Source organism: Sorex fumeus, unplaced genomic scaffold (assembly GCF_029834395.1).
Source record: "Sorex fumeus unplaced genomic scaffold, SorFum_2.1 ptg000035l, whole genome shotgun sequence".
NCBI lineage: Eukaryota > Metazoa > Chordata > Mammalia > Eulipotyphla > Soricidae > Sorex > Sorex fumeus.
The window spans coordinates 17078800-17195000 of NW_026606092.1; the positions used below are offsets into that span (position 1 = coordinate 17078800).

The 116201-nt window shown below is 37.7% G+C and overlaps 1 protein-coding gene across 2 annotated transcripts; it reads right to left on the reverse strand.

Annotated features, from left to right (window-relative positions):
• Positions 1–2364: 2364 nt before the first annotated feature.
• Positions 2365–105773, reverse strand: ACVR2A (activin A receptor type 2A). Of its 2 annotated transcripts, XM_056117587.1 has the most exons (12): positions 105578–105773; positions 41915–42122; positions 36934–37043; positions 36593–36747; positions 22125–22148; positions 17817–17960; positions 15547–15690; positions 14606–14751; positions 11407–11521; positions 7195–7333; positions 3739–3869; positions 2365–3029 (listed from the first exon to the last, which is right to left on the reverse strand). In XM_056117587.1, exons 1-12 carry the CDS (start codon positions 105630–105632, stop codon positions 2835–2837), a joined length of 1566 nt encoding a protein of 521 aa, XP_055973562.1. In that variant the 5' UTR covers positions 105633–105773; the 3' UTR covers positions 2365–2834. The 2 variants fall into 2 exon arrangements, with proteins under 2 accessions (XP_055973562.1, XP_055973563.1); XM_056117588.1 differs by lacking the exon at positions 22125–22148.
• Positions 105774–116201: the final 10428 nt, after the last annotated feature.

Consider the following 116201-nt stretch of genomic DNA (forward strand, 5'->3'; position numbering starts at 1 on the left):
AAGTTCATGGACCAACAATTGTGAGGCACAGTCTCTGTTCTGGAATTCACAAGGTACCTGTAATAAACATTCAAACAAGAATCACACATCACATGCTAAAAACTTCCTAGCATCTAAAATACATACAAGAGCTGTGCAGGGCATAGACTTCGAATAAAGCCAAACACTGGTTAATCCATCAGTCCTATGGCAGTTGGTCATAAAGTGTTCCTTACATGGAGATCTGGGCAAGGTAAAGAATGTGAGTTAGAGCAGCAGTTCTGATGGGTATCAGAAAGGCAAATACAAGACAAGTCATAAGAAGCACCATACACATGAGGAAAAAAGTATTGGGGTCTTGGGTTTACCGCCAAACAAGAGCCATCATTTTTCTCGTCCTTTGATCTTTCTTTTTTTTTTTTTTTCAGTATCCCTAGCTCAAACTTTATCTTGCCCACCCTGCACTGACTGTAAACCAAACATGAAAATGCCCTGCAAAAGAAAGTTTTAACAAGACTAGGTATCAGGACAGGTAGTCACTGGAACATTCTTACTTGACTGCTTATAAAAGTGTTTTTCATATTAATATAGTTCTCAAAAGGATACAGGCTTTTAAAATTGGTTAGCTAGGGTTAAGTACAATACCCAGGATTTCTAAAAAATTCTTCTATCACGAAGAGAAAACTTTATCTGGTGAATAATTGATTTATAAAATTTCTCTCTAGTGCTCATATAAGCCAAACATTCATCTCAATATTCCTTGGTTTTGATTTTAACTTAAAAACAGGGTCAAATGTTTAGAACAGGTAGATAATAGTCTTCAGGAAATGAGTAATTTCCATATATGAACATTCTTATTATTTCCCTTTCTTGATTAGTTTCAAAATAGAATCAAACCAAATCAAGAGATTGAGAATCCAAATACTTTTTAAATAAAGAGGTGAGCTCAATATTGAAATGGCAATTCTGAGGAACAGAAAAAAACCCTAAATATTTATGTGACCAAGAATATAAGGTTCTGTATGAGTGTGACACACAGAAAATAATGCTATTATTCTCCTCCCTGCTCAGTCTGTTGACCTACATATTATTTATAAATAACATAATTTATTATTCCCAGAGATTAAACTTATATGTAAAATGTAGTGTACTGTGTGGTTAAATAATTATTTGAAGATAACACATTCACAGTGAGCTCCTGGTAGTGATGTAAAAAATTATTTCATAAAATTAATGAACTTTAAAATGACCTGTCAAAAGTACATAATACTGGCTACTTGTTGGTCAATAATCTCTAAGAAATTCAGGAAATTAGTGTTTTACTTTGGCCTCTAAATTTGAGAATGAATCCAATTCTACTCTAAAGTAATCTTAGTTCTAAAAAGCACTTGGGTACCTACCTACCATCAATTCCATTTTCTTATCAAGGATGAGGCATTAAATAATCCAAATATCAGTTAATTGTGGAAACAATTTGCAGGAGGAATCTAGGCTATGTTACCTATATCAACATCGGTTACCTCTAAATGTCATTGCATATTTTATGTTAGAAGTTTAACTTGTTATCCCTGATTTAAAGCAGTAACATCTGAAATCTGTGCTTAAATTTTAAATCTCTATCCTAAAATAATTCCTTACATACCACAGACATCAAATATTACTCTTGACAAGATGGCACCAAGCAGAAATATGACGATAATGTTTCAAAGCAGAGAGTGAGGAATTCTGGGTAATGACACTTCCTGAGGTGATCCTAAAACAGTGATAAAGAATGTCCCACACTGTTTGGTGAAAAGAATATACTACAATTGTACATATATAAATAGGAAAAAAAAAGTCTAGTTTAAAAGAATAAAAATGAAGAGCTTTCCAGTGTCACAGCTCACTTTTAAAAAATGTAAATCATGCTTTAAATTTTCAAATATTCCCTAAACACAGCACACCTAAAAAAAGATACAAAGGTAAGTATGCAATATTTGGGGAACTTGATATAAGATGAAGCTTTAAAACATGGGAAGAGGGTAATGACACCATTTCTTATTTCATTTCAAAAAACAGCACTTTTTTTCCCCCCTTAAATTACAAGCTAGCACAAGAAAAGCTAAAACACTGCTTTACGAATGGCCACTTACTGTTGGCACTAAGCTTAGCTTAATTTTTTTCTTAAATAACACAGTGAATTTGTAATACCTTGTTACAAAACATGGATAAATTTATTATTCAAATTTTGTTAGTGTTCTCAATTTTATAATTTAGCAACCGTGAACTGAGGTATACCTTGTTGAGGGAGGTTTAAGTAATGCTTGGAAGCCTCTTTACTGTACCCCACTTTGATGACTGTTTATGTACACAGAACAGCAGCACACTAAACATTCACAAGCTGTGTCATATTGGCATTACAATAGTCATTTATAGAAACACAACAGCAAATGCAATAAAAACAAGTTACCCTTTTTTAAAATCTGAAATGAAAAGTATTTGATTTAAAAAAAATAGCAGTAGTTCATTTAAGGAATTAGTGTCTTCTGACAGACATTAAGAAATCGGATGTCAGTTTCCAAACACTTGATTAGCCAGGTCCAAAAGATCCTTGTGATTTGGAGAGGGCCACATTCTTCATGTACACTTTTTCCAAAAGTTTATAGTTTGCAACGTTTCTTAGTTTTGTGTCCTTCACATCAGCTGTAGGCAATGCCAACGTCTCCCAGAGCCACATTTTTAAATGAGGGTCTTCTTTCTGACATGTGCAGGAGACATCCTACTCATTTCCACAGAAATAAACTGTAAGCAGTTTTGTTAGCTTAGCAGCTCCAGTTCAGAGTTCTGTTTCTCAGTGTGTACACATGGTGCAACCATCATAGACTAGATTCTTTGGGAGGAAAGTCAACATTTGTCACCATTGTGACCACTGTTACAATGTCCTCTGTAGTAATGATATTTGTTAGTCTTTGCATCTGGGTAATTCTTTCACCTACACACCCAGCTGATAACCTGGCTTCTGCATCGTGATCCCAACATTCTTCTATTGTCTCACAGAGCATTGCCATTCCCTGAAAAGAAAAAAACATATTCAAACCAGAGCTTTTTGTTGTTGCCCATGTAACTATCAGGAAACAGAATAAAATTCAATAAGAAACAGCTGTTTCTGTGGGTTATTAAAAAATGCTTTAATTAGCAAAATGATATAGTCAATAATCACTTGAACTATACTGTGTACAGTAAAATGAAGAAAAGAACAAAGAACTAGGTGTGTTTTTTTTTTTTACCCCAGACTCTCACTGCAGGGAACTAATATTTTTAATCCCAAAAAATCACTTCATAATCCAGGTCATCCCAATATTAAACTCGTGAACTAGATTTAAAGCTAAGGCTAAACAGAGACCGGTCCATTTTTGTTTTTTTTCTTAGTTATTAGTATTCCTAGCTTTCAATTAAATAAGATAAAAGAAAAGAGGTATTCTTAAACTCAGCCTTCTACTCCCAAAGCAGAAGACTAAAACAGTAAAAAAAACTGGGTGCTTCGCTCTTTACAATGGTATCCCTAGGAAAGTAGGGCCCCCACCAATCCACAGAGCCCAACACCCCATTCCTGAGAAAGTCCTGGAAGGCCTCAGTAGTACACAGACACGGCTCTAATTCTACTATAATACAGAATATCTTGCACGAACACTACCTCCTAGAAGAACAGGAAACATGCAGATATATACATCATTCCTCTAAAAGTATTTTATTGGCATTTCAAATGAAAAGGTAACTCACAGCATGTTTCTGCCAATAATCTCTTAAAACAGGCCTCTTTTTTTTATGTACAACAACTTCCTGCATGTCCTCAAGAGATGGATGCTGGCCAATTTCCTCCTCAAATGGCAACATGTACTCATCCACAGGTCCTAAAATTAAGGAAGGACGGGAGGCAGGGAAGAAAGGTTTTAATTCAAAGTCTTTTATGACGTCCAAACTGCAACAAAATTTTCAAAATATACTCTACCACCTTTACCCAGCTGTTATATGCCATGACAGGAGCAAAATGAACTCACAATTTGTACTTTACAACCCAAACTCCAATTTAGAAGTAATCAAAGCTATGATTTTGTATGTAACCCCTTTAAGAACTACACTGGGACCCATGGTGGTGGAAAATGGGCACTGGTGGAGGGATGCGTGTTTGATCATTGTATAATTGAAACCCAAGCACAAAAATTTGTAAATCTACAACTGTACCTCATGGTGTTTCACTAATAAAAATTTTAAAAAAGAAAAAAGTTACACCTAAAAAAAAAACTACATAGAGGGGAATGGTGGGGCAAGGTGGTTATAAACTTCCTGTATGAAGAGTGTCTTATGTCCATATGCATATATGGAAACCATCAAAACTTGTAAATAAAGGATAAAGTATCCCTTTCAGAAACAACTTTTTTTTTTTTCAGATCAGGCTGTAAAGAGGCTGCTTCATCTCTGAAGACCTTGAGTTTAATATGTTATAATCATCTTTATTCTATGGTATCTGCCCCCTTCTATCCCTCTCTCCTACCCACGAAAGAGTGCCAAAAATACATTTCCGTTTTTGAAAAGAGCCACATAATCTCCCAAAAGGGTTCCCAACATGTCAAAATGTGCCTTCAAAGATTGGATTTCTTAAGCATTTTTTTCCCTTAGCCCTAACCAAAAAAATAGGAAAAATGCGGCTAATCTTTAACAATATGTGATGAGCACTTGTCCTAACCTAATCTTCACATAGTAAAAGTAGCATTATCTCCATTTTACAGGTAAATGAAGCTCAGATAACTTACACAATTGGGCATTATGGAAAGTCATACAAATGTTAAATAGTAGAACTGGAATTTGAATCTAACTGACAGTCTGTGCTTTTAATCACTGTACTTGTCCTCCAACAACCCCCCTCCCCTTTGCTGGTAAGTAATCAACAATTCCAGCAACAAGGTATGTCTGCATATAGACATAACCTTACACAAGATCTTGAAATGTATCAAGTAATCCTAGATAAAATGTTATAAACCGGGAATCCTGAAGCTAATCTAACTCAACCCTCTCTAGATGCAAGAACACTTAATGTCTGCACAGCTCCTACTTGAGCATTTCCAGTCACGGAATACTAACATGCTAGGAGCGATAGCATAGCGGGTAGGGCATTTGCCCAGCAAGCTACCAAGAGTATTACACCCGCAGAGCAAAGCCTGGCAAGCTACCCGTGACATATCTGATACGCCAAAACCAGTAACAAGTCTCACAATGGAGAGGTTACTGGTGCCCGCTCAAGAAAATCGATGAAGAAGGGGAGGACAGTGACAGTCACAGTGAAGGTATCTGTTTAATCTTCACTACACAGGATGGTTCACAAGTCAGTTGCACTGGCATTGTCTGATAGCTGTTAGGAAACATAAAAATCCATCCAAATCTATGGGGCCAGAATCTGAACTGTAATGTAATTCCCACCCAAGAGTACGGTACGTACCACTGAAATATAATGATACTGAATTAAACCAATGATAATCATTCATAAATTTTTGTTTTGGAGGAAAAACACAGCTGTGTTCTGGGTTCCTTCTAGCTCTGCCCTCTGGGATCACTCCTAGTGGGGCTTCAGGGATTATATGTGATGCTGGTGATCGGACCCAGGTCAGCCACATTTGTAAGGCAAGTGCCCTACTCACTGAACTATCTCTCCAGACCCAATTCTTTTTCTATTAGAACTTCCTAATAATCCCACTCTCCTGCACAAAATCTTTCCTAGTCCTCTTAAGTACCAAACCCCCTTACATTTTCATACCAACTCCCTTATATTTTCTAAGGATTATATTATCCCAAAACATGTACTAAATGCCTACCTAGCAATACTGAGGCTAGATAAATCCCATTTACTTATTCTAGAGCTAACTGCCCAGTGTATACTGCTTAAGGATACAACCCTCTGACATCACTATAACACATAATCCAATAGTTTGGAGGATTAATAAGGTTATTAGAAACTATACTTTCTTCTATCTGCCACATTTCTGTTTCCATGAAATGGAAACTTATATTCTATAAATATAATTTGAGCAAAAATACGAAGAACAGTGTATTCTTCTATAGATTTCTAAGATATGCTTTAATCTTTCTTAGGTTCTGAGTCCAAGTCACACCACATACTCAATCTTAAAGAGAAATTATGTGCAAGCATCCTCTACTAAATTCTGATCTTTTGAAACTTGCAAAAGTTTTTAGACAACTATAAATTTTTTTAAAAAATGCTAATTTACACATTTGTTTCAGAGGAAGCTTGTCTTATAGACTAATATTTGGAGAAAGCATTGTTACTGAACAGAGCAGAAACCTTTTAAGGAGGACTAAAGACAAAATACCTAAAACATATTCATAATTTTGTCATATTAGGAAAGCAGTAAATAATTTGTGCAAACATTATTAGGTCTTGCACATGGAATTATCAAGAAAAAGGTGGCTATGCTAGGAAACGTAATGAATACTGACAATAATATCTATGTAGATCACACTTTTAAAGCAGTAAGCAAGCAGTATTTAACCAAAGCTCATAAACGTATACTCACAGTTCTGTGTGATGAACAACAGAATACAAAACCAATCTGAGCAATGGCTTTCAACCTTCTTTTACACCTTGGACCAGTAACTGAAAGCCACTGCATTAAAGAGTATATGCTGGTATCCCCAGAGTGCTAAACAAACTCCAAGTGTCCTGGAAAGCAGTTCTCTGACTCATAATTTCCTCTCTCACAGGAGTTTCTTCAGGGCCTGGAGGCAGGACCCATGCAACCTAATCAAAGTGTCATGCCTCTCCCTAAATCTGCATCAGTTTCAAATGTAAGTTTACTATTTAAAGCTCAAAGTTAAAAAAAATAGGCAACTTAATTTCTACTTAAATTTTGGGATTTTTATTCCTCATCTGTAAAATAAATAATAGCTACCTCCAAAGTTATTTTAAATAATCTAAGATCTAGAAAAACATCTGACAATAGTGTTTTTGCTTTAATGTTTCCCCCCACACACACACGTATTTTAGCAGTAAAACCTCCTCTTGCCTTACCCATCTCATGGCTTCTGAATTCTCTTTAAATTATAATTTCTTAAAGGCTATTTTTCTTAAGTTTTATTTTAAAGTACTATGAGTATAATCATCTCTTTCATATGTGTTTAAGAGCATTAAACATTCATAATATTTAAAAACATTTTTTCCCTTACCATCTGCAGCGGTACAGCGAGAAGCCAGTTCCCACAGGACTAATCCCATGGCATACATATCTATCCTCAAAAATGCATCCCTTTGGAAGTTTATAGCACCCTCTAATACTTCTGGAGCCATATATCTCCGGGTACCAACCTGAAAAAGATGGTGAAAGCAAAGAGTAGTGACCCATTACTTTTATTATTTGTAGTAAGAATACAAACCAAATGTGGCCTGATATTTAATAAATTTTGGCAAGAGGGTATAGAATTAAGCAGAATTTTATTCCATTTCAAATAACACAATAGCCAGTATATTTAAAAAAGTATATTTAAAAAAGCACAAGGATCCATCAGTAGAAACTATTTAAAGAAAACTATGCAGATCTTTAAAGAACAAGGTAAATTTGTAAGGGATTATATGGAACAATTTTGGAAAGCACTGCACAAAGTATCTGAATAATACTCTAAACAGGAAGTAACAAGTCAGTATGCTAAGATCTTTTCTTAGTATGGTACATATGCCAAGACAGGTTGAGAACTCCCGCTAATTCATTTTTGGAAATATTTACAAAAAAAAAAAAGGTCAGTGGGGAGTAGAATAAAGAAAAAAGCTCTATAATTCTCAATCGTACCTGTGCATACTATTTAAAATGTAACTTTAAAAAACACACTTTTAAAGAGTTTTCTTTCCCTGAACTAGAAAAAACTAAAATATAAAACATACAAAGAAGTAGCCAAGCAAGAATGGATAAACTTTCAACAATCTGTACAAAATCCAAGTACTTACTCGTGAATTCTCTCTTTATGTCCTTTATTTATATCCATCTCTAACAATTTGGTACTTCTTAGTAACATAACTATGGTTACTAAGCTCACTCTGGTTGTTGCTTGACAACATTCATATATGAATATGTTTTTCTTTTTATGGGGCAGGGGGGATGGTTTTGGTTCCAATGGTGCTCAAGGATCACTCCTAGCAAGGCTTGGGGGATCATATGCAAAGCTAGGGATTGAACCTGGGTCAACTACATACAAAGCAAGCAAACTACCCACTATACTATCACTCTAGCCCTATAAATTCTTTAATTGTTGAGAAATAACTGGATGGCTCACTATCTAGTTGAGAAGGTTCAAGTTGCAGCCCTGGTACTTCCATAAAGATCCATACTATGTGACTGCTGTGTTCTCTAGAAGTTGAACAATTTTCTGAGCGTGGCATAACTATTCCATGCTTTAATTTTATTAAAAGAATCCCAAAAATGCAAGTTTTTAATTAACTTAAAAACTATGTAGGGGCTAGAATGATAGCACAGCGGGTAAGGCATTTGCCTTGCATGCGGTCAGCCCAGGTTCGATTCCAAGCATCTCATATGGTCCCCCGAGCACTGGCAGGAGTAATTCCTGAGTGTATGAGCCAGGAGTAAACCCTGTACATTGCCATGTATGACCCAAAAAACAAACAAAAAAAAGAAGGAAAAAAGATGCAGCTCTTGCTTTTTTGGCAGAATTTTTTTGCTATTTCAATCATATTTATCATAAACAGTATGTACCTACTTTTCTCCTAAAGATAACTCTAACATACAAGTATTTCTTTTACTATAAAATTGTTTTTTAACTACTTTTTAAATGATATATTTCTTCTCCTATAAAAGATAATACATGAAAATATTATCCCTTCAGTGTTTGTTCTTTGTGATAATATAATTAGATGTGCATTCTGAAATTTTTCAAATTCAAGGACCCACCACTCAAAGTTATTTTTACTTCATCACATAAAGTAACTGTGATGGTATTAAGAAAGTCTTCAAGTTTTTTCCTTAAAAACAACAGGGAAAAAGAGAGAGAAGAAAGAGGGAGGGGGGAAAGAGACAGAGAGAGAAGAAAAATCCACAGAAGCAGTTAAGAGGAGTGGGGGAGTAGTGGGGGGTGGGATGGTGGTAGAGGGAAACTGGGAACACTGTGGTGGGAAATGTGCACTGGTGAATGAGTAGGTGTTAGAACATTGTATGACTAAAACCCAATCATGAGCAACTTTATAACTGTGTATTTCACAGTGATTCAATTAAAATATTTTTTAAAAGAACAACAAAACTACAGGATTATGAGGTATTCAACAGATTGAGCTGTCCCCAAATTTAGTCTTGAATGTAATACTCAGAAATTTATCCCCAGGCTTCCTACGAACATGCCCATCCCACAAATATTATCCACAAAACTTCCCTTGGAACCAAAATGTTTTGGCATCAAGTTTTCCATAGAGATATGACTGCTAGCCAACTGAATTCTTAAAACTGTTAGTGGCATCAAAATGTGTTACGCCATGATTCTTTAATAACTGTGTTTTGGGATTAAGGCGATTAGCCAAGGGCCTGGGGAATCGTTGCCCAGCATGACCACCAGGAGTAATAAGAAACACTAGGCACAGCCCAAAAACCAAGATAAATTTATAAATATGTTCTCAGAGGACAACAGGAAATACTAAAGGGTAAAAAAAAAAAAAACCTAACAAAGGATCATATAATTTATAAGGGGATGGAGAGACAGTACAGTGTGGCTGTACGAGGCATGTGACTGGTCAGTTCAATCATCATTTGGTCTCCAAGCCCTGTCAGGACTGATCCCTGAGTGCAGAGCCAAGAGCCCTGAACAGCACTGAGTGTGGGCCAAAATTCCAAAAACAAACCAAAAAAAAAAAGCTACGAAAATAATTTATAGTATTTAGAATATGAAAAATGAACATTCTAAAAAACCTGAATTAGTTTTGCAAAAGTCAATACGACTTTTCAGGTCAGTTTTTCATAATTAAAGATGATCCTGCAGGAGTAAAAAAACTTTTTCTAACCTCACATTTCCAAAATTGAAATGCATGAATGATTTTCTCTGTTCTACCAATATGTCTTTGAGCATATCTTGACTATAACTCACTAGTGCTCTCTGCTCTGAAGAAAAGCTATAAATTGATTAAACAATTAATAAAACAATAAAGATAACAGAACTATAGTGGGGGAGTTACAGAGAGTTGATCTTAATATACTGCAGCACAAGTTGCACTGATTCATTCTTAAGATTGAAATGAAAGAATTAGGAAAGAAAAAAAAACTACTATGTAAAGATTAGAAACTACCAAACAGAAAGGTCATATGTGTTAACTCCAATGTATTAGAGTTTGTTTGGATTTTCTATTTAGGTTTGGGGCCACACCCAGTGGTGCTCAGGCACTACTTCCCCCTCACTGCTCAGAGATCATGCCCCTGTCGTGCGCCAATGTTCCTGTAACCATGAAGTGCAAGGGGTCAAATCTGGGTCTTCTGCATGCAAAGCACAAACATTAGTCCTCTGAGTTGACTCCATGGAAAGGCTGTTTTATGAACTGTTAATCTAAATGACTTGAGGTCTTTCACTACCATATTAAAAAAAAATAATCCTCAAGGCCGAATTGACAGCAGGTACTGCATTTGCCTTACACCAGGTAGACCCAAATTCAATCCAAGCATCCATAGTCTCCTGAGCATCACCAGGAGTAATTTCTGCATGCAGAGCCAAGAGTAACCCCTGAGCATCACCAGGTGTGACCCCCCAAAAAGAAAGAAAATCCTCAGCAAAATTAGCATATTACTTTTAAGAGTCCATTTAGACTAAATTTTTATAAAATAACCAACACTTGAGGGCCAGAGAGATAGTAGAGTGGGTAAAGCACTTGCTTGCAAGCTCCTGACCCAGGCTCAATCCTGGGCACCACATATGGTCCCCCAAAGCCTGCTAAGAGTGATCCTTGAGTGCAGAGGAAGGGATAAGCACCAGGTATTGCCTCTATATACATACATACATACATACATATATATATATATATACACACACACACACATATGGGCTGGAACGATAGCACAGTGGGTAGGGCATTTGCCTTGCAAGCAGCCAACATGGCCGACACGAGTTTGATTCCTTCGCCCATCTCGGAGAGCCCGGCAAGCTACTAAGAGTATCTCACCCGCAAGCCTGGCAAGCTACTCGCGATGTATTCGATATGCCAAAAACAGTAACAAGTGTCACAATGGAGATGTTACTGGGCCCGCTCAAGCAAATCGATGAACAACGGGAGGGCAGTGACAGTGATAATCTTTACACAGTAGTTTTTTGACCACTAAAGAAATTTTAAAGAATTCAATTCAAATATGGCTAAGGAAATAAGTAACATTTTTTCTTAGTTTTTATAGTTACCATCCTTACCTGTCCATGGGTATCACCTGCAGATTTGCCAGCCTCAAACTTCAATGCCAATCCAAAGTCAGCAATGCAAGCTGTCAGATTGTTTTTCAACAGCACATTTTTACTTTTGATGTCCCTTGCAAACAGAAAGAAAACATTCAAATTGAGTCTAAACAAGCTATCTTTTTAAATATTTAGTTAAAGATTGAGATTATGTAAGAATACATGAACGAATACTATGAAATACAGAGAAAGAGATAGGAGAAAAGAGCTTAAGCAAATTCTCTGTATAGCCTGAAGCGCAATGACAAATTCTTATTCATAACATGGATAGAGAAGTTCTTCTCTGCAAGGCAGCTTTATAAAAAAGCTGCATTTCCAAAAATACTACAAGTCTACATGTTATTTATTTTTTTCTAACAATCATAAAACTGCCTTTGTTTTTAGAATAACAGAAAGATTTCTGAGTTTGTAGTTAAACCAAAATTAAAAATCCACTTCACACCCTACCGAGGCCACCAGTTGCCCCCCACGAGCGGCTCTCCAGCACGGCCACAGCCCCAGAAGCACAATGACCTAATGCAGAACCCAGCAGCTTGGAGCAGAAAAGTGAAAGGACTATGCGTTAATCCAGGCAATCATTTCTGCCCAGAGGGGAAAGGGTGTTGCTCCCTTCCGCCCTCCTCCCTCTGGAAAGAAAGATGGCGGCCACATGGGAGCCTTGTGGACAGCAGGTATGAGCCGGGGGTGTGGGGGCGACTAAAACCTCATGGGTCGGGGGGCGTTCCGGTCCGTCCTTCACGCCCTACCGAGGTCACCAGTTGCCCCCCGCGAGCGGCTCTCCAGCACGGCCATGGCCCCAGAAGCACAAGGACTTAATGCAGAACCCAGCAGCTTGGAGCAGAAAAGTGAACGGACTATGCGTTGATCCAGCCCATCAAGTCTGCCGGAGGGGAAAGGGTGTTGCCCCATTCGCCCTCTCCTCTCTGGAAAGAAAGATGGTGGCCACATGGGAGCCTTGTGGACAGCAGGTATGAGCCGGGAGTGTGGGGGCGACTAAAGCCTCATGGGAAGGGGGGCGGTTCGCTCCGCCCTTCACGCCCTACCGAGGCCACCGGTTGCCCCCCGCGAGCGGCTCTCCAGCACGGCCACGACTCCAGAACACAGAAACCAATTTCTTAACTATCTGACTTTCAGTAGAAATACTTCCAGGGTCAATAGGTAAAATAGCAGAAATCCAAAACCAACATTTAATTCTTGAAACCAGCTGTAGAAAGCAAATCACTTCACAATGCTTTTTCAGCATGTCTGATTTGGGGGGGGGGGGGGGTAAACTCTAAATAATAGTGGTGAATCTTTTATTGAAACAATGAATCTAATCAAAGCAGATAGAGTATTAACTAGAATTCATCTGCCTCACAGGGACGGGGAGGGGTGGGGGGTGGGGTTTTATTGGGGTTCTTCATGGTAAAAAATAAGTATTGGTAAAGGGAAATGTGTTTGATATTTGCATGACTGAGACATAAACCTGAAAGCTTTGTAACCTTTCCCACATGATTCAATAAATAAAAAAAATAAATAAAAATAAATAAAAATAAAAACCGTAAAAAAAAAAGAAAAAGAAAAATCCAAATGAAATAATTTCCAAATAATAGCTGAACTGAGGTATTCTGATTACTTTTTATAATAGTCTGTTTTACTGATTCTTATATTTATCAACCAATCTGGCTGTTATTCAAACATCTCTAAAAATAAATAATAAAAATTTTGTAATAAATATGAGTTTTTCCAGCTACATCTTGGCATTCTGAAGAGAAATCATTTTACGCCAATAAGCTCTTTCTTTCTAACCTTAACTGGCTCATTTTAGAAAGTACTATAATCTAACTGTATATTATGCCACTAAAAGTAGTCTATGTGTACAGTCACAGATCAAGAAAAGGGCAGAGGAGGTAGAAGACGACATCATAAAAACCAATCAGCTTTAGGCTTAAAAGATTTTTAGAGCCTTACCCCTATAATCTTTGGGGTTTCCATCTCTACAGAACTAGATAGAGCAACCAAAAAATACAAGAAGTGGCAGTTACACTGTATGTAGGAAGGTGAGAAAAAAAGGCAGCTATTTCTGATGTAGAAATCATTTAAGTTTGAAAAAACAGTCTATCTTAGTGTTGAACTGAAAGTAATGCTTCACAGAAAACTTGGTAGCAGTCAATTAAATGACTGTTTAATGAATGGCTTTGTATACCTGGGCACGATAGCACAGCGGTAGGGCGTTTGCCTTGCACGCAGCCAGCCCGGCAGAGCCAGGTTCGATTCCTCCGCCCCTCTCGGAGAGCCTGGCAAGCTACCGAGAGTATCTCGCCCGCTCGGCAGAGCCTGGCAAGCTACCCGTGACGTATTCAATATGCCAAACACAGTAACAACAAGTCTCAAAAAGGAGACGTTACTGGGCCCGCTCGAGCAAATCAATGAACAATGGAAGGACAGTGTTTGTTTGTTTGTTGTATACCTACTTTTAAAGCAATCATCTTTAAATTGAATACAGATGTTAAGCTAATTCCAATGTTTAAGTAAGTTATAGGTAAAAACAAATGTGAATCGAATGTTTAAGAAATCATTTTCTCTTTTCAAAGTACATCAATTGTTGGTTCCAAGTATCAATTATTTTTTCTCGCCCATCCTTCCATCCCCCAACCCTCACAGAAAAAGGCAATTTAGTAAACCCATTGTTCTGATGATACCTCTCTTCCACCTTAGCTCAGGTAAACATCATTAAGTCCTTCAAAATACAAGCAAAGAATACTTAGTCTCTTCTTAATCACCTCCCCTTATAACTACATATAATCACCTTGAAAGTTCTGAGACTAAAAATAATGCTCATGATAGGAAAATATACTTGCAAGCACGTATGTGGTTGACTGGGAATAGCACCCAGGGTCTCACATATGCAAGGCATGCAGTCTATCAATGTACGACATCCCCACATCTTCATTCTCACCATGCTTTCAAAAATGAGACAAATGAAAGCTGATAATTAAATTTTCCTAATGATGTTAAGTATATACATCAGCTACAATACTTCGTGGCTAGTTAAAAGATCATAAAAGTCAAATGACTCAGAATTGATTAGATAACTAGGAGAAAAATTAATTTTGTCAAATAATTACAAGTTTAAATAATAAATGTTATATGGGAAATAACATAAATTTAGCTCTACCTGTGAGATATGGCAGGTTTGTGGCCATCTTTTAGGCCAGGTATATCCTCATGTAAATATGCCAATCCTCTAGCCATTGTTTCTGCAATATGACACAATTCATTCCAAGAGACTACATTGGCCTTAAGAAAGTCTGAAAGCGAACCCTAAAGAAAAAGGGGAGGAGAAAAAACAACTTATGCTCTTGACAATATCAGCATGTACATGGAGACTTTTCTTTTTTCTAGTAAGACATTATAGAAGTCATTATATCTTTCCTTCCAATTATTTATTCAAAAAGTAATCTTTCTAGATTTGTTTAAATTTCACATTAATAAACATTTGACTAGAAGCAAATACCATTAATCTTTGAACAGTTGCTGCAATATTTCGAAAGCAAATTATCAATAGCTGAAAATCTGAAGTTCTAGAAAACATTTAAAAATATATACTAACTACAGAAACGTTTTTACTGACCTAGAACACAAAACTGAGAGCTATAAACGACAAAGAATCTTCCTCTAGAGCAACTGTTTCTATCTTTTTTACACAGCAGACCAGCACTAGTCGGTGGCTAAAACACTTTTGTAGAGATTATTATCTTCTTCCTTTTGACTGAAAATTAAGAGTAAAAGAATTTCTACTTGGCAATAATAAACTTGATTACCAAACAGATTACCAAATAGATTACCAATTACTTGGGCAATTGGCTATACAAAAATGAGTATCTGTATGAGGTAACTGGAACATAAGATTCAGGGGCAAAAGATAAGCATTATTTAGAGAACTGAGTGAAAAGTTACTATCATTTTTAAAAAATTATTTCTTAAAATGCTTTTATTTACAAATATAACCAACTATAGTAACATGCTATTCGCTACAATACTGGAGGATTTATAACCAGCACTGGGTGGGTTACATCATTTTTGATATTACTGAGTTAAAATGGAAAGTAATTTTACCTTTTCATGAAATGCTGTTATTAGCCAAAGATCCACATCAACACTGGTACCTCGTTTTTCTGCACCAATGAACTGTAATATATTCTCATGTTTCATTCCAGGCAAACTATATACTTCATATTCATTTTGCCATGACTGTTTGTCCTAGAGTTTAACAGAAAGAATACAAAGAACACAAGTAAATAAACTATGAGATTTCTCAAGTTCTAAAGAAAATTCGAAAACGCAAAAAACTACAAAATATTCTTTGGTTTTGTTCTGACCTGCTTTTTAAGTAAAGCTTTTAAAATAAAACTCTGATAATAATTAAGTTCATAACAACTGCCTGCCCTGCCCGATTCCCTCAAGAAATTCTTTTCTGTGTTGTGGTGTGTAAATACATGAGTTCATCAGAAATATGTGCTCCTGTTTTCTATAATGGGTGACACATTTTTATATACAAGTTAGTACTAAAGTATAATTTATAATGCCATGAAGTTACTTGTGTTACTGTTCAAAATAACCTTCCTGAAAGAGGATGTTCAGTAAAATGACTTGATCTGAAGAGAAAAACAGACTTTTTGGACTAACATTACATCAAACATTCTAAACACATGTTGGGAATATCCTACAAAATCAACTAGAGCCATGTGGTAGAGATACGCAATGCTATAATTTTAAAATGCCCTATGTTCACTTATCTCTGGAAGTGATCCATGAATACTGTGTATTTACTTATAAAGGATTAGTCACCTTTCATAATGAAAGGTTAATGAAAGTGGGAGGCACTAGGGCATACTAGTGAGGAGCCCTCTAGATCTAAATTACTAAAAACTTTTGGCAAGTTACATAATCATTCACTTTCCTCACAAGTAAAAGAGACAATGGTGTCTGTTTCACAGGACTGTTGTATTAAGATGCGCATCATGTAATGTACTCAATCTATAGTATAAATGAACCCTATTAGTAAACACTATTAGTGAAACCTAATTATTAGCAAACATTAAAGCATCTCTACCTGGTTTAACATCACTTAAATGTCCTCTAATTTTTAAGTTTCCTCATACAATGAAATAAGATCCCTGATCCTTTTTTTTGGGGGGGGGGCGGCAATTTTCTCTGAAAACTGTTATTTGCAGTATCTAAACTACTACCCAAAAGAAGGTAATAAATTTCTTTATAGACTCAAAGTAACAGTCTTTAAAGAGGTAAGAAAGCTAATAGTATCCAGGTAGCACTGTAGCAATGTCCTCCCTGTTGTTCATCGATTTCCTCCAGCAGGCAGCAGTAAAGTCTCCATTGTGAGACTTGTTGTTACTGTTTTTGGCATACCAAATACATCACGGGTAGCTTGCCAGGCTTCGCTGTGTGGGCAGGACACTCTCAGTAGCTTGCCAGACTCTCCTAGAGGGGTGGAGGAACTGAACCCGGGTCGGTCGCGTGCAAGGCAAACACCCTACCCGCTGTGCTATCACTCCAGCCCAGTTTTCAGGTAAGTTAAGACAAATAAATTGAGTGTACAGTATCTTTAGAATAAAGATCCAGCCTAGGTGCCTTGGTGCACTAATATAGCTACATTATCAAATCCATAGAGGATCTGAAGACCATGAAAAACATCAGCTTCAGAGGTAGAAAAGCAAGAGAAAGGGAGGAAGAAGTCAAAGATCTATACCACTTATGTAACAAATTAAAACCTAAGAACAACTCAAAGGTACTTTGGATCAGGATCTTTAAATCAGTCCCCTTTTAAAGAAAGACATTTCAATAATAAAACAATTTATTTGGAGATTTGATTCACTGGCTCTAAAAATTCACCAAAATCTAAAATGGTTACATATATTCAAAGCAGAACAAAAATTAATCCATTTTTATTAATTCATTTCTAATTTTTAATTAATTTCTCTAAACAGAAATTCTACAAACACTCTATACTTTCACTCTTCTGTTTACTTTTTCAACTAATGTCAATAAAATGTTACATTTGAATCACTCTAAAAATGTTTAAATTGAAATCCTCATCCTTCATTTAGCATTCCTATAGATATTTTATGGCAAAAGATATCTTTCTGTTCATTTACTGTGATGTCACCACTCCTAAGCAGGCATAATTATTGTATCAGTAATCCATTTCTCAGATTAAAAGGCAGACAAAAAAAAAAGTTCTGCTTTCCCTAATACCATAAAGAATCACCTTGAAACATATAGCTTTAAGTTTCCAGGTTGTTAAAATTACCTAGCCATTTGGATCTCTAAAAATATCTATAAAGATTAGAAAACTGCAATAAACATACCTGTATCGGAAATATTTTGACAGCCACATATTCATTGAGTAACTGGGCTTTCCAGACACAACCAAATCTTCCTCTTGCTTTCACTTCTAATAACTGCAGTGGTTTCAAACCTAGTAACGGAGAAGGTGGGGGTGGTCCTGGATCCTACAGATAAAAAGTAATAATGTATTAGGAGAGGCACACAAGACTTCTAATTCAAATTATGAGGGGAAAAAATATACTAAAGAATTGACAAAAATGGTAAAAACATATATGACATTAATTTTAATCTTACCAAAACAGTTCCCAAATTTTATTATCTGTAGTGATCATAAGGCAAACAGTTTGCATTGACATACATGACTAACATTTGGCACTACTGCTACACATGAATAGCAGATTAAAAGACCTAAAAAGTTTCCTGATTCTGGCTCACTAATTTAATTCTAGACTAAGATTTTCTGTGATTTTAGAGTACTGCTAACAATATTACTTTGGCTTAAACCAGTTTTATGCTGTCCTAATTGAGGATATGGAAAGTGGCAGAAACAGTAAATAATGGCAACGTCCTAAAAGAGTCTCTCTCTGAAAAATCTGCTGCTTTTCCCAATGACTTTATTTTCTCCATTAATTTTACAAATACCCTTAAGTCATTCTCAAATACATGAACAATATATCAAACGTAAGTATATAAAAGAAATACAAGTTGCTAAATACAAACTGTTCCATTCATTCTAATAAGCACCCCCTGCTTGCAATTACCTCCCAAAATTGCTGAGATAAAAATTATCCAAGGCTGACTGGCAAATAGTAACCCACAAAATAGGTGCCATCATAGAGGGAAAAGTTGCCAAACAGAAGATATACTTTTAGTGTTACTTTTTTTAAAATGGAGCAAACACAGTATAAAAATAAGAGTACAGCATTTACAAATCACAAAGGAATTCTTCCCAGAGTGGCAATACTTCATCAGTTCACTGTCTCAGTTCAACATCTGCAACTATAGCAAGATATTGAAGTCTTTGGAATGCTTCCAGAGAAAAATGATAAAAATGAAGGACTGCATAATGAGTATTCTAAGGAGACACAAGGAGGACCAAATTCAGGGTGCTGGGGGCCAGCAATCATGGCAATAGACACTGGCACTAAAAGGGACCTGAGATATCTGAAAACAGAATGTTACCCCTGTATCAATGCATCTCTCTGCCTCTCCTCCCCAATAGAAACACTGAAAGGTACTAAAGAGGACAAACATGCTATGTTTTTTTCCCAAGAAGACAAATCTTCATAGAATGATTTGCTAAACAATGAGATAAACTAGAAGACTTCCTGCAACTCATTTAGGCTCATATTTACTTTTAAAATTTCCACAAAAGCTGCTTTTCCTTCAACACACTGAAAACATGAAAGTTGATAGAGTATTTTAACAGAATGATAAGCCAAAGAAGTCAGATATGGTCAATAAAATTACAATTCTCAGTGATAAGAGTACAGAAGAACCTCTGGAAAGGTTTGAGAAAATTAAAACCTCCCTGCCTCATACCTAGTCATCTCAAACAACAGTAAAAGATACTACAGGTAGACAGGATAATGTTTATATGTATGTTAACAGAAGTGAAAACTATTTTCCAGAGGAAAAGGAATCCACTTAGTCTTCAAAGTTCCTGGTTTAAAAAACATACAAACTGAACATGACATGTTCGATCTGAAAAAGTTAAATCACTTTAAAGGCAAGGGAATGATTTCCCTGTCCTTTACAGAGAAGTTAAAGAAACCTTTTCTTCAAGAAAAAAACTGAAATGGACAAGTAAGGGCAGAAAACTGAAGAGGGAAAATAACTAAGTCAACAGTAACCAACTGTAAAATTAAACCACTAAGACTTTTAATAACTTTAATATAAACAATATCTATCTAGATAACTAAGGCACTATCCATTCTGTTGTAAGAAGTACTGATCACATGAGTGTATTTCAGAACAACTTAGTACAAACCACATGGGTGCAAAACAGGATTTGCATAATTTAATCCATACTTCAAATTAAAAACATCTTGGCAGTTCAAATTATAACATGCTAGCTAGCCTTAATTTTAGGATATACTGGGGACTGGAGCCTTAGTATAGCGGGAAGAATGCTTGGTTTGCAAGCAGCCAACCTGGGTTCAATCCCTGGCACCCATTATAATTCCCGGAGCCCAGACAGGAGTGATCCCTGAGCACAGAGCCAGGAGTAAGTGCTGTGCACCACAAAAAAAAAGTTAGAATACACTATAGCACTTTGTTTAAAAGAAACAAAAAAAGACTTTTTTCAAATCTATAGACCAAGTTCCTTTAAGGTTTCCAGGGTTCTATTCAGTAAATTTCTAAACTACCATTATTTTTGTAAGCAATCTTTTATCGCTCACCTAATGATGTTACCACTAAATCCAACACATCATTAAAAAAAAACCTGCAAACACTGTTGTCAAAATTATGAGTTAAAAAACCAAATTAATGTGAACACTGGCCAATTTTCTATTTAAATACACAAACGATAGGGCTCAAATATAACTATAAAATCTTTAAGAATACCAGATTATTTATTTGCCCTTTTTGCTTTTTTTTAATACAAGGAATCAAACCCTAGGCCTCATAGTTGCAAAAAATATACTAAGCACCAAGTTGGATCTCCAGTCCCTTGTTTTTTAATAAAAATTTAATAGAGCATCCTATTTAATATTTTTCCACTTTTTAAATCAAATTTGGAAGCTAAAAGTGCTCTAATATTTAGCTTTTACTAATGCTATAAACTGAGAATATCAATTTATTAGTATTAGTTTATGAGTATCAATATACCAATAAACTAATATCAGTTTCTAATATACTAATATTAGTATACTAACTTTCCCACAAAAATCTCAATACTTGATAGTAGGAATTTTAAGAAACATTTATACCTTTAAATATATGAACACCTGAGGAAACAAATTAAAATGAAAACTTTGTAATGACAGCAACATCCTGATGTTATATCCCAAATATGGGTTGAGTTTGCCCTGCGTACAGAAAACCACTGCCAGGGTTGGGGGAAGAGGGGTGAATAATTATAAGAACTGCAGAATTTCTGAAAACTTTCCCTAAGTGTCAAGTTTTTTTTACAAATTCATGATATTTTGCCCAGTTTAAGATATGCATTAGAACATGGCTCTCATTACATCTCATCTTAATCTATTTAAAAGTTCTGGCATTAGGAAATTGTCAAGATGAAAAGCAACAAAGGACAACTGCTGGGAAAAGTACCCCATATACAATACCAATATCCAATATCATTGTCACAATCAATACAGGAATAAAGTATTAAAAGGTGAAGAATTGGGGCCACAGCAATAGTACAGCAGGTAGGGTGTTTCCCTTGACATAGTCAGCTCAGGTACAATCCCTGGCACCCCGTATGCCTGAGCCCCACCAGAAGTGATCACTAAGAACAGAGCCAGGAGCAGTCCTGAGAACCAATGGGAGTGGCCCCAAAATTTAAAAAATTTAAAAAGTGACTTACATACTGAGTTCTGCATGTAAAGGGGGAATTCTCATCAAAATAAATCCTTGAGTCTCCAGACAGTAAAAGATCAAGTTAACATTTCTCCAGCTAGTCCATTTGCTCAAAATGCCAAAGATGAGATGTATTTCAAAAAATGCATTTTCATATTAAAAGATAAGAGGGCTTGAGGGGCCAGAGAGCTATCATAAGAATTAAGTAAGGTACATGCTTTGCATGCAACTGACTCCGTTCAATCTCTGGCACCACCTGCTACCCTAGAAACATCAGGATGACCTGGATAATTCCTGATACCATAAAACCCAAACAGCACTACATTCCTGGTTGATCAATGAACCACAGGTCTGGATTGGCAAAAAAAAAAATTGGAGGAGTTATGGAGGACACTAAGCACTGCTTGGGAGCCCCCTCCTCAAAAAACATAAATGTGTTTGACCAGAAAGTCAGGTCCCCACAAAAAATGAGCACATGTTGACATTCAGACTAATGACATATCATTAAAAAATCAACAGAAGATATTAAATCAAAAGAATTATCACTAGATGTTAACATCTAACCACCTAAAATGTTTCTATTTTCCATCTTAAATAAGTATAACTATTGTTAATAATACTTAAAAAGCAAAAGCTATGGCAAATTAATCATTTTAATACTAAATGTAGTTTAAAAATTATAACATAAATGTATACACTATGAAAGGATGCACAATAAAGCAACAAGAACAGAAAAAAATTAAATGTTTAATATGCATCCACAAAAGTTCCACAACCATAAAACAAACATCAATGCAGCTTACCTCTATCATTATATGAAAGGCGTGCTTGTGAAGAAAAAAACACAGGCAAAAGAAATTACGATTTATATCCAGAATGAAATGAAAAATGACACATAAGTTACAAAGTGAAGGAAAGAGAATAATGATTAAGCTATCTAAAAGTTGTCAATGATGCAATGTATCAAATTTTAAAATAGGAATTCTTTCCTTCTGAACAAAGGAAAGTTAATATAAAAAAAAATCTGGGTCATTATCAGGTAATGGGGGACTATCAGATAACACTATGATGTCCCCAAGTTACCTTATTAAAGGAATCCAAAACAGCAAATAAATTAAACAAAGTCTTAAATAAATGTTACTTATTTTTCTCAGAAGTCTAGAGCCTAAACTTTTAAGAGAAAAATAAGCAATTCAATTGAGAAGATATGCACTAGAACTGTCTTTGAACACCAGAGGGCACTATTGCCTTTACAAAACCTAAGACCTGAAGAAATTTTGAGTTAGAATTTCTCAGGCCACTTTCTGACAGCTGTTTTAAGAGTATCTAGGAATTTCCTACTTTGTGAACCGGTTCCCTCATCTTTCATAGAAGAGTCATAACAGCAAGAAAGAAATGGGTTTCTAGAGTCTATGTGAGTGTGGCAGCATACTATACTAGAGAAAATAAACAAGAATATAATCATGAGAATTAAGTAGAACATACAGACAGACAAGACCTATTGTTAAACCCTACACATCAAGAATCAGAAAATCAAAGAGCATTCGCATGAACGAGAATCCATACAGTTTTCAGTTTGAGGACACTCAGATACTGACAGAACAAGAATAGATTTTCATTTTCCTAGTCTTCCCCCAAACAGATAAAGGTCTGGATTTAAAATTAAGAAAAACACTGTCACATAAAGGAAAACTAAGAATTCTATCACTATCTTGCCCAGTCTCCAACATTTCTACAATATTTCTATAGAGAACAATAGTGCTGATGGAAAAAAAAATTGACAACTCCTTTATTTATTGGTACTAGATGATTAACTAGTTCTTCTTCCCTCGATTTTTTCCTGTGATAATGATTAAGGATTATTTTAAGACTTAGTAATCCTACTAACAAAACATCTTATCAGCACTCCAGAATAAAACTCATCCCTTAAAAGAAATCCATGCCAAATGATTAATTAGACTATAGCTTCCGAAAGCTAATAGATCCTCTCAGGTCTTTCAGGCTTTGTTCTCGTATGGGCGCTTTCAGACGTAAAGATGTCACTGATATAACTCTGAACAAGAAGGTACTATTACATCTTGACAAAAATATATCTCAGTTTATATACTTCTTAACAAATGAACACTAGAGTAAGACACAAAACTGATCCAAGTTAAACAGAAGTCACCAAGGACAGGCCTCAACATATTGAATTTTACTAAACAAAATGATTGAAACTGGACTTGACAAATTAATTTGCCCAAAATACACAAACAGAAAGTAACCAAGCCAAACAGTTTGGAAACACAACCATAAAAAGTAATTTGAGTATCAAGTACTAAAACTAAAGAAAACAGTGAAAACCAAATCAGCATATTCATGTTAGGTTATTAAACTGCTGGATGAAAAGGAGATTTTCTGCTTATCCCTTTAGTAACATCATTAAAGAATGAATAGTACTTGTCCCTTAGCTCAATAATCTTTGAGTACCTAGTTTATAACAGGCAACTATCCCAGTTCTCATGATACTTTCTATGGGGAAGACTAATCAAAGAAGCAAAGTAATGAATGCATAACTCATAAAATTAAGAGTAGTAAGACGGAATTCAGTACGATGAACACCTGTAGGAGAAACCTGTCTCACACCAGCAGCTTAAATAAGAGATTTTCCTGAGGAGAAGACCTGAAAGAAACGAGGAAGTATAAGGAGGAGGCTGATTAGAAGAAAAATAGCATTGGAAACATTGTCTCTTGGCTTGTGCAACCAACTGAACAGGGCTCCACTTACCATAAACCAATTTGAGAAAGAAGAGCATTACCCTGGAATGTTAAGTGTCTCTAGAGACATTCAATAGGCAAGCAAAATTCTAAAATTGGCATGCAATATAGAAATCTTTCAAGATATATGGATTTTGATTCACTTTTAGGTAATAAATATACTAAGTCCTCATTTAACATCAGTGATAAGATTCTTAGAAACTGCTACTTCAAATGAAATGCCATTTATGAAAGCAAGTCCTCAAACAATATTTTGTTCAACATCAACAGGGATTTTTTTCTCGTTAATGTTATAATGAAAGACCTGAGAACATACCATGTATAATATGCACTATAAATGTTCTCTTATTAAAGCACTCCAAGACACTTATTTATAAAGAAATGTGTAAAAATATATGTGCCTATATATGTACAAGCATAATACTTTATACTCTATTTTATTTTATAATTTTTTAAGATATTCATTCAACTTTTTAGGAGAATAATTAACTTTCTGCTAACAAATTATTTAAAAACTGACAAATTCTGAACTTACTTCCTTTTAGTCATTTATCTTAAATTCTAAGGAACTTTAAAACGACTGCCCAGCAGGTTTAGACTTCATAAAGAAAAGATGCAGTACATATACAAACACAAATGTTCCTGAACTAGGAAAAGCAAAACATTTTATATTAATAATCACTATTTATATAAACAGCATGATTCTTATCTAATTCAAAAATTCATTTGTGATGCATCACCTCCTAATTCCTACAGTTTTATAATTCTTGAAAGTAAAGCAAAGCAAAGAGAGATCAAGGTGATGAAATGAGGTTTCTGGATAAGTTTCCTAATAAGTGGTTAAACACCTCAAGGTAGTTAACTCTGGGGTTAAACAAAGTCTGAAAAGATGTGCACGTGCCTGCTGTTCTTTGCCACTCAGAAGCATCAGGTAAAACGGGGACCACAGGATGGGGCGGGGAGAGTCCTAAACATTAATAAACTGTGATGTGGTAAATAATTGTTCATTCAAAGGCTGCATAAAAGCATTTTAAATCTTATTTATGTACTCTGAACCTTTATTCTATTGTTTTTATGGAATCCACCCAATTATTTATTGAAATCGACCATTATATTAAAATAACTTCAGGGACTGGACCTGGGTTTGGTCCTCAGCATCCTGTATGGTCGCAAAAGTCCTGCCAGACATGATACCTGGGCACAGAGCTGGGAGTTAGTATTGAGCACTGCTGGGTATCTGCACACCCATCACCACCATAAAAAATAAAAACATTGAAATAACTTCAATGGGTAATAATCCTTAGTCATAAGTGTCCAAACTCTACTAACTATAAGGTAAAGTCACATGCTATCTTTCCCTCAATTTTCTTATCTATAAAATAGACTAACACAGAATCTGTATTATGGAAAGTTAAAATAGTGAAGTGTGATATATTCTATAATAGTGCTTGGAATGGTACTCAAAATATTTCATTACACTGAATTTAAAAGGCATTGACTTAAATACCTATACTGAGTTCATAAAAATTGCTTCCTTTGAGCACAATTTTGAAGTTGTTACTATTCACATTAACAGCTTTACCCTTCTGAGCATCTTACATTAGCCAAGTATACCAGATGTGACTCCTCCCAAATACTCCCAACGTTTGGAATCAGACATTCTCCTCTTTTTCTCTACTATTTGCTGAAAATTATTGAAGAAACTCTTATTCTCTTTAGCTTATACCTCCAAGATGCAGTTGTAGAAACAAGCAACTGTTTTAAATTCACGTACAAAGCAACTGTGGAATCAAAAAGACCAGCAAGCATGATCCCGACACTACTTCTACATATATACCCAACATGATACCTGACACTCAAGCATTAGCTAAGTAAAAATAAGACAAATTTGAAATCTCCCAGGCCACTCTACTAACAAAACGAACTTTCTCATTTATAGTAACCCAAATAACAGGGAAAGTCTTGACAACAATGTGGTAGCTAAGAATTATAAAAATTATCAAGGATAAGGTTCGGGAAACAAGAAAGAGAAAATCAGTTCATTAATTCTGCCATTTCCTGGTCAGACTAGACACGGGATCAACTATATGATCTACATGTATCAATCTCACATGTAAAATGGCAGACAGGGTCCTGCTCTGATCAAAGAAAAACAAAACCCAAGATTTTAAAATGAAATGGAAATCATCTATAGGAAAAAGTTTCTCTGAATAATTTTAATGTGTAGCACTAACTTGTTTTTAACAGTCTGAACAGCATTAACTTGTTTTTTAACAGTTTTTATCTTTACTTCTCTACTTCCTTTCTTCCTGTCTTTGAACTCAGAATTGCTGCCAATCTCTAAGAAAGGTTCCCTGCATCTATAAGTGAAACTTATATAAGCACTGCACTGTCCTCCCGTTGTTCATCGATTTGCTCGAGCGGTCCCAGTAACGTCTCCATTTTGAGACTTGTTGTTACTGTGTTTGGCATATTGAATACGTCATGGGTAGTTTGCCAGGCTTTGCCGTGCAGGCGAGATACTTTCGGTAGCTTGCCGGGCTCTCCGAGAGGGGCGAAGGAATCAAACTAGGGTCTGCTGGGTCGACTGTGCACAAGGCAAACGCCCTACTGCTGTTCTATAGAAACTTATATAGTGAGAATAATTTTCTGTGAAGCTACATGTTTCTAAAAACACCTTAGGATTAAACATAAAGCCAAGTTGTGATTCAGGTCATCAATACAAAAATAACTATAAGCAAAGGTAGAAAAATGAAGGAAGAGACAAGTAGAAGTCATCCTGTCCTAGTTCTCAAGTACACAAGTTCTTATGTAATAAAGGGAGGAAAATACTTGAGCATATAATAGCATCATAGCAATATATTATAAATATGCTAAAATAGTAATTAGTAAAATCTAAGTTCTAGCTCTTAGCAGAAAATAAGCCCTCAATTCATAAAGTCTCAAATCTGGTACTTCATTAGCATAATATGAAGCTTCCAAAATTTCACTTAAAAATACATAATTTGGGGAACAGAGGGATAGTACAGTGGTACTGCATTTTCCTTGCATGCCGCCAACCCAGTTTCGATTTCCAGCACCACATATGGTTCTCCATTCCCTGTCAAGAGTGAGCCCTGAGCACAGAACCAGGAGAAGCCCATGAACTAGCCACTGGATCTTTAAGAACATCTATACAGATTAGAAAACTGCAACAAACATATCTATATAGGAAATATTTTGACAACCCAAAAAACAAACCAACCATAATTTAGGGCCAGAGGGATAATTCAAAGGCTAGAGTGAATGCCTGCATGTCCGAGCCCCAGGTTCAATTCCCAACACCTCACGGTTCCATGCTCATGAGCAACCCCGAAACATAAGAGCCTGGAGTACTGCAAGGTGTGGTCCAAACAACAGCAAAAATAAAAACTTAAGAACACTTAAGAATGAAATCGATTAAAAATTTTTTGAAAATTTTTCCTCGGCCATTAAAATTAACTGTGATATAACATGTAACATTTCAGCTTTAAAAAATATATTTTAAAGTATATATTCAAACAAATGAGATTAGTGATGGATGATAAAGAATATATATCAACCTATTAAAACTGGTTGTTTCAGAAAAGTATTCAAGGAAAAGGAAGAACAAACTATTCTACAGGTTTTATATATACATATATATATAATTGTTCATGCCACAACAAGCATTTATAATTAAGGGTTTGTTTGGGTTTTTTTTGGGGGGGGGGTCGGTGACAGGCATTTGAACCCAGGTTGCAGATTGGCCATATGCAAGTCAAGAGCTTTACCCATACAGCACTATATCTCAGTCCCAAGAAAGTTTTTACTGAAACTAATTTAGAAAAATGAGGGAAGAAAAAAGGGAAAGTCATGGTCGAGAGAGAACAGAGTGGAAATAAGCAAGCAAAGAAACACAGAGACAAGCAAGCAAGATACATGTTCAAGGGAGAACATGAGGTTGAAGAGCAAGCCTATAATTAAGCTTTAATAGAATATTTCTTAAAGAGAGCAAAAGCAAAATACAAGATGCATTCATAAACCATTTGCAATCAGCCTATTTCAAGACAGGTTTCTATGACTATAGTATTTAGTTTGCAACTATTAATATTAACATATTAAGTACTCACTGTTTATTTTCTTCCCCATTTCATTTCTCCAAATTAAAAAAAAAAAAGCAAATTTTCTTAAACCAACTTGGACACCCTTCCAGTGTCTTAACTTAAATGGATACATACACATTCTCAGATCCAACTGGAAACCCCTAAAACATTTTTAAAGACTGCTTGTTGTCTTCCTGGACAACAATCTGACACAGAATGAAATGGCAAGTTATTATTTTATTACTGAGGTAAAATATCTTTTGTATGCCCAATTTGGGTATACCAAATATCCAAAAGTCTTCAGCTCATAACAGATCTCAACCAAAATCAGTCGGAAATGTCATGATGAGAGAATATGAAAACTCTGGTGCAGTTTTTCAGAGTATTAATGTTACAAGACTGAACCTGGCAGCTTCAGTGCCCGATGGATCTGGTCGAGGTGGTGGTGGGAACAGAGTCTGATCCTGCCCCAGGACCCTCCAGTTGCCTCCTCACCCCCACCACGCCCAAGCCTGAGATCTGCCCTCCTCTGCCTTCTCTGCTGGAACAAAAACTTTTATATTTTACAGAAATATAAACCCACATTCTAGTATCAACCCTTTCCCCTCTCTTCCTTGAGATTATTTTCCTTTAATTCACTGTTTTCCAGAGTGGCACTTGTTTCCACTGTGAGTATTGGAACACCTGGATAGGCAACAGTAAACTCAGATATAATTGAGAAGACTTTGTTTTTTTAAGGTAGACTGCCAGAGGGGTACTGAGTAACTTTTTCTGCAAAGAGGGGTGGTAGGAATAGTTAGTTTGGGAACCCCTATTCCAATTCTTGATTCATTTATAGGTCTGTTTAGGGAAGGCCATATTCTTTTTCCTTCTTTCCTTCTTGCAGTTTTCTTTTAAAAATGCAATTATTTCTAGAAATGACATTTTGATCTGAGTTTCAAGGGTCTTTTTGTTAAATTTTTACACCTACTTTTGGTGAAGAGCTAAAGGTAGAGATCTCATACTTCAGTTTAGTTTTCGCAGTGGTGGTCACACCCAACCATGCTCTGGATTTAGTCCTAGCTCTGTTCTCAGAGATTACTGTGCTGTTCAGGGGACCAGATGTGGTGCTAGGGATTGAACCCACGTCAGCTGCATGCAACACAAGTACCTTAGCTGTAACACTCTGTCTCTGGCCCACAGACTGTATGTGCCACGTAGGAATTGAATCCAGGTTGCAAGTATGGGAATCTTGCATGATACCACTATATCAGTCACAGAGGTACCGAAGTATTATAATCTAGGTATTAGATTGGTGACCTCATTATGCCAATGTAGTCAAAAACCCATCCTGGGAGGGCAAAACTAAAACGACAGCACAGCGGGTAGGGCGCTTGCCTTGCATGCATCTGACCCAGGCCGACCTGGGTTCAATTCCTCCATCCCTCTTGAAGAGCCTGCAAGCTACGGACAGTATCCCACCTGCATGGCAAAGCCTAGCAAGCTACCCATGACGTATTCGATATGCCAGAAACAGTAACAAGTCTCACAATGGAGACGTTACTGGGCCTGCTTGAGCAAATCGATGAACAACTGGAGGACAGTACTACAGTGCTACTTAAACTATTCTGTGGCAATATTCTGTGAGAATACCATACTTTATTTTTTTTTTTGAGGAGGGGCACATCCAGCAATGGTTGGGTGATCTTGTGGTATCAGGCACTGAACTCCTGAATGTGCTCTGAGTTACATTCTTTGAGTTATCTCACCAGCCCTCATTTCCCTTTTCAATTCTTTTTAATTTTTTTTTCCTGGACAGGGCTTTACTCCCTGCACGGCAAAGCCTGGCAAATTACCTGAGACATATTAGATATGCCAAACACAGTAACAACAAGTCTCACAATGGAGGTGTTACTAGGCCCGCTCAAGAAAATCAATGAACAACGGGAGGACAGTGATGGTGACAGTGAATGTTACAATGATATCCTTTAAAATAAGTCAAAAAGTGGGGTGATAGTAATGGGAAATTAAAGCACCTGACTTGTATACCACTGACCCTGGTTCAAATCCTAGGCAACACATTATGGTCCCCAGCACACTCACTGCCATGGGTCACTTCTACGCCATGGGTCATTTCTAAGCACAAAGCAAGAAAGAGCCCCTAAGCACAGCGGTGGGAGGGGGTGGGGGGGGGTCGCCACACAAAAACCAAAGAAACTGAACAAAGAAGAGTCAAAGAGGCCTTTCAAAGTCCCAGATTCTATTCCCAGATACTGCTTGGTCCCATGAGCAATGCTGGGAGCAATCCCTGAGCTTGAAGACAGGTGTGGTCACATTCCCTCATCACCCCCTCCTAACCTCTCGGCCCCACCCAAAACCCAAAACCCAAAAACCGGGGCAAAAGACAAAAGAAGCTGTCTTCACATTTTGCATTAAATGTGGATCGTTTCTAGTTCTTAAAAATTTTTATCAAGTCATGTTTTTTTCATTACAAATACAGATATTACTAGAGGTAATTTAAGCTAGCATATGGTTATGAAAGCAATGCAAAGCTTTACTGAAACCACGTTAACCCTAACCACAATAAGACTTCTTAATAATAGAGTCAAAGCATCAATTCCCTCATAAGCATGACTCACTAGCACTTGAAAAACCAGTTTACATTCAGTTTACTCACTGCTACTTATAGCAGCATCTCCTATGTGTGGGAAATCTCAACACAGGCAAAAGAAAGTGACCCAGGTGATGCAAGTTAAAAGGATACTTAAGAGTTTGTTACTGCAGAAGAAACTGAATAATGATACAAATAATGTTACAAACACCTAGAATACCTAAACTTATTTTATCCCCAAGAAATAGGTTCAAGGTTTATCTTAAAACAAAGACCTAAAGCAACTGAATATTTATTATCTCTGAACCTACTCGTCTATCATCTCAATATAAATGCACAAAGTCAATTCAGAAATGTTATCAATTACAGAATGGTATTACACACCAACACTGTGATACATAGCAACAATCACAATCTACCTAGTCTTCAAGCAGCTCACAATCAAGTGGAAGAAAGCCACTTGCACACAAATGACTAAAAGCATTTCTCAAATGAGACTGTTCATCTGATTCAAATAAGAGGATAGAAAATGTCTTGAATACTATTTTCTGTATTTTTTTAAACGAGTAAGTTTAATTCTTAAATTAAAAAAATTGGGGGGTTACTATATATTTTATTAATAATGGTTTCTCAAGAATGTAATTCCAACACCATACCCATCATCAGTGTACTCATCCATCTCCCTTCCCAAGAACCACTCTCTCCATCTACTGCCTAAATTCTTTCAAAGATGGTATACAACTCATGCCATTCTAGATATATATGATAGACATAAAGGGAGAAAAAATCAAAAGGAAGACAAAAGTATTAAAAATCCTATCATATTCCAAGTTTCATATTCTTCACTGTGAATTGTGAAAACTCACAAAATACTTTTAAGCACAAAAGTAACACAATCAATAAAATATGTGGCTTTTTTTTTTTTTACAAATGGTGAGAGCTTGAAACAAGATGATCAGCTACAAGAGTACAGAAATAAAGTAGTCTTGGTTTACCAATTTCCCAAACTACAACACAATCAGAAGAAAAACAGAAAGGGCCAACAAACAGAAGTTGGTAAGGGTCAAGAGTAAGAACACTAGTTGTCTACATGACTCTCTCAAGTAGGATCACTGGAATTAGTTAGTGATACCATGAAGCAATCTTAGAAACATAGTTGTTACAGGTTAAAAGAAAGATGTATGGCTTTAATTGAAAAAGAACAGCAGCCATTCTTTTTCAATGACTTTAACTATGTTATCCCAGAATATTTTTATTGTCTACTACTACCATAATTAGTAACAACAAAGTCTCCAATGGAGACGTTACTGGGCCCGCTCGAGCAAATCGACGATCAACGGGAGGGCCTTTACCTTTTACCTTTTACTATCATAATTAAAGACCAGATTTTAAAGCAAAAGATCCTCTACATCATTTCTTCAGAACGAAATACTGACAAAACCAGAAGAAATCATAAAAACTTGCTATCCTGGAAAAAAAAAGCATGTTGTTTCACTACTAGAACCAGTTTATGAAAGGATATACATGGGTATCTCTTAGTGTTTCAGAAAGCTACATAGGACTATCTTTTATATGCCAGTGAGAATGAAAGATTGTGAGATAGAGAGCCAGAGAGATAGAAGAAAAGTTAAGCCATAGATCTTGCATGGATCTGACCCCCCAGGATTCAATCCCCAGCAAGGCATCAAAAAGAATTCATCCAAGCATTGCCAAGTGTCTAAAGGCCCTCAAGCACTAAAGGGGTGGCCAGGGCAATCCCCACAGCTCTGCAACCTCAGGTAACACTTAGGCCTCCTAAACATTGCACAGAAACCGTACCCCAAAAAAGAAAAGAAAAAACTGTGAGATCAGACTAATGAATGAGCACAATGTATGTAGCTTCAGCTTGTTCTACAGAAAATCGCAGTAAATTACTTGAAGTATAGTTTATATTGCAGAAGTGACTCATCAATAAGATAATCACCATGATACTAATGTCTTACAACAGACCAGTTAATTTACAAACCATTCTTTAGCCATGCTTTACAGAAATTTTTCCCCAAAGAAAGAAAATCTTATGTCATGGTCTATTGTTTTTAAAAACCTGAAAGAAAAATATTGCATTAAATCACAATACTAATATGAAATATTCCTAACTTGGAATTAAACTTTGAATATGGTGCACAAATACACTGTGAAATAAAGAAACCACTTTAATTCAATTGTGTAATATATCTCTCGTTCCCACTTCTATACCTTAAAAAAAATCTGAATAATAATGGACTATCAACTTGGAAGTACTAAAATGTTCACCTACAGCCCAATCATATGTTCTTATCACCATTCTAAAGTGTGTTAAAGATACTTTTAATGGAAAATGCTTGATGATGCTATACTACACATTAATAATGTATCTTTCATTCTCTCATCTGATATTCTTGCTCACTTTTTAAAAAAACTATTCTATGTCCAAAAGCAGAAAAAGTTAGCCTACAGAAAAAATTAAGTTAGCTTTAGTTTGACATGGCAAGAATGTTTACTCCATTCTCTCAAAGATCAGTCATTTCACTGTCAGAAAGAATATCAAATAGTACATAGAAAGGTGAAAGCAAACCTTTAGTGACAGATTTCAGCTGACATTTGTGAGCTTTGCAATGTCTCAAATTCTATTTACAAAAGGGGGATTATACTATAAATAACCCTAAGATAAAATTGAATCGGTCCTTTCACATGCAGTTAATGACAAGAATCACCTGGAAAACTTAGAAATCTAATACCCCAGGCTCCACAACTATACCCTCAAGGGTGTAATAGACCAGGAATTAGTATTTTTTAAGTAACTGGATCTTTATACCGGTCACTATAGAAATCCTTAAAAATGTATATGCTTGATATTTTTATGTATTCTTACACAATATATAACCAACTGATATGTTATATGTGTTCAATAAATAGTTAATATAATTATCCAACAATTATTTTTTTAAATCAGAACTAAAATGAAATATTTTATCATAACAAAAAAAGACAGGTAGTTGTGCAGACTGGTTTCCATAAACCTCTTACCAAAAAAGACTTTAAAACATAAAATTAGGGCCAAAGCAGTAAGAGAATGGATAGGGCACTTGCCTTGTACATGGCAGACCCAGATTCAATCCCTGGCACCACATGTACCCTAGGCCCCACAAAAAGTGATTCCTGAGCACAGAATCAGGAATATGCCCTTAGTACCTAGACATGTGGCTCCAAAACAAAGAAATAACAAACAAAAGCATAAAAATAAACTGCTTGAGGGAAAAAATTATATAAATGAAATTCCAGATTGATGACAATTCCCCTTTTATACAGCATTGTTTATAAAAGAAGAAAAGCTTAAAGCTTAAAGCCAGGCATTTATTATACTTTTCATAACTAAGCTTGCCCAATCCAAGTCACTAAGTCATGAAACCTTAACACTTCCTTACTCTGAAGTAATTAATACAATTTATGTGAACATAGCACAGAAAAATGCAATTAGTAAATATATGTGCACAATAATCATGCTAACATACATCCAAAATCCAGAGATGAATACTCATTACTGATTCATTATAAACATAATTGATCTTTTGTGAAGTCGATATCAATGAATGATAAGAACGTAAGTGACCACATATTTAAGTCTGCTTTTTAAAAAGTTCAGCCACTTTGTATTAATATCGCAAACAAATCAATGTTAACCGTAATATACCATTTTAAGCTTTCTATTAATAAAAAATATATAGCTGCCAAGCCAGAGAGATAGTACAATGGGCAGGGCACTTGTCTTGCACACAACCAACCTGTGTTTGATCCTTATACCCCATGTACTCCCCCAAGCACTGCCAGGAATGATCCCTGAATGCAGAGGCAAGAGTGAGCTCTCAGCACTGCCAGGTATGGCCCAAAACAACCAAAATAAATACACTTTTTGCAGGATACTGCACTGTAGCACTGTCCACCCATTGTTCATTGATTTGCTTGAGCGGGCCCAGTAATGTCTCCATTGTGAGACTTCTTATTAGTTACTGTGTTTCGCATATCGAATACATCACAGGGAGCTTGCCAGGCTTTGCCCGGCGGGTGAGATACTCTCGGTAGCTTGCCGGGCTCTCCAAGAGGAGCGGGCATGATACTATTAATGACAAATCTAGAGTTTTTTAAGTTTGGATATCACTATAATGCTAGATAAGTAAAATATAGCCATCATCAATAATATGTAAAGTGTATCCTACAGGTATATGTAGTAGGCACTTTTTATATCAAAATATCTTTTATGCATCATTTCCAAAAACTTTAGTTACTAATACTGAACAGTAAAAATATTTCATCTATACAAAACAGTGTGCTTACAGTGAAAAAAGCATTTCATCTTTGAATTGAATCTCTGTACACATATCATTTAAGAATTAGAGTCATGAATTATCTACTGCTAACAAATATTAAGAAATAAATTATGTAAACAAAACTTAAAGGAAAGAGGTGTTTTGGTTATTCAATTATGTCTTTATCATTTTCTTCTATAAAGTATTTTTTTGTTTGTTTTGTTTTGTTTGATTTTTTTTGGCTTTTTGGGGGGTCACACCCAGCACTGCACAGGGGTTACTCCTGGCTCATGCACTCAGGAATTACTCCTGGAGGTGCTTGGGAGACCCTATGGGATGCTGGGAATGGAACATGGGTCCGCCACGTGCAAGGCAAACACCCTACCTGCTGTGCTATTCCTCCAGCCCCTTCTATCAAGTTTTAACCATTTATCCTATTGGTATTAAAGAAACAAAGTTACAACCGAAAGGTTCAAACAGTTGACGTAACTGATCTTAAGTTAAAAGAAACAGCAAAAAGTATAAGGTCAGTGGGGGCTGAAGAGATAGCACAGTGGGTAGGGCATTTGCCTTGCTTGCAGCCGACCCTGGTTCGATTTCCAGCATCCCATATGGTCCCCTGAGCACCACCAGGAGTAACTCCTAAGTGCAGAGCCAGGAGTAACCCCTATGCATCGCTAGGTGTGACCCAAAAAGCAAAAAAAAAAAAAAAAAAAAGGATAGGTCAGAGATAGACGTCTCAAGCAAACAGTCAAAATTTATAACCTCTCCTGTATCTGTAGAATATTAAATACTTACAGTAAAATTCTAAGTAAAGCTCTGGGTCAACCATCTACATGACCAAAATATGAGGAAAATTTTCTACATTCCTCCACACATATATGTCCATATACATTAGAGGTGGCAGGAGTGAAAATCAAGGGCATTGAAATGTTTCTAGTCTTCAGGATAAACTTTCTATGTTGCAAACAAAAAGTATATTCAAAACTATCAACAAGACACAATGAGAGTGGTCACACTTTTACCATTCATCCCCTCCAAAATTTTATGGATAAATTTCAAACATCTTTGACAATCAGAATTCTTTTTTCCACACTCTTTTGTATTGCTTACTACCTCTCTCCTCCTGATTGAAAGAATGTAAACCACAAAAATTTAGTAAAGAGAAAGGGGAATCAAAAATTACATCACTTCTCCATCAATGATTACCACCCATAAGATAAAGCAGGATGTACCTTATATCCTATTATAATGAGACTAGAACTCTCCAAAGAACAAGGATGGGAAAAACATTCATTCCACTTTTTCTGAACCCTTAAGTGAAAAATGCTTGGGACATGACAAATGAATAATTTTTCAAAATTACTTATAAATCCCTTGATAATAAACACTCAAAGTTAACCTCAAAAATAATCTGTAACAACGCTGGTTTTCATCACTGGAGTATTCCTATAAAATATGACATATAAAACAACGCAAAGAACAAGACAATAACTTACTTGAGTCGGAACAAGTACAGGAGGATAGGCCATCTTGTGATGCCTGTATACCCAAAATGCACAAATAACAATCCCCGCAATTAACATAAGTGGCACCAAAGAATAGAGCAAGATGTTGTAATAGGGTGGCTTGGGTGTAACTGGATTCGAAGTAGCTGTAGAAAGGGGGAGAAGAAAACAAATTAGAATTGGTTCACAGAATTCCATATAGTACTTATTTTTGTGTAAAATCTTAGAAGAAAATAAGGGGGAAGGAAAGGAGTAAATTAGTTCATCAAGACAAATATGATTTGCTTTCAATATATTACTCGAAAAGAATTGTGTCTTCCCTGTGTACTTACGTTGTGTGACTTCCATCTCAGGAAAATAAGAAAACCTTTCGTTACACATATTGCCCTCACAGCAGCAAAAATATACTTCAGGGCTGTCCTTTTTTTCTATACAATCAGTCCTATTAAAAAAAAAAAGAAAGAATTTAAAAATCAACAGGATAATATTAAATGTACATGCTTTTCCTAAATTTCTTCTCAAAGATAAAATATGTAATTTATAGTCAAGTCCAAAATTTTTATTGGAGCTGATCAAGCTCAGATGATAAAGCCTTAAAAGCCAAATGTTTTGGGTTGATCTTGTTACTTTTTCATTTTTTTTTTCATTTCATCATCCTGTTATTCGTCGATTGCCTCGAGCAGGCCCCAGTAACGTCTCTTACATCCTAGCCCTGAGATTATATTCAAGGCTCTTTAGGAGAATGAGACCCATCATTGTTACTGGTATTTGGCATATTGGGTACGCCACGGGAAGTTTGCCAGACTCTGCCCTGTGGGCAGGCTACATTCGATAGCCTGCAAGTTTGTCCAAAGTAGGAATGAGACAATAAGATGTCATAAAAAAAAGATCTTGTTACTAAGTAATCAGAAAAAAAGAAATCAAGAGGGCTGGAGAGATAGTACAGAACGTAGGGTGTTTGCCTTGCATGTGCTTAATCTCAGCTCGATTCCCGGCACCCACGATGATCCCCTGAACTCACCAGGAGTAATTCCAGAGCACAGAGCCAGGAAAAAACCCATGAACATGCTGAGTCTGGCCCAAAAGCCATTAAAAAGTAAATAAATCAAGAGCTGATTTTACAATAATCACATGGTTTCCTTGGGACTACTGCTTTAATCTTGGTTGTCAGTGATCAATTTAAGGCAATCATTTATTTTCTTTTAATTATTAGGAAAGTTTTATAGAGTTATAAAGAGCACAAACCCCCCCCCCCCGCCCCTCAATTGCTCCAGATGTGCTTTCTACACAGAAAATACTTTGCCGTTTTGATAACTATAAAACCTGAGCATAAGGGGCCAGAAAGAGAATACAGAGGATAAAGCATTTTCCTTGCATAAGGCTGACCTGTATTCTATCCACAGCACCCGAGATGGTCCCCTAAGCCCACCAAGAGTGCTCCCTGAGCTTACATCCAGGAATAAAGCCTGAGCACGGTTGGTTTCCCCCCCCCCACCAAAAAAAAATTAAACATAATGTATTATATGTATATGTGCAGTAAACACAAATACATATATGAATCTATCTATATATAATACACACCCATATTTTGAAAGCTAATTATCTCACAATACAATGTATCTCAACATTAGAGACACAAAGCAGGCAGATCTGGAAATTAGAATGCCATTTTTGTAGAGAAACATTTAAATTCCCTGAACACAATAAGACTGTGATAAGCAACAAGCAGAGAAAAATAGGTAAGAAAAACCATACAGGAATTAGTACTCAAAAATTTGAGTTGGACTTGGTTAAGAAAATTAAAATAGAAGCTGGAAAGATAGTACAGGGATTAAAGCAGTATAGGCACTAAAATAAATGACCTGCATGTGATTCAGTCTCTGACACCACATGGTCCTCTGAGCATCACATGGTGCAGGACCCCACACACGTATGCTTGTGTGTCTGCTTGTGTGTCTACGTGTATGTCTGGAGACCCTGTCCTCTAGATAACATTCAGGGAATCCCTCACATCACAAGGCCTGATCAGTATCCTCAGATCCTGAAATGCCTGCCTAGCTGGGAAAATTGCAGGCACCACCCCTTCTCTCTCTGGCCTCCAGAGTGACGTTTCCATAGACACCAAAAAAGAAAAAAAGAAAAAAAAGTAGCCTTACAATAAGCTAAGATGCCAAAAGGTTAAGGATTAAGCCTCTAATATGTTTCATAACCAAGCATAAATATGCAATACTTATTAGAAAATAAACATTTAAATATTTCTAATAAAAATTAGGTGGGGATTTTTAATTTAAGTGAATTTTAACAGTTATTAAAATAATATGGTTGAATCTAATTGTAGTTGAAGGTAAAGGTAAAGGTAAAGGCCCTCCCGTTGTTCGTGGATTTGCTCGAGCGGGCCCAGTAACGTCTCCATTGGAGATTTTGTTGTTACTGTGTCTGGCATATCGAATACGTCACGGGGAGCTTGCCGGGCCTCCGAGAGGGGCGGAGGAATCGAACTCGGGTCGGCCATGTTGGCCGCGTGCAAGGCAGACGCCCTACCCGCTGTGCTATTTTAAGAAGCAGGCAATTTTGACAAAATCAAACTTTGAAATCTATAGCAATATCCAGTAACAATGATAAGTCCGTTCAAACTATTTATAAAGAAAAAAATTGAAATTTTAGTATTTAAAAATCATTCCTCAAATTATACATTAAGTAAAGACCCTCCCGTTGATCATCGATTTGCTCGATCGAGCGGGCCCAGTAACGTCTCCATTGGAGATTTTGTTGTTACTGTGTTTGGCATATCAAGTACATCACGGGGAGCTTGCCAGGCTCTGCCGTGCGGGCGAGATACTCTCCTTAGCTTGCCGGGCTCTCCGAGAGGGGCGGAGGAATCGAACTCGGGTCGGCCATGTTGGCTGCGTGCAAGGCAAACACCCTACCGCTGTGCTATCGCTCCAGCCCTATACATTAACATGATTTAATAAATTCAAGAAAACATTCTGCTACCCAATTCCATATTTTTTATCATTACCTTTTCCTTGACACTTTGAAAAATCTTAATCTTCTTTTCCTTTCTCTTACTATCTTTAAAATGTTTTTTACTTAAATACAGAGCATAAAAAAAGTCAAACACTTTTTTAAATTAACATTTAAAACTTATAAACAAAGCTGGTTTACTGATTATCACTGTTAAGACAAAGCATTTGCATTGAACAACCTCATTATCCAGCAAACTAATTTATGGTGAGAAGACTTTAAGTGAGATGCTCTTCTAGGCTTTCTGCTAGGAATCCCAGATTTTTAACTAAGAATAGTTTTGGGTAAGGTGTTCCTCCCCCACTTAGCCTAAATTTTTATGAACAATTATAATTCACTTATAACAATTTTAGATAAGCAACATGCATATATTATAAACATCATTACACGTCTAGTTAACAAATTTCTTAAAAATTTTTATGATTATAACACAGCTACAGCTTTCCTTCTGAGAACTTTTATATATTTTCTCTCCCAGCAACATTCAATATATATAAAATCAAGTAATACTAACCACAGTTATTATGCTATACATTACATTGAGACTGACTTGTTTCAGCAGGACTTATTTGTAACTGAAGATTAATACTTTTTGACCACTTTTACTTCTTTTGTACTCACCTCGCACTCCTCCCCTCTCCCACCCCCCAACACACCTCTGCTTCTGGAGAAATATAAAGGATATCAATCCATTTTCTGTATTTGCAAGTTCAGTTTGGATTTTTTAAAATAAAATTTAAACAGAAGTGAGATAATATAGCATTTGTCTCAATTATTTCAAATTAGAATAGAACTTTAAATATGTCACAAATGGCAAGTATTTTCTTCATGACTGAATAATATTCCTGTATATTTTCACATGTAAGAATACTCACATATACAAACATATATACAAAATACATATACATCTCAGACACATGTGCAAGTACACACATGCTGTAGTATAATGTACTTGTGACATTTCCTTTAGTTATTCATCTATCTCTGAATACTTAGGTTGTTTCCTTCAAATACTTAGGTTGCCTTGAGTTATTACAAATAATGATACAATGAACATGCATGTATCTTTTCAAGCTAGTATTTTCTTTTCCTTTCTATAAATAAGAAGAAGTAACCTGTATAGTAGCTTTAACTTTCAGGGGGCCAGAGAAATAGTGTAATAGGTAAGTTACCATGCACACAGTCAATCCAGATTTGATCCCTAATACTGCATACCCTAAGGAGCACCAGGAATTATCCTTGAGCATAAAACCAAGAGTAAACCTTGAACTGTGCCAAATTTGACCTTGAACCCTGCCAAATTTGACCTAACTACCCCAAAAACACTTTGCAAGGGGGTGGGGTGGAGGGAAGAGAGGGTATAACCCCTATACTGTTTCCATAGTGTGTAATTTTCAAGAAATAATGCTTTCACTATTCAAAGATTCAGAAGTATATTCTAAATGCCAAATACATATCAAAATGACTATTTAATTCCTCATATTGTCAATCAACTACAGATTTATAGTTATCAACAGAGGTTCCTAAAAATAGAGGAGGTATCCTGTGTCCCTTGAAATATCAGTATTCTGGACTTCAAATAGTCCAGGTATACATGACTTTACTCTAGAAATCATCAGAGTGAAAAATTCTGCGATCAGGCAGTTTAAGTATGACACCTACAACTCTTAATAGAAAGATCACAGGTGGTCAATAGCACATCCATTATGTTTATTTTCAGTACAGAATAAAGCAATTTATGCAAGTTATTTTAAATAAAATATACACAGTAACAACAAAGTCTCCAATGGAGACGTTACTGGGCCTGCTCGAGCAAATAGCCTTTTATAAGGACATATTAGTTCTGGTATAATTCTGAATGTCAAGTTAAAATAACTCTTGGGATAAGAACTCTGCAAGAAAAAAAGGTGAGTGGAGAATGTAAGATCAATTTCTTCCTGAAACATAAAGAAGGAAACTAATAAGAAATCAAATACCATTATTATACTCTATTTTCCTTGAAAATAGATTTTTCAAGATACATTCTCTTTCAAAGCAATTTTAAAATCCTGACATAGTAGGAAAAGAAGTGATTCTTATCTAGACCTTTTACTCTTTCATAGATTATTCAAAGACTAAGAAAAAAAAACATGTTATATTTCTTACATTGCTTTAAAAGATACCACACCTTATTATTGTAACATGTTATAATAAACTCCATAATCACATTTTAAATATCATTCCTTTACAAAAAAAAGGAATAATGAAAATTATACAACGTTATGAGAAAAAAAGACAAAATTTCCTTACCTGTCATAGCAGTTGATATCATCCAGCCAACAGCCTTGCTTTACTATTTCAATGGAACCAGAAATATTCTTCCAGGTAGCAAAACAATGTCGCCGTTTATCTTTGTCACCATAACAGGGTTCCACACCAGTTCGGTTGGTTCTATCTCTCTCCCAATTAGCATTATAGAAAATACACTCCTGAGTTTCTGATCTGCCAAGTATAGCACCTACAAGATAATAAAGTAACAATACATAAGTTTGTAAAGAAATTGCCTCTTAGTATAGCGATCTCAAGTGTTCCAAAAACATCATTTATGTACTGCCTAAGAACTGGTTTAGAGTCTGTACATTAATATCCACTATAATGAAAAGTATCACATAAAGCACAAGATCTCTATGGAAAAGACCAGTTTCATTTCACGTAAGAAATGTCCTTGATTAAAAAAACAATAAAATTGTTGGTTTTATTAAATCTCAATGTATATACTTTTTTTCAATATTCTATGTCATAAAATGAAAAGCGAAAGCACTTCACATTATATACTTAAGTATAATGGAATCTCAAGGAAAACTCTTTGAATGACTGAGTATTGAATAAATCAACCATGGTTATTCAGATTTAAATACCTGGCAGAGCAATAAAAATGAACCAAGTAAATCTATTATGCCAAGAAAAACAACAGTAAGAAAAGCAAATTATAAAATTCTAATTTCAAGCAAAAACTAAGATTCCCCCCCTAAATTTCAACTTCTATCATCACCATCCTGACACCTTCTCAAAAAGAAATTTTCTGATGCGACCCATGGTATTACAAACATATGCGAAAACAATGAACAATATGGCCAATAATTCAAAGGTTTATAACATCAAAAAGCACTACTTCCCAAATGAATTTCCAAAGACCAAAAAACACAAAAACAAAAATCCATTCAATGCTAGCGACAGCACAGCAGGTAAGGCATTTGCCCTGCACACCTCCGAAATAGCCGACCCAGGTTCGATTCCTCTGCCCCTCTACGAGAGCCCAGCAAGCTACCGAGAGTATCTCACCCGCAAAACCTGGCAAGCTCCCAATGATGTATTCAATATGCCAAACACAGTAACAATAAGTCTCACAATTTGCTGAAACGTTACTGGTGCCCGCTCAAGCGAATCAATGAACAAGGGAGGACAATGCTGCAGTGCTATAGAAGACATAATGCTACACAATAATTCACTAATGATTTCCGAACTATGCTGTAACTACCTTATAAGAAACTCTCCCCCTGACTCATATAGAAAAGAGACTGAAAGCCTAAAATAATTATGAAAAGGACGTACAGAACAGAACTCATACTGTTTTAAAGGCTTATTATAAATGTTCAGTAATCCAAACTGGAGGAGTGTGGTGGGGGAGAATGTATCAATGGGACAGATTAGAGAATCCAGAACAAACCTCTACATAAATGTCAACTGAAACACATCAAAAATGAGGCTCTTCCTTTGGGAAGGGATGTGAGTGAGAGGGACTGTCTGTCACTGTCCTCCCGTTGTTCATCAATTTGCTCGAGCGGGCCCAGTAACGTCTCCATTGGAGACTTTGTTATTACTGTGTTTGGCATATCGAATACATCACGGATAGCTTGCCAGAGTGAGAGGGAACAAGAATAATCCGAAATAAAATAAAAATAACTAAAACCTTAAATTGTAAAAATTTTCTTATAGCACATAATACATAGCTACAATAGAAAAAACTGAGCTTTATTAAATTAAAATTTCCTCAAAAGAAAAAGGAAAAAAAGTCTGAGAAAGAATATTTTCAAATAATACCTAAAAACATATACAAATTATAAAGATATACAACAAATCAGTAAGACAACCACCTAATTCCTAGAAACTGAGCAAAAAAATTTAAAAAAAAGTCTTACAAAAATTTTTAAAAAATTACAAAAATATTTTAGTGGAAAATACAGTAATATACCTGGCATTATAGAACTTAATAACTTGTTATAAGTGGCTAAAATAAAACTGGACAGCTTTAAGTTCTGATAAATATGTAAACAAATGGAATTTTCACATTAATGGTGGGAATACAAAATGGTTGGGACGCTTTGGGAAACAGTTTAACAGCTTCTTACAGTTAAACATACACCAATCATACATGATTGGGTATCAGTCTAAGAAATGAAAAACAAAAGTATGAAAATTTGTATCTGAATGTTGAGAGAGGCATTATTTTCAATCACCCAAACCAGAAAACACCCCAATACCCAGATAATGGGTAATTAAGCTTCCATACAATAAAAACTGAACTACTGATAACTGCAGTAACAGATGAACCACAAATACTTTTATCCTAAGTAAACTGAAAAATCTATATAATTCAGTGGGCTGGAGCGATAGCACAGTGGGTAGGGCGTTTGCCTTGCATGCTGCCGACCCAGGTTTGAATCCCAGCATCCCATATGGTCCCCTCAGCACTGCCAGGAGCCAGGAATAACCCTGAGCATCACCGGGTGTGACCCAAAAAGAAAAAAAAAATCTATATAGTTCAGGCATCAATATTATATTCTAGAAAAGTGAAAACTACAGGAATAAAAATAAGATCAGATGTTGCTAGAAGTAAAAGATGAAAGGAAATCGGGGGGGGGGGGGGGGCATGATGGAAATTTTCCGTATCTTGACTTTGGTGGTGCTTTCAGAACTATTTGCTTTAATTTAAAAAACTCATAGACCTGTGTCCGTTAAAAATAGTTTATTCAACTTAAATTATATTACAAGAAACCATTTTTTAATGGGGAGGAGTCCCCAAAGAATAGTTCAATGTTTCAGATTGCATGATTTGCAAGCATATAGTCCTGAGTTCAAATAGCCAGTGTAGCCAATGTGTTGTGTCGAACAATTCTGCTCTGTGGTGCCTAGTGCAGCAAACGATTTTCTGCTGTCAGGTGTGTGTCAACAATAGCAAGGGATGTGACCTGGTGAACACTGTGACCCCTGGCAAGCACTGCAAGGATCTCCTCCCTCTGAGAACACTAAAATCAGAATGTGTGTCACTCAAGTAGTGTGATCCCTGGCAAACCCTTGTGTGCGTATCACAGCTAAAGGAATGCAAACCCTGGTGAGCATATTAACCATATGTGCACTTACCACAACATGATATGCAACATGCAGCAAGCACCACAGTCAAACTGTGAAAGCAAAACAGCCTTAGCCATCACAACAATGAAAATGGGTTGAGGGGGATGGGATGGAAAGCAAAGTTTCAGTTTTAAACCAAATAAATAAAGGGGTCAGGGAGATAGCTCAAAGGCCTGAAGTACAAGCCTAGCATGTTTGAGGTTCCAAGTTAGATACCCAACAGTGCATGGCCCCAGAGTAGCACCAGGTCTAGTCAAGTGGTAACATGTGGCACCACCAGTCACAGGACCCAAGCATTGAAGCATCTGGTGCACAGAGCCAGACAAGTACCAAACACTGTGAGTGGCCTTGGATAACCCCACTCTCCCTCCCCCACCCACTGCTCCTGACTGCTTAGGAAGGTAAACTAATAAATACATAAACAAATGACCAGTTGCTTGAGTATAATATTAAAGAAGAACAATATACACAATTACATGAAAAAAGTATATAAAATACTCCTTCCTGGCATAGGAATGTGATTCAAATGGTACAGAAGATTTCTAGCATACGTGAGGTCCTGAGTTGAACCCCATGAAGTACACCCAAAGTCCTCTGAGTATATCACAATGTGGCCCGAAATAAATATCAGGACTGGCTCCAAAGTACTCTAGGCATTTCTGATTTGTGAGCCCTAGTAAAAAAAACAAACAAAATTTTTTTTAAAGAACATCCCTTTCTGCATCAGCAGCCTGATGGTGCCTTCAGACTTCCAGATAACCCAAAATTGCTACTGTGCCTTTGGCCAGACTCCAAAAACTTGGGCAAAATTTACCAAGAAAGTAAAATGCCAAAAGTTAGCTATGGGGGAGACACACCCACAAACCACCTCCGGCTCAGCAATACAATTGGAGGCAAGGCCTCTCTGGTTCCTGATCGAACTGCTTAACGGCCATGATCTCAGAGACTCAGAGACAAATCTCGGAAACCAGCAGCTTTTGGCAGGGATGCGTCCAGTCCCCGCAATGGGTTAAAGGCGCCAGACCACCCAGGGGGCGAAGGGTGCTGTCCCTCCAACTGCTCCCCCTTGGCGACTCGGTGACCACCATCTTTCAGAGGCTACTGGACAGTCAGGTTTGGGCCCACAGTGACGAGATACACAGGGCCTCACGGGATGGGGTTGGAGCCGGCCCTTTCCCCCCCACCCCGCCCCAACGAGCCCCCGAGTTGCTGCCCACGAACGGCCTCTCTGGCTCCTGATCAAGCTGCTTACTGGCCATAATCCCAGAGACTCAGAAACAAACCTCTGAACCTAGCGACTTTTGGCAGACATGCGTCCAGTCCCCGTAGTAGGTTACCAGTGCCGGGAAACCCCAGGGGGGAAAGGGTGCTATCCCTCTAACTGCTCTCCCTTAGTGGCCACCATGTTCCAGAGGTCACTGGACAGTCAGGATTGGGCCCGCAGTGATGAGACTCATCCCCCGTGACCACCATGCTCCAGAGGTCATTGGACAGTCAGGATTGGGCCCGCAGTGATGAGACTCATCCCCCGTGGCCACCATGCTCCAGAGGTCATTGGACAGACAGGATTGGGCCTCACAGGATGAGGGTGGAGCCGGCCCTTCCCTCCCTGCCCAAACAAGATCCCAAGTCGTCACCCATAAATGGCCTCTTTGGCTCCTGATCAAGATGCTTACGGGCCATGATCCAAGAGACTAAGGAACAAATCTTGGAACCCAGAAGGTTTTGGCAGAAATCCCTCCAGATTTGATCACTTCATCACTTGACATCCCGTTACTCATCGATTTGCTTGAGCGGCCACCAGTAACATCTCCGTTCATCCCTGTCACGTGCTAGTGTAGACCAATGGTGTCTGCTTGTTCTAGGAACATGAAGAGCCTCAAACTAATCGCTCCGGGTCTTGACGAAGAAGTCTGACCATCTCATAAGTGGGCAGCCACACGATCTTTTGACGTCCTGTGGAATCCAGTCGGTAATGGCTCTAGTCCAGTGGACATCTCCAAATCTCATTACATGTTCAGCCCATCTGATTTTCGACGCTTTGGCAAATGAAACGAGACAGCATCCCTGATTCTTGATCACCAAAGGAGGTTGGAACTTTGGATTACTTCTCTCTCTTGAGTGAATCGTGATACTCCAAGCATAGCTCTTTCGATTCCTCTTTGGGAGACCCGAATAGTGTTCTCATGCTGTTTTCATATGGCCCAGGTCTCTGAGGCGTATGTTAATGCAGGAAGAACAGTGGAATCGAAGAGATGTGCCCGGAGTCAGAGGTTCTTTGTCCTCTTAGCTGTTTCTTTGACACTCTTGAAGGCGTTCCAAGCCACTCTCTTCCTCCTGCGCAACTCAGGTGCCAGGTCATTCATCATGTTGACCTCTCAACCTAGGTACACATAACTGTTGCATTCAGAGATGTTTATTCCATTGACAATGAATGGAAGATCAGGAACGAGACAGTTTCTCATAAACATTGTCTTTGTGAGATTCAGCTGTAGTCCGACCTTTCCGCACTCATGGTCAAAATCGGCCGGCATTTGTGCCACTTGGCTGATGTTTGGTCTTATTAGAACGATGTCATCAGCAAAGCGGAGGTGGTATAGTTGCTGACCGTCTATCTTCACTCCCATTTCTTCCCATTCCCGTTGTCACATGATGTTCTCAAGGGTGGCACTGAAGAGTTTCAGTGAAATGGTATCACCCTGCAGAACCCCTTTCTTGATGTCCATGATCACTTCCTTGTAAAATGGTGAGATCCCGGTGGTGAATCCGTAATACAGTTCACAGAGGATCCTGATGTATTGAGTTTGAACGTCCCGTCTGGTTAGGGCTTCAATGACCACTTCAGTCTCAACAGAAGCAAAGGCCTTCTTTAAATCAACGAACGTTACACAAAGCGGCATCTTGAACTCCTGAGAAACCTTAATGAGCTTGGTTATCATGTGGCTGTGGTTGATCGTGCTGAATCCTTTTCAGAACCTGGCTTGCTCGTATGGTTGTCCTTCATCTCGTGTTCTGCAAATCCTATTTAGGATGACTGATAGTTGCCAATGATAGCTGCCAATGTCATGGGTGTTCTTGTACAGTAGTACAGTCCTGCTGGTTTTCTACTGGGACAGAACTTGCATTCAGACAGGTAGCATGTGAAGAGCTGAGCCAGTGTATTGATGAGTACTGATGGCAGGTTCTTCAGGTTTTCAGGTCTGACCTTGTCTGGGCCACGTGCCGTTTGATTCTTTACCAACAAAATGGCTTGTTGGATTTTGGAAGGGAGAACATTGGAAACAACACATCCATCCTGCGGAATTTGGTATGTGGGTAGGTGGACATGGCTCTCAAAGAGATCCGAGTAGAAGTCATGGATATTCTTCTCCACTGCACTTCTGGAAGATATGATAGATCCATCAGGACATCGGAGGGCAGTCATCTTGGTCTTGTAGCTGGCGAAGGACAAGCAGGCATTTCGAATGCTTTTCCAGGCTTCTGCTACACTGGCCAGCACTGCTGCTCTTTTCTCTTTGAGGTCTTCCTTTATTGCTTCTCTGCACTGCTTTCCGAGCTCGGACTGTGAGGCTTGCGCCAAGCCACGTTGGCGAATGAGCTCAAGAGTTTTGGAAGACAGGTGATTTTTTTGTGGCTATCTCTTTCTCGGCGTTGCTCACACAATCACGGAGGTGCTGAACCAGGTGATGGTATTCCTCATCAATGTAGTCAACGGAGATATAATTGTTAAAATTTAACTGTTAAAATTTTGGAATTCCATAATCACACAGCCACTACTGTGGCCATACGACATCATGTTATTCATAACCAGCAATAGAAAACAAATTGTCTATGGTTGCATTTTTGGCAGATCTGAGTGTTGAGGTAAAATCCCAAATAATAATGGTGGGTCTGGTGTCAAAATATTGAATGTAATCAAAGTAGAGAGAGAGTAATGTGGAAATCATCTGCCCCACAGGTAGAGGGAGGGTATGGGATGCTGGGTATACAGGGGTTTTTGGTGGTGGAACTGTTGAAGGTACAGGTGTTTCATTGTATGACCGAGACTTAAACCCAAAAGCTTTATAACTGCACTCATGGTGATTCAATAAATAAAATTATAAAAAAGGAGGGAGGGAAAAAGTAAGGTGGAGTTCATGCCCAATTAAATAAGCCTAATCAATGGCTGAATAAAAAATAGCAATACTCCTACATAAAAAAAAATTAATTAAAACATCCCTTTCTCTAACTATATTTATGGCCAGATTTCCTATTATTGAAACACCATGTAAGAAGAGTCTGAATGAGGAGATGTAAAAATCCAGTTGTCTTTTACTAATCATTAGGTTTTTTAAATTTACTAATATGTTCATAAGAAGTTGGAGTTCTGGGGGCTGGAGTGATAGCACAGCGGGGAGGGCGTTTGCCTTGCACGCGGCCGACCCGAGTTCGATTCCCAGCATCCCATATGGTCCCCCGAGCACCGCCAGGAGTAACTCCTGAGTGCAGAGCCAGGAGGAACCCCTGTGCATCGCCAGGTGTGACCCAAAAAGCAAAAAAAAAAAAAAAAAAAAAAAAAAAAAAAAAAAAAAGAAGTTGGAGTTCTGTAACACATAATGGATTTATTATTGTCATTTTAAGTTTTCTGTCTGGTTTTTGCAGTGACAAGAATAGAACTTAAGTCTCCAAGGCATGCACTTTACCACTGAGCCCCATCCCCAACTCCAATCATTGTGATTTTTTAATAAATATATTTTAATTTTATCTTAATTTCTAATATGAGAAATATTGATGATGTAAACCACAATAAAAGCTTTTAAGTTCTTACACCAAAAAGTTAAGAGCTACTGCTCTACAGTGTACCAGCACTAGGATGTAATTAGAATCTATGGCAGTACTGGTACTCTGTAAAGACTCTTATCTACAAAACACAAAATACCAAAAACTGTCAATATTGTAAACTCTTAGTACTTTGAGAAAGAAACTCTTGCAAACTGGTAACTACTACATCCACTCTACAAAAAGACTGATACAATCATTTATCTATTTTTCAATAGCTGTTCTCTAAAATCCCTTTCCAGAATCTTACTGAAAATATCAACAAAGGTAGTCTCCTTTTCCGAACAATACAAAAGCAATCATTTACTACCCATTTTATCATTTTAAAACAAATAATGAAAACTTCTGTGAAAAAGACCAGACAGTCAATATTTTAAGCTTTGCAAACAACTATGCAATTTTGCAACTGCAACATAAAAACATATGTAAGACAATAAACAAGCAGGCAGCATTATGTCCTAATAAAATTTTATGGGAACTGGAAACTAAATTTCACAGAATTTTTACATGTTTCAAAATATTATTCTTTATTTTTACAACCATTTTAAAATATGAAAATTATTCTTGTTCACAGGTTAAATCTGAATCACAAATTTATATAATCAAGCACCTCTTGAAACAATTTACTAATTCTAACAGCTTAAGCTATAACATGTGATGGACTCTGAAACAACACTGACTGACCAAAAAAAAAAATTCTTTTTGTTTTCCACAGGAGACAGCTTGAATTGGGTTGGGTTGAATAGAGGAGGGGTATATACATATGTGTGTACTTTCTTTTTGCTTCTGGGCAAATAACCACTGTTGATCTAATGTTCCTCCCTAATTAAATACCACTGACTTAGTAGACTGTGACCTGACTTGGAATTAAGTTCACAATTCTGACCTTGATGAACAAGTTACCGAACCTTTCACTAACTTATTTCCACATCTGAGTCAATTTCTATAGTAATTCCAAATTATGGATAATTCCATAATCTTCATAATTCAGTCTGCTCAGCTATAGCAATAATTCAATATCCCAGCATCCAACAAAAATTTAGAATGTTTCTATTCCCAAAGTACAAAAGTACTGTTTATAAATTAATGATTAATATGTTTTCATTTTTCCTAGAAAAGAAATGCAATTCATAGGAACTGAAATTTGAAGAATTTGGCCATACAAAGGCCTGCAAAAAGTCATATTCAACTCTAATGAAAGTATATTTTAATTAAAGCAATTCATTCTGGTATATTTGGTGTTATGTACTTTCCAGGGAACAAAGTATTAAGATAACATACCAATACGGATTTTTTTTTTGATCTTCCAAAAACAGAAAGGGGCTTTTTTCATTACTTTATAAGATTAGTATAACCCTGACACCAAAAACAAAGATGGCACAAAAATGCATACCAATATCTCTCATCATCACCATCAACAAAAAGTTTTCAATAAAATTTAAGTAAGTATATTCTCTATCTTGGAGATCTACTCACTTCTCAACCTAAATTGTGGACTCCGTCCTCTCCTCTTTGGAGAGGCCTGATTCTCTCATTCTCTTTCTCTTCATACTTTCCTAAATAAAACTACTGTACTTCATTAAAAATAAATCAAACAATACATTTGTAATTTATCACAACCAAGACAAATTTATTCCAGGTATGCAAGGTTGATTCAGTAGTACTGTAGCACTGCACTGTCCTCTCCTTGTTCATCAATTTGCTCGAGCGGGCACCAGTAATGTCTCCACTGTAAGACTTGTTGTTACTGTTTTTGGCATAACGCCATGGGGAGCTTGTCAGGCTCTGCCATGTGGGTGGGATACTCTCAGTAGTTTGCCAGGTTCTCCGAAAGGGAAAGAGGAATCGAACCTGGGTCGGCCAGGTGCAAGACAAATGCCCTACTCACTGTGCTATCACTCCAGCCCAAGGTATGCAGGTACGCCAAGTTTGATTCAGTATTTAAAATCATCATCATCATCGTCATCATCATCATCGGGTGGGAGCAATAGAAGGGCTAGAGGATATGCTTAGTCTGAGAGAGCCCTGGGTTTGATTCCCAGGACACACTTCATCCCCAAGCACTACCAAAAAAACACTCTTGTACCAAGCAAGAAGTAGTCCCTAGTCACTGCCAGGTGTGGTCCCACAACCACAGAAAACCCACCGGAAGAAATCCATCGATGAAATATATCAAATCAATACAATAATAAATAATGAGAAAAATCACATGGCTTTGCCATTATGTCATCAGTAGAGAGAAAATTCCTGAAACACAGAGTAACGAAAAGGTCTACAACTATCATCATACTTAATGGTGAGAGACTATATGCTTCCCTCCATGTTCAGTAACAAAGTAATGAAGTCTACTCTCACCATCTTACTGAAAGTCTTCTTAGTTTATTAAGAGAAAAAAAATAAGGGCATGGGACCAGAGAGACAGCACGGGGATGAAGGCACTTACTTATCTTGCAGGCAGCCAACACTGGTTTGATCACTGGACTGACACTACATATGATTCTCTCTGAACACACGTCCAGAAATAAAGCCCTGACAATCACTGGGTATGTGCCCCACCCCCCAAAAATTAAGGGTTTACTAAATTAAAAAGGTGATATAAAATTGTTCGTATCTGCAGATGAAATCTGCTAGAAAATCCTAAGAAACCATCAAACAAAAATTCTAGAAGAAGTGAGTTAAGTAGTCAAAGGAAATACAATAAAACCACAAATATCTACTTTATTTCAATATACTGGAATATTCTAACAGATCTGGAATTAAAAATGAAATAGTGGTTAAAGTTCTTCCTAAGTAAGAAAGTACTTAGATGAAACCTAACGTTGGGGGCCAGGGGGTGGTGAAAGATAAGCTCAACATACAGAGTACTTTAACTCTCACGTGTAAGGTCCAAGTTTGATTCCTAGCACACCACACACACATGCATGCAGGCACACATGCAAGCGCACACAAACGCACATGCACACACACATGCACATGCACACACACATGCAGCACAGTCTGTATGGTAAAATATAAGTATATGTATATAAAATGTAGATGAAATAAATCAACGTTAAACACTTGGAAAGATATACTGTGTTCATAAACTGGAGAACTCAACAGATGTCAATTCTCCCTAAACTGATACATAGATTTAATGCAATTCATATCAAAACCTTAGTAAATCTCTTTGTAGACATAAACAAGCTTATTCTAAAAATGTTTAAAATAGAACCGTGTCAAAATTTTTTTTCTGATGTAAAGCCTTCTGAGATAGCTGCAGTAGTAAAGAATAACACTATGCTTCTGAACAGAGGGAAGCACACAGTCTTTCACCATTATTTGGATGAGGGACAGACACACTTATCAATGTGAATAGACAGAAAACCCAGATCCATACAAATACAGCCAATTAATTTTTGACAAATGAGCAAAAGTAATTCAATGAAGGCGGGGCAGCCTTTTCAATAAATGATAGTGGGAACAATGGGACATGATTCAGGCAAATATATCTTGAATGCCCTTCCCCCTGTTATCTATCACTCTAATAGTTCCTGAATGCTTCTCAGGTTAAATCTTAGAAAAAGCCTCCCAAGCTAATAAGTATCTTTATATGACATTTTCCCAATGTTCTCAAGATAGACAGTGAAATACAAAGAGAGAGAGAGAGAGAGAGAGAGAGAGAGAGAGAGAGAGAGAGAAACCCTTTAGTTAGGACCACTCCTTCCCCCAAATGTACTCTATAGCAGTACAACATAAAATATTTTGTCATAGTTATTCACTGTCTTTAACTCACCCTCATTTTCCATACTCCACTGTGAAACAAGTCAGAAGCTACTTCCCAGAGTTACAGTGTCCTCCCATTTTTCATCAGATTTGCTGAGCGGGCCCAGTAATGTCTCCATTGTGAGACTTGTTGTTACTGTGTTTGGCATATCAAATACATCACGGGTAGCTTGCCAGGCTTTGCCGTGCAGGCAAGATACTCTCGGTAGCTTGCTGGGCTCTTCGAGAGGGGCAAAGGAATTGAACCTGTGCCAACCGGTGCAAAGCAAATGCCCTACCCGCTGTGCTATGGCTCCAGCCCATAATTGTGAATTAACTTATTTTCGGATTAAAATGACATCACTTCAGTGTTTTCACAGTACTGTACCCATTCTTACTGTTACAATTTTCCTAAATATGCAACAGACAGAACAGAGAATTCAACAAAACTGAAGCTAGCTCCCGGAAACCTATTATAATGCTATCTGAAACTATCAAGTCCTTGAAAACACAATATAAAGAGTTATGCAAGTTGAATGCCTTCCCTAAACTTTGTGCCTCTTAGTGCTGTAGGAAGGATTAATGAAGTTTCGTAAACAGTAAATTCAAATTGAAATTTAATTATTTTTCCCTTTCATGTCATGCTTCAGTCTCTTTAGGCATAGAATAAATGTCCAAAGAGAATTATCTATGGAAGCACAATAGGCTGCATTATTAGTCCAATATATTTTACAATACAAAGATTAAAAAGATTATAAAAATCATGATACAAAAGAACAGTTTTGGGGGTTGGGAATGTGATTTAAGTGGCAAAGCAGATGCCAAGTATGGGAATGGTCTTGAATTCTATCCCTGGAATTACATGGCCCCTTAAAGCCTACAGTTCAATAAAAACTACAGAATATGACTCTTACCCTTTTAAATGAACGATATAAGAACCTAATCTCAAAAGATCTAATAAGATACTAATAAGAGTCGGTAGAGTTAGCTCAGTGGGCTAGAGCACATGCTTTGCAAGTAGGAGGTCCAAGTTTGAACACCTCCCCCCCCCTATATTTCATATGGCCCCTAAGCAGCATGTGAGAGAGTAGGTCCCAAAAAAAACTTTTTTAAGAATGATTTTAGGTAAATAAGCTATTGGGAAATTCTAGTAGGGTATAATCCTCCATAACACTAAGAAACCCCTAAAAAAAGTAAATGCAAATAGAAGTTCATTAAACAAGTTAGAAAACTCATTTATGCAAAATAGTCATTCAACTTCCAAAAAATTACAGGCTAACAAATTATTATCATGTAGCCTTAATATAAAGAATTCCAAAATTTCTCCCAGAGATTTAAAATACCTTTTATCAACTGAAATAAATGCAAATACTTACATGAACAAGTCTAATATATTACCAAATTTCATAAACGTTGTAAAATGATAAACACAAATTTTACAAATCAAACAGTCATTCACATAATAACAAGACTGCCCTCCTCCTACATTGGTCTATAGGAATAGACTGTCATCTTTATGAAATAACTATTTACAATATTGCTTTTAAAGTGTCTCTTAAGAATTTGTCTTTTATAACCTTTGTGAATAGTTAAAACAAATTAAAACAAACAAATGATGGCAACCCCCCCCTAAAAAAATTCATTGCTTATTTAAACTCTATTCCCTCTACCTGTTTCTCAGAACATCTGCATGAACATTCAAAACTAGCACTGGCCTCATTCAAATTTGCATTCTTCACACACTACTTCCACTCAAATTGGGGTGGGGTGGGGGAGAGGATATGTTAAGGAATCAAATATGACCACTTTTTAGAGGAATACTCTTTTAAAGAAAAGACTAAACATACATAGATGAAAAAACTGGTAATATGTGCGTAAATCAAAACACCTAGATGAAGTCTATAGATAATGCAACTGAAATTTAAAGGGACTCACTTCATTAATCTATGAAGTTCTAGAACAAGGTCAGTTATCTCTATGACAGTGGCTGGCACAATACAAGAACTCAATAAATTACAATTCACAGAGAAAAGAAAATGGTTTTTATGACAAATTGGGATCTACAGCAGGGCTCTTAAGGAGAGACAGAACTACAATAAACAGGAAAGATCAAAAACCAAGAAATGAGTTTTTTGGTTTGTCTATTTGTTTTAAGTGTCTTCTTCTGCTTTTAGGAGCCAGACTTAAAAGCTCAGGAGGACCCTCCTAAAAAAAAAAGAGGGAGACTGCTGTGTGTTCCAAAGGGCTCCGAAGAGAGAGATTTTTAAAATTAATCTAAAATAAAATCAACAAGTAAACTGCTAAAATGAAAAGAAACACAGTAAATCATATTAACTGTCCAATAAAAATTAATGGTCTAAAATGTAGTTTCTTAAGGATTGTGAATAACTGAATATGGGGATCACAAAATTCTGCTAACTGTAAAAAGGTTCTAAATATCCAACAAACAAAACAAACTCAAGATCAACCCCATGGTTATTCCAGGAGCACTCATAGTGGCAAATGTAATGAATTATATACTTAACATTAATTTACAATGATATACACCTGAAACCTATATAATGTTCTGACACTGACACCTGATGGATATAGTGAAATAAATTTTTAAAATAAAAGGGAATCCTCCTTAGAAGACCCTTCCATAATTTGGGTGTGTCCCTGCATTATTTTTCCTTTCCCTAAATAATAAAGCCTTTTCTGGACCAAGGGGGTGGAGGGTTGAGGGGGGTTGGAGGTGTGAGGTTGAGGAGGGCTGGGGCAGGGGGGAGCACAGCACTTTTTTTTCAATAAATAAGAACTGGGGCTGGAGAAAACACAACAGATAAGACATTTGACTTGCATGCACAATTAAGCCAAGTTTGATTCTAAGACCCACCAAGAGTGATTCCTGAATGCAGAGCCAGGAATAAGTCCTTAGTATTGCCAGATGTGGCCCAAAAACAAAGTAAAATAAGAACTTAAATATAATTTTATTTACTTTCCTGTTATGTAGCCCAAAAACAAAATAAGATAACTTAAATACAATTCTACTTTTCTGTGATGTAATTTCTTCTCCATTTCTAAACTATTTTAATAATTTGCTTCTGATCAAATACAAACATCATAAATCTACTCTTTTTCTTTCTATACAATAAACCTCATAGAAGACAAGTCACTTTTCCTATTTGGATGCTCTGGGTGGTAAAGAAAGTAAATAATGTCCCCAAAAATTTTTGATAGAAAGCTAAATATATATATATGAAAAAGAACCTAAATTTTCAAATAAAATTTCTGTATGAGTAACATACCAATTTCATTTTTTTAAAAAGTACCTTCCTTCCTACCACCAAACAATCACTTCTAAAGGAAAATACCAGCATTTTCTGGCATTCTTCCCAGAATTTTTTTTGTTTTTGCCTTGTCTCTAACATTCTGTTCCGAGTACTAGCCGTCAGTCTGGCAAAATACTTCAAGATTCTGTCGATCTAGGGAAAGTAATATAAACTAAAAACAATGCATAAAATTAAATAAGATTTAAGTATGGCACAGACGTTATGCACAGTTGCGGGTAAACATAAGTATAGAAGTACTTAAAAGTTAACATTTAGTCATCTTTCTAAGGTCCCCAGATGTAATTCCTTAAAAACTACAAAGAGGGGCCAGAGCAACAGTACTTTGGGTAGTGTGCTTTCCTGGCACACAGCAGACCTAGGACTCCCAGCACCCCTTATGGTCCCTCAAGCACTACCAGGGAGCCAGGAGAAACCCCCTGAGCATTGCTGGTATGTTCCCACTTCCACTTCCCCTTCCCCTCAACAAAAACCAAGATAACTACCTAAATTTTTTCAATGTTACTGAATAATTGGAGCTCCACATATAAAGAACTCCAAAACAAGCACATATTTAAATTTATACAGATGACAATTTGAAGACCATTATTTCTCAATTTCTCAAATATTTCTTAGAAAGTCTAAGTTTCTGAGTCTCAAAGAAAGCACCAGTTCGTTGTAGTACTTGCCTTTAATAAAAGGGGTAAGGAGTACTCCTTTTCAATTTTCCATAGAATTTGCTTCTTTTCTTTCTGTTTTTTAAAAAATAGGGGCTAGCCCATTGGTGCTCAAAGCTATGACATCAACACTCTGCAGTGCTCCGAGACTCTGACCACACGGTGCTAGAGATTAAACTTAGGTTCTCAAATAAATTGTACTCTACCACGAGTTACTTCCCCAGTCCCCAATTTGCTTATTCCTAAATTCACTTAATTGTAGCACTGTAGCACTGCCCTCCTGCTGTTCATCGATTTGCTTGAACAGGCACCAATAAAGTCTCCATTGTGAGACTTGTTGTTACCATTTTTTGGCATATCAAATACCCCACGGGAGCTTGTCAGGCTCTGCCCTGCGGGCGGGATACTTTTGGTAGCTTGCCGGCTCGAGAGGGACGAAGGAATCAAACTGGGGTTAGCCGCGTGCAAGGCAAATGTGCTATCACTCCAGCCCCACTTAATTGTAGATGGCATTAATACAAAAAAAGTGTTATTTCTGTATTAGCAAAACTCTTAAGGCTACATCCGTTCTCAAACTATTCTTGGCATAATGAAGACATCCTATACAGAGTTTATTCAAAAAAAGAGGCTAATCAAAATTCATTAATCAACAAACTACTAAACAAAAGACAACCATTGTTTTCTTCCAAAAGACCCAAAGAAAAGAAAAAAATTCCTTAGAAGTCACTGATACAGACACACTGACACAGCATTATCTTTAAGGATAACTATTCTTAAACTGTTCAATAACTTAACATCTAACTGGGCAAAATATAATTCAAGTTCGTTTTCTGGCTAGCAGCGCTGAACAAACCATTGATATTATCAACTAATGAAACTACTCACTTGATGAATACTTAAGAACATACAGAATAATAAACCAATAAAGGAACATAGAACAAAACTTCAAATTTCTAATTCAATAGAATATCAATTGAAAACATATGTAAGATTACTGTTCTAGATTAGTCTAAAAAGATCTAAAAGTCTACAGACCTCAAAATTTAATGTGCACACCTCAGAGACTGGCCCACATTCAAAAGAACAAAAGCAACCGATGCTGGCGCGGATGTGGCGAGAAAGGGACACTCCTTCACTGTTGGTGGGAATGCCGACTGGTTCAGCCCTTTTGGAAAACAGTATGGACGTTCCTCAAAAAATTAGAAATTGAGCTCCCATTTGACCCAGCAATACCACTCCTGGGAATATATCCCAGAGAGGCAAAAATGTGTAGTCGAAGTGACATCTGCACTTGTTTGTTCATTGCAGCACTCTTTACAGTAGCCAGAAACTGGAAGAAACCTGAGTGCCCAAGAACAGATGACTGGTTAAAGAAACTTTGGTACATCTACACAATGGAGTACTATGTAGCTCTTAGAAAAGATGAAGTCATGAACTTTACATACAAGTGGTACAATGTGGAAAGTATCATGCTAAGCAAAATGAGTCAGAAAGAGAGGGATATACATAGAAAGATTGCATTCATCTGGGGGATATAAAATAACAAAATATGAGATTAATACCCGAGAATAGCTGAGATCAACACCAGGAGGATTACTCCATAGCTAAGAGGCCAGCCGGGTATTCTAGGGGAAAGGACAGTTCAGATAGAGAAGGGAGCACCAAATGGAGGGTGTTTGGAGGATCCTCCCAGGAGGGGAGATGCAGGTTGAAAGTAGACTGGACTGAACATGTTTGCCACTCAATGCCTCTTTTGCTGATCACAACACCCAAAAGGAGAAAACAAAAGGAAATGCCCTGCCACAGTGGCAGGGGGGGATGGGGGGAATGGGGGGGAGGGATATTATCCTTGGTGGTGGAAAATGGGCACTGGTGGAGGGATGGGTATTTGATCATGGTATGACCGAAATCCAAGCACAAAAATTTGTAAGTCGACAACTGTACCTCATGGTGTTTCACTAATAAAAATTTAAAAAAAAAAATTAATGTGCCTTTTTGAAAATTAGAAAGAGATAATGCTATGTTTGTATCATGAAAACACGTTTTCAAGATAGAGATAAGAAACTAATAAGTAGGTTTCACATTGCATTGTGGGGGAAATTTTCCTTTATGCCAAGAATAAAAAAAAAAACACCAAAAATAGGGTTCCAGTGTTTTCCCTTACACAAATGGAAAACTACCACTCTTTTACTCCCCCTACCCCTAGCAATAACCATTAGTCTATACTGGTGATATGCTATTAAAATATCTTAGACGTGACTGCCTCTCACACAGGTGCAAATCCAGCAAAAACACTGTGCTGGCATACTATGTGTTGAGTTTACACACTAAACAGGAGTTTTTCTTTTAAGAGTAAACAATTTTCAAAATTTGGGAAATCATTAACCTAGTAAGAAGGAAATAAATGAGAGGTTTGATCTTAAAAGCAGGACAGTGGGAGTCAAAGAGAGAAACATGTATCTTCAAATACTTCTGAACCTCAAATAAGGCTTATAAGTTTCTCCTCTTAGTAAATGAGAGAACACGAAAGGTAATTATTTGATCACAATGAACAGAGAATTTCAAGTATTTTTATCAATGTACTACATACTTTATTTAAAGAAAACAATCATGCTAATGCTGTAGTCTTTTAACTTATATCTGAACACAGAGACAACCGTAGTCTTTTAACTTATAACTGAACACAGAGACAAATAAATACAAAAATAAAGTGAGATATTTTATCATGTAAAAGTGTTTATCAGGCATCACTGAACTACATCAATTCCTTACATGTAGTTAGTAAAGATAGCTTAAAAAGTGAAGAAACCTTCTATAAAGGTATTCATACTGGATTTTTTACAAATCCATTCACACTGGAATGCTATCTAATAAAACAATGTTACTGAAATTTACAAATATTTGGAAACAAAACAAGAACAAAATCAGGTCACAGATTTTAATCATAAGCAACAGAATTAGAGAATACCAAAACTTTGTTTGTTTGGGAGCCACACCTGACTGTGCTCAGGGCTTACTCCAGGTTCTACACTCAGGGATCACTCACTCCTGGCAATACTCAGGGAACTAAATGGAGTGCCAGGGATCTAACCCAGGTCAGCCATGTGCACGACAAGTATCACTCACTGTACCATCCTTCTGGCCCCTCTAAACTTATTTTTAAGGAGAGTAAGAGTTTGTGAAAGGTTGTTATTGCAAGTTACCAATTTCTCTCCAGTTTTTAATCCAGAAGTCAGACCCCTTGTTAAAGCAAAAGTATCAAATCAATCACTTCATTCACTCCAATGGCTTCTGTTTGCTCTTGGCTTTAAAATGAAACTGAACAAAACTTAAAGGCCTTTCACTATTTGATTTCTCTTCAGCTTCAATTCAGAACAATTAAACATCTTTCTTTGAAACATCAATCTTTCAGACCTTTTAGTATTTTTTCTACACCCCCCCAACCCCTAACCTACCCACTCCCTTTTAATATTTGTAGCCCAGCCCTACCCCTTTTAATGAGTGAGAGGCTGCAGTGGAGAAAACATTGAGAGATGTTTAAAAAGGCTGGAAAAAAATCAGCCATCAGATCATGAAATTTTAAAAAGCAAAATTATCAACTCCAATTTGTAAATAACAAGCTACCAAGGAAAGTTTGATCCATCTAGTAAATTTAATAAGCTTGATACATTTATATATAAGTTTAACTGTCACGGTCCCTTTGTTCATTGATTTGCTCAAGCGGGCCCAGTTACGTCTCCAATGTGACAACTGTTACTGTGTTTAGTATATCGAATACATCACAGGTAGCTTGCCAGGCTTTGCAGAGCCGGGGAGATACTCTCGGTAGCTTTCAGGGCTCTCCGAGAGGGGCAGAGGAATCGAACTCGGGTCGAACATGTTGGCTGCTTGCAAGGCAAACGCCCTACCCGCTGTGCTATCGCTCCAGCCCATAAATTTAACAGATTTACTAAATTTATTTTTGTCAGTTTTGTCTATTTCAGCCACACTCATCTGTGCTCAATGCTTAATCCTGTTTTTGGGGGACTGTTTGTGGTACTGGGGACTGAACCCAGGTCAGGGCCTAGCAGTTTATACTAACACTGGCTTTCAGCTTCAGTTAAATTTAATATGCATCTATGTAGCAGTGTCTTCTCCTCTCCCTAGAAATCACTGATCTCTAAACTCCTTTTTTGTTTTATTTTTGTTTTGTGCCACACCCAGCAATGCTCAGTACTAAGGAATTACCCTGGAGATGTTTAGGGGGAGGACATGGGATGCCAAGGATCAAACCCAGGTCAGCTGCATACAAGGCAAACCTGCTGTACTATCTATCACTCTGGCTTCTAACCTCTAAACTCTTAAAAAATTAACGGTCACGGTCCTCCCGTTGTTCATCAATTTGCTCAAGCGGGCCCAGTAACATCTCCATCGTGAGACTTGTTGTTACTGTGTTTGGCATATCGAGTACATCACGGGGAGCTTGCCAGGCTTTGCCATGCAGGCGAGATACTCTCGGTAGTTTGCCAGGCTCTCCGAGAGGGCCGGAGGAATCGAACTAGAGTCGGCCATACTGGCCGCTTGCAAGGCAAACACCTTACCCGCTGTGCTATTGCTCCAGTCCTTAAAAAATTAAAACAATCAAAAATTTAAACAAAATTTAAAAAAAATTAAATTAATCTCTAAAGCTATCAGAAACGGGAGGATATGGGATGGGAAGAGAGGAAGTGGAAGCATTGAGGACAAAGAGCTAGCTAAATGGGCTGGGCCAGAGACTTTGGATGCAGGGTTTTGACAGGTTCAAACCTAAACACCGCAACATCCCCTCAGCACCACCAGGAGGTAAACCTGAGCACCAAGCTGGGAAAAGACCCAAAGCACCACCTGGTAAGGCCCTAATTAAACTAACAAAAAAAAAAAAAAAACTCAATTTGCTACATAAGTAATAAACATGAATTAAGAGGAAAGCCTTTAAATCTTAAAATCTTTGTCTAAAATATTCTCACAGCAATACAAACTTTAATAGTTTCTTCAAAACCCAGAAAAAGCTAAGCAAAACTTTTCAGCAAACATCCTTAAATAAAAATTGGAATCTAGTTTACAGTTCTAGTTGTTTATTAGCAAAAATAATGTAAGCTTTATTTGTGAAAGTCATGTCTGCCGAGTTAAAAAAAAAAAGACTTTCATCTAATACATTTCATCAGTAATCAAATATTAACTTGTCTGGAAGCTAAAAAAGAGAGAATAACAGTAAAATCAAACAAACTGAATATATTATAAGGCATATTAAATCTTTGACATACACAATTTTGAAGCATTTCTTCCAAATGTAGCTTTATTTTTTTAATTATATTTTTATAAATTTTTTCATAATAATTGATTACATTTAATATTCAAACACGAATCCCAAGTCTAGCTTTAATCTTTACCTTCTAACCTGAAAAAAAATTCAACAATAGTCTTGGCATCTTAATATGCCCAAAATTTAATCATTTTTATGTTAATCACCAAAGAAGAGTAATTAGTATCTCAATTTCCCTTCCACATCTTAATGAAAGAAATATACATACTACGAAGAATAGTTTTTTAAGTACTCCTGATTCTCTGCATAACTAGTAAGTAGTCAAGAAACAGTTTTAAAGGCGGGGTGGGGGAGAACTGTGATTAAAAGAACACCAATTTTTCTTCTAAACCAAGGATCAAAGTTATATAACAGAGTCTAGACTAGCCTCCTTCAGAAAGCTTTGATATAAGTACTTGTAAAGTATATTACTCTTGTTTAGTCCACAAATTTTATTGCCTCCACAAAACTTAAAAATGTTGTTTATACTAAAACTAAGCCGTCTTTATTTCAAAATCATCAATGCCTGATAAGATGTACCAGTTATGTGAGCGACTGAACTATTTTCAAATATGCAAACACCAATAATAAAACCAGAGAAATGTTTTTTATTTACTATTAGCTTAAATAAAAGATTTTTTTTTTATTTAAGCTAATAGTAAATTAGCTTAATTCTGTTGTCAGAATCATGACAGCAACATAGAAAAAGTAGAACTGGAAAACAATAATAAAGTTAAATTTTTACTTTTAAATCCCATGGTAGACTGACACTACGGTGATAGAGGTGATGAAGTAACACTAAAAGTATAAAACAATAAAATGGAAATGGTTGTCAACCATGTAACAAAATAAAAATTTTAAATAAATCCAATGATGAAAGAGAATAAACATACATCTATATCCTTTTACGTGTCATAATACATTAATTATCTTGAAAAACAATTCTGTTGGGTCACCTTTAATACCATATCACTACCACTTCAATATCCTTCCAATTAGAAATTTTTATGTTCATCATTCTGTTAAAGAACAACGAATAGGGCTGGGAAGATAGTACAACAGGTAGGGGTGCTAGCAGTGCACATGGCCAACCTGTCTTCAATCCCCTCTATCAGATGCAATTTCCCCCAAGGAATTCCAGAAGTGATTTCTGAGTGCACAGCCAGGAGTAACTCCTGATCATTGCCAAGTGTAGTCTAAAATCAAACAAAACAAAAAGACCCACAGAACATAACTATTACGGGTTATTCTAGCCCTTCATTTGTGAACAATTTAAAAATGAGAAAAATATTCTTAATGAAAATTAGATTCAAAGAATTTCAAACAGAGCTTGTGGTAAATTGATAAGAAGTATGTCTTAGATGCCACACAATCCAAGTTCCCTTTTGAAGTATTAGCACTTTTTAATATAAAAATAAGCACTTTGTCTTAAACCAAACTTCAGGATAATTTGGGAGAAAAATGAAATGCAACTGCACAGGTTTACATAGAAAAAAATGGGTTGCCCTTTTCTTTGCCCCCCAAGACAAATCGGAATTTTTCTTTTTGGCTTTTGGGTCACAGCCAGTAATGCTCAGGGGATACTCCTGGCTCTCCTGAGTTCAGAAGTAACTCCTGGTGGGCTTAGAGGACCATATGGGATACCGGGGATTGAACCTGGGTTAGCTGCATGCAAGGCAAGCACCTTACCTGCTGTACTATCACTTCAGCCCTAAATGTAAATTTTTCTCTTCCTTTAGTACCTAGGAATTTTTAATATTGCCTTTTACAAGCTATTTCATTCATTTTCAAATTATACCACACAGTTAAAAGGAAAGCTAAGCAAACTGCAAGAAATGTGAAGAATGAGACTGTTACAAAAAAAAAATTAAGGAGTAACAGTGGATGAGTAAAGTATTTTGTTACAAAAAAAAATTAAGGAGCAACAGTGGATGAGTATTTTGTTACAAAAAAATTAAGGAATAACAGTGGATGAGTGAAGTATTTAAATAAGAAATGGGAAAATAGAACTAAAACTGAAGATCATACATGGGAATGAAGGCATTTAATCCTTTTAAAGAGGTGCCTGTAAAAGAAGCGTGCTCGAAAACAGTACTGGGCATGTGATAAAGCTCAACAGTTAACAGAAGTACCAGACACTGCCTATTTTATTTTCTCCTTTCTTATTTTGCCACATAATCTTATATTATTATAATGGATTATATTCTTGATCCCTAAATCACTTCAGTAAGGAAGGCTCAGAAGTATAGACTCCTTCAACAGCCAGTCATGTTCTAGGATTTTCTTTTCTTGTTTCTGTGATACTGAACAGCTTTATCCTGCAGGTGGTAGGCTTGTCCCTTCATTTGACATCTGTGTTAATACTGAGTTTCAATAGAAAACACACCCAAACACACTTGAGATTCTGATGTGCAACATTTTTATGTTCATTTTCAAGCTCAAAACATCGTGCTGCTAAATTCTTCTATGTGTGTAACCCTGTATGTCTCTGAAAGAAACAAGAAACTCAGAACTATGTATCTCAAAGTGTAGGTCCATATACCACCTCCAGCAAAATTACCAACATTTCTGGTCCTTCGTCTGCCTTGCACGCAGCCCATATGGCCAACCCGAGTTCAATTCCTCCGCCCCTCTCGGAGAGCCCTGCAAGCTACCAAGAGTATCTCGCCCGCTCCGCAAAGCCTGGCAAACTACCCATGACGTATTCAATATGCCTAACACAGTAACAACAAGTCTCACAATGGAGACGTTACTGGGCCCACTCGAGAAAATCGATGAACAACAGGAAGACAGTGATTGGACAGCTATTCATTCATTCATTCATTCATCTATCTGAGGGAGGATGTGTTGACAGTATCGAGTGACAACCCTCAGTGATATTCAACCCATTACAACAACTGAATTCACAGTTCATAGTTCAGTGCTCAAGATCAGCAATGTGATATTGCTCAGCAGGACTGGAGCTAATATCCATGCCCTCCAGTGCAGAAGGGCTACAGTTCTACATTCATACTGGTGAGGATGAAGTATGCATACATTGTCAGGGGCCAAATTCAGGACCTAGCACTTCAAGGGAATGAATTCCATTCCCTTCAGCTATCACCTCCAACTCCCAAGTCCCCCAATTTGGACCCTCTAACCCAAATTCTCTACAAGTATTTTTTGTCTGGACTCTACATTTTTTATAATCATTTAATAAACTACTGGCAAATTATGTTACATATAAGGATTAGACATTAAAAAAACTGAGCAAGAAACACTCAAACAGTGGAAATTCAATAACAACCTAAACCCTAACACTAATTGGGCAATTAGACGACTGTATGGTAGAGCTGGAAGTTAACCCCAGTCTTAAATTTTCACTAACCACACCAGTCAGACCATTAGGAAAGTCTTTCTTCACTTTGCAGGAATATGTGTAAAGAAATTTTGACTATTAAGCAAAAAGATCTCTGGAAAAAGGTGCTTTTTAAGGATTAAGAGTTTAGACGATGTGATGTGAGCATATATTCCAAGGTTAACTCATATTTTCTTCAATTGGAGATATCATACTAAGTGGAACAACAAACATGATATGCAGCATATCGGTCAAGGTCACAAAGTGTACTATCTCATTTAATTCATATAACTACAGAAATAAAATACTATGTCTGCCCATTTTGTGAACAAAGAAACTGAGGTTCCCATGGCTGTAACTTGCCAAAGGAAAGTTTAATTTTTCAGGTCAGGTCTAGATCCAAAGTTAAAGCCTCATTTTGTTTGAGAAATTAAACCGCCAGAAGTAAGGTACGTGGGGGCCAAGCTCACAAACCACAAACAGCTCATCCATACAAGCTCATTTATCAGCCTTGCTTCAGAGACTCATAAATATTGAAAGGGATTAAAAGCCGCAGTTAATCTCGGACCCCTGGCACACTGGAGGGGGGTGGGTTAGCCCAGTGCTGGCCCCAACAAAGCCCCTTGCAGCCACTTACTCCAACAATCTAAAATCACGACCATGCCCCAAGCCAGGCTGGAGGGACTTCAGCGAGATATTAACCTGCTGAAAACTCAGGTATGCAGGTTTTGTGATTGAAATCTCTGGGTTTTCTCAGAGTGGAGTTGGACTACCTCCCTCCATCTCACTATGTTTCTGGAAGCCCTGGCAGTGACGTCTAGACCCCAAAGCTGCCACCCAGTTAAAAAAAAAAAAGAGCTATTCCAGCTATACCTTCCCAATAAGACTGAACACTCAACAAACACAATGACCACTTAGTCCCTGTATTGAAAACATAATGCACAAAAGGAGACAGAGAAAGAAGAAAGGTGCCTGTCACAGAAGTCCACAAGGTGGAGAGGAAGGGGTTGAGGGTGGTGGGAGGAAAACTGGGGACATTCGTAGTGGAAAATGTACACTGGTGAAGGGACCGATGTTGGAACATTGTATGACTGAAACCCAATCATGAATAGCTTTGTAATGGTCTATCTCACAGTGATTCATTGAAGAAAAAAAGGATAAAGCCTCACATATATATGGCCAATGGCCCTATAAAGAAATAAATTTTGGTAGAGCATCTATATACTATTTTTGCTCTTATATCATGAACAACTTTGCCTTGCTCTTATTTCATAAAAATCATTCACCTCTCTAGTATGTTAGTGTAAACACTTCTTCCCTTCTTATCTGCTATATCACATTATTCCTCTGTAATTAAGTTGTTATTCTTTTTAAGTGAAGCGGGTAATTTATTTAAACTTACTTAGATATGAGAGGAGAGAAAGATCTTCTCTATGTTCAAGAGAGAATCTGGGTTTCTCCAGAGTAGAAAAAGCAAAGAGACAGAAAGACAAGCAGGCAAGGTGCATGTTCAAAGGAGAAATTTTATCTGCTGATCTCAATGGTTTCGCTTTGGTGTCATAATGAATAACTATTGTTCTCCTCCAAATAAAGTCGAAAGTCCTTGGGTGTAAAATTTGTTTTCTTTAAAGTGATAATAAAACTGCTCCTCTTAAAGATTCTGACCATTGTCAAGTTCTACCATTTCCTATTTTCATCTTTTTAAAAAATCTCTGCTATCCTGTCTTCCAGATAATTTCCCCATGGTCTATCACAGCCATTTCAACCCAGTATCTCAATCTGATTCTCTCCTAAAATGATATATCATCTATCATCTTATTCCCCTTCACTGGTCAATCTCAGAAATTTGCATCTAAACCTCTAATGCCTTCCCCAATTTCCTGGCATCACCATAATTTCTATACTCTAAAGTCCAAGGCAGTATTTACCAGTTATGTGTGTGGTTCTATGTACTAGAAATGTGACTAAACTGAGATATGCCCTAAGTATAAGATATACATCAGATTTCAAAGGCTTATTACTACATTTTTTTTCATATTATGCCAAAGAAAATTTTGAATTAATGAAAATGTATTAAATTAATTTCACCTTTCTTAAAATGTCTATGTTGTACATAGAATATGTAATGTATGTACACAGAATATATAAAATCACACAGAATATGTAAAATTACATTCTGAAGTTCACATTTATGGCTTGCATTGTATTTCATTTGTGGTACTGTCCTAAACACCCCATTATCCTGAGCTTAACTAGGCAAACAGCCTCATTATAACATGTCATGGGAGACCCTTTTAGTACATAACCACGCTATCCTTCAACCATCCACTGAAAGCTATCAATTAGTTCATCTCATTGATTATATATACATATATATAATTTATATAAAATCAAAACAAGAACCAAGGAGATAGCTCAAAAGGCTTAAGTACATGCTTTGCATAAGTGAGACTCCAAGTAGATCCCCAGTACCACATGCTAGCCTTAAAGCCAGGTGTAGCACGAGCAGCCCTCAACAGTCCCAGGCCACACAGCACCACATAGGCAGCCTGAGCAACATCTGACCAGTTACACTGGATCAAGAATCATTAGGAATGGCACCCAGATTCCTAAACACTACCGAGGAACCTCTTCCCCCAACCCCTACCAAAAATCCAAAACAATGTTCAACACAAAAATACATATGTGCATTTCTTAGAACACCATCTGATATTGAAGCTACCATGAATGTCTCCAAAGGAGGCAATACAAGTTAGGTGGCAATAAGCAAATAAGTTATTCAAAGGCATATAATCCTGCTAGTCTAAAAATAATCCTTTCCTATTCTTGGAAATTATCCTCTGAAATTTTTCTAACTGCTTTCTCTCCACTGTCTTTAAAAGGCACCCCCAAGGTCAGAGAAATAGTACAGGGGGCAAGGTGCTTCCCTTACACATGGCAATGTAGCTCGACCCTGGTTAGATCCCTGGGTCTGCATATGATTCCCTGATCAATGCCAGAGGTAATTCCTGAGCACAGACAGAGTCAGGAATAGTCCCAGACTCCTCCCAAGTCAGTACTCCTAAAAAAGATAAGGCAATAGTTATCTCTAACAAAGGAAAAAAATATTAGAAATTATACATAAATGAAACCCTTATTATATATAAAATTCTGAGTTAGAAAACTATTAAGAAAATCACTAAACTTAGGGGGGGAAAGATGAATTTAACAGCCTACCGCAAATCCTGATCATCCAGATGACCTGAAAATAATAAGAGCTAAGATTCCTACCATGGTCTTGTAACATTTCCATTAAAGGGGAAAAAAAATCATATATTTGTTTAACTGAGTGAGCCAAGAGATGCTTTAATGACATCTTTCCTGAATGTGCAAAAGTGGCAGTGATAACAATACATCAGATGAAAAACAATTGCAATCTGTTGATATTAGACTGTGAAAGATTCTCTACTGAGAAACACTCTGAAAATATAAAGCTCAACACAATGTAGGCTAAAAACATTTTAAGCCAACTACTCAACATGTTGATTATGCATGGAATACAACTTCCCATTAAGACATAACGCTTGTTATGTCTTAATGGGAAGTTTTACTTTAAGTTTTACTTTAAGGCAAGTTTTACTTTTACCTGGACTTCACAGTATATAGTGAGGAAATGCACGACTTGTGATAACTTCAAAACTGATACCGAAGTCTCATTTAAGAAATCAGTATACATTATTGTGGTGAAATACATACATACATACATATATACACAACAAAACAGAGGTTCCACAGTAGTCCCACAACCGGCCTTCCCCCAATCCCCACCAAAAATTCAAAACCATGTTCAACGCAAAAATACATATGTGCATTTCTAGGAACACCATCTGGTACTGAAGTACCATGAATGCCTGATCCAAGAAGGATAGGCTCCAAGATCCCCAAGCCTGACACCAAATCTTATTTTGGTATTTTCCTATATCCAGACCTACAATAAAGATTAATGGATAAAGGAGGCACAGTAAGAGAATGATAAAAATAATAGAAAAATTAAATACACTAAATAAAAATTACATAAATATTATGGTTCTCTTAAAATATATTATTGTACTTAATATTTCTGGTACGCAATGGATGGCAGGCAACTAAAAATCTCTTCAAGTCAAACAAGGCTAAAAGAAGACTACTATATTTAAATTTGCCAGTTACTATGCTGAGTAGAAAAACCTGTATCAGCGCTAAAGAGGTAGTATTGGGTTATAACAGGTGCACACTTTCAATGTAGCAGACACTACTTCAATCACTGGCACCAGGCAGTCCCCTAAGCACCACTGGGTACCTCCCTGGAGACCATGAGAACTACACAGGGTTTCCCCAGGTGATCTCCAGAACTACAGGATTCAAGCAGCACCCCATCTTCAGGTCTTCACATTGAAATGCTAGCCAAAGGCCCCTAAGCACTACCTAAAAGGCCCCCAGTTAAAAATAGGGGGGGAGGGGTTTAAATTTAAAAGATAAGAAAAAAAACTGTATCAGGCACTGGAGAGGAAGCTCAACAGTCTGGAGTCCATGTTTGGCTTGCAGGAAGTCTGCATTCAACCCTCCATACCACAAGGTTGCCAAATCACAGAACCACAAGGCGTAATTCGAAAAGAAAAAAAAAATGTATCAGAAAGCAAGCAACCCTAGTCAATAAGAGCCTCTATTAGAGGAGGCCCTCAAACTCCTTTTCACCTACTCACAATGACAAAATCAAGTCACAAAGAATGTAAATGCAAGGAAATAACGAAGAATGAGCAGGGGGGCTGACACTATAGCACAGCTGGTAGGATGTTTGCCTTGTACTCAGCCAACCTGGGTTCGATTCCCAGCATCCCATATGGTCCCCCCCAGCACTGCCAGGAGTAATTCCTGAGTGCAGAGCCAGGAGGAACCCCTTAGCATCACAGGGTGTGACCCAAAAACCAACAAAAAAAGAATCAACAGGAAAATTTAACATGTCAACTTGGTGAAGAGCAACAAGAGGGTTACGTGAGTAGTAATTTAAGATGATCCTAAAAAGCAGGAGGCAAGTTTGTCTTGAAGATGGAATCCTAACAGATGGTCAAGAAGAGGTCTTATTCCTCAAGATATTTATAAAATGAGTCTTTCAATATATATCTGCTTGATTTCACTGACACTAAAGACAGTATAGGCTTAAGAGCAACTGCTATGTTTTTCCTTGATTTGACTTAACTGAAACAGACAGGGCTTTTTACTTTTTTCTTAACAAAATATTGACACAGTAGCTATACTTTTTGTAATTAGATATAGCACTGTCTGCACTGTCCTCCCATTGTTCATCGATTTGCTCAAACGGGCCCAGTAACGTCTCCATTGTGAGATTTGTTGCTACTGTGTTTGGCATATCAAATACAACGCGAGTAGCTTGCCAGGCTTTGCTCTGCGGGAGAGATACTCTCAGTAGCTTGCCGGGCTAGCTGAGAGGGGCGGAGGAATTGAACCCGGGCCAGCAGGGCCGGCTACATGCAAGGCAAATGCCCTACCACTGTGCTATCGCTCCAGTCCGGAAATTAAATATAGCATATATACACAAATGCTCAAGAACCTAAGTAGATACTGTGTATTTTTTTCCTATGAGAGATAAGATGCAAATCTTTTTAATCAATAGCAGAATTTTAATTTCTAATTGAGATTCTGTGCTATATAATACTGTTAATGATGCTTCTCATGTACATAATTCTAACATCACACCTATCAGCAGTCCATCCACCACCTCCCCCAAGGACCCTGATGCCCCTTTCTTTCACCCTCCTGACAACAACTCAATTATTTGATTCAGTTCTCACACAAGATATTAATCTTTTTATTTAACTAAAACAAAAAATTAAAAAGCAGACTAAAATAATTTCTTATTACTTCTTGGTTTTTTAGAATTTAGGTACTAAAATTCAAAGAACTGATTAGCAGAAGGTAAGAATAGGAAAAAGCCATTTTAACTATTTAAACTAGTTACTTTATTTAAACTAGTTATATGAGTATAACACAAACCAAAGGGTAAAAAAAACACCTTTCTTACAAAATTTTCGTATAATAAAACCCATAAGAACTAGAAAATGCAACATAACAGAGGAAACACCTTGCTACATATGAGCTCAGGACACAGGAAATGAATATCAACTATCAAGCAATAACCATATTCAAGAGCTCAGCATAATGCAAAATGTTATGGAAACATGCAAACCCAGTGGTCTTTGCCTGGCCTTGGGGAAATCTACATCCATTCTAAATATCAAATATTGAAAAAATTAAGAACTTATTTATAATTCTTGTGAAAATTGCAAATCAAGTAAAATGAGCAATGTAAAAAATTTGAAGGAATAAAAGGATCAATCTGAAAAGACTGCACAGAAAAGTTAACATTTTTACCAAGATTCTGGTTATCTTTGAAATGTAAACTTATCTGACAATATAAAGAAAGAAAAAGGGCATTGGGGAAAAAATGGCACATGTGCAGGAAATACTAGAAAGTAAAATGGGAAATGGATTTTCACATAAGAACTTCACAATGTAGTGAGTGAATTAAACAGGAGAAAGAAACATTAAAAACTCAGGTTAAATGACTCTAGTAAGTAAAAAACTTATGACAAGTACTTTTGAGTATGCAGAGTTTTGCTTCGTAGTGCCTCTACAAGTTGAAAAGGTATAGGTATAAACACACCTGTCAAAAACAGTGCCCTGTGTAGCAGAGAGATAGCAGAGGGTAGCCCTTGCCTAGCATGAGATGATCATGGTTTAATCCTTAGCATCCCACATGGTCCCCAGCCAGGAGTGATTCCTGCATGCAAAGCTGGGAGTAACCCCTGAGCATCATCAGGTATGCACCTCCACCTCCCCACCCCAGGCAAAAAAAAAGCAGTGTACCCAGTACTACTCAGGCTAAAGAACTAAACAAAGATTAATACCAGCTCTTCACAGCGGTAGGGCGTTCGCCTTACAAGCGGCCAACATGGCCGACCCGAGTTCGATTCCTCCGCCCCTCTCGGAGAGCCCGGCAAGCTACCGAGAGTATCTCGCCCGCACAGCAGAGCCTGGCAAGCGACCTGTGGTGTATTCGATATGCCAGACACAGTAACAACAAAGTCTCCAATGGAGACGTTACTGGGCCCGCTCGAGCAAATCGACGATCAACGGGAGGGCCCAAATGCTCAAACAAGAAAAATCAAAAGTGGTTTAACTCCAGCATTCTGACTAAGTATACTTGAGTCAAAAATTAACTAAAAAAAAAAAAGCATTGACAGAGCCAGAGCAATAGTACGGCAGGTAGGAATTTATCTGCTCACAACCAATCAAGGTTCAAACCCTGGCACCTCATATGGTATCCAGAGCCCAACCAGAGTGATCCCTGAATGCAGAGCCCTAAGCACCAACATGTGTGTGTCCCTTCCCCCCCAAAAAGACATTGAAAGGCAATTGAGATTAAAATATTAGCTATAAAAGCAACCAAATAGAATGTTAAAAGAAGGAAAAAAACAGGTCAACACTTCATTTGGTGCTCTGCTTTACAGAAGTACTCACTGATTATTAACAAGTATGTCTGATTACTGAAGGTGTCCTTATACCAGTCACTTTCTACTCCACTTTCTGAATACACACCCCTTCCTCTTACACCCTACCTATATTCATTTTCTCACACACCCCATATACTCCTACACCTCTAACACACTCCATAATCCTTATGCCTCAATACATATCTTCCTATACATATTACCTATAATATAATTTATATTCCTTCTCATTCATCCCCACAATATTCTCATCCTCACACATGCTCTCACACTCCTCATAATTATTCTCATATGCTCCCAAGCACACTGATATCCCACCAGTGCAAATGAGGCCAGTCTACCTCCCAGACTACCTCCAGATCAGAGTTCTCCCTATCTTTCCTCCCCAACTTCTCACCCACATACATATAAGGAATTTCCCATCCACTTAGATTTTAATTCATCTTTCAAGGTTCACTGCAGTCTCATTTCCTTTATAATGTTTTCCAGGACACTCCACCTCCGTATGATTTCTCTTGGTTCTGAACTTCTTGGTTAATCATTTGGCATTCAGCTGATTTCTCAAGCATATTAATGCTTACATATAACTACACTGTACAGTTTACTGCTGGTTTGTATACTGAATTTTCTCTTCAACTAAGTACACACATAGAACACAATTTTTTGTTTTCTCTACAGGAATACAATAATGTGTACTGAATGTGTTAAATTGTTTTTAAACTATCTACTAATCTCCTATCTGACCGAATCTTGTGTAACAGTTCCCCCCAAAGAATCAATCTTTGAGTTTCCTTCCATAATTTCACAATATCACATTTAAACATACAACTGAGGATTCTGAAGTCACAGATTAGACACTGGCTGAGGGGGGCACACAGGAGACAAGAATAAATAGTCTACCTTATGAATTGATGCAGAATCAACTTTAACATTCTTAGAAATAATCTGGAAAAAAAAACATATACAGCACGCCAGCAAACTTAAGAGATTTTAACAAGCAATTCTAGAGAGCAAGTTATCTAGACAAAAAAGGGTAAGTTCTAGTAAGTTCTCTTAAAGGCATAAAGTTGCAATATTAAAATACCTTCTAGTATCAAAGAATGAGAGCACAACTACCCTTATTAAATGATCATAATAAAAAATATCTAGACATCTAAGTTTATCATTTTTATAATCAGTATTTCTTATAAAGGTGTTATTTACAATAATACTGATATCATAGTCTTATACTATGATCATTCCCATCTCTAGAATGCCAATATCCTTTCAAGGTATATTTATCAATCCAAGGTCAGTCTCCTCCTTGTTTCCCCCACCCCCGCTGTCTTTAAGATATTAATAAACAATGATAGTACCAACATACCCCAAAAGAGCAGTACCTTAACATTTTTTGAAAAACTAAACAAACAGTAAAGAAGATACAGAAGTTACTGAAACCCTTCATCAAACAGGCTTTTCACATGATAAACAAGATAAAAGGACTTTCCTTGAAATTTGAAAGTTGATGTTACTTCTCATTTTAACAGTCCACAAGGGTTGCCACAATGGGGAAGGAGAGGGATCCTTAAGGCATAGCATCCTAAGCTCTATTACATCTATACTCAATTTATTTTTCTAAATCTATCTCTCATTCTATTTTCTTTTACTCTTTTCTTTTTTCCCCTCCTGTTTTTCGACCACAACCAGCAGTGCTCAGGGGCTATTACTCCTGGTTTTGTGCTCAGTTGTGATTCCTAGTGGTGCTGGAGGGGAGGGGGGTGCATTTGGTGCAAGGGATTTGAACTAGGGTCAAAAACAAGAAAAGCAAGAGCAAGCGTTACTACCTATTCTACCCAGCCCTCCAGCCCTCTTCGTTTTTCTCTCTTCTCTCCTCTTTAAAAGGACTATTCAGGGACAGAGTCCCTGAATAATCCTTTTAGCTTTCAGGGACAGCTCAGTGACAGTCCTTGTACAGACACGAGGCCCAGAGTTTCATCCCTGACTTCACTAGCATAAGTCCTCACACCACAACAAAGAGTGCAATCATTGGAACACCACCACCTAGAATGTTAAGCACCACAACAAAAGTGTGCAGCCTACAGAAAACGCCCACGGGAACCATAGTAACCAATTGTGTGACCCTCAGCAAGCACAACAAACAAGTCTGCAAGCACTGCAACCAAGTGTGTGACCTCCCACCCCTGCTGCCCAACTATCACAGGAAAAACAAAGGAGAAGGGAAAAAAGAGAAATAAAATTCACAAATAATAAAAGCTGCAGGAAATGACTCAGTAACTGAAGTTCCTGCCTCACAACCATAAGACACCAGTTGGAATCCTGGAGACCCTACATGAGTTGAGCATAGTAGCTGTGGCTCTGCTGAATTGGAAAACCCTGGCAGAGGGATATACAAGACCGAATGTGATCAAGAGCATCATGGAGTAGGCGAGTACCTCAATTTAAAAAAAGGGTGCAACCCCAGCAAGAACATGTGTAACTAATGCAACTAAAACGAGAGCAACACTTCCCACACTGGTGAGCACCAGACCCACTATTCAAAAGCACAACCAAGCATGCGCAAGACCCCTATACATCATCACATCAGTATCCACAGAAAGAAGATGGAAATATAAATACAAAGATATTCAGATAAGCAAGCAAGCAAAAGCAGAATTTAACTCATCAATAAATATTAGAATTACTGCTTCAATGTTCTTGCATTGGCTGTCCTGCTGTCTTCATCCCCAACAAAGGCCACTTAGAAAAATCCTACCATTCTTCCCAGGTCCAGTCAACTATCACCATCTCCATATGTAATTATTCTTTTTTTTTTTTATGTAGAAGTACTGCTATTTATTCAGCCACTGATTAGCTGATTGAATTGTGCATGAACGCCACCTTACTTTTTTTTCATTTTTTATAATTTTATTTATTGAATCACCGTGAGAGCAGTTACAAAGCTTTCGGGTCTAGTCTCGGTCATACAATGAAACACCCATACCTTCACCAGTGCCCATTCTCCACCCCCAACAACCCCAGTATACCCCTATCCCCCACCCTCCCCCTACCCGTGGGGCAGATGATTTCCACATTACTCTCTCTCTACTTTGATCACATTCAATATTTTGACACCAGACCCACCATTATTATTTGAGATTTTACCCCAACACTCAGACCTGCTGAAAAGGAAACAGTAGACAATTTGTTTTCTATTGCTGATTATGAATAACATATGATGTCACATGGCTGCAGTAGTGGCTGTGCGATTTTGAAATTTCAAAATTTTAACACTTAAATCTAGAGGGATTTCTGCCAAAAGCTGCTGGGTTTCGAGATTTGTTTCTGAGTCTCTGAGATCATGGCCGTTAAGCAGCTTGATCAGGAGCCAGAGAGGCCGTTCATGGGTGATGACTTGGGGTCTCGTTGGGGTGGGGAGGACAGGACCGGCTCCACCCCCATCCCATGAGGCCCAACATGTCTTATCACTGGGGGCCCAAACCTAACTGTCCAACGGCCTCTGGAGGATGACGGCCACCGAGCCGCCAGGGGGAAGCAGGCGGAGGGGCAGTATCCTTTCCCCCCAGGGGTGGCCTGGCGACAGTAACCTACTGTGTGGTCCGGACGCATTTCTGCCAAAAGCCACTGGGTTTCGAGATTTGTTTCTGAGTCTCTGGGATCATGGCCAATAAACAGCTCGATTAGGAGCTAGAGAAGCCATTTGTGGGCGATAACTTGGGGTCTCTTTGGGGTGGGGAGGACAGGACTGGCTCCACCCCCATCCCATGAGGCCCAAAATGTCTCATCACTGCAGGCCCAAACCTGACTTTCCAGTGGCCTCTGGAGGATGGTGGCCACCGGGCCGCCAGGGGGAACAGGCCAAGGCACGAAACCTACTCCCACCTGTGTTGGCCCAGCACCGGTAACCTACTCCAGGGACCGGATGCATTTCTGCCAAAAGCCACTGGGTTTCGAGATTTGTTTTTGAGTCTCTGGGATCATGGCCATTAAACAGTTCAATCAGGAACCAGAGAGGCCATGCCTCCAATTATATAGCTGAGCCGGAGGTGGTTTGTGGGTGTGTCTCCCACATACCTAACTTTTGGCCATTTACTTTCTTGGCAAACTTTGCCCCAAGTTTTTGGGGTCTGGCCAAAGGCACAGCAACAATTTTGGCGTATCTGGAAGTCTGAAGGCGCCATCAGGCTGCTAATGCACTCACCTCACAGGTACAGACTGACCTGCTGGCAGCACCATACCCCCTATGTAATTACTCTTATGTCTAATCAATGAATGATGAAATGGGCACCAGCACCAGAACAGGGCACCAAGAAACTGTAGGTGAATTAAACAAACCCCTTTTTTGTCTAAAAGGAAGGGGAAAAAAAACACTAATACAGTGAAGAATGTGGTTCAGAGGTAGAATTACACACACACACACACACACACACACACACAAGTACTATGGGGACACAAAAAAAAAGTGCCTAACAACTTGCTTGAGGGGGTCTCACAGGAACTGTGGAAATACAAAAATCAGAGGTTTGGAAACAAAAAAAGCAAAACAAACCAGGTATAATGGGAAGGGGTAAGCACTTAGATGGTTTTTAGTGTTGCTGGATCAGTATTGGAGCAGTGAGTAGAAGAAAACAAAGTTAGAAACGAACATTCCTAAGAGCTACTGTTTTCCAAATTAAAACGACCTGGGGGCTGGAACATAGTACAGTAGCCAGGGCATATGTGCCTGAGTTGGTTTAATTCGTAGCACTACATGGTGCCCCAGCTTCCATGCCGGGTACATTCCTGGACACCCCAACTCCCTACCCCCAAATAAGGCCCTAAAGGCTTCTGGTACCAATGAGACTACCACAGAGTCCAAGCAATGTTGCATCCTCCAGTGCCTGCATTGAACCATCAGCCTTGTCAGTCAGGAATCATCAAGCGGGGCACTAAGATTCCTGAGCACCACTAGGAAACACCACCACCACCACCAAAACAAAACTTCTCTTGTGTTGGTGATAAGTGCTTGTGGTGCTTGTGGCAGGCCCAGGTTCAATTCCCGGTCCCCCTCAGAGTTCCCTGAGACCAATAGGAGAAATCCCAGAGCCAGAAGAAAACCCTCGGCACTGCTAGGCATGGTGCAAAAATGCGTCCCCCCCCCAAAAAAAGGGGGGGAGGGAGTTGGGAGGTGGGGGCATAACACACTGTCAGAATTGCACATTCAGGATACATCGTTTTTATTTCTGTATTCAAGGATTTAGCAAAAGGTGTTGAAGATGGGTCCCCACCCCCCAGTGCTTTCTTGGTTTCTTCAGAGGAAGAAACAAACAGTCATTTAAGAGCACAAGCAAAGAAAGGATGTAAGGATATGCTGGTGATAGATGGGCAAGTTAAAATATATTCAAAACTAAAAATGCAAAGAAGGTTGTAATTTATGAGATTTATCAGAACATTAAAAAATACGGAGGCTTTCTCTTCAAGCCCATGCTCTCCCTTGAACTTGTGTCTTGCTTGCTATCTCTTTGCTGCCTGAATTCTCTTGAGCACATTTCCCTTCTTTCTCTCCTCACATTCTTCTAAATCTCAATATAAAACTAGAGAGGGGACGCACAAGGAGAGGAGGAAAAAAACTGTTTGTGGCTCTAAAACAGTTCAATCTCTGTTCTATAAGCTTTCCCCCAAACCAATTCCTCATGCACAGAAACATCTTTATTTTAGCTTTCCTCCAATCTCTTTACAGTCTTAATCAACGTTTTTTAAAAGTAACAATGCACTATAATAAAGTTCCAGATGAGTATCAATAAACATTGATAAACAAATGTATATGCGATGCTGAGTTCAACACTATCAGAAGTCCATTTCTATCATTCAGGATAACAGTTTTTGCTTTTACCTGTTTTACCCGCCCTTTCTCCCTCTTCCTTTCTATAGACACTAACTGGTTTCAGAGTTTAAAAACTGTTTTCTTGTTGCTGTATAGCATATACTACATATAGATAAAATTACACAAAGCCTATTTTTCTCCAACGTATTTCAGTAGACAAAATAACTTCTCAATCCATTCATTATTGCAAATGGCAGCGATTCATCTTTTCCATGGGGCAGGGATTCATCTTGCTCCATCCTGTTTATATACTATCTTCTTTATCCATTCATTTACTGATGAACATTTAGTTTGCTAACACTTTTATGTACTGTAACTACTATTGCAGTTAACAGAGGAGTGCATGTATCTCTTCAAATTAGTGTTTCTGTATTTTCTAGTGACAAGCAAGAAGTGTCACTGAGCTACAGGGAAATCCTACTTCTGATTTTGAGACATCACTCCTTACATATTTTTTCCGATTTATTTCCCTACCAACAGTGTACAATTCCTCCACATACTTTCCAAGACTGTTTCTTGTCTTTTGGATAAAAGCCATTCTGAGGAGTGAAGCTACATATTGTTGTGGTTTTGATTTGCATTTGTCTAATAAGAGATGATAAACATCTTTTGCTGTACATGTCTTTATATCTTCCTCGGATAAATATCTATTTTTATCTTCTGCCCTCTTTTAATTTTTTTTTTTTGGCTTTTTGGGTCATACCCAACGATGCTCAGGGGTTACTCCTGGCTCTGCACTCAGGAAGTACTCCTGGCAGTGCTCAGGGGACCATATGGGATGCTGGGATTCGAAACCAGGTCGGCCTCATGCAAGGCAAATGCCCTACCCGCTGTGCTATTGCTCCAGCCCCTTCTTTTATTTACTATTTATTTTGATTTGGGGGCCAAACCTGGCTGTGCTAAGTGCTTATTCCTAGCACTGTGTTCAAGGAATCATTCCTGGCAGGGCTCAGGGATCATATGAGGTGCCAGGAAACGAGCCCAGGTTAGCTGCACAAGACAAGCATCCTATCCACTATCCATTCTCTCCAGCCCATCAGCCCTCTTTTTTAATCAGGTGGCTTGATTTTGTGTTGAGCTTTATGAGCAAATATTCTGGTTATTAACCCCTTGTCAAACATAATATGCAGGTTGCACCCATTCAGTAGGCATCTTATTGAACACAACTTTTTTTGCCAAGCAAAAGCTTTTTAGTCTAATAAGGTCCCACTTGCTTGTTTTTATTTTTGTTTCATTTTACTGTTTTAGCCAAAATTTTGTATGAAGTAACTGACCACAGCTGAACTCACCTCCTCAACTACTTATCATCTCCTTATCTTCTATAACATGATCCTTATCTCCACCATCCCACTGAATGTCTGTAGTTGAAGTGACAAATAAACTCTCTTAACCCCATGGTGACTTTTTCCATCTATCTTATTTGATCTTTCCTCTATTGAGAATGTTAACATTGTCATTCCACTTTTTTTCTTCTACTCTTCTAGTCATATCTTCGTCTCTTCAATAAACTCTTCCTCAACCTCTTCCTATCCTAAATTTAATGTTCCCAGAATTTGTGCTTTCATTCTCTTTCTAGCTACCTTCTATCTAATCGATTTCATACCTGTATATCTACTGGTGAATACACTCAGCTGAGATCGCTATCACCAACTACTAATTTACTATTAAGAATTACTCATTCAGTTAATCCCCTCTCCCCAAGAAATCTACCTTTTTCAGGTGAACAAGCAGAAAGTTAGTACCTCTGTTAGGGGTAACTACCCCTAAGAGCTACCCCTAGCCCTATTACCAGTATTTGGGGATAGCTCTTGGTGGTACTCTGAGTACCATGTATTACTAAGGACAGAATCCTACAATCCAGGCCTTCAGCATGCAAAACATATGCTCAAAACACAGTTATTTCTCAAGTTCCTAAATCTAATTTCTTAAATCTGTGGGCTGTGATCAGGTTGTGAAAAATATGTTTAATATGCTTTAAAATGAATTACCATGTATGATTTATTAGAATTAAATGCTTGAGTTGTGTATCTATTTTACACACACATACACACACACATACACATGGGCAGGCAAAACAGGGTAAAGGGTGGTGAGTGGAAAAAATTTAAGCAGTCCCAATCTAAATAATTTCCTCACACACATTGCTTCTAACTGAACAGTAATGGAATCTGTTATTACTGTTATTAATTCTCCTTTCCTAATAGTCACCCTCTCCCTTTGGATTTAATGCTTGATACATTTTGTGGGCAATGACATTGGCTCCACTGGACAAAAGCTCTTATACTCTGTCCTGAGACTATCTCACCACATGAGAACCATATCCACCAGCCTGAGAGTGACACATAACTATCCCTCCTCTTTTTTGCAACTGGTAAAGAACTCCTAATCATTCTTTACAATCACCTCAAGTATCAGTGAGGAAAAAGATTGCCTGACTTTCTTAAAACTGAGTGAGGCCACATTATTCTATGTTCCCAAACATTTTTAGAGCTATAATATGCTACATAATTACTAGTTAACTAATTATTTCCCACCAACTAAATTGTAAGTCTTCATGAGTTTTGTTCATCACTGTATTCCAAGTTGACATACTCTTAACTAGAGTTAAGTTTGGAACTCAAGAGATCAAAGTTAAAGATAAAACTTTGGACTCTACATTTAATTTAAATGTAAAGCACAGAGGCAAGAGCAATATAGTACAGCAGGTCTCGCGGGGGGTGGGGGGGGTTGTGAGGGGAGCTTGCCTTGAACACAGCTGACTCAGGTTTAATCCCCAGCACCTAATGTAATTCCCAAACTCGCCAGGAGTAAACCCTGAGCATCACTAGGTATGGCCCACAAACCAAAAGAGAGACAAATGGTCAAAAGCAACAGAACTGGAGAGTTGGTCTACAGAGAGAGAGTTGGTCTACTGGGCTTACCTGGGGAGCAGCAAAGGTGGCTGGGAGAGATCCCTGGGACATTAATGGAGGGAAGTGGGCACTTTGGTTGTGGGTGTGGTGTTAGAACAAGATACGCATGAAATTATCATTAACAACATAGTAAATCACTGTATCTCAATAAAAATGAGAAAAAAGAGAAAGAGACATAAGACTCAATCAGTAAAGAGTATATAGATGAAAACTTCTTAAGAATTGAACTCTAAGAAAACGGCAGCAGTTAAAAGGATGAGCAACTGAATACTGAGTTGGTATGCGTCAAAAAAAATACAAAAAGGAAAAAAATTAATAACAGGCAGAAAATAGTACCAAAGTTATAGGAAAGTCAAGCAGCAACCAAATACTTGTCAACAGGAGCCTCTGGATTAAGCAATTAGAAAAATCCATTAAATATTTGAGGAAATCACTTCATTTACTTAAGAATAATGATGGTTTACATAGAACAAAAGGTATAGAAGTTTAGTTAGTGTTGGAGAGAAACCTTTTAAGAAAGAGCACTGCTTGAGAAAGGGAGAATCTTTTCGCATTAGTTTATTTAAAATTCACAAGTGAATACTGGACACTAGATATTCAGAGGTCCACACGAGGACCATAATCCCTATCCTCGTGGTACTTTTATACATTCAGAGAGAAGCAAGGTCATAAGACTCAAAAAGAGTGAACTAAGATGAATTTAAAAGGCATTCCAAAACTTAAAAAATTTAAAATCATCCCTTAATTCTTCACCAAAAGAGACCCCCCCCAAGAAAAAAAAAGGACCTTAAGAAGCTGGTGCCATTAATTTTAGTAATGATTGTACTAAATGTTTTATATTATATTTTCATGTTTTAAGATGTATATTATATTTAGAGTATAGTGTTTACCTCTCCAAAGTGACTTGTTTCTTGGAGGAAAACTTCATATTCCTTTTGTAACACCTATAGTATCTGACATACTGAGAAGCATACAGTAGTATGTTTAAATATATCCTTAAATATCAGTTAATTTCAACAAATTCCTATCATTAATTTGCCGTCTTTCGCTCATTTTTCCTACTATAAGAAATGAAACAGGAGCTTCCTTATTTCTACTCTCTTTATCTTTCCATCAGCTAACCTAACTCAAAACATAAAAATTACAACTGGAAGTCCTGGGATTTGAAAAACAAAAATATGTGTATTGTATCTTTTTATCAATTTGTCTAACTAAGAATGTGGAAAAGCGAACAACAGATTCAAATGTCATTCATACTTATCTAACATGTTCTTTCTCACCCACCCAACACAGGCAATAAGGCACTAAGTGAACAACTAACAACTGTTATCATTAAATTATTTTCCAAATACAAAAAGAACCTGGATTTGTTTTCTTCTACATGAGAAAATTCCAATTAATTCAACCTCTCTGAATCAAGGTATAATCATTTTTTTAAGATACATTTAGTCTGATCATTCGATTCACTAATTAAGCAAGTCAGAGCAAATGAATTCTGACCTAATTCTGATTCTAGCTCACTTTATACCAAAAAGAACAATTTCTGTTTCTCAATCTTCAAACAGCTGTGGACAAACAATTATTTAAGAGGTAGAGAAAGTTCTGCTATATGAACCACAGTAAACTATCAACACATAAATTTCATAACTCAGCATATTTTACTGCATCAGAGGCTTTAAGCAACAGCTGCTACTGTCAAGAGAGGGGAAGGTAAGGGAGGCTTGCAGAACAGATTCAAAGAAAGTCATACAGCCCTGTATTTATTTAATAAATATTTTTACATACTATTTTAAAATAAGCTTCAGAATACTCAATTCAATAGACAGAACAGATTGAAACCCAAAAAAAAACTAGGATACAGTTACTGAGCTTTGATTAGTTAGTTTGATGAAAAGTGACTGAAGTAGTCATTGAGTCTGAGTTTCCTCACCTATAAAATGGGGATAATCTTTATGTCATAAACTGAGTCATACACATTATCACTAGAACTTAAAAGCACTTAGCCCAGAGCATGTACTTAATAGTGGATGTTAATAATGGCAGATTTAACTAATACAGGTCACTAGTAACACTGTTTTGCATAAGGACTAGTTTTTGACATAAACTGATAGTCCTAACTTTGATTAAATAGTAATGTAAAATTCTGGCACAAGTGTAATAGAACTCACCTAAAATGACCCACTAAGAAAACTACTTTAACCACTTTTCACCAAAAGTAACAGTAATTAATGGGTCCAGAGCCATAATACAATGGGTAAGTAGCCTGCCTCGAATACAGCCGACCAGCATTCAATTCCTGGCATCCCACAGGGTTCTGAGGCCCACCAGGAATGAGTCCTGAGTGCAAAGCCAGGAGTAACCCCTGAGCATCACAGGGTGTGGCCCTAAAACCAAAAAAAAATTAATTAAAAGCGAAAGTGATTGAGAATATCACTTCTTCAGCAATCAAAGGCAGGATTTAAGTTTCCTTCAGCAACATATGAATAACTATATGAATATAGTTTGTGTAGTTCATAACTATAGGTAAGGTAAAGGTAAAGGCCCTCCCGTTGATCGTCGATTTGCTCGAGCGGGCCCAGTAACGTCTCCATTGGAGATTTTGTTGTTACTGTGTCTGGCATATCGAATACTCTCGGTAGCTTGCCGGGCTCTCCGAGAGGGGTGGAGGAATCGAACTTGGGTCGGCCATGTTGGCCGCGTGTAAGGCGAACGCCCTACCCGCTGTGCACCGCGGGTAGGGCGTTTGCCTTGCACACGGCCGACCCGGGTTCGATTCTCAGCATCCCATATGGTCCCTCGAGCACCGCCAGGAGTGATTCCTGAGTGCAGAGCCAGGAGGAACCACTGAGGATTGCCGGGTAGCACTGTAGTACTGTCCTCCCATTGTTCATCGATTTGCTCCAGCGGGCACCAGTAACGTCTTCGTTGTGAGACTTGTTGTTACTGTTCATAACTATATGAAATGTTAATAACTCATATGAATGTATGATTGCTATCTAGCAATCTAAGCAAAAGCAAAATATCCTCTGCCTTGAAATTAAGAGTTGATGTGGGAGCTTCTTGCAATATTGCTACTTCCAGCTTCCCCAAGAAGCAGCAACTACTTAAAAATGATTGCTAACATTTCTTCCATTAAGGGTGGCAAAGGAAGATGAGAAGAAAAGTTGGTAAGCATAAAATTAGCTCTTATGAAACAGCTTAAAACACAGCTTAAAAATTAGAGTTTAAGTTCTAGTTTAAGTGATTAATTAGTGATTCAAAGCTATTGTCTCACAGCCTAAGTTTAAGACAAAACATGAAATCTATTTTTAAAATTTAAATTGGATCAAACAGAAACACAGATGAAATCACTTAAAGAACTATAAAGCATTAATAATAAAAGAATGTTATCTTCCCAGAAATGTTGATATTCAATTACTGAGAAAATAAAACAAGATACATTTTTAGAAATTCCAGTTATCCTCCTAATATAGTCACTCCCTTTTGCCTTCCTCTCATTTTATAAAATAGGTTCTGAAGTGCTCACACTTAAGAAATATACCACTGAACTGCACACTACTACATTCTATTTTGGTACATTTCTAAAATGATTCCCACAAATCACTACATGAAATATTACAACCAGGAGGCTGTGCAGATACTATAGCGGATATAAAGCTTGCACACAGCTGACCTGGGTTCAATTCCTGGAACTCCATATGGTCCCCCAAGCCACTCAGCCAGGAGTGATCTGTGGGCAGAGCCAAGAGTAAACATTGAGCACTGCTGGGTGAGGCCCAAAAACTTCTCCTCCTCAAAAAATTAATTAATTAATTTACCACCAAATTACACACCAAGTATAAATTGTAGTCTTCCCTAAAAATAAACTGATTTCCTAGAACTGTATCAGTCCAATATAAATATAAACATAACAAATACTATTATAATCTGAATAAAACAGCATGGTCATCTGCAAAAGAATAATTTCTCAGTAAATGTAATGAACTGCCCTCAGATTTAGGTTTCACTCATTTTATTCCCTCAGATTTTATTCCCTCAGATTCCATAAATAGCTAAAAACTAAGACACTGTGCTAAACAAAAACAAGTAGCATCAGCAACTAATTTTTTATGTATTTTTAAAGCCATTTTAGGATCACAACAAAACTGGCAGTAGACAGATTTTCCACATACCCTCTGATTCTAACATTGCATTATCTACCCCCACCATCAACTCACCAGAAAGGTACACTTGTTAGCAAGGAGAGATTGTGACACATCATAATTACCCAAAGTTCATAGTTTACGATCTTCTCACTCAATCTGGTACATTCTAAAGCTTTGGACAAGTGTATAATGGTGTGCACCCATCACACCTCACTGCACTTCGAAGTCTTCTGTGCTCTGTTCATTCCTACCCCAACACTGACAACCAGTGATCCTTTTCTTCTCTTCACAATGTTTTGCCTTTCCCAGATGTCATTGATAGTAGTGGTAGTGATGTGGTAGTGGCAATGATGTTCTTGCAAAGACTGACCACCTGGTTGTGGTGTATGCATGTGGTATAAGCACACTTTGGTCACAGGATTTGCTAGGAGTCACAGATTTAGTTGCATGCATCTGAAATCACACATTCTTTCCGTTGTGGCAGTGGGGAGACCAAAGCAGTGCCACTGAAAAACGTACTGGGCATGCAGGGCAATGGTGAGAACCAAAGCAGTGGTTTAACACCTACAAGGTAGGCAATCTTAGAAATTCGTTCTATATGAATTAATTATTCTCACTGCAAAAACAAGAATCCCAACACAACCAAGAAAAGAGAAGCATATTTTGTAAGGGTCTGTTCAATTATCCAGGTGGTGAAGGGAAAAAGACAGAGGGATCCTGGCATGTATACTGCAGAAAAACACTGCCAAGAGTAAGTGCATGAAACCAGCCCAGAGGCACAAAGACCTCTTGAGACACAAGAGCCATATATCTCTCACTCAATATGATATATTCTCAAACTGTACTGCAGAGTTTACATTTTCAGGATCCCTGTCTTTCACCTCTCCCACCCACTAATCAGATACCTATCTGCTATGCTTTTGTTACTTTTCATATTTTTCAGATATTTTAAATGAGTAATGAAGTCTAAAGACAGGGTTCAAATGGAAGAGTTCAGTCCCTGGCATTAGATGCCCACACCAGGTCTAGCCCTGGTAGCTCCTAAGAATCGACAGACCCAAGCACTGGATCACTGGGCCAAAGCACTGAACTAATGGCCCAAACTTCTGGTCTGGGCATCACAATAAGTGTCCATGAGTCCCCAAAGCCACTGGGCCTTATTTTAAAATAAATAAATATATAAATAAATAAACTGTTCAAACTAAAGATAAACTCACCATGGTATGCTAAAGAGGTTTTCTAACAAGTTAAAAACTATGTTCAATTAGCATACAAAATCCACACATCTCCAAAGCAAAGACCTCTACTTACAACATAACTCAGAGCAGGCTCCATGTCACCTAAAGGCACTTATAACTGCCATCTGCAAACAGCCAAGTAGCCAGGTGGCTCTGTTACTTGTACTTGCTCCATCTCCTTTCAGCTAAAGATAAGACTGTATTACTTTTCCTCACTAAACATGATTATTTCTAGTGTGTTAAGAATTATAAAATGGTGAATTACAAAAAAGCAGATATACCTACCACACAATCTGGATGACCATAGCTTCATAGTATAATGTTGGGGAAAGACTCCCATCTTGGTTTTTTTTTTTCCAGAATTTCTTTGGCTATTCTGGGAATTCTGTTACTCCATATAAATTTTAACAGCAGTTCATCCATATCCTTAAACACTTCCAGGGAATGTTTTATGAATCTGTATAGTGGTTTGAGTAGGATGGTCATTTTACTGGTTGTTAATTCTTCCAATCCATGAATGGGATTTGGGAGAAGGCATTCCATTTCCTTATACCCTTCTCTATTTCTTTCTATAGTGATTTATATTTTATTTGTCTAAGTCTTTCACCTCCTTTATTGATTCTCGGGTACTTAATATTTTAGGGCATAATGGTGAATGGGATTTTTCTTTTCTTTCTGCATACTGGTTCATAGTAGCACTATTCACAGTAGTCAAGATTTGGAAACAATCCAAGTGCCCAAGAACAGAGGAGTGGATAATGAAACTGTAGTATATATACACAGTGGACTGCTACTCAGCTGTAAGAAAAGATAAAATCATGCGATTTTCTACAACATGAATGGAACCAGAGGATATTACACTGAATGAAATGAGTCAGTGGGAGAGGGTCAGATACAGAATAATTTCTCATATGTGGAATAAGGAAATATAGCAAGGGCAATGGTAATGCATCCTGAGATTCAATCTACAGAACTGAGTTTGTCAAGGGGATGAAGTGGGAGTTGAAAAAGGACCTTGAGGTATTGGTGAAAATAAGCAGAAACTCTGGCACTGAGTTGCAAATCACAGCACCTAAGTAAAATCTGAAAGAGGCAAGAAAATAAAAAAAAAAATAGCAACATCAGATATAACTCAATAGACGGGAAGATAAGAAAAACAATAGCAAAATTAAGGGGTCCCTCCTTCCTTACACACTGTGCCATTCTTCATAGAGTACTCTAGACCATTTCTTATGGTGGCTCTATCCTAGTACTTAAGCCAATATTCCTGTCTCAAGGAATTTAGCATGATGCCATTAACTGAGTTTTTTTTTTAATTAGTGAAACACCATGAGGTACAGTTATAGACTTACAAATTTTTGTGCTTGGGTTTCACTTATACAATGATCAAGTACCCATCCCTCCACCAGTGCCCATCCTCCACCACCACGGGTCCCAGCATCCTTCCCACCGCCTTTCCCCTCATCCCACCCTGTCTCTGTGGCAGGGCATTCCCTTTTGTTCTCTCTCTCCTTTTGGGTCCTGTGGCTTGCAAGAGAGGCATTGAGTGGCAATCATGTTTGGTCTATAGTCTACTTTCAGCATGCTCCTCCCACCCTGGGAGGATCCTCCCAATATCCACTGTTACACAGAGGTCCCTTACTCTATCGGGAAAACAACTTGGTAAGATGAATAACATATATTCTAAAAACAAGTATCAAGTCTCAATTATGATATTGATTAAGGTACATCACTGCCTTCTCATGGGGAAAAAAAAGAGCAATCATAATCTAACTGGGCACTAGAAACACATATAGGATGTGATCAAGAGCCTTTTTTTTTCTTTTCGTTTGTATCTCATGTATAGTAATGGGGTCAGGGGAGACCAGTATTATAAATCAGGATCAGTATTATAAATCCCTGAAATGCAGGCTTCCAAATTCTGTCCACAAATATTAAAAAGATTCACAAAACAATACTACCCTTAGTATGTGTAATTCATTCATATATTTTTTTATTTCCTTTCTTTAGGAAGGATCTCTCTAATCACATACAAGAAGCTCTTTTTAGTCTTGTTAAACCAATACCACTATACTAAAGTGGGAAGTAGGTTACTTCCCAAATGCAAAGTCAAGCAGGCAAAAAAAGAAATAGAGAAAGAAATTCTAATAGTGCTGGGAGCAGTGCTGTGTTTTTCCTAGCCCAAGAAAAAAATGCAAAATCCTTTTTTGCTCAGAGACATTATTTTTATAGGTAAAGCATTGTTGGAATACAAAACATCAGAAGTAAAACAAATCTATGGACTGATATCAGTACTAAATAATACTTATGACCATGATTCTATACAAAAATACTTACTAGTTTCCAAAGTTATTGGAATATATTAAATTGGGGGAGGGGTGCTGTTTATATAATGAACTATATGTCTGCAATTATATATGCAAGTCAAAGCCAGTATGTAGTCAGTTTCAATAGTCCCTAAAATATAAATTTTTTCAAGACATTATTTTCTGACACATGAAAATTATATGAAATACATGTTCTGGATCTATAAAATTTTACTGGAATACAGTCAAAATGATTAATTTATATATTACAATCTGGTCATTTACAAAAAGAAAGAAAGAAAGAAAGAAAGAAAGAAAGAAAGAAAGAAAGAAAGGAAAAGTTTGTAGACCTCTATCCTAACCATTTGAAAGCGCTCACTATTCTCATATATGTCAAGCAGCTACTATATGCCAGACTCTGGGGAAACCACAGTGATAAATGAGACATGGTCTTTATCCTAAGTATTAGTTTGTCAAGTGAGGAAAAAAATGCCCAGAGGAATAAAAAGCTCTTGGTTTGTTGGAGAAACCATAAGGACCCCAAGAGAGCAAAACCTAAGGTCAGATAAGGGCCATGTCAAACAATAACCTTATATCACAAAAGAGATACATTTTATGTATCTCTGAATGAATTAGCTTCTCTATAGACAAACTTTGAATCATAAGTGTTAGGAGCCAGGTTACATGTCTTACATGAAGGAGTCTTGGAATTCAATCTCCAGTACCACACAGAACTATCAAGCCTGCATCTTTGGGACAAGAATTGCCAGAAACAGCCCAATGGGGGAGGGAGTACCATTTAAAGAAGCACCCCCCTCTGCCATTCCAAAAAACTATATATATATACTATATATAACTCGAACACTCTTTTTTGTCTCTACTTGAAAACAATAATTGCATTACACTCTTATTGGTCTGTACTTGAAAACAATAATTTTATTAATTACAAGTACTTGGAATATTTAAAAACTGAAAATAAAATGTTATGACTATATGTTTATGAAAGTGTGCTTGTCTTTCTTGCAGCTTTTCATCCTTAATACAATTCTGGAGATAAATACAATTAACTCTATACAAAGAAACTGAAGTTTGAAACCTTCCAAAGTTCACATGGTTTACATCACATGGTGAAGGAAGGTCCAACTCCCAAGTCTGATCTCTACAGCAGCATTCTTCAACCTTTCATATTTGCAGGCCTGCACCTGCCCTGCACAACCGACCAGCAGTTATAACCAAGGTAGCAGACCACAGATTTTCAACTTTTCTACACCTGTGGACAAGCATGGATCAGACCTTGCCCTTTCTTCGACTGCATTCCAAGAACTACACAATCACTTTCACTGAATCAGAGATAGCCAATACCACTGCTTTGTTTTACTTTGTCTTTGAGAAAACCATTCAGTTCAATTTGTACCAACAAGATTAGCTTTTACTTTTATTAACTAGCCTTACTGACCAAACACATTGTAGAAAATTCTATAATGTGTAACAGACTAAAGTAATTCGCCTTCTGTTCTCTAGCTTAGTGAACTGATTTCTTTACACATCAAGGAAACAAAATTAATATTAATTACAAAAATGCTGCTCAATCATGGCTCCTAAACATATGTTCCTTGACTAACTAGGAATTACAATTTTTGAAGGATTATAGTGGTAAAGGTATGATCTGCAAGTAAGAGACAAAAACAATCCTTTACTGATTCAAAAGAAAGAAATAACCTGAACTTAATACTCTGCTTCTCTGACCCTAATTTTAATTCTACTCCATCTTTCAGAACTGATAATCAGTTTGAGGAGTTAATTCTTCGCAAAAACCATGATATAGTTACTAGAGAAAACGGTACCTGACAGTTTGTTAGGTCCACCTAATTTGCATCTGTTATTTCTAGACCTCTCAGCTAACAGGCAATGATTATTTACATTTTAACAAAGAATATAATTAGAAATTAATTTCCTACTTCAACATCCAAACTATATTTATCTATCTCTAAAGAACTAAGAAAATCAAAATAGACTGCCTGGTAAATATTCTGTTATAATATTTTATATAAACTTATTATAATCTTTTTATAGAACAAAAGGGCACGGGGGGGGGGGGTATGGTGCTGCCAGCAGGTAAATCTGTATCTGTGAGGTGAGTGCATCAGCAGCCTGATGGCGCCTTCAGACTTTCAGATACGCCAAAATTGTTGCTGTGCCTTTGGCCAGACCCCAAAAACTTGGGGCAAAGTTTGCCAAGAAGGTAAATGACCAAAAGTTAGGTATGTGGGAGACACACCCACAAACCACCTCTGGCTCAGCTATATAATTGGAGGCATGGCCTCTCTGGTTCCTGATTGAACTGCTTAATGGCCAGGACCCCAAAGACTCAGAAACAAATCTCGAACCCCAAGGGCTTTTGGCAGAAATGCATCCGGACTGCACTGCGCAGTAGGTTACTGTCACTGGGCCACCCCAGGGGGGAAAGGGTATTGTCCCTCGTGTCATTCATAACAAGCAATAGAAAACAAATTGTCTACGGTTGCATTTTCAGAAGATCTGAGTGTTGGGGTAAAATCCCAAACAATAATGGTGGGTTTGGTGTCAAAAGATTGAATGTAATCAAAGTAGAGAGAGAATAATTTGGAAGTCATCTGCCCCACAGATAGGTGGAGAGTGTGGGATGGCAGTATACTGGGATTGTTGGGGGTGGAGTATGGCCACTGGTGAAGGTAAGGGTGTTTCATTGTATGACTGAGACTTAAACCCAAAAGCTTTGTAACCGCTCTCACTGTGATTCAATAAATAAAATTATAAAAAATGGGGGGGAAAAGAATAAAAGGACAGTCGGTGACAATTCAATCTTTCTTTCCTTGGTCATATAAAACATTGTTTTTTCTACTTCTGAATGTTTACTAATTATAATGCTTTACTATACCATGGTCATCTTGCATTAATTTCTTGCAACTGCTATACTCATTATTCTTTTAGCCTTGACCTCTTATTTCTCCAAATTACTTTAAGTTACACTTATGAAAGTCATCTCAAGTGTACCTTAAATAAGAATTAGTCAATTCTATTCGCCAGCCCTATAGTATGAACCACCACTACAAGGTACCACAATGTCTAGCAGTTATTATTTTCTAGAACTACTTTAAGGTAATATTAGATAAAATCCTGTAATATTTCCAAGACAAAAGTACATTTCTTTGTAAAATAAAAGAAATATTTAGGTGTGTCTGCTTGAAAAAATGAAGGAAACTATGTGAATAGCAGCAGCCACCGTTACTTTTCTAAATTCAGCAAACTATTACCTCTTCTGGCTTATCTCTATGTAATAATGCAATTTTCCTAAACCAAAGATGCTGCTTCTGAACAACTGCCAGTATAGTTGATTTAAGCCAAGCACATTTTCCTCTTCCCACCAATTGCAGAAGCTTGAAATCTTTCACACATAAAAACATTCAGGCTGACTACTTAAGAATTAATAGTCATAGTCCATAGTAAAAATAACAACCCATGGTATTATGTATTCTTTAAACCTTAGCATCTGATAACTTATAAAGATATCAAATATTTAAGAATTAAAATACAGGGCTAGAGACAGTAAAGTGAGTAAGGTGTTTGCCTGGCACATTATCAACTCAGGTCTCATCCCCAGCATCCCATATGGGTCCTCATGCACCACCAGGAGTAATTCCTGAGTGCAGAACCAGGAGTAACCCCTGAGCATCACTGGGTTTGTCCAAAAGCAAAAAAAAAAAAAAGTGAATTAAAATACAAACTATGAGGAAATTCTACTTCAAAATCTTTCACATCAACAATACAGATTACATGTTTAAAAGAATAAAGAGGTTTGAAAATTAAGCATTAATAAAGGAGTAAAGTCAGTTTCAGAGAGAAAACTCTTAGTAAATATAAAGCTGCAGATGCAGAAATTCTGAAGATAAGAATTTGCCACAAAGATTCAGTAACACCTCTGTTCTAATATCTGGGATTTTTTTCTCTTGAGACATTGAAAGTTACCTTGTGTACAATACGTCTGCATTTTTTAAAGTACTACTAAGTAGGGGGTTATGGAGTAACTAAAAAAATGAGAAGACAAGCTTCAGAATACAATCTGAGAGTGTTTAAAGTTAGAACAATCTTGGTATCTCTAGCATAGGATGCTATAATAGTCTCCTAACTCATCTTACCTCTTTACTCCTACACACTTCCAATATAATTTACAAATAACTGTCAAAGTGATCTTAACATAAAACCTAGCTCTAGTTACACACACACACACACACACACACACACACAAACAAACAACTCTGTTTCCTAATTCTCTTTAAATTTTATTCTAACATCTTCCAAATCTTAACCTTTCTCCTATTCCTTCTGTACCTTCACTTTTTCCAGATACAAAGGTTCAGGTTCATGAGAAAGAGCACAGTGGGTAAGGGTGCTTGCCTTACATGCAGCTGTCCTGGGTTTGATCCCTGATGCTGCATCCCATCTAGTCCCCTGAGCACAGCCAGGAGTGATCCCTGGTACTATATCTCATCTGGATTCCTGAGGACAGTCAGGAGTGGTCCCAAAAAAAAAAAAAAACAGTTCACCTACTTATTAAACTTTATAGTGAACCAGAAACTGTACAATATACTACAGGTAATATAGTAAGATTCTCTCTCTCATAGAGGAGCTGGAGAAAGTATACAGCAGATAGGCTGCTGGCCTTGCATACAGCCAACCAGGGTTAAATTCCTGGCACCCTATATAGTCCCTTGATCCCCACCAAGAGTTATCCCTGAGAGCAAAGCCAGGAAGATGCCCTGAACACAGGGCCTAAAAATGGGGGGGAAAAAACCCCTCTCTCACAGAGCTTAACTTCCAGTAGTAGAAAGGAAACATAATAAATTGGTCAATAAGGTAATTCAAGATTGTAATATGTGATATAAAGCAAACCAGGATGACTTAACTTATGGTCCTGTTTTTTTTGTTTATCAGAGCACATAGAAAACTTATAATTTTATTCATTTTACTACTTATTTTAGGACTTAATCTCCATAAAAGTATAATGTCTGTCTTGTTCACTGTTGCATCCCAAAAGCTAAAGCATACTGCCTAGCATGTTATTCAATATTTATTTGTTAAATAAATGACCTATTTCACCCTCTTTCAGAGATAACTAAAGTGAAGTTTTCATGGTTGCTGAAGATCAAAAAAGTCACTGGCACGGTTAGGAGATGGCTCAAAGGGCTACAGTGCATGCTTTGATCCCAGAGAAATACACCTGCAATGCCCCACCGCCCCCCCAAGCACCGCCTGCTGTGATTACCAGTACACCAAAGAAAAATAGTCAATGATAAGAGAATTTAAATGAGACTGGTTTTATTTCAAAATATTGATTTCAAAACTAGAATGATGTTTCCAAATAGATAACTAAAAAACAGATAAAAATATTTTAAAATACTTTAATATTTTATTTTCACTTTGAACTTTTTAAACACAAGATTTAAGTGAAATTGTCTAAGAAAAAATATTTTCAATACCAATAAAAAGTTGATTTAGGACGTTAGTGCGGTAACATAGCAAATGGGGCATTTGCCTAGTATGTGGCAGATGTAGATTCAATTCCTAGAACCCTATGTGGTCCTATCTTGTTCACTGGTGCATCCCAAGAAACTAAGAACGTACCTGCTAGGAGTGAACCTAGACTTAAGCACAGAGCCCACCAGGAGTGATCCCTAAGCACAAAGCCAGTGTGGCTCAAAAACTGAAAGAAAAAATAGAGTAGACATTTATACCAATTTCCAATTAATGCATGTTAGAATGAGATATTATCAAACTGTAAAAACGTTATGATAGGGGGCTGGAGTGATAGTACAGCATGTAGGGCATTTATCTTGCATGCAGCCAACCCGGGTTAGATCCCTGGCATCCCATATGATACCCTGTGCACCACCAGGATTGATTCTTGAGTGCAGAGCCAGGAGTAACCCCTGAGCATTGCTGTGTGACCCCAAAAGCAAAATAAAAAATTCATTTAAAAAAAGTCATGCAAACCTAAATGTAATACATTTTTCCTAAGCTCTATTTGGCACTCAATGATATTTTCTTTGGTTGAATAACTGAGTACAAATATTATTTTGTGTTAGCTGTTAAGTCTACAAACTTTTAAAAATTAACCTCAGTGTCTAGAAATTCTGTAAAATTTCATAACTTGCTCATTCCACATTAAATAATGCCTTAGAACAAGGTCCATTTATTGTATATAGCCATAAAGATGTGAAACCAAAAAAATTTTTCCTAATAAAGATTTCCTTTCTAAGAGCTGTAGTAACAATACAGGGAGTAGGGCATTTGTCTTGTACAGAGCGCACCAGGTTCAGTTTCCAGCATCCCATATGGTCCCTCAAGTACCACCAGAAGTGATTCCTGTGTGTAGAGCCAGGGACTACTGGGTGTGGCCCAAAAAACAAAACAAAAAAATTTTAAATAATTTTATTTCTATAAAGCAAATTGCAACATTAGTTAGGAAAGTTTTTCTCTCAACACTTTATATTTAGGGGCGGCTAGTTTTATTATATTATGTAAAAATGTTTTCAGAAAATAAGTAATCTTTACCTATTTCTGTCCTAATAGAATTATAGAATATTACGATAGTGATGTACATTATATCATTAGCTTATATTATTTTCTTCAGAAAAAAAATGATTCCTAACATGTCTAGACCTTCTAAGAATATAATTCAAGGGAAAAAAATGTTTTATCTACTGAAAGAACTGAAAGGTTTAGTTAGAATTCAAGAACAAACAACATATACCAAGTTCAGGAAAGTTTCTAAGTCTACTTCTATATAACAATACAATTTATTGTGAAGAAAAAGTTTCACATAGATATCAAAAAATATCATCTGAATAATGAGTATAAGCTATTACAATAATCTGACCATTATTTTAAAAACAATGAGCTACTGGTGCTTAGACTTCTTTTGTTTGAAATCATAATGAAGACATATTAAATCAAACTGTCAATTCCTCTAAAAGAATGTTGCGCACCCTCATGTTCTTATTTCCCCAGCTCTAGGTTTGTATTTCAACCATGTTTATAATCTAAATCCATTATCAGTCTGTAGAATTTCTTTAGTTATAAAAGACTTCTAGAGCCTGGAGATATAGCACAGAGACATGTGTCTTGCACTTGGCCAACCAGATTTGCCCCCCAGCACCCACAGCCTTACCAGAAGTGATCCTAGAACTCAGAGCTACAAGCCTGAGTAACACTGAGTGCAGCCCAAAAACTAATTTTGAAGTGGCTTTCTGTCCTATATTCCATGTGATGTGGAATATTCATAAAAATCCATGTATCATCTATTCCTTTCTTATTTTGTTTATAATTTGTCACTGGGACTTAGTATTTTGAACTGAGATTGTTCTTCATGCACTTATAAACACCTTTGTATCATATATATCAGTTCCTCAAGAGCCAAAATTCTTTCATCTCAACTTGCCTTTCATCCATGACCAAATTTAATTCTTAACAAGATAAATATCATTTTCAACTTCCTGCCAAGACATCTTTTACTTAGTATTAGGATCTATTTCCTCCAATATGCCTTGCCTAATGAAAAAAAATCTAAATTCTTCAAAATTACAATCTAATCTTGTTTTAGCACCCCCTGTCTGTCTCCTAACTCGCTCAGCTGGTCCAGGAAGAGAGCAGAGCTCAGCTACAGCAGATTCATTTTTTCTTTTGGAACCATTTTACCCTATATTCTGTATCTTGTGGATTAAATTATGGGCATATTTTCCAACGTGCATATTTTGTCAAGGTACATACTTACATGGGTATGCACTTATAGTTATATACTTACACAGTTTCATCAAGAGATCAGAGAGAATAGGGGATTATTTAATTAGGTCAATATGCTTTGTAAGTTTACAACCTGCAGCTGGTCACTGAATTAAACAAGATATAACAGATTTAATAATAATCAGCATTATTAATTAATTAAGATATTAAAAATATCATAAAATGTCCATGTCTGATATACAAATTTTATATAAATGGGAACTGACTATAAAGCAGAATGTACGTTTTTCACTGTAGCACAATGTCAAAAAATTTGATAACCACAAAAACTGAAGATCTAAGGTATCTTGTAAACCTATACTACTCAAATTACATTAAAAAATCTAATCTAAGGATCACAGATATGCACATTAAAAAATGAACAGAATTTAAGGATACTGAAAACACAAGCAAAATTCTTTTTTCTTAATAAAATGTCACTATTAAAGTCTATCCTTAAAATAATAGAATCATGGGACCAGGGAGATAGTACAGTGGGAAAGGCATTTGCCAAGACCTCGACCAACCCAGGTTCAGTATCTGGCATCCCATATGGTTCCCTGAGCCCCACCAGGTGTGGCCCAAAAACAAAAATAAGACTATAGAATCATAAAAAAAAAAGTTTAGACATCAGATCATCAAAATTAAAGACTTTAGAGTACAAAATACATGGATTAAAATGCTTGTCTTGCATGTAACAGACCCCAGTTTCTCCTCAATACATCCTACAGATCCCTAAGCACAGCTAGGGGCCACTCCTAAGCAGAGACCCAGGAATAGGCCCTAAGCACTATTGGGTGGGCACTAAACTCCTCCCCTCCCTCCACCCCCTCAGGTTTATAACAGAAAGCAATAATCTGGGCTTTGGGCTGAGAATATATGTCTGAAGAGGTAATACTTCTCTGTCTTAAAACAAGGAGTTAGCTAAAGGAGGAAGAAATAACATGGACAAAGATATCTTTTGATTATACTATGAAGGACGACATACTCGTCAAGTCAAACTGCAATTTGAGTCTGCAGAGCTAAAATACGGAATTCATGATGAATTATAAAAATAGTTTACCAAGCAGCTATGTGACATTTAATCTTCAAACTCTCTGAGGTAGCACTATTATTATCTGTATTTTGTAAATTACAAAACTAAACACAAAAGGTGATATCCCACTGTTAAGTTGCAAACCCAGAATGTAAACTGAAGATGTCTACACTAAACTCCAGATATCTAACTCTACACAGCGTCCACACCTGAGGTTACTGAAATTAGGCAGCAACCAAACAATAGGGGACCTGTAGGCCTCTACAAAACACTTTAGATTTATACTGAAGGTGACTCAATGAAAAACATTTTAAGTGAGAGTGACATACTCAGATTTATTTTTTAATGAGACCAATTTGGCAGCTATGAGATGAACTAGAAGACATAGTAATAGGAAGCGAGTTAGTCTTAGCTAGAAAGGTACAATAATTGAGATAAGTCAAGTGACAAATAAGTTAGACAATGGCAGTGCTGACACCAGAATCCAAGTTCTAAATTACTTTAATGTAATAAAATTACCACCCTTTCCTGTCCACTATTAAAAAGAAACTAATTTTTTCACTGAAGCCCATAAACAGTTTAAGAAATCTAAACCAAACTCATTTTAGGGGTCTCTAAGAAATAAAACCTGAACATTAGAAGCACTGAGTACATGAAAATGACTATCAAATCTAGCTGGAGAAATTAAGGAAAATCAATTGCTATGTGCAATAGTTTTCTTTACCTTCTTTACTACCTTTCCTTCCTCCAGACTATTCCTGGAACCTTCATGTTCAATAGTCAATTTGAAATCAATGTTATGTCTAGACATGACTATTATAACCTAACAGAATTAAATCAAATGTGGTAATAAGTATTCTCTCTGGTTTGGCCAAATTTTGGCTTAAGCAGAGATGATTGATGAATAATAAGAGAAAAGACTTTTTGAAAATAAGAGTTAAAAGAAAACCAAAACGTGTCAAAAAGAGACAAAGTAAAGTTCAAGTCATGTGATTCCAAGAAAGTTCACTATTCATGTGTATGAGCATGTGTGTGTATTTGTGTATTCATTTCAAAAACCAACAAATGAAAAATCAATAGGGAAAAAACCATCTTGGTAAACTCCTAAACATTCTAAATTCAATGGTTTGTTTTTTTTCTTGTGGCTGAAGTGGTGCTCAGAGCTTGTTTACTCCTGGCTCTGTGCTCAGGGGACCATTTTTAGTGCTGGCGTACTAGAATTGAACAAGGATCAAGCTCATGCAATGGAACCCTTGTACTGTCTGTGACTTCATCAATTTGCTTGCATTTAAACTACAAGTTCCTAACCTTTTTTTGGTGTGCTATCCACCCATTTTTCAGACCAGAAAATAAAAATTAAAACAATAGTACGAGTCCCATTAAAAATGACTATTTTTAAGCAAACAGATTCCCTCTATTGTACTTGAGACTGCTCATGCTCCATGGATAATGTAAATTTGGGAAACACTAATTTAAACCATGGATGAACTTTCTTTGAATCACTCTTCATGCTATACAAGTGGTTCCACCAGCAAGATGTCTACAGTATACCCAAGCATAAAAGGGACAGAGTGAGGAATAGGAATAGCAAAGAATCATGGGGCCAGAGAGATTGTACAGAGGATAGGGCACTTGCCTTGTACGCAACCAACCCAGGTGGTGGAAAATGTGGGGGAAATTAAAATAAAAAGAAATGGGGGAAATGATGAATTATAGAAACATGGAATAAAAATTGAAGCAGGATTACGAACTCCAAAATCAAGGTGCAAGAAATTAAAATCAGATTTATGAGACACCAAAAGTAGAAAATGAGAGTACGTACAAAAGTAAAACAATTAAATTTAAAAAATTATTTTACAAAACAAACAGTCAATTTCAAGATTATTCAAGTCTCAATTGGGCCAGAAAGATAATACAAGATGTAAGGATACTCAATCCCAGCATATTCCCAACCTCTAGGCACTGCCAAAGATGATTCCTGACCTCAGGAGCACTGCTAGGTACAACCCAATCCCTTCCCCTCCACACATTTAATAATTTAAAAATTTGTTAAATAGCTTGTTTTTTTTTTCCCATGAAATAGTAAATCTGGTGAATCCCAAAGCTAAGGACCAGATATATCTAATAAAAGATGATTTACAGAGACTGGCTTATATACATACTTCATGTAAGAGTGACTTCAAAATTACTCCTCTCAGTGGTATAGTGCTACTTATTTTAAGGAGTTCCCTGTAATTCTTCTCCTGGCTGACTAGGATAACCTCTTTAAAACCAGAGTTCAAAACAAGGTAAGCGCTTATTAATGATGGTCAAAATTCAACCTTAAGGACAAGGGAAAGACAGGAAAAAAAGAAAAAGGACAAGGGTATGCAATGGATAATAGAATATTACTTAATACAGCCTAAATGTTCTCATGGTACGCCAACACCCAGATCCAGATGAGACTCAATAACATTAACAAATCACTTTTAAATGTTTCTTGAAATTAGTTACATGTACACAAAATTCAGGAAACATGTAATAATAAAATTCTTCCATATGAAGCTTCCTTATGGAAGCTTTACAAAACTTTCGGTTACCATATTAAATCCTGCCCCACCCCCACGCCCCTACACATAAACTTATACTAGTGATTTCAATAATGATAAAATATCCTTAAAGATGATTACTATGGCAAAGAAATTACTGGATCATAAGCAAATATTATTAGAGCTTGGATACTTGACCAAATCATTTCTCATATCCCTGAATATGCTGTCTACATTAAGTATTTCATCATAAGAACTGCAAAGAATTTTTCATAAGTTAACAAAGAATTTTTGTTAAAAGCAAAATGGGATGAAATATTATGTAAACTTTTAGTTTTCCTAATTCTATCAATTTTAATAAATAATGAAAACTCTCAAAACTAAGTGAACTGGAATTCACCAATACCTTCTATTTTTAAAATTTAAATTAAGAGAAGCACAGTACTTTCACTGATATAATACTGCTTTTTTAAAATTAATCGTTTAGAACTGAGCTTATTATGTCAACACTACTGACATTTTGAGCCAGATAATTCTTTGTTGTGGAAAGTTGTGCTATGCATTATAGAATGATTAGCAGTATCCTATCCTCTACCCACTAGATGCCAGTAGCACACTCTCCCCTCCTCCCCCAAAGCTGTGACAACCAAAAATGTCTGCAAATGTGTGTGTTGGGGGAAGAGAAAGGAGGTAGGGGTGGAGAAGGGAACAAAATCACCCAAGCTTGAGAAGTACTGGCTTATAATAAATAGAAAAAAAAATATTCTTAAATTGTGGGAGTTGAACTACACATGTCAAGATATTTGAATCTGATCACAGATTAAGGCATTCTGCCTCTTAGAAAAACAAAGCCTTTTATGCCACTTGTTAGCCAAAGTTCAGAAGAGTCCCAGAAGATTCACTGCACTGCTAACTTCCCCTCCAATCACACACATTCAACTCACAGAAATGCACAAACACACACACAGTACTGATGAACTGAAGAAAATGAACATAATTATTTATATCCATTTCTCATTTCATTAAAATATGACCAGATTGCCACAGCTCCAAAGCAGCAACCAGAAATCAAAGGAATCCAAGTTATTCAACACAATGCATGAACCACAACAGCTCCATCACCAGGTAGGTTAAATCAAAGTAATTGTTAAATTTACCCCCACAATGTAAAAAATTGTGCAGAAAGATTACAAATTAACAGAAAAGAGGAGGAGTAGGAGGTGGAGGAGGAGGAGGAGGAGGAGGAGAAAAGGAGAAGGGAAAGAACTGAAGCAGATTTGTGTTTTGAAACAGATTCTGAGCAAAGACATGGAGAATGAAATTCAAAATCAATGAGAATCTGGAAGCATCTCAGATTCACGTGAAAACTAAAAAAAAATTTTCCTTGAATAAGAGAGGAAAATTATACACTTGGCCATATCCTACGGGAGTAGTTTGCATGATCAGTCTCCAGAAAAATATCATCAGATGAAAGTGAAAAAAAAAAATCGAAGTTCACAAAATTCTAAAGACAACTGCAAACATCTTTCTTAAACACCTGAGATAAAGCTGCTTTACTACTCTTCTCCATTTGATATTAAGTATCCAAGCACTCACAAAATACTGACAACTTGAGAAATGTTTTAGTTCTCATAAAAAATGATCCTTATGCTGCCACCCTAGCAGATTATCACCTATTAATAGTAAAATAAAGGAGAAAATACTTGTTTAGAATATATTTGGTTCAAAAGACCTTTAAAAAATCAGAAATTTATATTTAAAATTATTTATGCATAAACATAATGTAAAAGGCTTTCAATTATCCTCAGTAGGATTTAATTTTAGTTCAACCAGGAATGTCTATTTCACAAAACTATACCACTATTTAATATTAGTATAATGTAAGTGAAATATCAATATGTTCTTTAGCAACAAAATAACTATTTCAAAATTTTAGCTATTAACCTGCTTGCTCAGTGAAAATCCTCCTAGAAACTAAAGCTTAATTCCTTTTACTCTCAAATCAAGCAAAGAAAGCTGTAAGATCTGTAGCGACAGCCTGCTTTTCCAGAAGTAATACCTTGAGACTGCTCAAGAATAATCTCCTTCACCAATTACTGTGACTCAGGTTTGGGAGGGAATAATGTCCACAATTCCTTGGTCAGTGGCCATGATGCCCCTCCTCCTTAAGGGCAGGAGATCATTTAAAAAAAAAAAAAGGGAATTTAAACAAGAGGAGTTCACCACAACATACAGAGGCAAAGGAGAAAGAGTACTACAGGAGAAATATAAGCTAGATGCTTAAGTCATGTAACAAATGCAAGCGGTTTAATGTTAGCAAGGTCTTCATTCATTTCAGAGACACCATTGTTTATCCTCCTCCCAAACCATGCACAAAAAGAACTGTCAGCCTGCCTTAAGCATATTCCTTCTTCCATTTAAACAGACATGATTCTTTTGGTTAATCTCTGGCAATGATCGCCATTTCACAACACATTCAGCCCACCCGGAACTGATCAATACAACTACAGACATAAGACTAGACTTTATCCATTTATTTAACCACAAGGAAATGTACCGTTCAGCAAAATTCTATACATTACAAAAGATTCTATGGGGGGGGGGGGCTGGCGGAGGATGCATGCACACACACACACACACACACACACACACACACCAACCAGAGGTACACAAAGAAAAGACTACCACCCTCTAATTTCCCTGTGGCAAATGAGATAACGACAAGGCAATGAAACCTGTCAGTTCAACCCCCTCCCTCCCATAATTCTACCTCATAACCTAAGTAACTGAATATTGAATTTTATGATAAATACATCCACTGTGACTTAAATATTTTTAATCTACCTCTCCTCTCCTGTAGATCTGCATGCCTTTTGAAGCTGGCTGCTGTATTCATTTATATAATTTTGAATACAAAAGACTAGATAGTTTTTCAACCACTGGTTGCAACCATGGAGCATTATCACAAAATCCAATTCCACCAAAAAAAAGGTTGGATTCCTCTTCCCATCTCGGGTCAAAAACCTATTTTGTGTCTCTAGTCAATGTGACGGTAGCAACAATTTCAAATGGGCCATTCTAAAACGAAAACAATGCCTCCGATAGAATGCGTTTAAAATAAGAGTTCCGTAGGTAAGCAAAATCTATGCCAGCAAAGAGCACATAGATGGTGGTGGAACGCCAAGCACATAACCAACACACAGTGGCGTTCAGAACCTCTTGACTGGGTTACAGTTAATACTCCAACAACAACAACTACAACTATTTTTAACACTGCTGGACGCTAAAGTTAAAGAAAACGTGAGGGGACACCCCGATGAAATTGCTGATGCGATGCATTGTTTCTCCGGGTCAAAATTCAGTGGCAACTGACTCGGATCTCGGTCGCGATAGTCACCGGGAAAGCACTTCATTAGAAAGGATGACCCCCTCCTCCCTAAAGTAAGTAAAAAAAAAAAAATGAAAAAAAAATCTTAACGTGGAGGATATGCCTGCCGTGCTCCCCCCACATACCACACACACACACACACACACACACACGCCACTACATGGCATTTTCGAGGACGCCTGTTCAGCTCGCAGAACCTTTGCAGAAAATTGTCACTTGTGGTATTTGCGGCTTAATTGCCACCGAACGAGCGCTGTCATCCCGTGCGACGGCCACAAAACCATGCCTGACTTTCTCACTTCCACAACCGAGGCGGCGGCGCTCGGAGCAGGTCGCCCGGCTCACCCGAGACGAGGCACCGGCACTCACGGAGGTTCCCAGCTCGCGGGCAGCCCTCAGACCCGGGGAGCGGGCGATCGCGAGGTGCAGGGCGGGGGCGCGCGAGGGGGAGGGGGCAGGGGGTGGGGTGGGGGAAGGACCCTCTCGGGGTTCCGCCGGAGCTCGGCGACCCCGCCGCGGCCGCCGCGGCCAGCAGCAGCAGCAGCGGCGGCGGCGCCGCGCCGCGCTCCCGGCACCTACCTGAAGAGCAAGAGATAAGAAAGACGGCAAACGCCAACTTTGCAGCAGCTCCCATTTTCCCGAGGCGCCAGGGAATCCGTAGTTAAGTTCTCGCTAGATATCCAGTGCCCTGGGTCTTCCTCGGAGACAAAACTCCTGGTGTAAAATCAACCGTCATATAACATATTCGGAAGCCCCGACCAAAAAAAAAAGAAGAAGAAAAAAAAAAAACACCGTTCACGGGGTTTTAAAAAAATAAAAAGCACAACAACAACCACCAAAAAAAATAAATAAATAAAAATGTACCACGGGAGGGAAAAAAAAACCGCCACACACACGCACAACACACAAAACCCCACAACGAAAAGCCAACAACAACAAAAGCGGATTTAAATCACTGTCAAAATCACTGTCAGCTCCGCTCGCCTCTCGGAGCACTCGGAACAAAACGCCAGGCTGAGGCGACGAGGAGGCGGCGGCGGCGGCGGCGGCGGCGTCCGCTGCCGCCCGGACAGTCCGGGAACCGAGCTGGGTCCGACGTCCGGACCGACCTTCAACCCGGACACCCAAAGTCCGCGGACCACTGGCGACTGAGCTCGCGGCGGTGCTTGGCCGAGGCGGCGGCGACGCGGGGAAGGAGTGGCGGGTGGCGGCGGCGGTAGCGGTGGTGCAGGCAGCGGCCAAGTTCTGGTCCAGGCTCTGGCTCCGGCTCCGGGCTCCGGGCTCGGCCGCGTTTTCGGTCCCCTGGCCTCGGCCGGCCCCGCCCCCCAAGCTTCCGGTTCCGGCCCAAAGCTGGAAGCCAGAGCACCGCGGAGGAAAGCTCCGCCGCGGCGGCGGCGGCGGCGGCGGCGGCGGCGGCTGGGCGCAGCGCGCGTGCCGGGCCGGGAGCGCGAGGAGATTGTCGGGGAAGCGAGGCGGGCGCGGGGGAGAGGGGGGAGAGCGCGAAGGCGGGGCCGGCTGGAGGCTGAGGAGGCGGGGCGGACGGAGCCTCGTTACCGCGAGGCCTCGGCTGCGTCCGGCCTGCTCGGCCTGGCTCGAGGCGTTGGGGAGCGGGAGCCCGCGGCCGGGCCCCGGGAGCGCCCGCCCTCTCGCCGCTGAGCGCCCCGCCGGCCTCGCGGAAGCGCCGCCCGAGCCCGGAGCGCTTCAGCGAAAGCCCGCGAGGAACCGGATCCCGAGGCGGGGCGGGGTGGCCGGTGACTCTCTTCAGCGAGGGGCGTCTGCTGCGCCCCGTCTTTCCTCTGGGGGGACGCCTCGTCCGCGCCGAGACTCCGGGCGCCGGAAGGGGGTGGTGGGAGCCGCTCCGCCGCGCCGGAGGAGCCGCCGGAGCGAGCTGGGTGCGCGGGAGCTTCTGTCTGGGGCTGCCGTTCCCTCCCCGCCCCCCATCCAGGACCCCGCGCTTGGTCCCACCCCTGGAGCTCCGGCTTAAACGTATCGTCTTTGGGCTCCAGGAGAAAACCCAACTGGCGGAGGACGCGCTGCTGCTGTCCACCCAGCTCCGGGCACGTCCACTGCAGGGCGACCCCCTGTGCACTCTGAATCCGCCCCCGCCGTGCCTTTGAGACCCAGAAGCATTGCGTGGGGGAAAGAAAGGTTCTGCGGGTAATAAAGAGGTGCGAAAATATTTTACTGCGCGCCGGACTGAAAGCCTGCGGAGTTTCAATCGTCGTCGACGGGGGCCTGGGGGGGGGGGGGGGGGGAGCAGGGGAGAGAGACCCGGGCAGTGTTTACTTTGCTGGATTGTTCCTTTAGTACCTACTTTGACCCCTTCCATAATCCCGAGCGATTGCTTTACCGAGGCACGGTGCTAGTCACGGAATGGGACCCAGAATTTTAAAAAATAAAAAAAATAGAATGCCTACCTCAAGGAGCCCACATCAGTTGCTACATTCCAAGTAGGCTACAAAATCTAGGCAGAATGAAAGGTGCTAACTTTTGTCATATATCACACTTCAGCGAACCTCCATGAAGGTAGGAATCTTATGTCTTCCCACATTTTATTCGTGAGCTCATAGAGACCTCATAAATAATTGTATAAAGCTTAGGGGACACGTGCCTTTTTCTTAGATACACTATCTCACAAGCTTTGCAAATGTTTGGTTTTTTTATTTAAAAACAATAAAACAACTGTACTGAATGGTGATTCATGTTTCACTTGCTGTGTACTGATTCCCACATCCCCCCCCCCCAACAAAGCCAAGCCTTTTCCCTTGTATTTATAGTGTTTTATTTTTCTATTCCTCTAAATTACTCTGTATTTCTGGCTATTAAGTTCATCCTGTAATTATCTGCCTATTTCTACAACTTGTCAAGGCTATTAGTAATCACTGCGACTCTTTAAACTCTCTCCAAGATTTCTAGTTCCCAAGTTCTCGAGGTGCTCAGTACTTGATACTGTGCAACAGTTGAGAACAGTCCCAAGTTGATCTTCAAGGTGTCTAAACAATCTTATATTATGAAGTTCTCTGGACTTTGTAAGCTGATTAAAGCAATAAATATAAACCACTTTCCACTCACTGGTTACACTAAATTGCTCTAACATTTCTGGAATCGAAGAGTATTTTCTTTAGAACCACCCTGGATCAGGCCTTATTATTGTCTTATCTCTGCATCACCTCAATATTTTCTGAATTGTGAAACTAGAGTAAGTGGAATAACTGGAATAACCAGAAATAAGACCAAAGCTTGAAAATATATCTTATCTCACTGTAACCTAAATGTTCTTGTATAAGAATGTAAAAGAAGATAATACTTTTCTGTAGTATGAGAGAAGCAACAAGTAAAAAAGTCCTCTTTATTCTCTTTTTATGAGTTAAAATAAGGACATAAGAAATTGGCAACTAGTAGTAGTAGCTATTTTGTTTCTAGATCTGTGTTCATTCCCAACCTCTGCATTTTTTTTAATTCAAAAATACACCTAAATAAGACAAGACAATGTGTAAATAATTCCCACTGGTGTTATGCTTCAAAAGAGGCTAGAAGTGCCTGCAGCTAACCCTACTTTTCCTCTCTCTATTGTCTAGAATTACTTTTCCTTATCCACAAATCCAGCACCTCCTCAACACAAGTGCAAGCTGTAAAATCTAGACTTAGAAAGGACAATGAGAAAGGAGAAGGAAACATGCAAGGCCTAACATTCTAATATCCCTCAGTCTCCAAACCTGAGATGTAGCCTTGTAACCACTAGTTGCTAGAATTTAGAGTTTAGTACCTGATAAATTCAATTGAATTACGTGCTATTCTCAGCGAGAAGAGTTTTGAGATACCCAATCAATATAGAGATGCAAGAATGTGTTAGCTGAATGAGGAGACAGGTTAGCATGAGTCACCGACTGCTTCCAGAATAAAGGATGATTTCTTTTTATGCTGGAAGCTTGTCTGATTCAAAAAGGTATGAACTAGGTTAAGCCTCCAGCTCTGCAGCTGGGGAGATGGTACAGTGGGTAAGGTGCTTGACTTGCATGCAACTCACCGCAGTTAGATCCCAAGCACATATGGCTTCCAAAGGCCATCCAGAAGTGATCCCTGAGCACAAAGCCAGGAGTAAGCCCTGAGCACTGCCAGATGTGAGCAAAAAAAAATAAAACTTCAACTCTGAAAAATAACTGGAATTCAACTAGACTAGAGCTAAACTTACCTGTGATGTTGAGATAATATGCTATACTGTAAGGATATTTACTTTAATCTGTATTTGGACATATTGACAGACACATAGAAGCATATGAACTTGCAGAACTTACTCCATCTTCAGGAAAATGTTTGGGTACTTTTGGCCTTAAGAGAACTATTAAACTCCTTGGATGAAGCACTTTTTAATTTTTTATTTTGGTTTTTTGGATCACACCCAGCAATGCTCAGGGATTACTCCTGGCAGTGCTCTGGAGACCATATGGGTTCCTGGGGATTGAACCCAGGTTGGCTGCTTGCAAGGCAAATGCCCTACCTCCAGCACTGAAGTACTTTTTTCTAATAAAAATGTTTCCTTGTTTTTTGTTTTTGGGCCACACCCAGCAATGCTTAGAGATTACTCCATACTCTGCACTCAGAAACTGCTCCTGGTGGTACATCAGAGTACGATAGGGCATGCCAGGGATCAAACCTGGGTCAGCAACAACATACAGTGCAAACTCTCTGTCCACTGTCTGGTCACTCTTACACCAATGAAATACTTCAAAGAAGCATTCTTGAACCTTTTTACACCTGCAGACCAGTATCTGTCCCACATACCTTTCCACAGCCTGGCAGTTAGAACCAAGGCAGTAGACCAGTGGTTTTAAGCTTCCCTATAACCTGATCTGTGGACGGGAGGTTGAAGACTACTGTCTTAAAGCAGCATTTCTCAACTCTAGCCTTATGGTCCCAGACTTGGGGCTCCAGGATGTCCCAAGAGGAACACAAATGAAAATCACATAAACTGAAGACCACATGAAACTAGAAGGCCAACTGGTAGGTGAGAGGGGAGACAAAGTCAGAAGGGAGCAATATTTAGAAAAAAGGTTGATAACACTGCTTAAAAGTATTTCTACTGCTTTCTAGCCACTATTAAAAAAAAAAACTACACCTGTGTTCATATAAAAATGACACTACTGCAGTGGCAAAAGTAATAAATTTGTTATATGCCAAGTGTTGGAATCATTATTCATGGCACACAAACTTGGTAACTTTGTTAAACAAAAGAAGCTAGGTAATATTCACCATATCTTCCAAAAATATCTGCTCCAGCTGCATGATGGTGTTAGGGACATGATTCCTGCTATCCTAGCTTTTACTACTGTTATACCTCCCTTTCCACTTAGATCTAGCAATAGCATTGTACTGTACCACTATTTAAGAGTTGAAAGAGGACCAGAGAAAGGGTCCAGAACCATAGTATAGCAGGTAGAGTTCTTGCCTTGCATGCAGTTAACACAGATTCAATCCCTGGCATCCAAAATTTTTGACCCTTCAAACATTTTAATTAAGTTTTTGCTGAAACCACCACCACAAAGTTTCATTCTCTCCATGAAGTAACATCCAATATTTCCTCAGTATTTTGTTCTTCAATTTACTGATACCTTTATAGGATTTCACACTGTTACTATCCTATCTCCCTTTTGTAACACACTTACGTATGAAATACCTCTCTCAGTTTTTAATCTTATCTCTCTGACTTATTCATCTCTTTTTTCCTCACTTTAATTCCTCTACTTGTTTATTGTTACTGTGTCTGGCATATTGAATACTCTCGGTAGCTTGCTGGGCTCTCTGAGAGGGGCGGAGGAATCGAACTCGGGTCGGCCATGTTGGCTGCTTGTAAGGCGAACGCCCTACCCGTTGTGCTATCGCTCCAGCCGGAATGTAGGAAATTATAAGGATGCTCTTTTTTTATTGTGTTTTTACATTATTGTATATATTTCAACAGTAGTTTTACACAGCTCATTAGAAGTTATTGTGACTCACCACTGTTATTCACCATGGTAGTGGAAGTTCTTGCCACAGCAATTAGACAAGAAAAAAATACCAGTTGGGAAAGAAGAAAAGTATCTCTGCTTTTGTATTTTAAAGAAGTCTGAAATTATGATCATTTTTTTAAAAATTCAACCTCGGGCCCAGAGGGGTAAAGAAGCTTGTCCTTTTTTTGGTGGGGGGTGTTATACCTGGCGATGCACAGGGCTTTCTCCTGGCTCTGCACTCAGGAGTTACTCCTGGCGGTACTCAGGGGACCATATGGGATGCTGGGAATCGAACTCGGGTCGGCCGCATGCAAGGCAAATGCCCTACCCACTGAGCTATCTCTCCAGCCCCAACATGCTTGTCTTCTAAGCAACAAACTCTGATATGTTCCCACGGGAGATCACATGGTCTCCCAAGGACTCCCAGAAGTGAACTTCCAAGCATAGATCTGGAAGCAGCCTGAGTACTAGCAGGCTTGAAAAACAAAAGTAAAAACAAAAATACTAATTGTAGTCTTACTTCCTAAAAAAAAAAATTTTAAGTAAATTTTCACACATCACCAGCCAACCACCAAAGTGCAAATTTTCCTCCACCACCGTTTACTAAACCCATATTCTTAAGTCTGTATATTCAAGTCCCTCTGGTGACCTCATTTTGTGGTCTGAATATAGTAGGGTCGGCTTTGGATTGGTCTTTCTGTTCTTTGGACTTTTCCTACCTGTTTCAGCATGCAAATTGAACAAAAAATTTAGCCACACTTTATTATATTTCATTTTAACTTATATCAGAAGAATTTTAATCAAACCAGTACTGAGGATTTAAGAGAAAATAATTGTAAAATTATTTTCAGTAATTTTAGTGATTCAAAATTTTGTTTTCTTTATATCCAATATCTGAGTCTTTCTCTTTCTGACTTATTTCTTTTAGTATGACACCCTCTAACTCTGTATATATTGTCACAAATGGTGAGATTTCATCTTGGCCACTGTCCTCCCGTTGTTCATCAATTTGCTCAAGCGGGCACCAGAAACGTCTCCATTGTGAGACTTGTTGTTACTGTTTTTGGCATATCGAATACGCCATGGGGAGCTTGCGAGGCTATGTCATACAGGTGGGATACTCTCAGTAGCTTGCTGGGCTCTCCAAGAGGGATGGACAAATCAAACCTGGGTCAGACATGTGCAAGGCAAATGCCCTACCCGCTGTGCTATCACTCCAGCACAGAAAACGACAAAAATTGGCCACAATAAATAACACTGCAATAAACATGGGAGTGCATATTCATATCTTTTTAAACTTAATTTTATGACAACTGTATAAGATATATAGTTGATAGAGACTTTATAATATTTTTTACCATCTAATAGAAAAATTTAAAGTTAAGTTTCAAAAAATGTACTAGAATTTACTAATTCAAATGCACTAGAAGTTAGAAAAGAAAATTGGCAAAGGAATCCACTGTCACTGTCACTGTCCTCCCATTTTTCATTGATTTGCTCGAGCGGGCCAAGTAACGTCTCCATTGTGAGACTTCTTGTTACTGTGTTTGGCATATCGAATAAGTCACAGGGAGCTTGCCAGGCTTTGCCACGTGGGCGAGATACTCTCGGTAGCTTGCTGGGCTCTCTGAGACTGGTGAAGGAATTGAACATGTTCTCTAAATTAAAATCAAGTTTATGAAACAAGGTGCTTATTTTTAGAACTACCTTTTAGTGGCATTTCTCCTACATAAAAATTGTATTCAATTTTTGTATATGGAAAAATACCCATTTTTTGTATTTCTTCAGAAACATATATTGTATATATAAGATAAAGTACCATGCAAAGAATGATATATTTAGCACAGCGGTAGGGCATTTGCCTTGTGCGCAGCTGGCCGGGCCGAGCCAGGTTCCATTCCTCCGCCCCTCTCTGAGAGCCCGGAAAGCTACCGAGAGTATCTCGCCCGCGTGGCAAAGCCTGGCAAGCTACCCGTGACATATTCAATATGCCAAACACAGTAACAACGAGTCTCACGATGGAGACGTTACTGGGTCTGCTCAAGCAAATTGATAAACAACGGGAGCACCATGCTACCACCGTGCTACCTTGCTACTCTTTCTTATGATATCACTGTATCACTGTATCACTGTATCACTGTCATCCCATTGTTCATCGATTTACTCGAGCAGGCGCCAGTAACGTTTCCATTCATCCCAACCCTGAGATTTTAGCAGCCTCTCCTTACTCATCTTTCCCAATGCGGGAGGCTCTTTAAGGGTCAGGGGAATGAGACCCGTTATTGTTACTGTTTTTGACATATCGAATGTGCAACGGATAACTTGCCAGGCTCTGCTGTTTTTATGATATAGTGACACTAATTCAAAAAAGCATTGCTGAAAGCCAGAGAAACATCTGAATGGGCTGAGTGCACGCTTTGCATGCAGAAAGTTTAATTCCTGGCACAACCAGGAGCAAACTCTGAGTTCTAAACCAAGTACTACTTTACTGGATATAGCCAAAAATAAATCATACGATATTTTCTAAATTGCCACAAAATTTAGTAATATTTATCATTCAAAATTCTAATTCTAGGAACACAGAAATAGCCCAATGGTTTGAGTACATGTTTTACATGCAGGTCTGGGTTGAATCCTTGGTACTCATGATTCTCTAAGCATAGAGACAAGAGTAGTCCCTGAGCACCACTGGCTATGGCCTAAAACAAATTTTTAAAAGACATGACAAAACTCTAATTTTAAAGAATTTTAAATAAGAAAAGGCAAAGAAGAACAGATGTTTGTTATTACTATGAGTAGAAGTGATTTTTTTCACTCTGGCAATAGAGAATAACACATGTGTATGATATATACATTTTACAATCAAAAGAAAATCTGTTGAGGACAGAAAGATTATTTTCCTCTATATATTTTTCCCCCTCAGGCATAGGTACACTGGATTTTCCCACCTGTTTAAGCATGCAAATTAAACAAAACACTTAACTGCACTCTATTGTGCTTCATTTTAACTTAGATCAGAAGAATTTTAATCAAAGCACTACTGAGGCTTTAAGAGAAACTAATTGTAAAGTTATTTGCAGCCATTTTAGCAGTTCAAAATATTATCACATATATTATGTGAATTTCTTTGTGGTCAAGATAAGTTAATATTAGGCTATTTTGGCAAATAATTGATAATTTTATCTTATTTTTTTAGGTGAACAAAAACAAAGTTTGAATAGCTTGCCTTGGGGGGGTCTGGAGCACAGATTGAATCAGCAGCAGAAGTAGGGTTATAACTCCAAACTACTGATTCAAAGCTTAGTCAAATGAGCCATGCTTTTTCTCAAGTAGTAAGCATATTAATTGTCCCTCCAAGCAGGAAACAGATCTTTAAATGGAGCATGGCCCATCCAGGAGACCTACGAAACATAGTAAAGAGACCTACTTCTTTCACTTAGGAAAAATATACACACCAAACTCTCACATTTGCCCTTTTTTGTTAAAGAAGAAATATGTTACATATTTCAAAGGCAGTAAAAACTTATGTTATTAGAACGCAATAAACCTTACAGCTATATAATTAAAAGGATGTTTTCATTTTGTTTTCCAATATTGATATTAGACCAGAGGTACACGAAATGGTAGATGTTACTCTATTGGAAGTGCAGATTCATGAAAATTGCAAATTAAATGTAAATGGTTAAACTTCATGTTATGAATAAAAATTTTAAAAGTATATTAACTATTGTTAAAGCAGTAATTTGAAAACAACGTATACAACCACTGCTTGCAGTTATTGGAGAAGAACTAAGGAAACCAGTATCAAAGGGATCAATAGCCCAGAGAGAAAAAAAGTGTAATGAATTGAGCATCTCTTAGCTTTTCAATTGTGCAGATTTGAGGCATAGGCAAAAAAGAGTCAGCCTGGGCTTATGGCAATATCACTTGGTAAAAGAGACAGATGTTGGAGTTTGAAGTTACCAACGTACTAAAGTTAAAATCCAAGATGAGAAAAAAACACAGAATTTCTTGCCCTAATTTTTGTGCAATAACAAACAGGTCATGTACTATATTCATAAACTGTAGGATAAAATACATGGAAAAATAGAAACATGAAGGTCAAAGAGTTGGACAGAGATTTTGGCATTAATGAAGAATTTAGAAAACAGAAATGAAGAGGCCACCAAGATGGAAAACATAAGGAAATACTTCAGGTTTTCAAAGGAGAACCCAAGAGGGCTATTTTTTTCAAAATTAAAGGCTATGCTTTAAATGACAGACCAGGGATAGAGGTCAGAGGTAGAACACTTATCTTGCATGTGCAAGGTCCTGGGTTTAATCCCTGGTACCATAAAAACAAATGTGAGAACAAACTGGAAATGAATGGGGCTAGCAAAATTTGAAACCCAACACTAACAGAAATAATCAAACCATAGATCATCACATGGCTATTGTGGAAAAAAATAACTTTTTGAAAGTCTGACTTTTTATACATGCCATGCAGCATCCAATTCAAAAATTAGCAAGTACATTTAAAGTACAAAGTGTGTATGGAAAGTGGGGAGAAGGCATGGTGAGGGTAGGCCGAAAGATAGTACAGTAGGTAAGGTGCTTGCTTTGCATGCAGCCAACATTGATTCAATCTCATATGGTTCACTAAACACAAAGACAGAAATAAGCCCTGAGCACTGCTATGTGCTAACTCAAAATAATTAGAACAACAACAACCAACCAGGACCAAAGGAAGATTCTATAACCAAAAATTACAAGATCAAACAAATTGAAAGATAAATTTATCTTAAAGAGTTGCAAAGGTGTATTCCCAATTTTATAGTATTATAAATCAACAGTAATTTTTTAAGTTTTAGAAATGAAAGAAAAGTTTATAATAATGCACTATAGTAACTTTTCATCTCATCTTTTATGCTGTAATAATCAGATCATGATTATATTTTCAAGGCTATCCATTTAGTTTTTATAATTCATACCTCTATCCTTTAATTCACATTGGAGAAAACTGTTGAAAACAAAAGTTAATTTTTATTCTCTGTCTTTTGACAGTTTGTGGCTTGTTAAGGGATAACTCCGTGTTCATCGTTTAGATTTGGTGTGCTTCATGGATCCATAGATTCTTTCAATCATGTTTAGTACATATTTGACTATTGATCTTTCAGAAATGTTTCTGTCTCTTCCTCTGATATTCCTGTTACACAAATGTTGGAATTCTTGTGTTT

Bases quoted from the DNA above. Each gene is read 5' to 3' on its own strand.
- ACVR2A (XM_056117587.1), bottom strand. From the start codon at position 105,632: ATGGGAGCTGCTGCAAAGTTGGCGTTTGCCGTCTTTCTTATCTCTTGC. The intron at 17,961-22,124 runs GTAAGCTGCATT...TTTTATCTGTAG, and splicing joins CCTTTCATATAATGATAGAG to GATCCAGGACCACCCCCACC. The intron at 14,752-15,546 runs GTAAAATTACTT...CTTTTTCTTTAG, and splicing joins TAACAGCATTTCATGAAAAG to GGTTCGCTTTCAGACTTTCT.